The sequence below is a fragment of the Hakea prostrata genome, chromosome 4 (genome assembly GCF_041222555.1).
Source record: "Hakea prostrata isolate BN-2017 chromosome 4, UWA_Hpros_2, whole genome shotgun sequence".
Classification (NCBI taxonomy): Eukaryota; Viridiplantae; Streptophyta; class Magnoliopsida; order Proteales; family Proteaceae; genus Hakea; species Hakea prostrata.
In genome coordinates, this window is record NC_142603.1 from 44182470 (window position 1) to 44315346 (window position 132877).

Below are 132877 nucleotides of genomic sequence, written 5' to 3' on the forward strand. Positions count from 1 at the left end.
GAAACAAAACCAAAAGAGGGGGAAAGGGAGGGAAGTTTTAAAAAAAAACAAGGGATATGGCATCTGACATAGAAAAGTGGAAGAAAGCTATGAAGGAGATTGGCGGAATGAAAGGGTGGCATGTCGATGAGAAATCATAAGTCCAAGAGTTCTTCCTTTTTTACTTAAAGTGTAACTAATGTTCTACAAAATCATGCTTAGTCGCCAATTAAACGAACCTAGACAATATGATTTCCATTCATGTGACCAATTTGCATTAACTATCATATATAAATAAAATATATTTTAATGGAATATTGAGAAAATAAATCAAAATGATTTTTCTGATAACTTCTGAAATTTCTGATAAAAGTTATCAGATTTAATTAGCATGAGCCATGCTCGATCCTGGTTCTTGATTTAGACTGCTACATGGTTTGTGAAAATCATTTTTTGATCTAGTCTGAGTCTGATACAACCACTGTTAGGAAGCAACTAATCAGTCTATATGGTAACATTCATTATGTTTTTAAAATTCTGGAATGATAAGTAATGTACAATAATTGCTACAAATCATGCAGTTAATCAGTCCATAAAGATGCATCTATATTTATTTACAAAATCTATAATAAAGATGTAGTTTACTGATATACATTATTATTAGCTATATGAGATTGAAATTGAGATTGATGAGTTACCTACCAAAATTTGTCTAATTTACATGGTTAAATTAATTAATCTCATATGCGATAGAACTGAAAAATGCCAAATGATTTCAAATTGGAGAGCGGTAATGGTTGTTAGTGACCATGAAGGCATGAAATTAGAAATTTATTGCAAAAAGTTTTTTAACTAGGATAAATACAAAAAACTTAAATGAAGAAATAACGTACAAATGCATAGGAAGACTTACATAATATCATTTTCTTACCTATACTGTATTCTTTCTTACTTTTTGTATATATAATTGACTTATGCAGATCTGAAGCAGAGAAGGTACAAGAAGTTGTTCACACAGTTTATGCTAAATTGAAAAAGAGACCCTTTAGTGAAGATGATAATCTTGTTGGAGCCCAATCTCGCTTAAAAGAGATGTTGATGTTGTTAGACATTGAATCTGACAACAAAAAAGTTATCGGGATCCAAGGCCTTGGAGGCATTGGAAAAACAACAACCGCTAGGATTGTCTATAACGAAGTCTCTAATCACTTTACAAGGTGTAGCTTTATTGCAAACATTCGAGAAGCTGCTCAACAATATAATGGACTTGTTCTTTTGCAAAAACAACTTTTATGGGATACCTTGAAGGATGAAGGCCGAGATATTACTAATGTGCATGCCGGGACCAAAGTGATCCAAGAAAGGTTATGTTCCAAAAAGGTCCTTATTGTACTAGATGATGTCGATCATGAAGATCAAGTAAAATATCTTGCTGGGGACAAGGAATGGTTTGGCATGGGAAGCAAAATCATTATCACAACCAGAAATGAGCGTGTTTTAAACTTTTGGAAATCAGATGAAATTTATAAGCCACTACCAATGAATTTAAAAGATTCTCTTCAACTTTTTAGCCATCATGCATTCAAAAGACACCTACCTCCATATGAATTTTTGGATATGTCAAGAGATATGGTAGAAACTACTCGAGGAATTCCCTTGGCACTTCAAGTTATAGGTTCATCTTTATATTTAGAGGAAAACCACTCCGTGTGGCAAGAAATGCTAGAGAAGTTGCGGAAAGTTCCACATGATGATGTCCTTGAAAGATTGAAAATAAGTTTCGACGGATTAAGTCAAGAAGAGAAACAAATGTTTCTTGACATTGCCTGTTTTTTCATTGGCATGTATAAGAATGTTGTTTGTTACATATGGAAAGGTTGTGGTTTTTCTGCTCAACAAGGGCTTAGTTTTCTTCGTCAAAAGTCTTTGATTACGATTAGTGAAGAAGGCGTGTTAGGAATGCATGATTTGCTTCGAGATATGGGAAGGTATGTTGTTTACCAAGAAAATGCTGATGAGCCAGGGAAGCGTACACGGATATGGTTTCAGGAGGATGTTTGGAATGTATTGGACAGACAAGAGGTGGTTATTGAATTTAATAAAACTTTTCCATGACGACCTTGTGAATTATGTCTTTGATGGATTTTTCTTGATTTAATAAAAATCTCATATGGTCATTTAATTAAGTAAGTTGATGCTTTTTTTTTTCTTTTTGTGCAGGGAACAAATAATGTTACAAGACTCAGCGTTGATTTTAGAAGTATTTCGGAGAATGAAGGTTTGAATAGTGAAGGATTTGCCGGAATGACGCGTTTAAGGTTACTTCGAATTGATTATGCAAAGTTCTCTTGGAACTTCAGACATTCTTTTTCAGAATTGAGGTGGCTTAGTTGGAAAGGATGTCCCAACCAATGCATCCAAACTAATTTCTGTCCACGTAATTTGGTGGTTCTCGATCTATCTGATAGTGGTATCACGACCGATTGGATGGGTTGGAGCTACATCAAGGTCTATCAGAAACTCCTATTTTTTATTTAGTTTGTTTATATTGAAAAAATAGGTCTTAGCTTTTTAAGTTATTTATAGAAGTTAATGTATATTTTTTATTTTGCAGATGGCCAAAAATTTGAAAGTTCTAGATTTGTCATATTGTCATCAACTATCTAGAACTCCTGTTCTTTCTGCAAATCAAAATCTGGAGGTATTGTGGTTTAGTCGGTGTGGCAAATTGAATGAGATTGATGCATCCATTTGTCTTCTCACAAACTTGGTCATATTAGACATGGAGGGGTGCTACGAGCTAAGGAGTCTACCGGCTCAAATTAGTAAGTTGACTAATCTCCAACAACTCAATTTATGGTATAAGGAGGAGAGTGCAGTAGTGGACGTCTCAGTTGAAATTTCTCAATTGACTGCTCTCCAAAGCCTTTCTTTAAGAGCGTCAGGCCCAAGTTTGAAAAGCATCTCATGTTTTCCCTCAAGTCTCACCAGCCTGAAGTTGTCTGACTGCGATTCAGTTCAAAATATCTCTGGTCTTCCCTCAAGTTTGACTAGTCTAATAGTGAGTGCGTGCTACGTAGTGGTAAAAGTATCAAGTACATTAACAGGCTTGACAAATTTAAAGACATTAAAACTGTCTTTTTGTTCCCGTCTAGAAGAAATTGAAGGCTGTGACGAGAAATTGGACTCCCTGGAGGAGTTCACCATTAAAAACTGTTGTTCATTGCGAAAATTACCAAATCTGAGGGGCTCGAAGTATCTAAGGACTTTGACAGTAAGCAATAATGATTTCATCTCCAATTTTGAAGACCTGGAGGGAATGGACTCTCTGGAGGTGTTGGATTTGCGGATTGCAAATCGTTTAACAAAACTACCAGACTTGCAAGACTCGAAAAGGCTGAGGATTCTTGAAATCAGGGAATGTCCGCAAATATTAGAGATTGGGGGGTGCCTTGGGACCTGCGAATCATTACAATGGTTAACGATTGCCAATTGTTGCTACTCGATGGAAAGATTACCTGATCATCTTTCCAATGCATACAAGTTGAGGGAATTAGAAATTGAAAATATGGGTAAATTAACCGAAATTCCAGGCCTTGATAGATTGGGGTCCTTGCGAAGCTTGACAATAGAAGGGTGTGATGCCATTCGAAGATTACCGGATGGTCTCCCAAACAAGTTAACTCATCTATGCATTACAAAGTGCAAGAGTCTAATGGAGATTCCTGGCATCAATGGGTTGGACAACTTGGAGAAACTAGATATCAGTTGCTGTGAATCCTTGGAAAGACTACCTGCAAACTTGTCCAACTTCAAGAATTTGAAGCATTTACGGATTAAAGGTAACAACAAGAACTTAGATGAGATTAAGGAATTGAATATCAGTGGCTGTAAATTCTTAGAGGAATTCAAGATTAGTGGATTCAGGTACTTGCAAAGATTATCCGATCTCTCTATCTTTAAAGAGTTGAGAGATCTTTCTATTGAAGGCTGCGACAATCTAAATGAGATTCTCGGTGTTGGCGAATTGGAGTCCTTATTGTGGTTGCGTATAAGTGGTTGTGAGTCCTTAGGAAGCTTACCGGATCTTTCAAATTTGAAAAGATTGGGAGAATTAAGTATTGATGGCTGTAATCTTACCCAGATTCATGGTGTTGATGGATTGGAATGGTTGTGGTGTTTGAAGATAACTAGGTGTGACTCTTTGGAAATATTACCCGATCTGTCAAACTTTAAAAGGGTGCCCTATTTGGAGATTGAAGGCTGTAAGAATCTTACCGAGATTCAGAGTGGTGACACATTGGGATCCTTGTTGAATTTGACGATAATTGGGTGTGACTCCTTGGAAATATTACCCAATCTGTCAAATTTGACAAATTTGACCAATTTAACTATTGAAGGCTGTAAGAATCTTACCAAAATTCAGGGAGTTGACACATTGGGATCCTTGTCGAAGTTGACGATAATTGGGTGTGACTCCTTGGAAATATTACCGAATCTGTCAAATTTGACCTATTTAATAATTGAAGGCTGTAAGAATCTTAGATTCAAATTCAGGGTGTTAATCACACATCGAAATCGTTGAGTTATTTGAACATAACTGGGTGTGACTCCTTGGAAATATTTCCCGATCTGTCAAATTTGACAAGTTTGGAATTTTTAACAATTGAAGGCTGTAAGAATCTTACCGAGATTCAGATTCAGGGTGTTGATCAGACATTGAAATCCCTGTGGAATTTGAACATAACTGGCTGTGAGTCCTTGGAAGTATCACCTGATCTTTCTAAGTTGAAAATTTTAGGGTGGCTGATAGCCAAGGACTGCAAGAAGTTGATTGAGATTCAAGCAGGCAATAATCCACTTGAATCTTTGATGCATTTGGATGTTAGAGGGTGTATTTCCTTGGAAAAATTACCAGATTGTTGTGTAAAGTCAGACAAATTGGAGGAACTAAATGGTGTGCGCTGCGTCCACCTGGATTATATTGATCGTATAAAACTCTTGATTGACGGTGGATGCTCAAAGTTACAACTGCCTTCATCATGAGACAAATTTATTCCAGGTATTTCTGCTTTTTTTCAACTGAATCTGAATTTTTTGCATTTAAATTGAATAACCAAATCAAGTTGCAAATACCATAGATTTCTTTTTCTTTTTCATTTCCATTTTTGAGAATTAGTTCTAAGACGATAATTCTCTTCAGTTTTGCCGCTTTTCTTTTTTTTTTTTTTCGGTTCGTCTTTTTTATTTTTATGTAATTTTTTTTTTTTCATCACCGTTTTTTGGCTCAAGGAATTCAGAATTTTCTTTTCCGACTCATCCACCGGAAGCTGTTGCCGTTTTGTGGAAGTGATTTGGAGGGGGCAGCTTGTGCTCGGAAAAGATCCAGCGTCTTACTATGTAAAAAGGTTCTCTTCAATACAATCCCTTTTAAATATGTTAATGCAACTTAATTGTGCTAGGAAAAGATCTAGCAGGTTAATTTATAGAGCATTTCTCATTTCATTTATATGTTAATGCAACTTTGCATATTCTGCTCATGGCTCCTGAAATTTCTCTATTGTTGTTTATATGCAAGTTGTACGTGACTTGATTATGAATAGTCAGAAACTGCATCTTGATGTCTATCATGCATGTAATTTTTGTACATTTAGCATAAGAGTCTTAAGCATCTTTAAATGAATATTTTGATTTTTATCATTTTTATCTCAACCTTCCAATGACAGAAGGTGGTGTTGTTTCATTGTCCATATAATTGTTTACATGATCTTTTATTCTTTATAGTCAACTATACATGGCTAAAAGGAAATCAGATTATGGACTCAAATGACATATGGAAACTCCTTACCATTCATGTAGGTGTTGAATCAACTGCGTGGAGAAATAAGAAATGACAGAAAGTGCACCATAACCTGAAGTTGGAGTCTCAAGTGGCCGAATTGAAGGCAAAAATGACAAAAAGAAAGAAAAAGATGACGCAACAGTTGGAAGAAAACTGCAGGGGCTTTTAACAGTGAGGTATCCAATCATAATTTTAAAAATGTACACTACTCATGACTAGATTAATAGTTCACTAGATTCAATTAATTTTGTAATGATGAATAATATTAATTTATGCGTCTCTATGATTATTTATTGCAATTTTTTGTATAACTAATTGTGATCGACGCTTCATTTTGAAATGATGCACAAGTTGTATTGTACTCATCTGCCTTATTTTACAGGAATCTGTATTTTCAAAATTTCCCATTGGTGCAGTTCCACAATTACCCTAGATTTGCTTTGTGTCTTCATTCCTCCCTCTTCAAATAGAGCAATTATTGTTTTGTATGTCATTTGTTTTAAGCTATGTTTCTTCGATACAATTTGGTTCCAGATTTCAGACTTTAAGAGGTAGGACTTGAGGTAACACTAGTGTTCAAAGCTATATTTCTTTTCTTATATTGACTTACATCTTTATTGCTTTGATTGATATGTAGGCCTTTGGTCCAGTTTCTACATTTTAGTATGCTGATAAGTGTCGGGTTGGTAGTAGCAAATAAGAATAGAAAGGCATTCTCATTTGAGCATGGGTTCAAACGGATGATAGATCAAAGTACGGTTGAACAACATTTTGTTTTCAATTTGATTCTCTATAAATTGTATCTTGATAGTTATCCAAAAAGTTTCCAGATGAAATTATACATCTTGGATATGATTTTGATGAATTATAGAGACTAATACTCTATTCAAGCTTTCGGTTTCCTATATCTAAGCTGTCAAAATTTGTAACACTAATTGTCCTAAGGTACCAAAGATAACCTATGATTTATGATTTATGGTTTGCAAAAACTTGACTAGGTTCCATTTAATGATCAATTTTGCAGTTTTTAGGTGGGCCAAACTTGAGAAGTTGCCTTTTGTGAGAATAACAAGGTTGGATTGAGTTGCAAGACCATGGAGAGCCTTAGCTGAAATTTTGGGCAATCCCTCTACAAAGGCATTGATTCTGAAGAAGTTCATGAATATCAACAAAGTTGACACATGAAAGATTTAGTAAGTGAAAAGGTAGGAATCAGACTGAGAGTAACTTTGGCCTTTGTAAGGGGAAACTATTCTTTATAGCAGGATAATCATGGTTTCAACTGTTTATCACCAACTCATGGCCATTTTTATCACACCATGAAAAATCAGAGTTGTTGTGAATAGCCAACCTTGATATATGGCTCCTCTCCATGCTTTCCTCTTCTTTCTTTGCAAGCGCTTTATATTGTTTCCTCCACTTTGTTTTCCTTATCAAAAAGCCCTATCCCTCTCTAAAGCCAACCCTTTTTGCATCCCTTTTTCTGAGACTTATTGTAAGTTAAGAGAGTCAATGTTCCATGGCACTTGGTTTTTTTTTTTTTTTAATAAAATCTTATTTCCTCTACTTATAATGATTATCAGGGCTAACAGAACTGAAGTTTCTTGTAACAGTTTTCTGCTATGGCATGGTCACAAGAATCACAAGTTCCATCAATACCATCAGGATGTCAATTGGCATTGGCTATTATCCTACCATGCATTTTATTGGGAAGCCATCAACCGAGCAAGATCGAGAACAAGTAGGTGTTCATGTCGCACCCATATTGTTTGGTGCTTTAATTTAATATAATAAATAAGGTTTCTTATGTTCCTTGCTTCATGTCTTTACAATTCTGCTACTTTCTTGGCTCTGATCTAAGCTTTTGAACTGGTTCATGTCTGCTTTGACTATTACAATATCTGGGACTCAAGAAATAAAAGACTTGTTTAATCAGTCAAAGTTTACTCTTGCTACTATACTTTCTGCAGTTTTCTATTGGCTAAAAGCTCTGCATATTCTACCTCCTAGTCTTGGTTGAACCATGGAGGAATGTGCCTCCTATCGGCGGCCAGGCGAATCGTATGCAACTCGCCTGAAAATCGCCATGCCGAAACAACAACCTATGGGCCCCGCTCGGGCTGGGTGCGGTGCGACTATCGTTTCTTGGTTGAAACCATCTTGGAATGACTGGTCACCAAGCATCCATGTACGGCTTAACCTTTTCAAAATGATTACCCGATCTATTTATCCTTAAAAATTTGAGTAATCTAAGTATTAAAAAAGAAATGCTAGAATTTGAATGAGATTGTCGGTGTTGACAAATTGTTATTGTCTTTTTATGTAAAAGATAAATTGTATTAAAAGAGAAAAAAATATGTTACACGGAATGAACAAACACTGCCATCAGCAGCCACAAAACAAACACAAAATACCTAGGTAGAAAACCGGAACCTAGGCAAGCCCAAGACATCTTTTTTCAATTCTAACAGTCGAGCTCCTTCATCATGTGAAAACTGCTCATCACAGCTTCAACTTCTTCTTGACAGCCAGTTCGCAAACCAATGAAAAAGATTTTCATCTAACTACACCACCTGAACTTGCATTTTTCGGATTACCTTTTAACCCTGGCAAGGTTTGGACCATTAGGAAGCTCTTCAGGCCTCCTTATATTATCTTGATGCACCACCAGCCCATGCGATAGGGGCACAGACACGACAGGGGGGGGGCCCCCTTTAAAAAAAAACCCCCCCTCCTTATTTTATACCCCACTCTCCCCTCCCCCCCCCCCGGCGGCTTTTTTTTCTCAAAAAAAAAAAAAAAAAAAAAAAAAAAAAAAACGAGGCCAAACACTATGCGGAGGGGACTTTGTATTCATTGATTTCCACAAAGCTCATCAAAATTTCTAAGACACCCAGATAGAAATAAAAACATCCCTCCAAAATTTTTGAATGTTAAGGTACAACACAAAAACATGAGAAGAATCCTCTCCCTCCTTATGGCATAATTCACATCGAGAAGCAACAAGTGAGACACATACGTCTCTTTTGAACCTAACTACCCAATGGTTGGATTACTTATTGTGATTGCATATAAGTGGACGTGAGTCTTTAAAAAGATTACTGGATCTGTCGACTTGAAAAAAGTCGTATGGGTTACATTTTGAAGGTTGTGAGATTCTCACCGAGATTCATGGAGTTCACAGATTGGAATTCTTGATGTGTTTCAACATTTTGGATGTGGGACCTTAAGAATAGCACTAGATTTGTATGACCTTAAAAGATTACAATATCTAGAGATTAGAAAGTGCAGAATCTTAGCGATTCAGGGTGTTGGCACATTGGAATCCTTGGAGGAGTTGGACATAACTGGTTGTGAGTCCTTGGAATGTTACCCAGTCTGTCAAATATGGAATACTTATGGAGCCTAAAAGCTACGCACTGCAAGAAGCTAACTGAGATTCAAGACGGTAATAATCAAGTGGAATCTTTGGAAGTATTGGATGTTGGGGTGGGGTATCCTTGGAAAAGTTACAAATCTCACAAAGTAAAAGAAATTGTGGGAACTAAATTGTGTTTCCTACCTGGCCTAACTGATATTGATATAACGAAACTCTTGAGTGACTGGGTCTCAAAGTTATAATTGGCTTTGTCTTGAAAAGTTTATTTGAGGTACTTCTACCTGTGCCTCAAGTGAAACCGACTGTATTGCATTTCAATTAACTAGCCCTGGTTGATCTGCGGATCCCATAGATTTTATTTTTCTTTTTCATTTCTAAGAATTGGTGCTAAAACCCAAATGATTTCTTCTGCATGTGAAGAATCATTGTGGAAAAGTAGTACATAGTAACTTTAGATTTGAATGTCATTGCTATTTTTTTTGCTCCTTCTAATTACAAAACCTTTTTGTTTCTTTCTTTCTTTCTTTCCTTTAGCCTTTGGTCTTCTGTGAAGGTTTTGGTCCTTGAGTGACTAATTCTATTGCAGTAACACATGCTTTCCGTTTATGGTGTTATGATTTCAAGTGATTTCTGATCCCCTTCCACTGCTGCTCTATAGAGCAATTAGTTTACATTCCATTGCAGAATGACTTTAATAGGAGAAAAAGTCATTTAGTGAGAATGCAGCCAGAGCTTTTCTACTATGACAAATGCACCACTCCTTAAAGCTTTTCCTATCAAATTAACCATGGCAATAGGCATGGTATCCTTATGTTCCTACGTGATCATGGTTCTGAAATTTAATGACCAATATTCTTTAGTTCTTTAAATCTCAAGTTCCAACGCATTAATTCCCAATCTTCATGCATCATTATTGTTATTATTCTGTTGGAGTTCATCAAGTTTCCAAGTTTAGCAATTAACATGTATGATAAATCTTTAGACAGTTTTTGCCTATGTATGTGCTTATCTACCCCACTTTTTGTGTATGTGCTTCTCTCATGCTGGAACCTATTTGCTGATGAAGGACTGAAGCATAAGTGCGTCTTTTTTCATTTGTGCTTCCTGCCCCTATCAACACCAAAAATTCATTTCAGATTTAGCATATCATCCTTGGTACACCCTTTTGGGCCTTGGTGTGGTCATGAAGGGTTAATTAGCTTTGACATTTAGGATTCTCCCTCCGTTGTAGTTAATGATCCAAAAGAGATCGACATTGGTAATGAACGAATCTGTTTTTATATCTGATGCGTCCAAAATCTGCTCAGCCCTTAGATCTCCTCGTGATGTCCTGCAAAACGAAAGCGTCAGATGTGGCCCGACCGCTGGGGTCGGGTGGGGTCGGGAGTCCACCTCCGAAGGCTAAGTCAGTTGATGAACTTAATCACAAACGGCTCTGCTAGAAGCGCAGAGCTTAAGGAATGAAGAACTGGGAAGGGTGATCTAGATAGTAGATCGCTGATAGTTTAGGTCTATCAGTATGTATCTGAACCTGAGTCTCAGATAGTATTCTTTTTTCGATCCCCTCACCTTGTATGGTAGTGAGGTTTATATAGAGTGTACCTTCGAATCTCCTTCATTGGATGCACTTGAGCCTTCTTCGGGTAGTCGTTGGATCTTATCAGTTAGATCCGTTGAGCAATAGACTTCTACTAGTTTGGGCTAGTAGAGGACTCCTGAGATAACCTTTAGGTTATGCGATGATTATCCCTTCGATAATGATTATCCGCAGCCGTCAATTCGAATCTGCCATCATTAGGGTGATTACCCTAATCCATAAGTAGAATTAGGGCACGCTTGCAGCCGAATAAGCTTTCTTCTTCAGCAAGCCATCTTCCGGATCCAGTTCGCTCGGGAGCGAGTCGGATCTCTCCGTCTCGACCGGGGTCGAGGGTCGGACCAGGTATGAACCCGGTCTGATCATAATCTCTCCATATCAATATCTTTACATGTTAAATTAGTAAAGGAATATGGAATGATGTCCAGAATCCTATAGTAACCAATCTAAGCTGATATCTCTTAAGATTGTTTCTATCTTTCATTTTACAGGTTAAGGAATTGAAAACTTAGTTCTATAATATGTAATCTTTTCCAGACTCACTTTCTGTTTGTAATATTGACTGATAGACACATATTTTAAAATTTAAACCACTTCAATAAGAGCTATTCAAGACAAGGGTGTTTGGCAGGAATTAAATGGGGCCTCAAGTAGAAAATTTGTTGCCTTTCTGTAGAATATTTGGAGCTGCAGAGTGAGGTAAGAGATTTGACAAAGAGTCTTGAAGAAAAAGAATGAAGAAAATAAGAAGATATCCTTAATACAGTCCCTTTTAATATGTTAAAGCATCTTCTGGTAGGAAAAACTCAAGCAGGTTAATTTGTAGAGCATTTCTCAACTAATTAATTCATGCATATTATGTGGTCATGACCCTCTATTTTTCTATACTATTGTTTATTTCATGTCGTACATTACTTATTTATGAATGTTCCCGAAACCGTCTAGTTAGAGACTTGCAGTGAATTTATATCTATTTCTCAAATCGAATGTGTGCCAATATTTGAAACCTGTATGTGTGCTACACAAACATCATAGGATTTATCTTCATAGTACGGTTTGATAAAATTTAGATTTGTTGCTCAAAGGCATATACTCTCTTTGTTTTCTCTGTTTCTTCTGGTTTTCGATGATTAATAAAGTGTGTTTGCTAATTGTTCGCCAAAAAGGGAGAGAAAAAATCAGTTTGAGATTATGGACTAAAATGACATAAGGAGACTTCCTTAATGTTCATGTAGGTATTGACTCAATTGCTTGGAGAAATAAGAAATGACAAAGCACTTGGAGTTGGAGTAAGCTCAGAGAACTTTATCTAACAAAAATGCATCATAACATGAAGTTGGAGTATCAAGTTGCTGAATTGAAGAAATGATAAAAGAAAGAAAAAGATGAAGAGTTGCAGAATAAAGAAACCAAATGAAGTAAGACTTGTTCGAAGAAACTGGATGAGGTAAGAGGCGCAAGAAAATTGCAGAGGCTTTGAATAGTATGGCATATACAATCACGGGATTCAGTTAATGCTGTAGAGATGAAAAATATTAATTTCTACATTTCCAATTGTAATCGGCTCTTCACTTTACCAACAGATTAATGAAGTGACTGCACAAGTAAGTAATTATGGATTTGTATTTCATTCATTGCAAATTATGTTCTTTGATACACTGTTTCCAGATTTGAGATCCTAAGTAAGTAGATCTTGGGGTAACGTTAGCGTTAGATGCTACATGGATTGATTGTGTGTAGTTCTCTGTTCCAGCTTCTGCCTTTCGGTATGCTGATAAAGTCAAGGTTGGTAGTAGCAAATAAGAACAAAATTACCTTCTCTTTGGTGGGTGGCTTCAACAATGATGGAGCAGGGTACGGTTGAAAACATTTTGTTCTCACTTGTGACTCCATTTAAATTATGTCTTGATAAATATTCAAAATGTTGTTGGTCGAAATTTTCATTTTTTCAGCTTGAATTTTCATGAAAAATACATTGTGATTTGTTTGCAAATTACTCAGTTACAGAGCAAGGACACTACTAGGGAAGCAAGAACACCACGAAAGAAATATATTCCACTGCCAAAATTGCTCGCTGAAGGCCTGATTCTTCGCTTTTCTTTTAGCAAAAGGTTAAATTGTACATCTTGAATATGCGTTTGACAAATTATAGAGGCTATTTGAACTCTTTTCAAGCTTTAAATTTCATATTTCTGAACCATCAAAATCTGTAATCTAAATTTTTCTGAGCTGAGGTACCTAAGATAAATCCAAAGGGCACTTGATTCCAATGCATGTGATTCATGATTTTCGGTTTGAATAAACTTGACTGTGTTTCATTTGATGAATGACTATTTTGTTTTTGGTTCTTTTTTCAAGCTATATGATCATGGTTTTGATTACAAGCATGAAAACTGAGAGTTGTTGTATATAGTCTGCCTTGATACATGTCTCTTCTTCCATGCTCTCATCTTCTTTCTTTGGAGGTACTTTTTCTTTTCGGTTTTACTTTATTTTCCTTATCAGCTCTGTCCCTGTCCAAGGCCAACCCTCTTCCCATCATTTTCTGTGAGACTTATCACAAGTTCAGATAGATGATGCTCTATTGCTCTTGGTCTTTTAAAAATCAAAACCTTATTTCCTCTGCTTATAATTCTCTTCAGGGCTAACGGATTTGAAGTTTCTTGTAACAGTTTTTTTATATGGCATGGTCATCAAGGATTGCAGATTCTATCAATACCATCAGGATGTTTATTGGCATTGGCTATAATTCTGTCGTGCATTTTATTGGTAAGGCATCAACCAACTGAGAATGTTTGGTGGTTTTGATTAACAGAAGAAATAAGATTTCATTTGGTGCTTGCTTCATTAGGATTTGCTGCTGTCTTGGCTCTAATCTAAGGCTTTTTCACTGGTTCATGTTTGTTTTGGTTATCACTTGTTACTGTGTTCTAACTTAAAAAAATAAAATGAACTGTTCAAAAATTCAAAGGTAACTCCTGTTATATCATACTTTCTACAATTTTCTATTGGCTAAAAGCTCTGGATATTCTGCCTCCTAGCCGTGGTGAAAACCTATCTTGGAATGAGTGGTCACCAAGCATCCCTGTACAGCTTAAATATTTTTGAACCTTAATGGCTTGTATTGGCTGCTGATCCAGTGCTTTGGTTTGCAGGTTTATCTGCCAAGTCATTTGAGACTAGTGTGTGGTGCTTTTGCTTTGTGAAAGATGGCAGGTGCTTGGGTCAAGAGACTGATTTTGTTAAGCAGAGAGATCTACTTGTAGCCGTGGTAGCTGAACTTTTGGAAATCTTTCTTTAGGCCCTGGATGTGGAAAATCAGTCTCTTAATGCTTCAAACCCATTGCCCTAATTTAGAGGATTTGTTACCATAACCTAGATTATCATGACCTTATTATTGAATTTCACAATTGTTGCACATTACTATTGGGTTTCCAAACTAAATCCAACGTATTTGGTGATTGTAAATCCCCATTGATGCTATACGTTTGCAGAGATGTGCTGCCTTGGCCTTACAACAGGGCACAAAACTTTGCTCGCAAAATCATGGGTATGGTTTGTGGCCTTGGCACATTTTTTGGGGTTCACAAAACGCTCATCTGATCAAACAGTGATTCAGCTTGGATGCAATTAGATGTGATTATCATAGTCTCCTAGATCCAGCATATCAAGTGGAGTTAGAAACGGTTCTGGTCCTCTATGTGGGGCTTTGGACCTGAAAGTGAGTTCATGGCAGGCTTTGCAGTTTGGTCTCAAAATTCTTGTGGTGGAAACAGATTGCCTGGTGTTAAGCTCCAGCTTTGCTATCAACAAGCAAACTCCAATCAGGGTAACTGTATTGGAAGCGGTCACATATGAATCCTATTATTGGTTTGAGGTTTAAATCGATAGCTGGGGAGAAGTTGTAAATTGAATTCCCTTATCCAGAATAATATGGTATTAAAACGTCTTATGGGTGGGAAGTGTTTTGAGCTAAATTGTTTGACCAATAGGGGCCTAGTTATGGAGTTTGGAGGGGCAGATTCCTAGCGCACCTTGGAGACCGTGTGTGAAAAATATAGATTTTTGGATTTGGATGAATTTTTTGGGATTTTCTATTGATGTGGACCAAAATCTAAACATAATGTCATCCATTTTATTGCAAACATTGGCTGGCGAACCCAGCGAGATTTCGTTCCTTGCTCACATCTAACCACACATCAAAATCAAACACTTTGTCATTTGTAGGTAGACAAATTCTTATTAAATCAGTCTTAGCCTCACTTTCCACCTTTTAACCGAGATTTCGCAGACACCGTAGCAGCAAGCCAGTTGCAGCCTTGTCGGTTTTTCAGTAGTCTTCGATTTCTTTCTCTCTCTCTTTCTTTCTTCTTCTTCTTCTCCTTCAACGATCCAGTGATGTCGCCGCTGCTACTACCTTTGTTTCTTTCTCTGTCTCTCTTTCTTTCGCCACTGCTACTACCTCCTTCCAGCTCACCGGTGAGATTTTCACCGTGAAATCTGCAGAGCTCGCCAAGTCTGAGTTCCTGCAAAGAGAACAGAGTGTTCTGTCTTTGATCAACTCTCCTCGCATTGTTGGTTACCTTGGTTGCGATGTAACTCATGAGAATGGTCGGAAGGTTTACAATCTCTTCATGGAATATATCTCCGGTGGAACTCTCGCCAATGCTATTCAAAACCAAGGTGGTTGTCTCCAGGAATCTGAAATCCGGTCTCACACGTGAGAAATTTTGCGGGGTTTATTTTCTGTTTCTTCCTCTTCCAGCAGTGGCGGTTAGCTGCTTCTCTTTTCTTTCTCTTTCTTTCTTTCTTCTTCTTCTCCTTCACCATTTTCGTTGCGATTTTAACTAATTCGCCGGAAAATTGGAAAATCGACGATTTTCCGGCGATATTTAAAGAATTCGTTTCGATCAGGTTTTTGTTTCGCTTGTCAGCGAAACTACCAAAAATCGGCGAAATTCCGCGAAATAATGTTCTTGGGTGTGAGGCCACCTTATCAACTAAGAGTTGCAAATCCTTGACACAAGAGTGAGGGTAAATAAGTAAGTACCCAATTACTTACTTGATACTTCCATTTACAGGAACCCAATTATCAAAGACAAAGGGGCAGCAAAGAAGATGGAAGATTAGCTCACTTTAAAAAAAGGATTCCACTTTTTAGAGTAATTGATATTAAATAAATTTAGAGCTGCCTTGATTGTCTGTAAATCATATTTAGAAGCTCGGCAAAAAAAAAAAAATTCATCTGCAATGAAAAAGTGTGTGGTTTCGCGAGCAAATTTTCAATTCCTTTGAAAGTATTGAGGTCCCTATTGACATAAAAGATTCAAGATAAAACTTCTAGAACACCTAGAAATAAGTGCTGAGTGCGGGCTGAAGGGCACCTTTGGCTTAGACCCATTAAGGGGTAGAAAAAGTCAAAGGATGAACCATTTAGTTTAATAAAAAATGAAGTAGTTGTGAAGATAGAGTTAGTGAAGGACTCATGTGAGATCCAAATCCTAAAAAGCGAAAAACACTAAGGATTAGGCCCCATTCTACTCGATCATAAGCTTTGGAATCCCCCTAACCCTTTTGTTTTTTTTTTCCTAGGAAAATGAAATATTTCATCAAATATATATATGTTGGCTAATAATTAATCAATTCCCTAATGGTAGAATGCAGTTGCTGATGAATGATTGAAAGAGGAGTGGATCTTAGTTATTTGTCCATATCATCATCTAATAAGAAGACCTTTTGGGCTTTGGAGTAGTTGTGAGAGGAATGATTAGCTTTAACAATTAGGATCTTCAATATATTTGATGGTCCATGAAAGATTTATATTGGTAATGAACATATTTGTATTTATATTTTTACATGTTAAATTGGTAGAACGGAATGAAATTCAGAATAATGTGGTTACTGTTCGAAGTCAATATCTAAAATTGTCTTTCTGCTCCTTTTCTTTTTCCCCAGCTTAATGAATTCGGCATTGAGTTAATAGTATGTAATCTTTTTCAGACTCACCATTTGTTTTTTTTTTGGTTTGCCAACCCCAGTTTCCAAGGCTTTGCCCTGACTAATCCGGTGTTCGACCCGGGTTGCACACCTGGCTGTGGTGGGTGAGTCTCCGAGCGAGGATTTTTACATCCACAAAATTTCGATACCGGAACCTTGCTTAAGCGGACCAAGCTGCTTACCACTTGGACCAACCCCTATTGATCACCATTTGTCTTTTAATATATTTGATTGATTGCCACATATTTTAAACCACTTCAATAAGATGATAGTTATGACAAATGTGTTCCGCAAAAATTGGACTATGTCTAGTGGATTTAAATGGACGTTCAAGTAGAGAATCCCTCTGTTCAATAGATAATATAGCATTTATCATATACAGTTGTATAGAATCCATGTAAAAGGATTCACTTACTTGATGCATCAGCTTTCCCCTTTACCTAGACTTGAGATGGATTTTTATTTGCTGCAGCCCTGCAGCTTGCAGCCGATGGCCCAGATTTTGCCACGTTTTCGGAAAGGAATTAGAAAGTGTGAAATCAAATACTAGGGCTAATTTTGTAAATATAATTTTTTACTCTCACATTCAAGAGTTTAATAGTTTTCAAATTAAAACACAACATCCCTAACTCTACCGATTCTAATCCCTATTCCTCATGAATCAATTCTCCATGTTAAGGCCAAGGGTAGAATGGAATGCTAGAGAATGAATGAGCTCATTTCTTGTCTCTCTTCCTCTTTCCTCTCGCATTTGCAGAGATCAAGGACCTTAAGATCACCGTGGACTCTAGAGGCATTATACTCTTACAAAAATTCTACTTCATTCACACCAGTCATGTCATGGTTAGTGTTTCCACCGTCTCCTACTCTTCATCTCTCTTGTAGCTTGATCCTCGTGCTTCGGCTTCTTTCTTCTCCCCGAAGAAGCCCTAATTCAAGTTTGATTAGAAATCGACAAAAACCTTAATTTCTATATTCTTGAGAGTCATTACATTACCATTCTCATCACTTTCAGGGATCTCTTGTTACCCTAGCATTGCTTCAATGGTTAATTTCCTGTCACTATTAAGGATCTTTAACTTGATTTAGGAGTATGAAAGGAAAGGAAGAAGAAAGCGGGAGAAATCGAAAAGCCCTAAAATCTAGTTCATTTGACTCGAGTGAACATTAGGGAGTTTTATGTAAATTTCAAAAGATTAGGTGAGATTTTGTGAAATAAAAAATGATATTTACACTTAAATCACCCCACCCTTTCATTCACAGCCGTTTGATTCGTATCTGCGCATGTGGCATGATCATAGTGGCTAGTTGCTGGCAGCAACCATTGCCGCAACTAAAATCTTACTTGAGATTGACAACAGACACTAGCGGAATTATTAAATAGACATTTGCAGTATCAAAAATAGAAAGATATCAACATCATATCTTCGAGGGAAAAGTGGAGGAGATTTTATTTTCTTTGTCCCAAGGGGAAAGGGGAGGATCACATGATTTGACTTTATTGCTATCTTGTATTCATGTGTATGATTTTGAAAACCCCAATTTGTTTGGTTCAAATCCTTTGTAGCACCCAATTGAGGGGGCATCTAGCAGCCAGCTCTCAATGAGTGCCATGCGTTCCTTCTGAATTTTCAACCAAATTTAGGTCAAGATTTTGATGCACAATGGTCTTCGGCGTAAATGTGAGAGCGGATTTAACTTTAGAGGCTTGAAAATTCGTTGGTTTTGGGATTTTAGGACTTTTGAGGATATAATTGCCAACCAAACAAGTGGGGCCGCTTTTCGCTGTGTCTATGTCATTTTTAGTCCAAAAAAACTGAAACTTTGCATCTACCTCCCCTGTACTATAGAAAAAGTCAATTTAAGGACAAATTATCACTTTCATGACAAATTTACCCTTTTTTTTTTAATTTAAACAAAAAACATAGGAAATAAAAATAAAAAAAAAAAGAAAGAAGTTAATATTCATTTGTGATTCTCAAAATCCCATTCTTTAGAACTGTAGCTAAACACCACAACAACTCTAAGAACATCAAACACTTGAATGTTTCTTCATTCAACTCATTTAACTTTGAATCCCTAGCTTAAACTCTCTTGCTTCACGGGGCTACTTTGGAAAACTCAGGTAAGTGGAAACAAGATTCAAGAATTTGAAAAAAGTAAATTTTCATTAAGTGACGAGAAATCCGAAGAGAAATAAAAAGGGAAAAAACCCTAGTTTTGAAAAAAAAATTATCTACGAATTGCGAAAGGTTGATGGAGCCGATATGAGAAACCATGGCTAAAGTCGAAGATGTTGTGAAGCAATCATTGGGGATTTGGGAGAAGCTGTTGTTGGCATGTGCCATTAATCGTCATGGAACCAATAGTCGGGACTCGTGGCTATGGAAATACAGAACCGAAACACTCTCTTCGTCTTCGAAGCCACGGAACTATAAAGAAGTATCATGACCTTAAACACCGTCATGGCGAAAGACGATAAGAAGACAAACCAAACGTCCGACGATAAGAAAGATGTGATTCCATGGCTCAAGATAAGACGTGTCGGAGAAGACAAATCAAACTCCGATGATAAGAAAGATGTGATTCCATGGCTCAAGGGTTAAGAAAACTTCAAGTGGCGAGCTTTGACGCGAGGTTCAAGGGCATGATGTTTCGATCTTAAACAACTCTTTTGATTTCGAATGGCATGTGTTTCGATCTTAAACAACTCTTTTGATTTTGAATGGCATGATGTTCGATCTTAAACAACTCTTTGATTTCGAATGCTAACAATCGCATTTCTCTGGTTCAAAGATTTGAATTTGAATTTGAATTTTTTTTCATTTTTTTAATGTTTTGTTTAAATTAAAAAAAAAAGGGGCAAATTTGTCATAAAAGTGATCATTTGTCCTTAAATTGACTTTTTCTACACTACAGGGGAGGCAGATGCAAATTTCAAACCCCCCCAAAAAACAAAAAACAATTTTTTACACCCCACCAAACCTGTGACCTATAAATGGACATCAACCTATGTAATTTTGGGATATATATTGCATATCTACAACGAATGGATGGTCTATTTCTTTGTAGAGACCCACGTGGCCAGGAAGCGTAAGGTACCACTTTCGGGTCGCAGAGCTCGATCCTATTATGGTATGCCAGCTAAGGTCGTAAACGTTGTCAATCATTCGGATTTTAACTCCTTACGTAGAGGCTCTCTGTCACCGTCTCTTTAATAGCAATCTAAGAGCTGATGCTGTTACAGAATACGAATCTCTGTTAAGGCCTTCAAAGACACAACAGACGATTTAAACTCTCAGCTTTTTTATTTTCGTGGAATCCAAACTCTCAGCTATGGGTGAGATAGAGGTGATTCATTCATGGTCTGCTCCCAGGTCTCTCAGTACCTGCCTTATGTACTCTTTTGCTCAGGTACCCCGTCTTGTGAGCAAATCTCATTTCGTATTTGGACATCGTTGAATTATTGTCTGGAGTTCATATTCCATTATTTAAAGTGGATAATCGAGAGACATTCGTGCATATTTTTTTTCTTCTTGTGATTTTGAAATCTACCAAGTTTCAGCTTGTGGGTTTTGTATGTTTTTCTATGGGGTTCAAAATTCTGATATTGGATTAAGAGCTTGTTGTGCTGTTCCCTGGACTTTGGTCTTCTTGTCGTCCCAAACTTTATGTTTCTCTTTGTCATTTAAGTAGTTTGGGCTTTTCATTTCAATTTCTGAGAATCAATGATTCAAGCTACCTCTTTTGCACTTTGATTTGGTTTTTGGTACTGTCAATGAGTTTTAGAAGGTTTTCATAAAATTTTGCGACTGGGCTTTAAACAAAAAGTGAAAATTACTCACTGTATTATGGAATTGGGGCAAGGCTGTTCCTTTTTTATTTTATTTATTTATTTTATATGTTTCTCTATCTCATGTTAATATATTGGCTGTGTTTTAGTCTTTTAGATGATTCCCATCATTTAAGTAGTTCGGACTTGTCAATGCAATATCTGAGGATCAATGGTTCAAGCTACCTATCTTGCCCACAATGTCGCTCCCCCCCCTAATTTTATTTGTTCTTTGGGTGCTGTCAGAGTTTTAAAGGTTTTGATCAATTTTTTTTTTGTGATTCGGCTATAAGCAAAAGGTAAAAATGATCCACTGTTTGATGGAATTGGGGCAAAGCCTGTTCCTTGTTTCATCGAGTCTATTGCTTTTCTTTCATATATTTGATGAAAACGTTTGATGCTTTCTAGTTACTATTCACTCATATATTTATTTTTCTTTCTTTTTATTAGAAATTGTAGATTATGTCCACTGTCAAAATTTTACTTTCTTTATTGAAATCGCTGACATAATGTCAGGAAGGAAATGAAATCATCTTCTATTTGCCAGATATTCATTTACTTGTCTTAATATCTGATTGTCCTTCAACCTATATTTATTGGTTTTTTTGCCTCCTTTTTTGTAGAGAGATGATATAGAGGTTCTCGATGAACCGCTTTATGCAAATTTCCTTCGGGTAACAGGTGTGGAGAGGCCTTACCGTGATGAGCTTCTATCCAAAATGGTATATCAAGTTAATTCAAAATATCAAGAATATGTTTTTATCTCTTTACTTTAGATGTATTTCTCTTAAAACCATACGAATTTTGCATTCATTTGATGTATCGCTTGGTTGTAATTGAAAATTGTGGCAGTAGTACAATTCTTGATTTCATTGGGATAAGAATGTTACCACCTTCGTCTTCTGTGTGAACAAAGTTTTGCCAAAACAAAATGCTTGGTGCCAAATCTGACATTGGCAGCAAGACTATGTATACTTTGGTCATATTTGCTTTTCTTCAGATAGATTTGATGTTGCAGAAACAGCAGAATCCTTAAGTGAATTTACTCCCTGATAACATGATTTTCACAGACAATACAATAGAAAGGGCCATTAACATTGATTTATAAAGAGTTTATAGGATCCGAAGTTCCGAACTATCATAATTACAGAATATCCTTCTTTTATTTGATTGGCGGACTTATCACTGTTGATTCCCATTCCCCAAATTATCCAAACAAAAGCAGGAATACTTTATTAAAGGAAGTGGAAGAATTCCAGCTTTCCCCTCAACTAAGGAGCAAAGAGTATCTGACCTTTAAGCATATGCCAGTTTAATACTTTTCATCTGGACAAACATTTATTTGCTTCTTTGACCTAGTAAGCTGAAAAAGGAAAAGCTATTCCTTTTGCCTTTATTTCTTTTGCAATTGAAATTAAATGTTTATTCTTTATTGCACTTTATTCTCTAAGTTGTTACTGTGACATATGCTAGCATATTATATCCTCAATATGTTAAAACTGAAACTCTATCCATATGGACATGATTAGGATTCTGATGGAAACAGGGTCATAAAAGAAGTTATCTTTGGTCCAGGTGAGAAGAAGTATCGCTTCTGCAAGGCAAGTTGTTGATCAACTTTACACTATTTTGTTAAGATACAAGTTTTCAATTGATGATAAAATTAGCCTAGTCTGTATGTATGTAGTTATGTCTATGTATGCAGGGACATGTAATATTTACCAAGGTTATAGAACTTGATAATCTTGGGTAGGTGTGCAGATCCCTGTTGATGCGATTGTTCACCAGTCATGCTATATTACACAGGGACAGATTCTTCTGAATTGTTAGTGCTAGGGGTAGTTTGTCTATTTCTGCCTTAAAGGCTATTCAAAAATGTGATTGCTAGGTTTATTTTTGTTAAAGTATTGCATAAGGCTACATGGCCTTGTGTACCGTGGGGGTCTACGGGGTCATGTACACTTAAGTTTAAGTTCCACACCTTTTTACTATTTATTCTTGTACTTAGAGTCCATGTAACTTTAGATTGTCCTATATGCTGAGTTGATTTGTTTCCAGGTTACATTAGCTTTTGAGATTCTATCCCCAGCTCTATAAATACAGAATCATGCTGGAGAACTGTAACATCTTGCAGAACTTTCCACCACTCCATTCTCTACTTTGCCTCCTCTCTTCTCTTCTTTTTCTCTTCTTTACAGTTCTGATTTCACAGGTGTGATATTGTGACAGTTTTAGAATTGTGGTACAAAGGTATTAATGGCCTGTGGCATAGTATCAATTATTAAACCTCTTGCCACAGACTGTCTCTCAAAATGGTAGCTTAAAGGCTGAAATAGACAAAGTACTGCACTTAACACAAGCTATAAAACATAAACGAGAACATGACAAGGGTTGGTATAGGTTTGTGGTTATTTGCATGATTACCCTCAACTTTAGATGCAATATTGAACCTGAATGCATGCTCATTTTGGACTGAAACATTAGCACTTGGAATAGTGGGAATGATGCTAGCTTTTCTCCCAACAACATGGACCCACCCAATGTTTGCCAACATCCCTATAGCAGAAGACAAATTGTAGGAAAACAAATCTTTAAGACCTATTAGTCGGTGAAGAGGCCATAGTTTCCATTTCTCATCTACGTCTTATCCTAACTCTTTTTTTTTTTTTTTTTTTTTGCCTACAGCATATTGCAAAACAACGTCTTCTTGGATTGACTAGTGACCTGATGAAAAAAGGGAAGCATTTCATTCTGATCAGGAATCCCCTAGATATTTTGGTGAGAAGATGTATTTATAAGGCTTCCTTCTGTCTCTCTCTCTTTTACCATAACAGATGACACAACTAAACAATTACGGGTATATTGCCCATTTCCATAGAAAGAGGTTACTCTTGACTCTTGATGCTGCTCTTCTCGAATGGTTGTCTTTGATCTCTTAATTATCCTTAATTTGGAAGAATACTTGGGAAAAGTCACTGTGCTAAAGATTGTAATCGAAAATTGGAATAAAAAAATTGATATTCTTTTACCTCACTAATTTTATGCTTGCTGCTTTCCTTTATTTTTTTCTCTAGCCATCATTTGATAAAGTTGTGCCACCATCCTTTCTGGAGCTGGGTTTAGCAGAATTGGTCAGCATATACAGTGAGCTAAGCGAACTTGGGAACCCCCCTCCAGTCATAGATGCTGCAGACCTTCAACAAAATCCAGAGGTTTGAAAGTTCTAAGAATTGAAACATAACTTGGTGTGTACTATTTTGGATTTTATTTGTTATACATGATCAATTAACTAAGTTTAAACATGATTGCTTTTAATTCCTTGAGGCTTTTATACATCAAGCATGAACGGAGTTGGAAACAACCAGGTTTTCTGTTAAAAAAAATCCTAGTGGGGACTCTCCCCCCCCCCCCCCTTCTAATGACAGCTTGCAATATCCTACCCTCAATATCCTACCCTGTTGCTTTAAGTATCTACTTATTCAATCAACAAGATCCAAGTCATTAAGTAATGTATCAAAATCTGATTTCTGAAGTGCATACATTCCTAGTGTAAGCAATTCTCTTTGGAACTTAATTGCGGAGCCTGTCCATCCAACAGTATATATAACCCATAAAAGTTAATCTAGAATTTGTTTGCCAGGAGTTTTTTTTTCTCTATTGTCTATTTATCCTTCCACAACTATTGTCAAGGGTGGCTTTTATAAATATATTTGTGTTAGGTTGAGAGGTTCTATTAAGTTGCTGATTGATCTGAACCCTGAGCTGAATCCTAAAGCAGGTTTCAGTCTTAAATCAGTTTCATTGATATCGACAGTATCGTTGTGGATATTCAGATGATTTATGGTATCATAAGGTTTCCTTAAAAATTTAAATTTATATCAAATAGATCCTCACAGTCAACTTGTCATTGCTACTGATTCAGATTCTAAATTGGTTTGCAATTCTATATTGGAACACATGAAACAGCTGAAAAAACCATGATATATACTCCAGTGATCATTATTTCTCCCAAAAAAAACACACACCGCACTCTAGAAATGGGGCACATAGTACACAAGAATCAGATATTAATATCTGCTTTAAAAGTACACTCCAACAAACAATAATTACTTTAAGCTCCTCCCCCCACCTCCTTCCTCAAATTGAAACAATTTTGCTCCTTGAAATATACATGCTCCTGCTCTAATTAAGCATGTTAAAGCATATTGAGCTCCCCCTCAATTAAGGCAACATTTCATAGGATTGCTCCCCCTCAATATGTAAGTGCAAGTGTTATAGAGATAAAATGGATGGTATACGTAAAATGCATTACATTTTGAAATCCATACATGCATCAAGATGGTAAAAGATACCATCCTAATAGCCATAGTGCTCAAATTCTAGAATACATGACTATTCTAAATAGAGATGGAAGAAATTTTGTTTTTTATGAAATCAGAAATATATTATGAAGTGAAAACAGCAGATAACAGAAAAGTAGAGTAGATGTACATATGGGAAAGCTGATCGGCTGGAAACCTAATAACATATCCAAACTATGTACAGGGTTTTGTTTAAACTGTGTATTAGTTATTTAGTGAACATAGAGAGCAGAAGCAAAAAAGTTCTTCAGGATTGATGACTCTTTTTAGGGACTTCAAACCTGTTATGCGCCAGACTTCACGAACAGGAACTGAAAGGGATGAACCCATACAAAATCCCTCCAGAATTCCAGCAATTTTTCCTGTTAAAGTATTGGAATTAACTGAAATGCCTAACCTCTCAAAAGAAAAACCATACCTATAACAGAGAAAAAAGGGCGGCTGCACAGAAAAGGATGCAATAGTTAGGTAAAGTCAAATTGGAAGTTAAATCAATAGTTTTGGATATTGAAGAGGATAAGAGGGGAGACTATGCAAAGCATCCAAACCCTGATTTCTTTTTTGTTGCTGAATACTTAGCATATGTTTTAAACTAAAATTTTATTGTTGACTCGTTGTAAACATTTTAAACTAATTCCATAAGCTATGTGCGTTTAAGACTGCTTCTGTACATTTTTGTGATGTTGGATATCTCTTATCTTCTCTTTCTGGTTCAAATATGATTGATTTCCCTTTAATGGGGATTCATTACTCATTCACCTAACTGGTGATCAATGTGAGGGCTGTACAATGATTAGTTTTTATTTGGAGATCTGATGAGATCATAAAAGGAATGTGTAACCAGTCAAAAAGGAAACCACAACTTTGTCCAGATAGTTCTCAAATTATTAAATTCTTTGATAGTTATGTAATGCGATTGTTTACTTTCCATGTAATGCAGGCTACTCTACGTGGTCTTTGTGAAGACTTGGATATTCCTTTCCAAAAAGCAATGCTCAAGTATGAAAGTCTTGTCATCTTTTATAACTGCAACAGTGTTAATTCTAACGCTTTAACCTACACAGGATTGGAGTAATCAAATAGATTTTCTATGAGAAAATGATAACTTGATAAGCAAGTTTCTGTTTTCTATGTACTGTTCCGTATTATGTTTTGCTTCTGGGTGTGCTTCAAACGCTTCTTGCCTTCTTGAAATTTTTAGAATATGATCTCTTAATGCATTAAGTTGTTTCTCAATTTTAGCTATTTTTCTATGGACCTACCAGATTTTTTGTGAGACAAAGTGACTGTACATCTGGAAATTCAGGTGGTTTATTTGCAAGATTCATATCTTGGAGAATGTGTGCATAATTGATTGTTGTGGCAAAACATTTTCAGATGGGAAGCCGGTTCAAAGCCAATGGATGGGATTTGGGCTCCTTGGTGGTATGACAGTGTACATAAATCAACTGGTTTTGGATCAGCAAAACGGTATCCATCGGTATGTGATACAGAAATTTTGCTTCATTAAAAGCATAAGTACATGCCAATTATCTCATAATATGATGAAGAAGTTTGAGGGCATTATTTGTGGCCAACCTGTTTTGTGAATCTTAAAATGCTAGGATAAATGAAAGGCAGCAACCATTCTTGACCCGAACCATCGTAGCAGATATGCAAAGCTTTGAAATTTTCATGGACACCTGTACACTACATACATTAGTGTGAAGAAAAAATATAAATTTATGTATTTAGCTTACACATACTTGGGAGCACAACATCTAATTAAGTGGTACTTGAACTTAAAACTAAGGCTCAACAGTTAAATCTCATGTTTATTAAAACTACTAATGCAACTACAAGTTTACAACAACCTGCAAGTAACATAGGTCATCTGAAAGGCGAGATGCTGAAGTCTGGAGGATTTATATTTTAGAAGGTGGGGGGGGGGGGGGGAGAAGGTGGAGATCGGTTTTAGATTGGAGGCTATGGGAAAGGATCCAAGGGCTTAGGTGAAGAGAGAGCGGGAAATGCCGACACCGGAGGCAAAGAAGCCCCCTGTGGAGCCATGTACAAGCACGAAAAAGGAGAGTCAGTTCGATAGAGAGGTGTTTCTCCTCAATCACTAGAAGGGGGTTTGAGAGGCTAGAGGAAATTTAGTTTTGGATGGGGGAGATTTGAGAGCCGGTGGCGGAGACAAGGTTGGGGATGTTATTGAAGATGTTGGAATTTCACTTTTCGAGAACTGCTTTGACAATGTGAAGTTTATAGGCAAAGCTAGTAGAGTAGGAGAGAAGTGGAGGGGGGTTTAAACAAAGTCGAACAGACTTTTGGAAAGGAAAGTAGGGAGAGAGGCCAACATGTTGAAAATTTTGAAAGGTTTGGGGCTAAAGGAGAGGTGGGATTGGATGGAGAGCTTGTAGGGGGTATCATCAAAAAGGCCAGGAGGGGGGGTGGATTTCACAAGGGAGAGCTAGTGATTGTTAATGAGGAACCAATCAACCTTACTAGTGATACGGTGGTGGCTGGTTTGGCAATATTTCTAGGTGAGAGGGGCTTCAGACCAACGAAGGTCATCAATACCCAAGTCTTGAATGCAGTAAAATGAATGCAGCCATTGAAGGCATTTACTGCATTCAAATAAAGGGAGTTGCCACCATTTTTTTGTGGGCAGAATGGACAATGTTGAAATCAACTCTGGCACCCCAGGGGTGGGCATTAGTAGGAAACCTAGGGGGAAAAAGAAAATTCCGAAGGGGAAGGGGCTCAGTTGTTAGCCTAGACTATGGAGTGAAAGAAGGTGGTTTGAGAGTTTAAGGAGGAGATCTGGATGTGGAGGAGCTGGGAGGAGGAATAGGATAGAGAAGCATAGATAGTGGTGGGGTTCCAAAGAAACCAGATGTTGCCATTCTTTGAATGTTCATAGTTGATAATGTATGACGATGATGGATCAATGCAGGCAGCAATTCTAGAGGCACTCCCAGAGGCAACTCTGGTCTTAAGGAGGGAACTAAAGGAAGCTTTTGAATTTTTAATAAAATTCTTGACATTGGAGTGTTTGGCAAGAGTACTAAGACCCCGAACTTCCAGAGGAAACCACAGTTCATGAAGGAGAAGGGAGGATGGAGGACAGCCGGGGGGAAGTATTGAGGCCCCAAACACTCCATTTTTATTCCAAGGTTAATCTCCATAACTACAATGTGCATTTTCTCCTACTTTTATCTCATCCACCAAAACGATACAATTTTTTTTTTTTTTGGGGGGGGGGGGGGGGGGGAATGCACAAGACAAATAAGATTGAAATTTGATCTTTAATGTAACAGATTGTTATCAGGAATTTACTGCCTTGGTCTCCTAGAGTTCATTTGTCAATGCACCATCATGCAGTTCTTGAATTATGTCTACATATTTACTTAAAACACTTCATTTCTCTAGTGCTAGCTAGAGTAACTCTTAGGGTTACTTGAAGGTCTCCATTTAGTTGTTTGAAAAATATCCTTTTATAAGTTCTTAGTGTCCTCATTTTTCATTAGTACTCTATCATCTTCATTGACATCTATAGTTGAGATTCAAGGTTTAAAGTATTGGTATCCAATATCATGTTCGTCTTTACGAAAAAAAGTATCATATCGGTGAATGATTTTATGAGATTTAGCGTAGCATATTTTACTATTTTGGAGATACATATTGGACAGTGCCAAAACACATAGAAATGGTATAAATGCACATGGAAATACAATTTTAGAACCCAAAGAATTTTTTTTAATAAAGAATCAAGAACCGTGCGTATTGACTGAAATAAAGAATAATGTATAACATCAAGTGCATTAAATTAATATTGTTATACAAGACAACAACTTCTTACGTGCTTGTGTTAGTCTATAGACATGAATATTGGATGATGTTCTAGAACTCTTTTTTCTTTGTGGACTGTTTAAGAGCTCCTTAATTAGGCTCTTAGTCTAGGGCTGCAACAGGGTTGAGATGGGTCGGGTTTTTCCAATCCCAATCCCAACCCTATATATTTTTAGCTAAGCCCATTCTCGCCTTGACCCTAATTTAGGGTCTAGAATTCTTGTCCCTAACCCTAAGCCCTGCAAGGCCAAGCCAAGCCCATTCCTGCCCTAATTGTTCCTAATTAAAATGGGTTGGCCCTAGCTTTGTCTCTATCCCTATCCCTAATTGTCCCTGTTCCTAATTGGCCCTGTCACTCTCACCTAGAGTAGTTTCATTGAATTTTTTTATCGTAGAATACCTTAAGTTTTGTTTTTGGCAAAAAAGAATGCCTTAGGTTAAAAATAACAATATGTGACCTTAAACTTATGGCCTTTAAAGTGTACCCCCATTTTAATTAGAATTTTGATTCTAAAACACTCTAATGAAAACAGATTAGAATTATGATTCTAGGTAAGTCAACAATTATTTACATAAAATATTTAATAAGAATGTAGATGTAACAAACAACTTAAGTCTGTTTTATATGGTAGCACATTAAAAATAAAAAAATAAAATGACAACAAGAAAAGAAATAAAAAAAAAATAGTATAAATTGGACTCATTGGATCTCAATGACTTAAGTCTAATAGTTTGAAAGACAAAGGTCAAATGAAGATTTTGGATCCTGCTTGAGAGTTCTTTATTTTCCCATTTCAATAAGAGTTGATACTAGATTGATGAGTGAAAATGATTCCTTATGAAAGGTATCAATAGTGTCGAATTTATCATCCTAAATCTGCTGATATCTATTAGTGTAACCATTGAACTGTATACTCGATATTGATGGTATTAACATGCATCAATTGTGTCATGTCATATCAGCTTGTATCAGTTGATACATTTCGATACAATTAGATACATGCCATTTTTTGAAAAATAAAGAGTTGTATGGTAGTAAATATATCAGCCCAGCCTATATTGTATCGTATCCAAAGATACATTAAATGCTAGTCGTGATTCCACCCTTCCTTTACCTCAATACCTACCGTTAGATAGACTTCCTTGTTTTGTCAGATTGTTATACAATTCTTAATATTTCTTAACCCTTGGTGCACTAAGGTTGCTTCATTTTTACCAAGTGGTTGGGGGTTGAAGTCCAGAGACAGCCTTTTTACGAAAAACAGGGGTAAGGCTCTGTAGATCCTCCCTAAACCCCAAAACTGGTGGTAGCCTTGCACACTCAATACGCCTTTTTTGTAGATCCTCTGCATCCTTAATCCTTTTCCATGTCTGAAAACTAACTTTCTTAGTCTTAAAGACTATTTGAACCTCATCATCACCACCAAGTCTGTAGAGAAATGGTGTTTTCTTTTGTTTCGCCCTAGATATCTTTAGCAGGCTTCTTACTCAAGTAGTCATCTTATTCCACATTTCGTTAGTATCCCACTCAAAATTCTAATTTCCTTGTTTGACCATTCATCCATAAATGATTTCAAAATATGTGCTAAGCTCCATCTCCTCATCCTAGGAGAACAAGCTCACCTTCCTTACTAGTATGTTTCAAGAGGCACATATCCATGACTGCTAATCTCTTGTGGTTGGGATCTGCCTTGGTATAAGTGTCTAAACTTATAGTCCTTAGGTAACAGTCTATCAGACCTTCTAGATAGGAAAAAAGAAATTTGACTATTAGTGTACTGATGTAGATGTGATTTCATTCCTCCAAAAGTCAGCAACATTCTTTTGGGACGCCCATGGTTGTATAAAATAAAGCCAAGTTTCGTGGTTATTGCTTACAAGAATACATATCCCTTTCAGGACAGTTAAATTGAAATGAAATTCCTCTCAGAAAATGATCTTCCATCTATCAAACTCAAGAAGACACCTGGTACCTTTCTCCTACAATAAGTTGACATAAGTTGACTCAGAGAGCATTCATGGAATTCATCTGAACTCAACGGAGTCAGCTTCTTATCATGGGAGAAGAGCTGATGTAGTTGCCTTAGCCTGGCTTGTAGTTTGCTTAGACTACAATATTTATTTTAATTTATTTGATGAATTGGTAGGTCACCTAGGAGCTTCTTAGGTAGGTTCCTTTGCTTAGAAATGGTTTATTTTGGTTTTTATTTTTATTTGTGTTTTCCCAACTTCCCATATTATTAGCCTCTGTTCTATATAAGGGTGTTTCTTTTAGATAGATGTAATATGGTAGAACAGTTTAGATTTGAGGGATGAAGATTAAAGTTGAACATGCTAGTTTGTGCAAAAAAGTGATTTTGCGTGTGTCTATGTGTTTCGTCTTCTCTCTCTTCCCCCTGTGGCTTCCCGGTTCACCTCTTCTCCTAATTGGCCCTCCATCAGTTGCCCACTTTAAAGGAAACCAAATGCTTTGTTCTCTTCTCAGAGTAAGTGTTTAAAGTGGGTATATATAGGGCACATCAAAATCCAAGCCTGAGGTGCCTCCCGATTCCTCTCTTCAAAGCCATATCCTCTAGGTAGTAGGTACACATTCATGGCATCCATGATCTTCCCAATATGCCCATCCGATCACCGGCCACAATAACCTTTTCTCCTAGACTAAAAACTTGCACAATCAATTCACGTGCTCTCAAAATTGTAAGTTTCTACTTCATTCCGAATTGAGGACAGTAGGAGCCAAATATGTAGACAAACTCTTTCTTAACACAAGTTTGATCAAGATAATCCTATCTCTAAATCTTTTGACATTCATTATGTCATCCTTTAAATCTTTATCACTACTATGCCCTCTTCACTTCTGTAACTTTTACATAGTTATTTACCTAAAGAAAAGTGAACATGAGGCTTACTAAAAATAATAAATGTGGATTGCAATGTCAATGAAGTCCAACGAAAATTAGTAAACATGGATTTTGGTGCCCAAAAAAACAAAAAAATGTATTTGGTGGAATTTAACAGATTAGTTTCTAAAATTAAAATTTTCCTCCATCATGATAAGGAAAATATTGAAACTATGCAGGACCCATATAAACACCATAAACAACCCATTTGCATCAGTTTTTCAAATGAGAACTACCTGAGAAATTTTCTTTTACAACTTGATGCCCCAGCTTTCTAATGGAGCATCATACCATCAATTGGCTCTTGATTGTCACCTTGAAAATATCCTTGTGGTGTCTTTTATTGTGGAGGGTTTTACTAAAATCCATGTCAAGAAGGATACCTTTTTACTGTCGGCCAAATTGTTGTCTTACTGTTTGATGTCTGTCCCATTTCAGCCTTTTCCGTCTTCATTACATGACTTACTGGAGCAAAGTTTGCCTTTCTACAACATGCTTTGGCGCCAGACACGGCGGACATCAGCTCACTCTAAAGCCATCCCAAGTCTTCCTGTTCCTGCCAATGAGAAGATACTTGTTTGGGTTGGTGATGAGATTGTTCCCCGTGATAGTGCAAAGGTACTTGTGCTCAAACTTCACAAATCAATCTTAAGCAGAATTTTTTCAATGAAAATGATTTTTCTGAGTTCCTATGGTAGCCATAGCCTTGCTTCTCTTATATCTCATTTCTTTCCAAATTTTAAAGGTTTCAGTATTCGACTCCATTGTCCAAGGCGGGGATGCAGTGTGGGAAGGACTTCGGATTTATAGTGGAAAGGTTTTTAAACTTAATGAGCATTTAGATAGGTAAGTAACACATTGACATCATTAATTCATGCCTCCAGATAGACTTATAAATAATTTAGTTTTGAGTCTTTTGACTAGTTCTTCTTTCATCAGGTTATTTGATTCAGCAAAAGCTTTGGCTTTCAAAAATGTCCCAACTCGTGAAGAGGTGAAAATCTAAAATGGTTTACAAATCATTGTTAGTAGCATTGTTATCTATTATATTATTATATGATCGTTATCGTTATTTTTATGGTTAATGTTATTCACTATCATAATCCTTGTGGTATTGGTATTGTTATCATTATTCAAATGTAAAAATTGTTGGAACTCTATGCTTGAAAAGAAAGGTTCTACTTGTTGCTTGCTTGCCAACAGTTTTTTTTCCCCTTTATTTTGCCCATATAGAATGACCATCTTACACCAAGTACTGCTACGTTTTTGCTGCATGCTGCAGGTTAAGGAAGCCATTTTCAAAACTCTAATTTCAAATGGCATGTTTGATAATGCACACATCCGCCTCACTCTAACACGTGGGAAAAAGGTAATTTCCTCTCGAATACTTAAAGTTGTTCATTAACTACTTTAATAATTCCCTTTCCTGTGTCATTCGTTAATATCTGTAGTCATGGTTGACACAAAAATAACCAAAAAGAGGAGAAGCTAGGTATAAGTTGTGGCGTCATAACTAAGACAAGAAGAGAAGACTATGAAATATTGTGGGGGCAGCATTTTGTTTAAATTACCAGCCATGGTATCAGCTACCAACAGAACCTTCTTGTTTGGTTACCTCTTGGAGCTACGGTCTCCATTTTTTTAATGAAGGATTCTAATGGTCAGCTAGATAGCTGCTTAGTAAAATTTCAGGTCTCTGTGCATTAGGTTGTCCCATCAGATCAATATCTTGGATCAAGGAAAATTGTCACTTGGTAGCTCTGTGGGCTCTGCCATCTGTCATAGTTCATGTTCCTCTTGAAACATCTATGAGGAAAAGAATAATAGAATTATGATTTTTTTTATTGATACTTGCTTATTCTCTTTCCATCTGTTCAGGTTACCTCTGGAATGAGCCCAGCATTTAATCTTTATGGATGTACTTTAATTGGTAATCTTTTATGTGCCTTAATTTTTTGTCTCATTTCCTTTGAAGTCATACAAATAGTTTTTGCATTTTTATGCATGGTAAAGTGGTGAGATATGGTAAATTTTTCACCTCATCTCGCTCGGCTGAAAAAGTGTGATATCTTGCGAGATGTTGGCAAGTTTTCACAAATTCTAGAACCATTATTTGGTTATGTTTGATCTGCGAAAAGGAGTTCTAGAATATAGAGTGCACATCATGTTAGAAAGTTTTATAGCAGAAGCTGTGATTTTTCTTTGGGGTACTAATGTTCTATTCTCTTGCTAACCCTGAAGTGTGTTTCCTTCCTACCCCTTAATTATATTGCATTGTTCCTCCTTTTCTCTGGCATGCATGTATGTGGAGTGGAACACAGTATATCTACAGTTGATAAGAAGTTAGGTCCTCATCCAGTGATTTGCCTGCTTTTTGCTTCATTGGCATTAACTTACATGACAGTGTAGCTTTGTAGAGGTACAAGTATATCCATGACTTTATCTTTAGTCTTTTGACTAAGTACTCATATTTTTTGACGGGTGGGTAAAATTTACATTAGTTGGATCAACCTGATTCAGCCATTCCCATGTTGTCATACCTTCTTGGTCAAGTTTGATTGGACTTTGGCCTCAGTCATGATGATCAAAGCTTAATTTGCTGAACATAGTCTCATTTTAGGGTGTTCTTTTCACTGCTCAGTTGGCAGGCTAGCTCATATGACGAGCTTTGATATGTACAGTAAATGATTTATTCTAAATATGTTTCTTCTCCATGTCCTTTGAAAACAGTATTCAGCACTGATACAGGAATCTTTCTCTCCTCATGACAACATTGTATTTTGTTTTACATATTGATCTCTTATGGTGCAATATTTTCCTTTCCATGTATTGCAAAAATGCAGTGCTCGCCGAGTGGAAACCACCTGTTTATGACAATTTGAGTGGAATAACTCTGGTAACTGCAACCACACGTCGGAATTCACCAAATGTAAGATTCTCAATGAACAGTTTCCTTTTTTTTGGGAATCCTTTACTTCTTCTGTTGAATCCAAAATTGTATTGAAGATAGTTTTCTGGTTCAGAACAGACACAGCAATAGAGAACTTTGCGTTTCAACTAAAAGTCAACTGGAAGGCTAGAAGCACCTTTCTAGTCTATGTCTGTGATAAAGTGACCAGCTTGAAAGGGCTTTGGCTCCACTATTTGAATGAGCCTCTGGAAGTTTTTGCACTACAACCAGCCCTATCATATTATGACAGCTCTCTGACTTAAGTAGTTCTTGCACGGTTTAGATATTACATGTATCTAAATTTCATTTACGTCTGGAGATCAAACATTTCCAGGTTGACCAAGAAGTAAATTTCCCGCATGATAATTGAAAGCTTTGAAAATTGGTTGGAAATTCAACTTTGCTTTTTGGTCTGAGTCAAAGCTCAATGTTTGGTGGAACCTATGGTCAAAATGGTATCTCAAATTTCACATCTGGCTAGTCTAAGGGGTCAATACCCTTCCAATGGTGGTTGCACAAAAGATGCTTGTCTTTCTTCTTCTTGTTTCTATCTATACTCTTAACTGATTTATTCTCTCCCTTTTTTTTTACCAGAATCTGGATTCTAAAATTCACCACAACAATCTCCTCAACAACATACTTGCAAAGGTTTGTTCTATCCACACCATGGACAATCAATTATCGTGAAGCAGTAAAATTTTGCAGTTGACATTCCAATCATAGTATTGCAATTCACTCAACTTTTAAATGTAGACATGCCACCAATGATTAGCAATTCACTCAGCTTTTAAATGCAGACATGCCACCAATGATTAGCAATCTGCATAATTAGCAGATCTCCTAACCCAGACATCCCAGTCAAATTATACGAAATTTGCACTTGAACTAAAAATTTCTCAACAAAGACACTCTATTCTTATGCATCCAAAATTTTGAAATTGCCTATACATTTATGATGATTCATGACCGTCATCTCAATTATTTGAGTGGGAATGCTTCAATTAGATTTATCTTGTGGGAGCAGTAAGATTCAGGAGTATAACTTTTGTATGGCAAAAAGCCCAAACTTTTATTGAAACAATGCTATAGTGGCATTAGTTATTTCTGTATTATCAAGTGCTAACTTTAGATTGATTTCTCGATGCTCCAGATAGAAGGGAATTTGGCGAAGGCAGATGATGCGATCATGCTAGACAAAGATGGCTATGTATCAGAAACAAATGCCACGAACATTGTGAGATTCTGCTTTTCCTCACTTCTCCTAGACATATTCTTACATAAGCAACTATGGACTCAAGTTGACTTGTCCATTTAGATGGCCTGCCAACATCATAATGGTAGGATGGTTCTTCTATTGGAAATACTGCAGCTACTCAACTGAACAGGGTAACAAAAATAAATAAATAAATAAAAAAGTGACCAGGTTAGCATAAGCAGTGTTTTGTAGAGCATATGGTTGTGATTTTCCAAGCATATTTTCTTGGAAATTTTCTTAAAAGCTTGAAGTTGATCTAGCCTTTATGCACGTGCTAAAACAGTTTTCCCTTTTTTGGTGAATAAAAAGTTTATTATCAGAAGAACCAAAGCAGGGAGAGGGAGTACACTGTGTACAAAGCGAGGAAGGGGAGGGGAGTATACAAAAAACCACAAGATCAGGTGGTGACCTTATTAGACAACAAAAGGGAATGGTCAAGTCCCCAGTTAACAAGAATGGGCCTGTTTCCTGGAATCACAACGCTTATAGAGGAACCTGGAGCTGACATTAAACTAGATTTCTTTCCAAGTTAAACCTCAAGATTGAAAGTTTGAAGTCCATCGCTGGTCCTAGCAGCTCCCGAAAAGCTTGTCAATGGTGTCATTAAGCAGAGAATCTGAAAATGACGAAAACCAGCCAAGCCATTTTCTGTCAAAAGGGAACAGTAATCTTCTACTGGGCCAAATAGAGCAACATAAAGGGCTGGAGAAAAAAGGTATTTAACATCCTCTATTGTCCGAATAAGGTTGAAGAAGGAGAAATGTGGATATGGAGCTGGAGGAGAGAAGAATAGGTAGTGAGTCTTAGGTTCAAATTCTCCAGGTGGTGAAGAAAACAGCGAGGGATATGGCCTTTAAACCAGACTAGGGTAATAATCATTGAAGAAGTGACATTAACAGCTCTGGGGTGAAGGAGCAGGATTTCCTCCATACCCAGGCGGGGTTGCAAGGAGTCAGATTGAATTGCATTTGAGTGAATAAACTCAAATAAGCCGATCAACTAACGTGTTTATCAATGTTATTGGTAGACAAGACAGGAATTGTTTTTTGGGTGGACAAGGAAATAGGAATGTATGAAAGAAATATTCAGAAATTTGGCCTGGACAAAAGCTGCCCTTCATCACCTTACATTAATTGCCAACTTCCTCAAATAGGAGTGGCCACTTGGGTTGGTTTATCCACATAGCAATCAAGCCCACCAAGAATCAAAGCTGACATTTGGGTGCCTGTTCATGTTTCCAGCTGACTTTTGTTCAGGCTATCCACCCGTCTAGGCCAACCAATCTCTACCTTTGTCTTAAAGCTGCAGCTATTGCATCATTTCAGATGATAAAATAAATGGCAAAAAATATGGGACTCTTATCTTCTTCTATCATAATACTGTAGATTTTTTCTCCTTTTTTAACTATTGACTTGGCATTCCTATTCAAGTTGGGTATACATCTTTCACATTTTCTGCCTATGCTGAAAGTGTTTATGTTTCATAATGCAGTTCTTGGTGAAGAAAGGTTCTGTGCTGACACCTCATGCTGATTACTGCCTTCCAGGAATTACTCGGGCAACTGTAAGTTCCATGGAATTCTACCTTTGATTGGTCCTCATTTGTGATTTAGTCATCTTCTTTATCTCAAGTTATATTAGTTAGATGAGTGGATCCTTACATGTTCAGGAAACCTTTTTTTTTTCTTTTCATGTCACTTGAGAATGTAATGTAAGAGAGGTTCAAGTAAGAAAGACTCTTTGTAGGATGATTAATGGTTGCAGCAGATCATCAATAATGGAAGAGATTCAGAATTTAGAAGATAACCATCAAATTAGAAGGTAACAAACATTAGGCAAACTAGCATCCAGAATGGCTCTAAGGCTGGTTGAATGGAATTGAAAATGAGAATCGTTGCTAAAAATTTCAGCCAATTTTAATCTCTAGCTTGTCAGACATGATCAAGAACCCAAAATAGAAGGTTAGGAAATCTCCCTAGCCAGTTGAATTTAGAGCTGTGGAATAGAGTTTAGCCTTTTAATTGTGTGATTCTGCTCTCTAGACCTCTGCTTTATCTCTACTCTAAGTTTGCTGAAAAATCTGGGCAGAATTAAATCTGGAATTGCAGGAGAGCTATGGTTTCCTTTAAGATTGAAACAGCTGGAGCAACTCATCATCTCAATTGATTGGTCGAAGCTGGTCTTCAAGGGGACCTCCACCAGATGTTGCAATAATAGGCACAGCATCACATTGAGGATCTATTGAAATAAGAGCACAGCATCACAAGTGGGGATTGATTAATGTAAGGAGATAGGAGTGGAAGGTAAAGGGGGATAAAGAGGTTCTTCTCTCATCTCTTTGGGTTTTGGCTCTCACCAGTCAAGTTGCACACAGTATTGCAATCAGCAATAATCACTCATGTTCATAAATGAGGGGAGCCTCTATGGGCTGTGACAAATAAATAGAGAATATAGCTTGCCACTCAAACTAGAAACTAACCTTGCTTTGTCTTGAGAATAGAAACTAAACATTAGAAAATCCCGTACGAAGGCTGAGACTTTGATTACAAGTAATATAACTTAAATTCATACTAGGTCAATCAGAAAAGAAATTTAAGCCTAATTTCTAAATTTTAAATCAGAAACTAGACAATACAAGGTCTTCATATGATTTCTTCTTGGGCCTCATATTTTTCTAGTAGCATTCTCATCAAGATAAATATGGGGCTATATCAGTGTCCACATGAACAGTATCTTGGCCTCATCTTCTTCATATTGTGTCCCAGATAGACCGGGAATATGAATGCATCTAATTTATGGTTAGCTCAATTTATGTTCCTTTGCAAACTAAATTAATTGATCTATAAGTCTTTGAGGAACAGAACACAAAAGGATCTGGACAAATATTGTCCTGTTGGTTTTCTATACCAATGTTAGCATATTTTGGTGGTCCCTTTTTTAGGTGGTTTCATTCTTCTCCCTCCCTTTTGTTCAGCCCTGCATTCCCATCTCCCCTTCACGTTTGCCTTATCCCAACAAGCATCCCACTGGAACATTCCTTGGCAGGTATTGAGGTTCCCAGTGGTTTTTGCTATCTTTGGTCTGTTGGTTTGTTGGGGTTCTTTCATTTTGTTTCTTCAGGCCCTTGGTTTACCCTTTGTTGTGGCGGGGCCTAGGCATTTATGAATTGTTTGTTTGTTTTTTCACTTCCCCTCCCTTTTTTGCTTTACTTGGTAATGAAATTTTATTCATACCCTGTCCCCACTCCCCTGGAAAAATTAATAAATAAATCATTTAACTTTTCTGTTATCACATAAACCTATTCTCTGATGCCTCAGGTGATGGATGTTGTGGTAAAAGAAAATCTAGTCTTACAGGAGCGAAGAATCAGTTTATCTGAGTTCCATACTGCAGACGAGGTTTACCTTCTACTCTGCCTAATCAGAAGAAACTTAATTCTCATTTGTTTGGAAAATAACACTTATATTTTGCAAAAATAGTTGTAAAATCCTTGAAACTCCAAGCATCAACTTGATGGGCATACTGCAGGTGGTATTTTTCATTACTGCTGGTAGAAGTATCAACCATAGTAACCATTGTTTATCCTGATTACTTGATGACTCAGCTGGCATAGCTTTTATTTTTCTGAGACTATTTAGGAATATTTAGGTTTGCACTTGAGGTTATACAATAATTGGTGGTCTGGTCAAATGAAATGGAGCTACAGGGGAGGTGAGGGGCAATAATACTATGAATTACATCATACCATATCAACTGATGGGTTCTGCTCTTCTCTAGATGTTTCCTTTTGTGACATTGTATATTTGGCAGCATCATGATGTGGAGGCAATATTATACAGGAATAATAACTTGCTATACCTCCTAAAAAATGTTATTGTTCAACTTTTGCTTTAATCTAGGCTGCACCTGCAACTGCTTTTTTATGCTGCGAATTGTCAACTATTTGAGTTACAGAAATAGTTTCTGATAACTGTTTTTGGCAGTTGCACTGCACTTCCTTTGTTTGAGAATTCGCAATAAGGGAAAGTTTTTCACTTGCAGGTATGGACCACAGGAACAATGGGAGAGTTGACTCCAGTAAGTTCCTTTTGTGTGATATGTTGAAACATTCTCTATGATCCTTCTGTCGTATTTCTGCAAACAATTTCTTCAGCTACCTCACATAAATGCTGATGGGCTCTACAATGTCTACCCAAGATGGACCGAGCCACTGTAAGGTCCAGATGGATGCCAAACTTTGAAATTGACATGTGCTTACTCAGAATGTTGGGTTCTACCTCACTACTTGAACATGGCTTGGTTTGACTCCACCACCTTTGGTGGGGGGAGAGAGAGAGAGGATTAGATAGACTCATACTTTAACTGGGTGGTTTTAAATGGCCATTACTGAAATGGCTTATATGAGACAAGAGAGTCACTGAAATCCTACTGAATGGTTCTGTCTTGACAACACAAAGTTTGACTCAGATGGCTTCTTTCCTTCAATCCTGAGCAGCATTTTGAACAATTGAGCATCAATTTTTCTTAAGATGGTCACGGTTAAAATGGCTCATCTGAGTCAACATTCATGGAACTCCTACAGCAAGGCTTATTTTTCTGTATTATTTGTTCAGAAATTATGCATTTTCTTCAAAATACCTAAAGAACATCTACTTGGGACTGGCCGTTCCTAAATAGTTCAAGTTTCTTTTTGCAGGTGGTTATGATTGATGGTCGTGTTATCGGCAATGGTGAAGTCGGGCCTGTGACTCGCAGAATACAGAATGCTTACAAAAATATGACAGCAGAGTTGGGGGAGCCTATACCCACATATCCTAGCACATGAGTAGTTAAAAAGTTATTACCCCACTCTGTCTGCTTTTCTCCTACAGCTTCTGGTCTTTTTCCCACTGTGCGAGAACTAAGCAGCAGAATAAGAAGAAAAAGAAAAATAAGAATCCAAATTGAAATAATCATAAGCATATAAACTAGGGATTGTAAAGTATTTATTTATTGTTTACCAAAAAAAAAAAAAGTATTTATTTATTGATATGAATTCAATCTGTTAGGTCTTAATTTTCAATACTTTAACAAGATGAAACTTTTGACCTTAGTAAAGTATCTTGGGTTACACTCCTAAAAAAAAAAAGAAATTCTTGGGATACACTTTCCCAGAAAACGTCACTTTCCCACCCGGAAGCTCTGAGCTCATTTCCTTTTTCTGTGCTTCAAGTTAAAAAAATTTAAAGCACAGTTCGTTTGGCATATGATGACCAGAAAAGAGACATGGTTCATTAAATTTACAGCTCACGATGACCAGAAAAGAGACATGGTTCAATCGTTGAAGTGGGTTCACAATAGGGTAACACTGCTAAAATTTCTTTCCCTTACGTGTGGGTGGAAGAAATAATCCCTTCAAAATTGATCGCCTGAGACTGAACTACCTAATGGAACATCAAATCTTATCTTTGTTTATCCCTCTCCTTATGCATGGGATAAGCACTTACCATATTCATGTCGAAGGAAGTAAAAGTATACAGCAGTTACAAATTATGGTTTAAAAATTATATCAAAGATTCCGTTGGAATAACCTCTGCATAATTCTCCCGAGTAACTTTTGTTTAGGTCAAAAGAATAAAGACCTTAAAAAAAATTTACTCAATAAGATATTTTTAATTACTAAAATGAAAATATTTATGATAAAAGTGGATTCTATTTTTGAAAATAATTATCAAATTTTAAATTTTGACTAACAAATAATATGAGAACTGAGAGCTATAAAAGAGAAAATATTGTCGGCCATTGAATTGCCAAGAGACTGAAGGAATTAGTAAATGCTTCTCGCAAGTTTTTATATAAAAAACTTGAAGATAATTTAGATAGTTCCTTCACCAAAAAAATTTAGATAGTTCATGGTAAATTATTAATTAAGCGATACAAATTATTATAAAATTTGGAATTTGATAATCATTGAGTAAAAAAAATTTAAAAATATCTTAGTGACTAAATCTATTTTTAAATCTGACCACATACTCATGTATCCCTGCTGCAACATTTACAACTAGAATTGTAAGCAATCACAAGGAACTGGCAGACAAAGTATGAGAAAAAGTTCTGGAGTTTCAGCTTTTGAAATGGCCAAACAGCTGAAGAGGAAGGTTTGCCCTCCGCTCTCTCATCAAGTATTAATTGATCAATTCTGCGGAAAACTCCATTAGTCTTCAAAGTTTCAAAAACGGACTTGAATAATAACATTCGCTGTAGTTTCAGTAAAAGAATTCCTTGTTGAATAAGTTGGGCTTTCTGAAGTTTTACACTCAAATGGATCAAAGATGATGTTTCACAGGATTTACACATTCAGCATTCAGCATAACTGTCAGGATTGGAGCAGTGGAGCAAAGTAATGAATCTATCTCTACTGTTTCTTGTGGCGAGATAAAAGACTAAGGAAGAAAGGAAATATGAATTCAGGAATACCATACCTGTAATAGAGGACAATAGAGTGCTATCATCATAAAATCCCAGAAGTGGACTATTCTGCACTTTGGAATTCCACTTGGATGAATCAAAGGGGGCAAAACAGAACAGAAAAAATATTGGAACTAACCACGGTCAAGGGGTATTAGACAAGGGAAGATTCAGACAGAACAGTGGCACCTACTAAACCAACAAGGCACAATAATGAAATAAAATCTGGCATTCCAATGGGTGTGTTTGGTAAGTAAATTTTGTGAGAATTGCTGTCACCACGAAAACCTCTGACGATCATGGCCTGCAAAAGTATGTTAAGAAAATTAGAGTACAAACCTCAATGATCTATTCCGCAACAGCAGCTAGTTTAAAAGGAGCTCTAATTATTTATTTATTTATTTACTGAGATTGTTCTGGGAGGGGGGGGGGGTGAATGGTAACAGTTGAGTTTCAATTTGACCTGCCAAACCTCATGCAATGCATGATACTAATGCACACTAATCTACAGCCCTATTCATTTTAATCATAGCCAACCAACTACTGGCAAAAAGAATTGCACTGACGATAATAATTTTGAAACGCCATGGCAAACATGCCAAGTCCTTTTAACTGAGGTCAGGGCATATCAAGTCATGATCCCATGAATTTGATGCTCATTTATATTTCATGTATGCAAGAACAGAATCTGAAAGATATACAATCTTAAAAAGTAAATAGTAAAAGCACAACCTGGGAGATCTGCTCAGCATTGCTAAATATATTTTTGAAGATTCGACGAACATACATGAAAAAGACTGCAAAAAAACAAGTACAACTAGTGAGAAACATAAGCACCGAGGGGGATTCTATAGGATAGGAATAATAAAAGTTCCCCATGCTTTTTTTGAATTTTCCATTTCCAAGTAGTGGGAAAAAGGGGGAAAAAAATTGAAACTCATCCTTCAATGGAAGACATCCAAATTGAGGAATAAATTCGTCTAGGCAACCTACCCATATGATAGGGTTAATTATAACAAATAAAAATAAACTCCACTTCCCTTCCCTGTGATTTGCTTGAAAAACAATCCCCTCTTTACATATTGAATTCCCAAACTCTAAAATGGAAAGACTCTATCAACCATACCCATCCATGAGAAAACACTGTTAAGTGACAATATCAGCCTTGATACATTCATTTTAAACCCAAAAATACCCTTACATGGTCTAATATTCTTAAAGTACGAGCTTCCACTATTTAGATCCACCTGGTACTATTCAGATTCATCCATTATTACCTGAAATACTCATATAGAAAGTCTCTCACTGCCTACTATTGTGCAACTTTCTAGACTTTCTTCATTCAATAGCTACCATGTTTGTAATTGCCTTCTTAATTTCTTGTTTCATTAAAACAGAGATTAATGGTAGAGAATGCAATTAGAAGAGAGAAGAAGGAAACATATTCATAACTGTGATAGGATCTTGTAAAGATGAGAAATCGAGAAGGGTTTGGAGAAGGTTTTTATGACAGGTTTTGTCAGGTTTGTCCAATCAACTTTGTGAAAATCTGGGAGCTAATCAGCAGGAAAGTCATAAGGTTGAAGATGAACGATAAACTGCCCAAGTGCCACCAAGGGCAAGGAGTATGAAACCAAACAACCCCCTAAATATTCAGGATATCTCTTCTCCTTTACTTTCATCAGGAATAGATTTCCAACTAATGCATTCTGTCACTTTTACTAGGAAAGAAGTTCAGAAAGGAAACCATTTTCACAATCAATTCATACTCTAATTTAATATACTTTGATGTTTAGTATGACCACCCATTAACCAGAACCAGGTGTCAAGTTCCAAACAAATCCAATCAAAATTCAACCAAATGATCTGCAAAAACTGGAAATTACTCAAAGGGACTCCACCTAAACATCCAATATTTTGCAGTTACTAACATCTAACAAGAAGAAAAAGAAAAAGAAAAAGAAAACCAGAAATCACACTCAATGGCTCAAGCCACTCAACAAGACATGACCAAAAATCATTCTATTTGGTAGAAAAATCAGACTTTCATTAAGCAACAAAAAAGAAAACTAGATCAAGTCTCTCTTCCTTGCTAGTGCCTCTATGGCTCCCCATTGAACATGACCATACCACCTCGAGTGGCAGCTTCACAGGCTAAATAAGGAAGGGAGGTCTACATGACCACTAGCAAAGTGCATAGAAAGGACATGCATATGGTTGGGCTCAAACCTCACATGACTACAGAGAGTTGTTGGATGACAAGGACTAGTAGAATCGAATCTCTATCGGGAATATTCCTAAGATGCTGGTAAGACTGCTACTTTGTCTTTTTGTTTTTTGTTCCCCCCCCCCCCCCCCTACTTTTTCTTTTACTCATCTTCCTTCCAGGATTGTCATCCCATCTTTCTTTTTCTATTATTTGGATCCTCCCATTCACTTTGGACAAGGTTATGATTGTTGTTGTTGTAATAATTGAAAAGAGTAAGCAAAGGAAGAGCTAGGATTTAACATTGGGAGGGGCAAAACACCGATATTTCACACAGAACACAATGAATTTTCCACCAATTAACTTTATTGTTAAATTTTCTCTAGTAAGGGTTCCAAGTACTAGAATTTCATGCATGAAAAGAGGGTCAGAGGGCAATTTTCAAAATTTCAGGAAGGGAATGGAGGAAATTTCAAAAAAATGTTTTGGGGTCCCCAATGCACCTCCACCCAAAAGTGTAAGATATAATATGGAAGAAGGGGCAAAATCAGTTCAATAAAACCCCTCTCAAACTATGTTTGCTCTTTTTATCTTTGTCCATCTCTATGTTATTGGGGCATAAAATAGATTACAAATCAAGTCCCCCATGTTAATGGCTTTGACATCCACAATGTTCACATGATAACCACCCAGCTGAGCAAAGACATTGGAGGCTGCATTGCTGCAAGAAGCAATGTGGTGCCCCCACTCTAAGGAAGTAAGCTGCGAGGGAAGCAATGTTTGGTCATGCAGAGCTGCAGACATGTGAGTGGAAGTGGGTTGTAGGTGGGAAGAAGGGGATGAGGGTATTATAATCCTTTTTGTGGCACTTCTAACATTGTGTCAATAAGGCATCGTTCTTCTGCTGAATTTGAAGCAGGGTGGGAAAAAATCAACTTTTCCATGAAATCCCAAAGTATGGCTTGTTTGGTTCAATGGGGTGGAAAAGTTGGCAGACAAGCTTCCTTAAATTAAGACAAGCATGTATTTTGTTGTGACATGCTACCCACCCCATCCTTTTTCAAAGTCCCACATATTTAGTGGGACTTCGAGAAAAAGTAAGAGAAAATAACACAAATGGGACCCACAATTGAAACTTTTTCACAAAATCCTTTCATTTCTTTTCCTATACCCCACCCCCACTCCAAATGAGTCCCACATGTTTATTTTTCCCAACCCACTTCTACAAGCAAATGGGTATCTAAAGGTACAGTTGATAGAATCTTCCTGTTTTGGGGTTAGTCAATACATAAGGCAAGCAAGTGTCTTTAAATCAGAGGACAGGGAAGTGGAGTGCAACATACTCCAACTACTAGTACTATAAAATGATGAAAAGAACTGTATATTTACCATCAACTGTTTCCATTATAGTCAACTGCTTCCAATTTAATCTGCGTGCTACAATCCCTGAGGCAGTATTACGAACCTGGCAACAATGCATTATATCTCAGAGATAATCATCAGTTAAGAACCATAGAATTAGATCAACAGAAAACCCACAGAAATTCATCAAAGCCAACTTTCAAATTGAAACAAGTCCTTACCTCATCAAACACTAGATTGATAAACCTCAAAGAGAGCAATAGGGTAAGGATAACTTCAGAAACTGGAACACCAATGAGAATCAAAGGTTGGATAAACCATTGCAAAGCAGATGCCAGCTGCTCTGGAGTTGTGGTTGTCAAACAAAGGGTTGCACTTTGAAAGATCTTCCATGAAAAGAAAGACAGAGTTTTAGAATGACATTGCAACTAAACTAAGCAGAGAACAAGCCATAAAGGCGAAAATTTTGGAAACTCTAGTATTTATCCTAACCCCCCCCCCCCCCCCCAACCCCTTCCCCCTTTTCTCTGGCATAAAAATGCTAAGTTAAAATCCACAAAGAGTTAAAAAAATAATAATAAAAAAAAATAATAATAATAATAGTAATAATAATAATTAATTAATTAAATTCAACCATAAAAATGATGATAACAAAAGATTAAAATACTGGACAGATAATACAAGAGACATACAGTGAAGGTTAAACATGCAGACGTGCTTGCCACTGATAAGCCTTTCCTTGTAAGCTTTAGTGGCCCTAACTTCATAACAACATAAGAATAACCTCCCAAAGATGTAGGAATATCAGGCAAACCCATCATTGCTGGTGGTGGAGTTCTTGACTGGACAAGCGGAGGTACACCATCTGAGCCCAGTCCCAACATTAGAAATAAAAACCCAGAGAGCAAGGCAACTCTTCCCAATTGATCCTACAAAATACATTGGAAACAAACTCAGAAACGTTTCTCATTCACAATGGAACAGAATGGTCTCGCTCGATGTGTCATTTGATTTGGTGTCACCTTCACAGAAAGCACTTATTAACAATTAACATCAACCATATTCAGGAATGGGAGAAAAAGGAGTCAACTTTATCTTTATCACCAGAGAAAATTATTTTGGGAAAAAAAAAAGGTGATAAGAAGACAAATAAAAGCAGCAGAGATAACTGTAGAGAGAAGTAGAGTGCAGATACATTAAAGGCAACACATCCCCCAAAATGGTAAAGTAATACAGCCAAACGTGGCCTAATGGTTCTTAACTTTAGCATACTATAAACGATACCTCCCTCTCTTGATGTTACCATCTCATTCCAACTTATTGAACCCATGCTAGTCTATGCATTACCGATGCATTCAGACAAGGTAATCTAACAAGATATTTAGGCTTGATGTCAGAATGAATTAACCTCAATTCATTGTTTACACATTATGAACCACTTGTCAGTTGCCCCACCAGGTAGTTGCATGCATGAGGTTTAAGTATACAACTATCCAAGCTGTAGCTTACAAAGTTAGGCTTCAGACTTACCATCCACATATTTTTGGGAAGAATCCAAATTGACAGAAAGGCCAGGTAAATAACTAAGCCAAAGCGCATAAGAATAGGTGACCTCGCCGGCAACAGAACAAGAGTAAGAAGCCATACCTGCAAAACCAAGAAAATCAGTAAATATTTTCATACCGTTAATTTCCTGATTTCCTTTCTCTAACTTCAAGCAAACCACCCCCCCCCACCCCCACCCCCAATTGGTAGCAACAATTACAGAAGAAATGGCAGTAAAACAAGACTTCATGAGAGAGAACGAATGGTATCTTCATTAAAGGAAAAACAATTTCTCTCAGGTAAACCTAGAAGTTCGATAAACAACAAGGTTTGCTCCATTTTCAGAAGTGAAGGAGTGAGGAGAAGAATCTTCAAATCAACATTAACATGCCATGAATAAGATATACCTAACGAACCCAAAAAAACACATGAAATACAAGCAATACCAGTTTGATTCTGGGATCCACCGAATGCAAAAATGTGGTGGGCGAAGACACATACTGGCTGATGGGACTCGAAGTTGCACCAGAGATTAATCTCAAAATCCTTTCCGCCACAGCTCCTCTAGGAATCACCCACTGCATCCATTTTCGCTTATCACTGTCACCGTCGGCTGAACTCCTGATTTCGAGCTTCCTTCTCTTCCTGTTCCTCAAAGCCAGTGGAAACAAAGCTTTCTTCCATGGAACTGATGATTGAAGACTTGAATGCCGGGAAATAAATTGGGAGCCGTAATTCAAATAAATTAGGGTTCCGCTAGCAGGATTTATGGAGTGGAATTGAAGAGATACCGTTGGCAAGGTAACAAATTTACAGTTCATGAGTGAAGCTAAAGTGAAGTGGTGGGTTTGGGATTCTGGAGATATTCACTTCGCCTCAAATGGCGGGAGTGGTCGACAACTTAACCGTCAATGGAAAATGGAAATTGCAGAGATACGCTAGACTAATCAGCGGAGAGTCAAACCGGCGGTTTGTCTTGTTTTAGATCGGGTCGATCCAAAGCAGGTTTAGAAATTGGTTTTGGTTCAATTTGGGTAGGCTTTGTTAGTGGGCATATGAGAACTGGTGCGGTTCGGTTTCAATTTTGGTTCTTTCTATAGACATATGGGGCAGAAAAGGGGATGACTTTTTCTTAAAATTACATGCTAACGCCCCTCCCAGGACTTAAATAACCGTAGTGCCCACCCTCTAAATGTCGAATTGGAATTCTTAAACTAGAAAGTGGAATTTTTACATAAAAGGGCCAGAGTTCAAATCCTCTTTGAGCCAAGGGCAAAATTCTGTTTTATATTTAAATTATATGTAAGATTTATCCATTGCATAAGCTAGTCGAGCGAACATTAGTTTGAAAAAATAAACTAGTATTTATTTTAAATTTATGATTAAAGAAGTCCAAAGATAGTATTATTTACTACCTCTCAAGCATATGTATATAGTGACAATTGTCTCAAAATAACTATTGTTTGACCAAATAAATAGTTAATCTTCCATTTTTTTAGGAGTTGAAAAAATTAAAAGGAAAATTTTCAATACTACTCTCAAATTTTTTTTTTTTCCACTACCACCCTCAAAAATTTCCCCCTATAATGCCATCTCTTGATTTAGTTGAGTTATTGACCAAATTTTCTATTATCAATATAGTAGTTTTTTTTTTCTTTTTTTGGTTTGAGTTTTTATTTGTTATATTTTCAATATTATTTTTACATTTTAAGATTAAAAACACTAATCATAAATCTATGTGCTAAACTCTGTGAGAATTTATAATTGAAAAAAAAAATAAAGAATCATAAAAATTTTCATTTAAGGTTATTCTTTTCTTTTTTTTTTTTTTTTTTTTTTTTTTTGTGAAATAAGATTCTATTTGAAAAGTTTAACTTGCACACAGTATTACTTACTGTGATCTTTTAGAGGCAATAAGAGGTGTTTATGATATATTTTCTTCTTATAAGGGACTGACTACTAAATTGAATAATTTTAGGGGTAAATAACGGATTGCGCTGAAAATTTCCCAACAAAACGAAAAACAAAAGAAAGGCGCGCTACTGTACTGTCGAACTCTCGTTGCACAAAACCCCTAACTCCTCATCTGTCTCCTGATTCCAAACCTAGTCTCCATCTTCTCCGTCTCCGTTCTCAGTTTTTTTTCAGGCTGGTCGGCGGCGAGTGACGACTGAAATTCTTCAGAACTTAAGAACCAGGCTATTACAGACTGTGTTGTCAGCTGAACTTCGTTTTCCATCGATTGCAGCGGCGGCAGCGTGACCATCTCCGTTCAGTCAGCGAAAAGGGAACTATTCTGTGAGTGTTTCGGTCCTCCTGAAGCATTTGAACCTCTTTGTTGGAGATTTTCACTGTAACATAAGAAGCATTTTACTTGGTTAATTGCTGTTGCATTATACATGTTCGATAAAACTTTCCTACTAGTTAGAGGAATATGATCTTGAAAAAGCAACCATATACAAAGGCTGCTTAGAAGAGTTGAAACCTGAACCAACCATATTAACTGAGTCCCAGATTAATTAATGTCTGCAATTTTTTCCATTCTCATGGAAAATATCAAGGCATCAACTTGTTTTACTCCATTGCAATTTACTACTGGCTTAGCAATTGGTACATATCATTGTTTATTTTTGTCTTTTATTTTTTGATTGTGTCTTCCCTAATCTCATTGATTGTGATGTTCGTTTATTCTCCTTCTATTCTGCTCTGTGAGGAAATTTATACATTATCTCGTAAACTGTAATGAGGTTTTACCTTACTCTTTTTAGGTGGATGTCGTTGATTACGTGTACAGTGGCTTGCATAGTGAACATGTACTCTGTCATTGCTGTACACGTTTTATGTGTTGGATTTTGAAAAAGTAATAATGCTGTCTAGTCCATTTAACTGATTACGTATCAGTCCATGTTTTATAGCTGTTTCCATACTAACTATGGAAGAGCCACTATCCTAGGGAAGAGGAAGTTAAGATAATCCCAGGCAAAAGAAAGAAAGAGACTTGCAGTGTGCGTGGAGTATCATCAGCCATGGAGAAGGGGTCTTCTTTCTTGTTCTCAGGAACTCATTTTGACCGGAAAAAGTTTGCCGGAGAGTTTTCCCTATTTAAAGTAAATTCTTTCATCTCCTCATCTTTTCTAGTTTAAATTTTCTTAAGACCTATCATATTCCTAAAATTGTTGCCATATCTGATTTTAGTGATATCTTATTGAAAACGTTGGCTCAATAAGCCTGTACTTGATTTTATTACGAGGGACATCCCTACTTTTCTACCCTGTGTAGTGTTTCTTATTTAACCTTTCCATGGTTGATGCTTGTAGGAGAAAAAGGAGAGTGAGGAATCATCAAAAAACCTGAGCTTGGTGGAAACTGGAAAGGTTGAAGCTGAAGAGGCAATTCTATCTGGGAAAAAGAGGAAGCGGAGGGCTAAAGTTCTTGGTAACCTTTGTTCCTATGTTGTATTATTGACATAGTGAGCTTATTGTCACTATGATTGCTAATCTCTTCATATATATATTTTTTATGCATTTTTCTTGCTTTTTGCACAGTATGCTTTCTACTCTGACCTTACTTTTATTCTTGATGCATCCTGATTGCTGTTGGTTTCAGAAACTGTACAAGGATTCAATGTCTTCAAGACCTCAGATGCCAATGAACCAGACAACCATGCAGATAATGATCACTCTCATGAAAAGAAGGCAATGAACAGACAGATTGAGGTTAATGACTACCTTTTCTGGGTTCTAGTTGTCTCTTTGAAATTGAAAGGGAGATTTTTTTCATTGGCCTGGGGTTTGTTGACTAACTTCATTTTGCTTTTTAATTTCAGCGAGATGCACTACTTCGTAAGAAGCACGGAATTCATATTTCTGGGCATAATGTCCCATCTCCTCTTAATGATTTTTCAGAGTTGAGCTCAAGGTATTCTTTCTTCTAATTTGCAATTCATGTGCCTATGTGAATAACGGTTTCCTTTGAGGTGGATTTTGATTTTCTTTATCTGGAAATTGTTTGAAGTATTAAGGATTTGGTGATGCTTTTGTTATGTTGCTTCTTAAGAGATTGAAGCTGCTAGACAGCTCAGTGTGACTTAGATCACTTTCCCAGCTGTTTCATTATGACAGTCTGAAAGTATTGTCTAGATTGAGCAGAGATTCCCTTGGAACTTTGGTATTTGTTAGAAAGAGGAAGGATTATGAGATAGCTAGCGGGTATGTGTGGGTCTGTCATGCTTCCAATGAAACCTGTCTGTGAGGTTTCATCCAATTTTGGGTTGTTCCGTTCTGTCTAAATCATGAGGAACCTTTGGCATGCATATTGGAGAATACGTGATGTTTTCAGTTTTCTTCGGTTTTCTTGCAACTGTTATGTAACAACTGATATGTATTAATATTTACTATAGTCAGTGTACTTCTTGTGGCTTTATTTTTGTCAACCACAAAAATTGAAGATAATTGCACACGTCATGTCCCAAAGAAATTCACTTTATATTATTCTCTTCAATAACAAAACGTTTTTCTTTATTGTCTGCATTTTCTGCTATCACCATTTCCTTCTGTTACTTATTGACGTATTCTTTAGCTTTTCTTTTCGCTGGTACAAATGAATCTTGACTTGATCTTAGAGCAGGTATGGTTGCAAGTCATATTTATTACGCAATTTAGCAGAACTTGGATTTAAAGAACCAACGCCCATCCAAAGGCAGGCTATTCCAGTCCTCCTCTCTGTATGCTCTTCTATTTTAAGCTTTGTTTTCCTCTCACCTCTCTCCCCACCCCAACTGGAAAAAAGAAGAAAAAAAGAAAACCGTTGAGGAGTTGCTTTGTAAATACTTATTGTGATTTAAGGTATTATGTTTTTCGTATAAGTTAGTCTATGCCATTTCTTAACCCCAAGACAATCTTCTATTGCTATTTATCAGGGACGAGAGTGCTTTGCTTGTGCTCCAACAGGTTCAGGCAAGACTTTGGCTTTTCTATGTCCCATACTTATGAAACTTAAGGTATCAGTATATCATCAATTGCACATTTAAACTATTTCATTGAAATTTTATTCTTGATCATTAATGACCTTTTCCATACAATCAGCATGGATCAAAAGATGGTATCCGAGCTGTAATTCTCTGTCCAACCCGGGAATTAGCTGCTCAGACAACCAGGGAGTGCAAGAAGTTGGCGAAAGGAAAGAAATTCTACATTAAGTTAATGACTAAGGAGCTCACAAGAAGTGGCAATTTTGAGAAAATGCCTTGTGATGTTCTTGTATCTACACCACTTCGCATACAGTTTGCTATGCGGAAAAAGAAACTAGATTTAAGCAGGTATACTTTTGTCTTTATTCTTCTTAACATCCAGATGTTTCATCCACAATATGATTACTAGAAACCATCATACAAAATTCGGTCAAAACTATTGAGATTTCGACCGAAATTTTGTACTTGTGGATCCTCGAGACGAAACTATGGGGGGACCAAGAAAAGTCCCAAGTTTCGATCGAAACTATCAAATTTTTGCCGAAACCTGTCGAAACCTCAATTTTTTGTGGTTAGGTCGAAACTTGAGCCAAATTGGCTGGACCAACCGGTTTATGAGAAAAAAATTCAGGGGAAACTGGGAAATTTTGTGGAAACTTGGGACATTTCGTATAAGCTTGAGACTTTTTCCTGCAAGTTCTGTGGTTTCTCCAAATTTTCAATTTTTTTGTTTTTTTCATGTTTCCCCAAATTCCACAACCAATACCCCCTCCATCAGGTTTTCACTATCCAAATTGTGTACCCCTCAGACTGATTATCTTAGACATGTTGATGACCAGACTTATAGAGCTGCAATTGTTGATTACCTCGACAACCATAGGTATAACATGTAATGGAATGTCTATGTTCGTTGGTCGGAGGAGAGGATGTTACATGCACAGTACACTCAACTCACGAGATGGGTCCATGGAAGCACTCTTCTTGGCATTGAGTTGTACTTCCTTTTTATTGTCAATTACTTTGTATTTAATGTTTTGAACTTAGAAGTTATATATTGAATGTCATGTACTAAAGTAGTTGAGCTTATAGTGTACTTCTTGGATAACTCTATAGTTATGTTATGTATATTGAATGACGTTTCTATATTGATTTTTTTAGCAAAATGCATGTGCTAATGTGTTCTTTATACTTTAATTACTTAAATGCAGAGTTAAACCCCAACTCCCTAAAACTTGCACAAAAAAATCCCAAGCTTCCTCAAAAATTTTCAGGTTTTACATAAGTTTCCCATTTTTACCTGGTCAAAACTTGAGTTTCCCTCAAAATTTCTTCTATGCTAGGAACTGATAAATATTACCTTTCTGGACCACAATATGCATAGGAAAGAAAATATAGCTTTTTTCCTGTATGATCTTGAAGCAGGATTATGGATATTAATACTGTACTTGTACAGATTAGCTTAATGGAGAACTTTAAAGATTTAATAGCACTTAGTAGTTAGGCTTGGAAAATATTTGATTCAGAGTTTCAATTGGGTTGTGATCTTAGTCAAAGAATTAAGGTCAGATAAGGGACAATTTGGTTGTTGGACACAAAGCAGATAAATCAGTTAGAAACCTGTTGAAAATATGGATGAGGAAAGTTAATATTATTTATGGCTGGTTGAAAGATGTAGTGATGCTGGTTTTAATCAGATTATTGTCTGGCCGCTTAGCCCCTGCACAAGCATGGGGGGTAATGGTAGTGCACGTAGAAGCCTCAAGGTTGAAGGATTGATGATCTCACTAGGAGTGGAGTTGCAATTTTGTAGTTCCTATACCTGGGCTCTGGAACCATTTGATCAATCAGTGTTCTTTTTCCTGTAGAGAATATAGAGAGAAGTAGACTTGGAAATCTCCTATTGATGTCTATGTTTCACATCTTGAAAGGATTTGTATAGAAAATCAAATTAACTGATGTTTCTTCATTAACATATGTGAAAGTTCATATACATTAACCACAACTCATATTCTATAATGTAAATCATATCAGATTGTATTTACGTCCTTTCAATATGAACTGCAAAAACTGACTAAACAACTCAGGCTAAGTAAACTAACTATGCAATGTTGGTCTGGGATAGATAAAATGTATGCTCAGGTCTGACACGACAAATTTATGAAGCCTTGTGCATAAATTGGATCATTGCAATCCTGCAAGGATGATTTTGAATACAGACAGCTCATGTTAAGAACGAGTGGTTTTACTAAAAAAGTGGCATGAAAAAACAGAAGAGCTAACCACACACAAATCGTCTCCAAACAAAAAGTTTGAGCATAAAATTCCTGGAGCATTGTTACAACGTCAGTACCAAGAGTTGGCGTTTTTTCTGAAAATCATCATAGATATACCTGCTTCAGCTGCCGCACATTTTTCCCTTTCTGCCCAGACTGGGGAACTTACCAGACCAAATGTTGCATAGTGGGAGCTCATCTGATAATCAAGCTTTCCCACAACACGTGACCTGTTTTATGTCTGACATCAGGTTATTTTATGAGGGTTGCATCGTCTTCTGATTCTAGCTGCTTGAATGATCATTGGTTGAGGGTATCAAAGGAGTCCATAATCTCTCTAGGAAGCATTTCTCCAATTTTTGTCTTGGAGAAATTGAATGAAATGAGAAAATTCAGAAGCTGTAACCTTTGATGTTCATACCTTTCTGTTGTTACCTGACTAATTATTCTTTGGTTTCATTGTCATAGTTTATCGTTCATAATGTAGCTTTTCCAGTGCAGCTAGGATTCATTTACTTTAGAATCACTGCTGCTGATCGTGTCGCTAATCAATAAAAAATAAAGTCCTATACTAATCTAGCTAGCAGAAAGTACAGGGTCGAACTACAAGGAACTAAAAGGCTAAGTTACTAAGATTGAATTCAACAAAGCCTAATTTAAAGTAAAATCTAAATTGTTTTTATTCTACTTTAAGAAACATAGAAAATAAAGTAATAATTAATGCAAAAACTGTGACTATGAATAAGTGAGGATCTTTGGGTTTTCAAATCCCCAGTGCTTTTCACTAACCAATATAACTCTACACTTCAAAATAAAAGATGATCTCTCCTAGATATGCCCTATCTTCGCAAGATTATTGTCCTTTGCCAAAGCTTGGCACGCTTAGTTTGCTTAGCTATAGAGCATCTTCGGCCATATTCAAAACACAATTAAAAGACTGCTCTTGAGGGCAAACGAAGACTGCTCCCGCCTCTGTCTCTCCGCCTCTTCCCTTCCTCTTTCTCTTTCTCCTATCTCCTCTTCTTTTCGTTGAAAGTTCTCTCTATTGCAAGACACCCCCATAGCTCTATCTTCCTTTTCCCTCTTTCTTGTTGATGCAAGATTTGGAAGTTCCTCCTTTGGATCTAGAAGTTCTGATGTGTAGGAAAGTTTGACCATTGAAAGTTCCGATTTGCAAAGGTTGTGAACCCTGAAAGCTTCCTCTCCTTCTCCCAGTGATTCCTTTGGGATTTTCACTCAGTAGTAGTAGAGGTTTTTCTCTCAAATTCTCTGTTAAAGCCTCCTCTGCTGCAAGGATGCCCCCTGCCTCAGCCATCGTCCCTGCAAAAGCAAAACCTCTCGTAAAGCTAGTATATTCTTACCAAAGCTCCGGCAAAGGAAAAGCCGCCACCAAGGTTGTCAAGGCAGAAAGGTGACTAAAGCGATGGGGGCTCCATCTAGCCGATTAGGCAACAAAGTGGCACCTAAGTAGCAATAAGGCGACCAAAGTGGGGAAAATTTTTCAATACAACTACTTTTAAACTACTTTCTGTAATGAGTTAAACAAACATTCAATAGTCACATTCATCCAAAAAAGAAATCATTCAAGAATCATAATTATGAAAAATTATCCAAAAGAAGAATACAAACATAAGTTCATCTCATCAAACATCATAAAAATGACTATGTACTAACAGGGCCAACACGATAAATTAATAGATCTCATTATTTCGATTTTCAAGTCATTGTCCATTTAATGATTCATTGATTTTCGATGTTGAGTATGGCTCATGCTTCACATTCTGTTGCCGACAGGCACGGGGGTCCCATTACAATTAGCTCTCTTTTTATTAATTAAGTATGAAAATTAAATCAAATAAATAATGATAAAGGCATGATTATCAGCTGCAATGTCAATGATGGCTATTGCCAATCTCAATTAAGGACCAGGACTTGAAATATTGTAACTTGTGAGTAAATAAGGAATTTCGATGTGCCTAGATCTGTCTCAAATTATGGTTTATCTAATATGCATGCAGTGACATGGGATGGTTCCATATTATTAAAAGTAAAGAAAGTTAGGTCCAGTTCTTTGGAATTTATCAATCTATACCATGACTGAATCCTGAATAATTTTCCAGAGTCATGCCTGCTTGTCTACTGAAATTTAACAGTGTGTAAAGACCGAAGCCTAGAGAATTCTACTGCTATCATTGGGTTTTTTTTTTTTTTTAATTATTATGAGAGGGAATATACAAAGGAAGAAAACTTTATTAAAACAGAAAGATAAATTTGCAGATAAATCGTGCACTCATTTAGGTAGTATTCTTTTGCTAATTGTTATAGGATATAGATCTGATGGTAGCTCTTGTAGACAATGGATATAGACAGTCATACTGCTTTTTTGCTGATCCAGTTGAGTTGCTATTGTTTTTGAAGGGTGGAGTACCTCGTGTTGGATGAATCCGATAAGCTATTTGAGCTTGGCTTTATGAAGCAAATTGATTCTGTGGTCAAAGCATGCTCAAATCCTTCTATAGTACGTTCTCTGTTCAGCGCAACCTTACCTGATACTGTTGAAGAACTTGCACGCACGATAATGCATGATGCAGTTCGAATTATTGTGGGTAGGAAGTAAGTATTAGAGCCAATCAAACTTGAAGCAAATTTTTTTTCTCTCTTTTTTTTTCTTTTTTAGCATTTTCAGCATTCCTTTGCATCTAACTTAGCATGAAAAAAATTCAGATCTTAATATTTTGACAAATATGCCCTTGTAGACCCTGGCCATTAACACACCTAAGATGTGTAAACAACTTTCTGGTTTTACTGTTTTTGCAAATATTCCACCAATAATATATCCTTGTGCTATAATTTGGCATGATTAGATGATTGTGACCATTGTTGTTTTTAATGATCCAAAAGGTGGTCAATGGTGACCTCTAGAAAAGTGGTTTCCTAAAGGGGTGGTTGCAGAAACCTTGTACCAATCAGGTCGCTGCTTGGCCTAATAGAATGTCTCATCTGCTGTTATTTGGTCACTTTGGCAAGGGAATGAACATTGTGTCTGTGGTTAATCGCCCTGAGGAATGTTAGATGTATGAAACATCACTTTGGAACCAATGAATATGTTATTGGTGAAGAAAATGAGAAAATAGTGAAGTAATGAAGAAATATCAATAACACTAGGAAAAAAAGCGGCAAAAACCAGAATTTGCCTGTGTTTCTTGCTCCATAGAATACCTTTGATAATTATATAATTCTGCACCATTAATTTATAGGCTACCTTTCCAAATGTGAGAGCAGGAATGGGGCTTTCATCAAGTTTCAGCCAAGGTTATGATTTTGTAAAATTGAAATATTAAAGTTAAAAAGTAAATTTTAAGTATACCCCTGCCTTTCTAAGTGTGCATATATGGCAGAATCATGATGGCAGCTGCATGACTGCAAAAAATAAAAAATAAAATTTAAAATTTAAAATTATCCATCCTTAAGACCTGATCCTTGGAAATGGATTTGTTTTAATAATAAAGACTCCTATTATGAATCTAATTACAATATGAGAGCTCCCCTGAGTACTCAACCCCTTTCTTTGGTGAAATATAATTACTAGTTAAAAATAGAATGGAAATGAAACTCAAGACATGACATGAATTCATAGATCTTCAGTAAATTGGACAAAACTCTTCCACTACAGATCAGAATCGCACAGTCTTCATCTTTTGGATAGCTAACTTAAAGACTTCTCAAATGACACCGATATCATGTTTAATAGATATCTTTTGTCCAGTGAAAAACAGTTCTTAGGAAAAATGACGATAACCAATTTCCTGTTATCTGATATCCCAATTCTCGACAATTGATCCAATGGTTAAACAAACAATAGGCACTTCTTCTTTAGGTTGATCTGCAATTCTCGACAATTGTTCCAATGGTTAAACAAACAATAGGCAGTTCTTCTTTAGGTTGGTGTCTGCATCATTAGGTCTCTAACTAACTATTGCTTTAAAATTATGTTATTTCAGGCTTCAAAATTTACTTATTGGGTGTGTTTACAGGAACTCTGCTTCAGAATTGATAAAGCAAAAGCTGGTTTTTACTGGTAGTGAAGAAGGAAAGCTACTTGCACTCCGGCAAAGTTTTGCTGAGGTAAGCAGTTGATATTTGTGCTGCGGAAATGATTGACTTGCTTCTCTTTTGAAATTAGGAGCCTAAAGAAAATAGAAGGATAGATTAAAATTGTGTGCCGAAACTCAGTAGTTATAGCCTCTGTAAATGCCTATACTTTAAGTTGTCTTTGGACAACATATTGGTCACAAGTTTGCTTCCAGCTATTGGATAGTTAAAAAATTATTCGTATTTCACTTTAGTATATTGTTGTTCTCCATTGGGAGGTTTTGCACTTGATTATAATTCTGCTGGTCTACTCACTTTGCTGATATTTTATTACAAACATTTTCTTCTCTTGGGTCCTATATTTTAGACAGGATGAGCCAGTAGAAATCCCTCATTCTTTTATAAATTTTGCATCATTCCTGATGATTGTATATGATACTCTTCTCATCATAAAGGAAAAGGAAATCCAAAAAATGATTCTCATGTTTAATTTATTCCTTTAGGTTCTGATTCTTTTGTATAACCATGGAAATCATTTTTGATTGAGCCAGATAGAGATGGCAAATCCATTTGCCTGATGAATGGAACTGAACTGCCAGAAGACCCTAAGATGCTATACAATTTCTGATGAACTTTACTATTATGATTATGTAGTTTGAAAGAAGATAAGGTGAATATTATGAAGTCACATGACTTTCTAAATGGTCAGAAGTGTCTTTAAAAACCACTAAAATTACCACTGACTGTATCGCATTCACCGCTGGTCTGTTTCTAGCATCGTTGTTTACTTAATTATTGTGTCAATTTTATTCTGTGTATTCTTCTCACTGACTAGCTTCCAATTTTGTGTTGGCGTTTGATGATCTCTTTGGGGTCTTAAGAGTCTCAATCCACCTGTGCTAGTGTTTGTCCAAAGCAAAGAGAGGGCAAAGGAGCTCTACAGGGAATTAGCTTTTGACAACATAAGGGTTGATGTCATCCATGCAGATTTGTCCCAGATACAGGTTACTTTTACAATGGTTACTTTTCGAAATAGTAGGTTACCAGTATAATCATGGATTTTTTCAGTTAAAGAGCTAATAAGGATACTCGTCAAGTTGATGGCTATCTTATTTATTTTTTGGCATTGCATTTTGTGCTTTACAAAATTGCCCATATCTTAAATTGTTTTAGATCTTTTGGTAGAGCCTGAATTATTTTTTAATGAAATGCAGAGAGAAAATGCAGTTGATAATTTCAGAGCAGGGAAGACATGGGTCTTAATTGCAACAGATGTTATTGCCAGGGGCATGGATTTCAAGGGTGTCAATTGTGTGATTAATTATGATTTTCCTGAATCTGCTGCGGCATACATTCACCGGATCGGTTAGTAATTGAACCAACCACTCTATGTATGTGTCACTGTGTTTTAAACTGGTTGGATGGAGGGGTGCTTACAATCTTGGTGCTTTATATAGCATCATTAATTTGGTACTAAAATGGGGTGGAAGTTCCCATAAGTCTTAGGCTGATCTGGATGTTGGATGTGAGAAACACAAAGGGCATTGATTGTGGTACTGTTATTTATTTCATACTAATTCAATTTCCTACTCCGTTAGCACCCATCTAAAGTGTCAAACAGTATGGTCATAGTATATGGTATACTTTCAGTATGATTTGAAGGCAGACTCCTCATATACCATTATTGTACCATATTCAATATGGTACCATTTTCTCATATTGATAGCATATTGCATGGTATTGGTATGGTACGGTTTTATGCAGTATGTTATTTGGTTAATACAGGATTATTGTTATACAAATTCTTATGTTAAATATATAAATATATATTAGGCAAATTACATATAGACCCAATGTGTTTGCAATCAATTACATCTACTATCCCTGGAAAAAAATCAATTACAAATGCCCCCCTTACTGCTTCACTAGAGTTGTCTATTTATAGCTTTCAATTTTTAACAGTAGGGGGCATCTGTAATTGATTTTTTTCCGGGGGTAGTAGATGTAATTGATGCAAACATCGGGAATCTATATGTAATTTGCCCTATTATATTTGATGTGTTATACATATGTGTGTGTGTGTATTATAGTACAATTATACTTATGAATGGGAACTATGATTTATAAATTACGTTTAGTACCAATATTCAGTAATACAGTATGGTATTCGTTTGTACCAATAGTGTCTACTTTATTATCATTAGCACACCGCAGTATCATTCCCCCCAATTCCCAATTCTATTGGGTATGATATGATATAGGAAATTCAGCATGGTATCGATTCGTTAAAGTGTTCTAGTATAAATTGACACCCTTGCCCCAGGTGAACTCCAACAAATATCTGCTATGGAACTGTTCAAAGTACATATCAGTTGAGAATTTGGATTGGATATGGAAAAAGTTTTATTCTCCTGTGTTATTTAACTAGTCATCAGCCATGTTGGGAGAATATTTGTGTCAGTCACAGATTCGTAATACCAGCTCTGTACAAGTATGGTGATAAGACATGCTAAGCATATTTAAAGTAATTAACTTTTTGGACTACTTGTCCGCGGATTATCTGTGTTTGTGTTCTGAGTATGTGTAGTACTAAGGCAGTTACTTCTCCTTTTAGGTCGGTCTGGCAGAGCAGGGAGGAGTGGAGAAGCTATTACTTTGTACACAGAAGATGATGTGCCATTTTTGCGGAACATAGCCAATGTGATGAAGTCTTCTGGCTGTGAGGTTCCATCTTGGATCATGGAATTGCCCAAGCTCAAGAGGAAAAAGCACCGTCCACAGAGAGATTCAATCTCAACCAAACCAAAAGACCAAGAAGATGAATGAGTCAATGACAAGCAACCTTAATACAATTTTGTTTTTTCTTTCTTGTAGTAACTATTCAATTTAAAGTATTATCTAATCCCCAAGATTCTCATATAAGCCAATAGTCTTCCCTGATGTATCGGTTGTACGTTGCATTGTAATATTTGTCTAAACAGTTTTTGAGATGATGAAATTTTGGTACTGTTCATCAAATATTGTTGCTTCTTTGAATTGTTACCGTTTACCATTGTGCTCTTTCGTGTAAGCTTTGTTAAGTAGCCTTTGTTTTTGTCCTGATTTCTCCCAATGAAGAAAAATACTGTTCCATGGCATGATGGTGAATCATGCTTGTGTGCTGCCCTGGTTCTACTGATCAAAGAATTGACACAGATTAGTATGATACCGTGGGATACTGAATCGATGCAAAAAAAATCAGGTAAGGATGAATTGTCCAACGAGCAATATTTTCTTTTCTCAGATCTTCTTTGATGGCTTCTTATTACTTATCGGTAGATTTGAAACTGCAGATGCCAAATACATAGTGTGAATCACTTCTATCGCCAAGAGGTTTGAGATATCACACCACTAAAAAGTCACCAGTTCTGAGTGTATCGTAAGCATATCAATGCACATCAAGGTAATCTCTTCAATACCTAACCATTGTCACCTGAGTTTTTACAGACATGATGCAAGAAAAGAAGCATATACAGAAGCAGAGGAACTTTAAGAAGGGGAAATGTTGAAACTGATGCAGGTAATGCAAATTCCATCGCTAGCTCAACTTCTGTACCGATTGAAAACTTCTTGTACTCCAACATGGATTGCACCCATGCAGAACAACTGGGTGGCACTTAAAATGATGGTCAACACTTCCAGAGTCCTCTGCAAATCAGCAAAGAACAGTAAAAATCCGTGGGAGAAGGTTTTCCATTACCCATAGGGACCATAAATCTAAGGTAATCGTATCCCTCTCTATATATTGAAGGTCCAAAATTGTTATTCACTGTTCACTAGACGCCCCTCAACCATTTACTCACTTGTCTATTTAAAAAAAGTCAACTCTGTGTATTCATCTGTGCTAAAGACAAGAAATGTACTCACCAAGTTTGAATCCCTGAAGCCTATATTAATCTCTTTGCATGCTAACCTGCAACATAAAAGATTATTAACTAGTATTCTTACTAAATAGATGATGAACAGGGGTGTCAATTTCAAGTCGAAAATATACACGTTTTTTATTACCGTATGCAACAATAAATCGTCGAATAAGACACCACAAATTGAATCAACAATTAAACCAAATGACTTGATTAAGGATCTATTTGATAACCCACGAAGTGTTTTTGCTTCATAAAACTTGAAAAACAGTGTTGAGCGCATTGCTTTTAAAGAAGTTTGATAAGCTTGCTTCAAAAAGTGAAAATAATATTAGCAAGATTCAAGTAGGAATTTTATGTTTAGAATGTCCTTAAAACTGTTTCACTTAAACCTTGCTCACCCCAACTTTTGCTTGGACGCAGACTCTAACTATTTCTTGAAGTAGATCATCTCATAAAATTTTAGTTTCATGTTTCAAAATTCATCTGAAACACAAATAGTTATTATTAACCAGTTTTCAGTGTAGTTCTTTTTTCTTTTTTTGGTACCAAGGCACTTTTTATATATAAGGGTGGAGATATTATATACACAAATTTTTTTTTTTTCAAAGCAAGAAACACCAGAAAATGTTGTTCAATAGGTTAAACAGACTCTAAATTAGTTATCCACAGCACAAGAGATAAACTGGACCAATAATAAATTATGTAACTAATCGAAACCAGTCAGTGATCAATTCATATATTAGGAACTTGAAACAGGTTAGTATTTGATTCAGTTTAGTTCCTATCAATTGGAACATCAGCAAAACAGAACCCTTACTTTATAAACTGTAACCTAACCGGTTAAACAACTTTTTTCTGGTAAATGCCAATTAAACAACAATGATGAACACAGTGATTGTTAAAGTTGGCAAGCTTCAAATGTGAATAAATAAGAAAATGAACCTTAGAATTATATATTTACCCCATTGCAAGAATGGTGAGGAGCCAAGTAGTTGTAGAATATGTAGCAGCTGATAGCAAGTTAGGAACATTCCAGTGGAAGATATTATTGATCCCACAAATTGAGGAAGCAACACCAACTAGTCCAGCAATTAGTGCAAAAATGACGAAGAAACCAGTTGCCATGTTACCAATTGGATAGTATATTGGAAATATATGTGCAGGGGTCATCAAGGTAGATGCGGCTATGGACATGTTCATCAGGGAAATATTTTAGAAGATCAAATCAAACTAGAAAAATCTAAATCTGTTTCTTCAAATACTTCCAAGTTTTTTTCTTCGATTTGATAAATTACCTGTTTCAGCTGAACGTTCAATACCATAATTGACAGCCCAACCAGCGATGAAGGTGACAATACCATACAGCACAAGATTGAGAACTAAGAGGACGAAAGCAAATATTTTGGTTGCTCCAGAAGCCATGGTTTTCAGGACTAGAAGATCTCTGCAATTCCTAAACCTTCCTTCCTAGCTCTGCAACTCCATTAGTGTAGAGTTTAAATATGAAGAAGGGAATCCTTACCACCAACATTCTTAGTTATCGGTTCCCTTTCATCATGGTAAGAAAGAATGAGTGTCGTTGGTTAAAAGAAATCGCTTCAATTCTTTTCCCTTTCGTTTGGTTTTGCTCCATTCTAGAGGGAAAGAATCTCTTTCTTCGCATTGAAATTAACCCTTGAACCCCAGGAAACCTAAAGTTAAATTTTACTACCCATATGGATGTAAGACCTGTAAAAGGATTGGATTCGGCTCGGATACCCCAATATCCGCATCCGATTAGCAAAACCGTTGTTTGAACCCGAATCCGAATCTGACAGAAATTTGGAGAAGGCATACGAATTCGAATCTGGAATTTTATCGGATATCCGATAAGTTATCCGATTATTGATTGGTAATTGTCATTTTTTTTTTCGATTTACTCGATTTATCAATTACCGGAATCTGAATCCGATTATCAACCATTTTTTGTGAAAAATGTTTAATACTTTACTCTAACCGGATATTTTTTTTATTTCCCATTATTTGATTACCGGTTTTCGAATCTGATTATCATCCATTTTTAGAAAAAAATGTTGAATAATTTACTCTATCCGGATATTATCCAATCCGATAAGCAATTATCGGAATCCAAATTTGGTTGCTTAACGAACGGATACGGATATTTTCCGATAAGAAAAATTTCAGATATGGACACTTTTAAATGAATACGAATATGAATTCAGAGGCGGATTAAGTTTTCCATTTACAGGTCTAGATATAACACATCGGCATAAATTGATCTTGTTGGGTTTGATTAATAATAAGGAATGACGGAAGGGTGTTTTCTTTTAACTTATTTATCCCACTTAAAAAATGTAAGGAAAAAAAGATAAGGAATAAACTTATATATAACAAGCTCTAAGCCTTTGATTTTATCAATCGAAACCAATACATATTAAGCATTGAATATTATTGTTAAATTCTCTTTCTTTACTCTATTGTTTAGGAACATGTAAGGTGTGAGTCATTGTGTATTAAATTGGGTGTATTGTGAATGTGATTCATGGTATACTAAACTAGTAAACTTGGTGTATTGTGAATGTGGGTTGACAGTATGATTATAACAGTTTTTCTCATAGTGATTTTTCTTAGTGTCTTTCTAACAACATTCATGGTTTTTCTTTGACTTGGGGTTTTCCACGTAATTCTTGTGTTGGTTATTGTTCTTTTTTGTGGTTATGCATCTGTCCTCAATAGATCTTGACCGAAAATAGATGAAACATGATTTATCCCCACTTGTACTCATGTGGCTGCATGAATCTTTCCATTGATACACCAACACCAAGGTCATTCTTTTTATTTCTTTTTTGTTGATAGAAACAAGCAAAATTACATACATAGAGATCTTTAATGAACACAACCTCCCAGGATTATACATCGATTGAGTAGCTAAAGTAAGAAGCCAATTTTTGGTATCCTCCTTGAATGGTTCAAAGGTAACTGCAAAGGTAACTGCAGTAGTGACTTTGGCTAAGTATAACAGTTCTTCCGCTACCTCAATTGGCCAAGGAGATTTTGGATACGGGAGATATTGTGGTAACTATCAATAGTAGTCCAAGCTCTGGTTACATGATACCATGTTGTCGTACATAAATAAATCCTTCTAAAAGGCCCTGAATGATCAGTTTCAATTGATTATCTTCGGAGCCGGGGAAGCCCAGCACGGCCAAGCCAAACGCAGAGCCAACACACAAAAAAAGGAGACAAGGCACGCGCGGGCGCGGGGGGCCCCGCCCTGGGCGGGAGCACGGGGGGGACCCCGGCCCAAGACACCGCAACACCGGAAAAGAGGTAGGACACGTGGATCAATGGCCCCATTGATTATCTTTAGAGAGAAGCCAGCACACAAAAAGAAAGTATCATTTGGAATATCAGGTAGATTAAGAGCCTTACAAAAACATTCGCTGGTGTATGGGATAGAGGGAGGCGTTATGCTCATGGACCTCCTACCAGGTGGTCTTAAAGAGAGATGCACCATCCATTTCTGTAGAAAATCTAGCACTCGCTGAGGTTGGCGTTCAGATTTACCAAGAGTGGCATCATTTCGTATGATCTAGATCCCATAGGAAGTTAATAAAAACATCGAAAAGAACCAATTTAACATAAAGTCACACGAAAACCTAAACCCTTCGTATCCATTGACGATCAGTAAAAAGGTGCCAATTTGATTTGCCAGTTGCTCCTTAACTAAGATGCTTGGAACCGAAGGAAGAAAAGCTCCAACTTGAGTGCACTCTCGTTCGCCACTTCAGCCAGACTCTACTCTCCGTCGACATTCCAGAAATCTCACTGCCACCAGGTGCCTCTTCTTCTTCTTCTGTGGTAACCCACTCAGTTTCTTCTCATCTTCTTAATCTGAGTTTATTTTTTACAAAATGTAGTTCGTAAGTATTTTTCCCTGACAATTTTTGAGCAATTGGAACCTGGGGTTTTAACGATTCTGGCTTTGTGGTATTTTTCCTTAACAATTTTTGAGCAATTGGAACCTCTTCTGCTGCTTCTTTGTTCTTCTGGCTCGGTTTTGGATTGCTTGTTTCTCCCATATTTTTAAAAAGTTCTTTCTTCTTCTTCTCAACCAGCACACGGTGTCTATGGAATTGTACAAAAATTTGCAGAAATGGTTTCGCGGTTTTCTTCTGTCTCTGGTTTTACAACCTAAACGATTATAAAATCCCTAAATTTTGGATGAGAAATGTGATGACATGAAATTGAAGGAAAAACAACATGAAACAAAATTGATTATAGCAACCATTAGTTTTCACACTTGTAGTCTTGTATCCTGAATCGTCTAACCGTAGGTAGCAAACCATTTGTATTTTCTTGCTTCCATCTTTAAATATCTAGTGTTTCTAAGGGAACAAATGGAAATGTGTAAAGGAATTGTTCTATACTTTCCCAATTTGTGTCTGTTCTTTTATGAGTTTTGGAAATCAAGACACAAAATCGTGTCTGCTGTCGATGGAAAATGGAATTTGTCTGTTCTTTTTATGAGTTTTCACACTTTTTAGTCTTTTAGTTTCTTACTTCCATCTTTATTGGATTCCTCTACTGCTGGCTTGTTGGATTCTAGGACATAATTCCTCACTTTAATTGTGTTTATGGTTAAATGTTAGTGGTTGGTTCCTGGTTTCTTGTGATGGTTGGTTGTTAATGGCTTTTATTGATGGATGATGGTGAACTAATAAATAAATAAAAAACAACAGAATGATGGTCTTGTGAAAGGTTATCATTTATTGAAAAGTAATGAAATGCATAGTATTGACATGCTCTGCATAATAATTGACACTCTGCCATCCCATGAAGTCCAACATTCCATACTTCTTTGCTTCTGAAAAACCTTAAGCCTCAACCTTTTCTCATTCTAAAAGTTTTGGTTCGAATTCTATTTCTTTTGAACTCTGGTCAGGTTCTAGTACTGATTTCCTGCTCGAATTATGAAGTCTTGAATTTTAAACACAATTGTAAGAACTACATAAGCATGCTTGGATGTGCATGCGTTGCCCACTAATTCTAGTGCTCAGAACTTTAAACAATCTGATCTCGACAGTTCAAAAACTAGCACAATGGCCTATACGAGAAGTTCTGTTATTGCTGCAATGCTGCTTTATTATCTGCTCAAGAGTGGTTAAATTGAATGAATTAACCTCTTTCGTAAGTGTATATTGTTTTGCCTAAAGAACAAAATGCTATGAACCACTGGAAACATCTCCAAATAGAGTTTCACTGGACTGTTCTGATGGGATGTGTAAATAACACTTAACTGCCGGTCTTTGTGAGTGTGGGTGATTTGAATTTGCAAAATAAGGCATTGCTGGAAGCCATTGAAGACCTAGTATGAAAAATATATGAATCACTGGCATTGAAATTTCCTCTATTATGTTTGTTCATGAAGTGTGTTGTGTATGCTTGTTCATGTTTTCTATGCAGTTTTTGTCGCTTGAATGGCTGTCATGAACGGGTGGTTGGGAATCAAGTAGCAATGGGATTAAGCCACCTGATTTTATGTGAGCAATTGTGTATCAACTAATGTGTATTTACCTTTTTTAATTATTTTATTTTCAAAAAAGCGTGCCCATTTTGTACCCTGACTTTGTACATATCATACAAGATTCTGTGCCAATTTTGCCTGAGAAACGTGTCCATCTGTGTCCAACTATACAATATTTCAGTATAGATTCTATGCCAAATTTGCCCAATTCGGCACAAAAGCATAAAAAGTGGATTCTGTGCCGAATTGAGAAATTTGATACAGAATCATTGCCATACAACCCCTTCATTTTAACCATCCTTGAAACTTTCTAATTAACAGTGATTGTCCCCAGCGTGCCCTTTGGAAAAAATTCATTTTAACCCCTCCCCCCAAAAAAAAAAAGTTACAAGGGTTTCAAGTTTATTAGATGGGTATCATTTTGTATTTCCACTTCCGTTGATATTGAAGTGGAAATTGTTTCCTATAGTTGGTTGCCGAGTTGGATTTTAACCTTGTGGACTGTGGTGATTGATTATTACCCATATGGAATTCTTTTTCTTCCCCCCTCTTCTACATTTATTTTCGTCCTTAGTGGGTTGTCTAGCTGGATTTTAACCTTGTGGACTGTGTTGATTGATTATTACCCATATGCAATTCTGTTTCTTCCCCCCTCTTCCACATTTATTTTCTTACATTAGCTTCAGTGGAAATGGTTCTCAGGATTTGTATCATTGCTTTGTTGGTTTTATACTCACTTACAAGCTTCAACTTTATAGGTTTTTTTTTTTTCAATATACAGGTGGAATTCTAGGGCCTTGAGTTGGTGCTATCTTAGGCCTTAATGGTTCATTCTTAAATTTGTGTTCTCTTCTTTGATCTACTTTTGTGGTGAGTTCAGGAGCTTCATGTGTGCTTCATTTTCAGTCATCCATAGATTTATTGGTGTGAGATCGCCTATTGGGAGGAGTAAATACTTTCAATTTCTTACATTGAGGGGTTTGACATCTACTTGTTTATCATTCTTCGAGAATGAAGTGGAGACTTTTGAAAACTTTATTTCCTTTGACGACAATTCCCTACAGAATTTTGAATGTATTTCAGCTGAATCTACAGATAACATTAGATTTGATCTTAATGGAAAGGGAATGAGAGAATTTATCAAACGGGATTCATCTAATTTTGAGAGGTGGGGAATGGAGGACGAAATGAAGAAGGTGAAATTGATCCTCTCAAAGCGAGGGTGGTCTTTCAGCTCTGGAACTACGAAAAAATTGAATGTTAGTCAGATTTTGAATGATTTGTTTGAGGAGACTTCGGATGCTGCACTTGCTTTATACTTCTTCATGTGGTATGAGGATTGCACTAGGGAAAAGCATGCAATTCTATCAACTTGTACCATGGTAAATATTCTGGTTTCTGGAAATATGAATCATAGAGCGATGGATCTTCTCCTGTATCAAGTTAGGAGCAATGATGGAAGAGAAGATTGGCACAACTTATTGTTTGATGTCCTCAGAGAAACCTCAAAAAGTAGACGGGTGTTGGAAACTGTTTACAGTATGCTAGTTGGGTGTTATGTCAAGGAAGATATGGTAAACTCTGGTGTTGAAGTAGTCATGAAAATGAAAAACCTCAGCATGTTTCCTTCTCTTGGAGTCTGGAATTCTCTTCTAAAGGCACTTCTTAAGTCAAGTAAGATAGATTCAGTTTGGGAAATATTTGGTGAAATGCAGAATCGAGGTATGGGTTTCAATGCTTCCATTATTAGTTTATTCATATGTGAATATTGTGCACAAGGCAAGCTTCAAAATGCTTGTAAGTTGCTTGTGGATATGAGAAACTATGGCTTGCAGCCTGATGTTGTTGCATTTACAATCGTGATTGATGCCGTATGCAAAATGGGTTACATAAAGGAGTCCACTTCTATATTGTTCAAAATGATTGAGATGAATATATTTCCTGATTCAGTTTTGCTTTCTTCAGTCATTGATGGCTATTGTAAAGCAGGCAAATTGGAGGAAGCAAGGGATGTTTTGGAAGTTTTTGGTTTCACTCCCAATCTTTTCATTTACAATAGCTTAATCACAAAATTGTGCAGAGATGGGAAAGTAGTTGAAGTTGATGCAGTTTTCTCTGAGATGCTCACGTTGGGAATGTTTCCTGATTGTTATACTTACACTACCATTATCAGCGGCTACTGTAAGGTTGGGCATGTAAGAACAGCTCTCAGTTACCTTGGGAAAATGTTGAAGGCAGGAATTGAACTGTCTATTGTGACGTACACAGTTGTAGTAGAGGTTTATTGCAAATTTAGTGATTTGAAAACTGCAGAGGATATGTTCCTTGTGATGGCAAAGAAGGGTCTGAAACCTGATATTTTTGCATACAATACATTAATCGATGGATATGCAAAAATGGGTCACTTGCACAGTGCTTTTAGGTTGATGGCTGTTATGAGATCAGCTGATGTTTCACCTGACATAACAACTTTTAACTTAATTATTCATGGTCTTGTCAGAAGAGGTTTTATCAAAGAGTCAAAATATATATTAGATGAGCTCATTAAAAGGGGATTTTCTCCTAATGTTTTCACAGTCACAGATGTCATAAGTGGGCTTTCTAAGAAGGGAAGCTTTGAGGAGGTATTTCTTGTTTGGTCATACATGAGTGAACATAAGATCAAACCTGACATTGTAACATGTAGTGCACTCCTCAATGGTTATTGCAAGATGCACCGCATGGATGAGGCTAATGCCTTATTTAAGAAGATGTTGGATGCTGGGTTGGTTCCAGACTTAATATTGTACAACACTCTTATACATGGATTTTGCGGTGTGGGAAACATAGAGGATGCTTTCCACTTGCTGAATATGATGGTAGAAAGCGGTCTCTTTCCAAACAGTGTTACTTTCCATTTACTTGTGTCTGGTTTTGAGAAAAAGTTGGTTGATGATCCTATAAAAGCTACTGGCATTAGGATGCAGCAAATACTGCTGAAGCATGGTTTTGATATTGATATATCTCAGTATATGGTTTCAACACACTGATATTGTCAAGTGTCATCTGCTTCTGATGCAGACATCAGTCGACAATATCAGCCGACAATTTCAAGTCTATCAGCAACGCAGGCAGCTTTAACAACCAACAAGTTCAGTGTTAGCAAGAAGGAGCTATTGGAAGCTTGTACAGCAAAAGAATTGTTGCTTATGAAGAGAAACTTGTCTGTCTACATTGTCAAGGCAGTACAGTGAGTCATGTTTTTATGTGATGTTGCTTCCTAGTTAGTTTTCAACTTATATGTCAATAACTTTTGTACTTATCACTCTGATTTTTGCTCACCAACATCAGGAGTACTATAATGGCAATTCTGCAGCATACCAAGATGCACCGGGATTCAGTACTTGATGGTGGTTTATATGTGGGTCCATTGTTGTACGCTCTCATGGCAGTTGTGTTTAATGGATTCTCAGAGGTTGCCATGAACATCTTGGAACTTCCTGTCTTCTTCTACCCTCCATGGGCATATTTGATACCAACATGAATACTATAGTTTCCAATGAGTTTCATGGGAGTTGCTATTTGGGTGTTCATGGCATACTATGTCATTGTCTTTGACCCAAATGTTGAAATGCATTGAAGTTTCTATGTTCTAATGTTTTCCTCAAGTATTGCTTTTGGAAATTAGCTGTTGAGCAGGGCATTCACCCTGATATTTTTTTTACTGCAGGTCAAACAGTACCCTCCTTCTATGCCTCAACCAGATGGCATCTGGGTTGTTCCGCTTTATGCAGCTGTCGGAAGTAGTGAGATCATTGCAGAGATATTTGGGTCTTTTAGTTTGCTGATAATTCTGGTCATGGGTGGATTTCTCTATCTGTGAGGTATGCTCAAAAATTGGATTAAACATTGACCATCATTTTCAATTGACAAAGTTTCAATTTTCATGATGTTAAGTTATTTGCTTTGTAGATAAGGAATAAGTTTAGTTCGTTTAATTTCAAGAGAATAGGCAATAAGCATCTGCTAATTTGATAGTGGTGTCAATTCCTATGATTATGGGAGTTGGATGTTAGGAGCAGCTGTTCGAAAGTCTCATGGTGCCTTTTCATGTCAATCTAATCGACCAAACCTTGATAAAAGTCACTGCTCTTTTGATTCTGATAATAACACGGAATTCCTAATGTGAACTTTTTATTTTACAATCAATATCATGAGTATTTTTCAATGAATCAGATAACACAAGGCGACGGTGGATATGGAGATACTGGGTCTCTCCTATTTTGTATGCCCAAAATGCAATTGTTGTTAATGAGTTCCTCAACAAAAGTTGGCGACCAGTAAGAATCTTTTTCACCTTCTAACTCAATTGTAAAAATAAATAGAAATGTAGTAGAATGAGAGGTCTTGAGTGAAGAAAACCAAAAGAAGTTTTATTGGTGTGGAATAGGTTCTTACCCTATCTACAAAGACACTGGGAATGGTAGTCATGAAGTCAAAGCCTTTTTTTACTGAAGCATACTGGTATTGGATTGGAGTTGGGGTGATCTGCTATACTTTGCTGTTCGATGTTATAGTGTATGCGATGATTGAGTTTCATTGGGAGATTACAAAGTTCTTCTGGTATATCTTCATATACTTCACACTGATGTACTTATTAGGTATCACAACAGTAGCTGTGACAACCAACCGTTATATCACTGCTGTAATTTCTAGGGCATTCTATGCATTGTGGGACTCTTTTCTGGATGAACTGTGCATGGGCAATGCCCTTTGAAATGCTAAACCTCCCAATATGATGAATCGCACGATAGTCTCTGTTGTTACTTCATCTTTAACCTGTAATTGTTTATTTGGTGATTGTGCATGAAACACTCTTTGATTATTCGTCTTTCTACCATTTGGTTCTTAATGAAATCATCGGTGTGGTGGACATGGGCATAATGGATGGCCCCTATTTCTGGGACAATGTATGGTTTGGTCACTACTCAATATGGAGATATACAGGATTGTAACAGGGGAGACACTAACAGATTTTATGAAGAGTTATTTTGGCTATGATCACAGTTTCTCACCAGCGGTTGGTATTGTCATGGTTGGCACCAACATATCATTTCTTGTTATCTTTGCTGTCTCAATAAGGGTGTTCTACTTCCAGAAAAGGTATTCAAGAAGATCTCATACTGGGATTCTGGAGAAGCCAAGTCAAGCAACATCCTCTAAGTTGATCATATAAATGTAACGAGATGTAATTTACGTTCTGAACAATTTACAGAAGAAATTCAAATCTCAGAAGTATTTTCTTAGGGGGGAAAATTTTTGAGAATTCTCTATTTGTTTTTGGCAATATTTGTATAATCTTGGAATGGTGAGATTTTTTTCCCCCTCTGGTTTCTGGAGACTAATTCTACCTTACTTGGGTTTGTAGAGAAGCAGTGTTACCTTATTTGTTGCAATGGGTTGATGGCTGAAAATCACCCAATGGATATTGTTTATTTGTTCTTGTAACGATTTTTTTTTCCTTTTCTGGTGATGGTCTCAGGACCGCTAGTTCCCACACAAAAGCTTCTTTATTCTTATCTTTTTGAATTCAGCCAACAAGGCTGCTGCCTCTTTTACATTTATCTTTTCATTTTCTTCCTATCCTTTTTTCACCAACAGTCCTCTCTCCATCACTCTCCTCTGATCCATCCTCACTTTGTCCATCCTCTTCTGACTCGCCCCAGTGACACCAGCAGCAGCCACCATTACACTCTTTTCCCGGCTCTGTTCTGCCCTTTCCTTAACCCCACGACACAGGAGGCAGCAGGAACCCTCATGAATGAATTTCTTTTGGGTAAATATCAGTTATCCCTTCAATGATGAACATGTATCCAACTCTAATCCTAGGGTTACCCACTTCCCAACTTTGTAACTCTGGTTTCTTCACTCTCTCCACCTTATCCGAGTCTGCATAAACATTCCAGGATTGAACTCAAAATTCCAGTGCCCACCATGTTTCACAGGTTCTCTGCCAAAGTGTCTCCTTCAAATACCAAATGATGTCCTCAATCCCAGATTTGAACCCAACAGTATTTTGAGCTTCAGCCTTTCTAACGTTCAACCTGAATCTTATCATGGTATATGGGAAAGGATTGGATTTTAGCGAGCAACACCATTTTTGCCGTTTGGTGATGAAGGAGACGAGCCGAAAGAGGAGAGACTATGTTAAGAGGAATGAGAGTACACCATGGCTGAGAAATGGAAAAACGCAAATTCTAGGAGGATTAGAATATGAAAAATGTCCACCATCCGGTGGTGCACCTTATGAAACATGAGTGTGTCAAAACTTTTGAGTAGATAAAAATCATGAACAATTAGAAGATGAACATCAAAATTTCTGCATTTGCATCCAAAATTTGATTCTGTTGTATGACCCTTCTTTGGCTTCTTCTAGTGTCCAATATTCTTCTGTTCTGGAGTTCATTGATGAGGTTAGTAAGATCGATTGGCATATGTACAAATGTGAAAGGTCAACTTGTTTCATTGGGTTTCAAGAAAAATAATTGATGATCAAAATGGAGCTCTGAGTTCTTGCAAAGATTCAAACTATTTTTGCATTGGGTAGGTGTTACGCGTAGTAAACATCATCCACGAAGGGTTATCAATTTGGATTTGCAGAACGCCATGCGAGTAAAGATATCTCCTTCAACAGGGAACTTTAGTTTAACTTACAACAAAGTGAACAAATTTAATAATTCTTATAGTAGAAAGCAACTTTATAAAGGCTTAAGCAAAACAGTTGGTGCATACATGATTAGCTATCAAAGAAAATGTTTTATGAAGGAAGGGTCGCGGACTTAAACATAATAAGATGGGTCTTAATACAATTTTTAAGATCAATCAACAGAGGTATAATGTTTAAGGGCCACTTTAAATTCTTCATTTCAGGGTATAGGTTTGCCAGTTCCTCTTCATTGCACCAGATTTCCTATGGTTGAATTTGCTATTGATCTGCAAATCTGATGCCTTCAATGATTCCATGAATTAGCTTGTGTCCTTGTTCCCTTGTTGATAACACATTTATTTAGGTATTGTATTTTCCCATTTCATAGGACCCCAATGCTCCAAGCTGCTATGTCTAGCCCTGGTTTATGAAGTCCTGCACACAATAATGTAGGTAAGTAGATCTCCTTTAAGCTTTCACATATGTATATATTGATGTTTTCACAAGACACCTCCGGGCTTAGGTCGTTGTCATTAGACTCTAGTGGTCTTGAAAATGTAAGTTGAAGTTCCCCAGCCCATATAGTAATGGCATTGAATATCATTTCTAGAGTTGGTTTCTTTTCGAAAAGAAGGCCTTATTTCTTTCCGTCCATACAAAGTAGCAAGTCATGCTGAAGATTGACATTGTCCATTTTTTTGTTGCATGATCCATCCCCCACTCAAAAACCATACTTTCACATAAATTAAAAATAGAGTCCTCAAAATTTAATAATTATTATAGGAGGATTGAAGGAAACGTGAGAATTTGGATTTTTTTTGAGGAATAAGATCTAAAAGTTTGAGTAGGAAAATTTTAGTTAATAGAGTTTAAGTATAAAAGAGTGATAAAAATTTGCGACATACAATATTCTTTTCTTACTCTTTACTTAGGAAAATTTTATGTCTCCATTGTACTTATTATGTGCTTACTCTTACACCCTTCTCAAAATTTTGTATATTTTGTTAAGATTGATTGTTTACCCAAAAAAAAAAAGTGGTAAGAATGATTTTTATTTTAAATTCAATTATAAGAATATAATTTGTTTTGATATAAACATCAAATGATGGTTTTTCACTTCTTAGAAGTAAATTTAAAGATTTTTGAATCTTTAAATATTTCATGGACATCTTAATTATTTATTGATTGGATTACTAGTGTTTTTAGACACCAAATTTAAAGGTTTACACTCCACGCAAGTTTTCATCTCACAATTGACCCTTTCAGCAACTAGAATACTTTACGTTATGTCTTGTGTATTAAAATATCATAGTTAATAAATAAAAAATAATACATCAAAGAGATTAAGTGGATGAACATAATCAATTCAATCAATAACCAATGATTAAAATATTTTAAATTAATAAAAATTATTTAACAAAATAACTGGTGCATCCATACAGGGATGCATGGACACAGTTCTAGGGTTTGCAGGAGTAGATCTCAAGATTTTCTAATCTGAAAATTGGTTCTAGGGTTATGAGGTTTGATTACTTTAATTTCTAATCAGATTTCAGTCGATTACATTTCATAAAATATTAAAGAATAATAATAATATATTAATTCATATCATGTCAACTTTTGTACAATAAAGCCACAAAACCTTAATTAAATAAATTTCTCCAGCTCAGTGGACTTAGTGGGGCTATGGTTAAGTGGGCAACTTTTGAAAGAGATTTATAATATGGTTTTAATGTATATATTAGCTGTCTCAGATATCATATTACATATATATATTCTCATAGTGTTTAAAATTTTACATTTATGTTCCATAGAATTTATTTTATTACATTTTAACGTTTTTTATAGATGAATTTACACCCTTAAAATTTATTTTATAGATTTATACACTTTATGTAAGTAAGTCTAACCCAATGTTTAAATCACTTTCTTTATCGGTCAAAACTTGATTGAAGTCTCATGAAGAAATCAACAAATTTTTCTTTTAAGAATTTTTTACATAAGTCCTTTCGGTTTCTATTGGAAACTCAGTGCACCCCTCTCAAAATTGAAATCTTAAAAAGCCCTCCTCCATATTTGACATCGTTAAGTTTTTGTTAGTTTTAATTTTAATTTGACAATTTTACCATTATTTGAATAAATTTATTTAAAATTCTAAAAAAATTTATACGATTCCCCTCCATTTCAATTGGAAACACTCAACACCTCCCCAAAATCAAAATCTCACAAAACCCCCCGGTCCACAATCACACTATCTATTTTCTTAATAAATTCATATAAAATCATACATAATATTTTTAATATTCATTTTAGAATCCTATACAATATTTTGACTCACCATATTACCCCAAATTATACGACCGAAATTTTCCTCAAATTCTTTACCAAAAAAAATATTTCCTCAAAAAAAAAAAAAAAAAAAAAGCCTCACTCTTACATGATCATTTTATCACTCTATGGCCAATGTGGTCATATAAACAAATTAATTTGACTTACACAGTTTACCGCATACCCATGGTAAAAAATTCGAGGGAAACTCAAGTTTCACCCGGGTGAAAATGGGAAACTTATGTGGAAACTTGAAAAATTTTGAGGAAATCGAGAACTTTTCCGTACAAGTTTTGACATCAAGTTTCGACAAGTTTTAAAGAGTATTTTGGGGTGAGATCCTGTATTTAAGTTAATTAGAGTATAAAAAAATGCATTTATTGTATTTTGCTAAAAAAATCAATGTATATATATCATTCAATGTACATAACATCAATGTAGAGTTGTCCAAAAAGTACATTATAAACTTAACTACTTAAGCGGGACAGAGCAAAGAAACGAGACAAATCATAGATTCAAAATGGAGTATAATTTATAAAAAGAGTTGGTGTGGAAGAAACCGGACACCAAAAACATGAGACAAGATTTGGAAGGCAAAGATAGCTTTGAAATCGGAACACCCCCATTCCGATCACGTTTAGGAAAAGGACTCGATCTGATTGAGATTACAACCACGGGGATTCTCGTTCATGTCCGGTTTCAAATCTCGGATTCATGACCAACGACCTAGCACATAACATTCAATATATAATTTCTAACTTCAAAATAGTTGACAATAAAAGGAAAATACAACTTAGTGTTAAGAGGAGTGCCAAGAGTGGATTCATCCTGTGAGCTGAGTAGTACTATGCATGTAACATCCTCTCCTCCATCCAACGAACATAGACATCCCATGACATTTTATGCGTATGGTTGTCAAGTTAATCGACAACTGTAACTTTATGAGTCTGGTCATTAATATGCTTAAGATAACCAACCTGAGGGAATACGCACTTTGGATAGGGAAAGTCCTGATGGAGGGGGTATTTATCGTGGGTATTTGGGGAAACATGAATTAAACAAAAAAATTAAAAATTTAGGAAAGCTACAAAATTTACAGGAAAAAGTCCAAAGTTTCCACAAAATTTATCAGGTTTCCACGAAATTTCTCAAGTTTCCACAAAATTTCCCAAGCTTTCATGAAATTTCTCAAGTTTCCCATGAAATTTGGGAATTTTTTTTCCTCATGAACCAGCTGGTCCAATTGGGTTGAACCAAGTTTCGACAGGTTTTGAGGTTTCAACAAGTTTCAACGAGGATTTTTTTTTCAATCCTCATGAGTTTCGTTTCGCATTTTCCAAAATTGAAAATTTCGCAAGTTTCGATGGAATTTTGTTCTATGCGCATACCTTCACTAAATGGTGTGAAGTATGAAGGTGCCTTGTAGGATTTTGATTTTGGAGAGGGGCACCATATTTTCAATGGAAATGAAGGAGGCTTATGTAAAAAAAAAATTACAAATATTATTTAGGATTTCAAATAAATTTATAAAGTGAGGGTAAATTTGAAACAAAATGAAACTTGACGATGTTAAATGTGAAAGGGAGCTTTGTAAGATTTCAAATTTGAAGGTGATGTACTGAATTTTCAATTGAAATGGAAAGGACTCATGTAAAAAGCTCTTCTTTTAATTTTTGTTTCAAATCTTCTTTTCATTTATGTGAATAAGGTATATTCATGTAGAAGTACTTGTCAACTTTAGGAAATGTCAACTCAGAAAGGTGTAGAAGCATCTGAAAATTTCTAAGCTTATTGGGTGAAAATCTTGAAGCAGATCTACTTTCCTAATTCGGATTTTCTTTCTTCTAAGGTTGCTCTAACCCTTCTTGGGCATGGAAGAGTATTTTTGAGGGGAGGAAGATTCTTATCTCTGGTCTAGTATGGATTGTGGGGAATGGTACATCTATTCGAGTATGGGAAGATTTATGGCTCATATCTACTCCAGGTTTTAAAATTAGAAGATGTAATCGAGACCAGAAAGGTATTGTGTGGGTGTCTGAATTAATTGATGGAAACACTAGATCCTAGAGGAGGGATCTGATCTATGATGTTTTCGACAAAGAGGATGTAGAGGAGATCCTGGAGATTGGACTAAGTCTTATTCCCAGGGAAGACAAGAAAGTTTGGGGTCCTGCTAGAAGTGGTTTATTCTTAGTAAAGTCCACATATCATCATGTTATAAATTTGAAAGAGTGGGAGAAGAGAAATCAACCATCATCATCAGTAGTTCCATACAAAATTAATGTGGATGCAATGGTATGGAAGAACATATGGAACTGTCAATCAGCCCCAAAAATCAAGCATATGTTATGGAGGGCGTGTTCAGAGGCCTTACCTTCAGTGGTGGAGTTGGTGAAGAGAATAGAACATTTCGATTCCAGGTGTAGCAGATGCGGCGAATTGGAATCCACTGATCACATTTTGATTGATTGTCCGTTTGCTCGCAGGGTCTGGTTCGCTTCTCCGCTCTCCTTCCTGCCGCCGGATAATCCCATGTTGCATAAAGCGATCAAGGATTGGAGATCCAGCCTGCCGAAAGACAAAAAGGGTTTCGTGGAAGCTTCATCTCTAATCGCTCATATATGCTGGAGAATCTGGAAAGCAAGAAATGAATTGATCTTCGAAGGTGTTCAATGGCCGGCGGAAAAGGTTGTGGAAAAGGCAATTGCTGAGATGAAGGAATTCTCAAGCTGTTTCAGTCGGAGGAGTGATGACGAGGTCCCTGAGCGAAGAGAGGATGCGTCGACCGGTCTCAGTAGATGGTTGTGTCCTCCGTGCGGGGTTGTGAAGATTAACGTGGACGCTGCCCTAAACGGTAATGGTAGTGGGCTGGGCCTTGTTAGCAGAGACTCGGATGGGAAGCCCATTAAAGGCTATGCGATCCCAGCTCATTTTGATGGGGTTTTATTTGGTGAAATTATAGCTCTTTGTGAAGGTATTTTATTTGCCCTGGAGGAAGGATATAGCAATGTCCTGATGGAATCAGATTCAGCGGAAGCAATCAACTATGTGACCAAATTGGAATTGATTCCAGTGGACATTCAAAACTTCGTTTGGGATGTGGGGATTCTCGCATCTCGGCTCCAAAGTATTTCTTTTTTTCATGTTAAAAGGGAGTGTAATGCTGTGGCAGACTTCCTTGCTGGTGAAGCTATGTCCGTTGCGTGCCGGACTCTTTGGCCTTGTTAGGATCCTAGGTTTCTAGATTTATGTAATCTCGATGCCTTGTGTGGGTTACGCTTTAATATATAGACCTATTTCTACCAAAAAAAATCTGAAAATTTTTAATATCTTCCACAAGTACAAATTGAAATGTATCAATCATACCCTACAATGCAAAAAAAAAAAAAAAAAAAAAAAAAAAGAAAAAAAGAAGGAAGGAAAATTTCATGTCATTTTTTGCTTTTTTTAAGAAAATTAGTAGTTATTGTGAGGTGTTATATCCGTATTCGAGTTTCAATGTCTAATCCTTGGGAAAAGGACAAAACAATTCCACTCTATTAATGAACATAAGATAAAAAGTCTACAAAAGTTTGTCCATTTGCTTAATCTCTATTTGTCCCATTTGACTTAATCTCTACTTTACTCTTAGGGGGGGCGCCCCTCCCCTGTAGCACCTCTCCGCCTCAAACAAAGAATATCACCACCAGGCAGAGTTTTTCCTCCTTACTTCGGCTTGTTGAACGTTTCACAAGACCTTCAAAGTTCCAACCTTTTCCTCCCAATTCCTTGGACGAAGAGGGGCCGCCCCGGCGGCAGCAGAGGGGGCTTGAACGGCCATTCCTGCCCCCAGCCTCCCCTCCTCATCTAGAAAAAAATCACCTCTAGAAAGATGAATTTTTATCCCTTCTTTTCCCTTGAAAATTTAGAATTGTCAAACTTTTATATTTTCTTCTTTCTTCTTTTCCTCTTTGTAGGAACCTGTACTTAGATATTTATTTTTTTTTTCTTTCCTCGTCTTTTGTAGGAATTCATTAAATATGATTAGGTGGGTTCTTTTCCTTCCTCCATCTTTTTTTATCATCATCCATTAAATATGGTTTGATGTATTTCTTTTCTTTTTTTCAATTTCTATCTTTTTTATAAGAATTCATGAAAGGAAAAATAGAAAAATTCTTTTAAAAAAAAAAGAAGAAAAGAAAAATAAAATAAATAAGAGTTTTTTACAGTTGTCCACTTTAGTGCAGGTGAAACTCCATACACCTCACTTAAGTGTCAAATATTATTGTGACCCACTTCAAAATTATTTGTTATCCATAATTAACAATTTGAGCTTAATTCGGGCTGGGCGATCGAGATTTGAAACCGGACAGATCCGAAATATACCCGTGGTGTAAAATCACACAGCGATTCACCTACACAACGGATCGAGAAGGGGGGGTGAAACCGAGATTTCAAAAATGCTATATATTTGCATATTCACAAAAATCACGTTGATCAAATAGTTTTTTTATAATGAATCCACAGATTTCATTCCACAACCAAACACTTAATTTTATAAATTAAGATTCCATAGATTTGAAGTCTATAGATTTGAAATCTCCAGACTCATGTAACCAAACAGGCCCTTAAGTCATTCAAATTTTGAATATCAAATATTCAAATGACCATAATATTCCATAATATTCTTATTTAAGATGTTATGACCATACTATCATTTCATACCCAACTCTTAAGTGGGTGAAGAGATTCTTCATTCACCCATATTCTTCGCATACCTCACCTTGCCATAAACTACTTACTACTGCCTCAAACGATCACCCGGGCCTCTCGCAACCACCGCCCGCTCCCCTTGCCAGCCACCACTACCCTAACCTTCCCCTGCCATAAATCATCTACCTTCCCTCAATTTTTGTTAGAAATCCCCTAGGTTTTCCTCCACCACTTATAAGGGTAGTTTGGTCATAAAATCTTAAACAAGGGCATTATGATTATTTGATATTCAAAATTTGAATGACTTAACATAATCGAACCCAAACTATTAATTGTGGATAACCTGTAATTTTGAAGTTAGCCTTACTAGTAGTACTAGTGAGGTACTGAGGTGCCTAGAGTTTTACCCCAAGAAAGTGGGCCACCTATAAACAACTTAATAAATAAATAAGAACACATCTAATCACGTATATCCAATTCCTATGAAAAATAGGAAGAGAGAGAGAGGAAGATGGGAGAGAAAAGTTGATGAGAAAAAAGAAACAAACTGCTTTAATCAATAAACAAAAAAAAATATAAATATTGTAATTAGCCATTTTGAAAAAATCAAAGGAAAAGGAAAAGAAAAAATTCACTTTTTCTAAAAATCAGAAGTGAAACTTTTGAAATGATAGTAAGACTAAATAGAAAATAAGTACAAAAAGAAAAAAAAATTCCTAAAAGAAATTTATTTTACCATTGTATATATAGGTATCCACTATCATTTTTGGAAGATAACACATGGTAACAAATAGATATAATGGATGTACTTACAAAGTTGGAAAAAAATCACAACCATTAGATATATTCATACCATGTATCCACTTCCGATCTCCATTGGCAATTTGGCACAACAACAAACAAAAATTTAAGATAAAAGTGGAGTTCAACAAGTTTATATCTGGATAAACTATTCAACGAGTTTGTAACTAGATAATCTTTCAATGCTTAAGATGAATATCTTCCTAAATGTAAATGCATGATAGAGAGGTGGGAAAAAATCGTTTGTTGCGCAGATCTCTTTTCTGTATATAACTGATGCGTCTAAAAATCGTTCAACCCTCGGATACCTGCAAAACAATATCAGACATGGGCTGACTCGACGGTCTGGAAGCCATCTCCGAAGGTTGAGTCAGTGGTTGGAACACCACATAACCCTAGCTAGTTGCAGAGCTTAATTGAAAGATAGAATGGAAAAAAAAACGATTCAGTTACTTCTGTTGGACATAAAGCTTTAGTTTATATAGGATTTACCTCCCTTCCTTGACTGTCGGATCCGTTCATGATCCTCCTTGGTGGCCGTCCGATTGTAGAATTTTTCTCCTTTTCTCGAGGGTAGAAGCGGTTTCCATGATTAACACGATTGCCCACTCCTCATGGTAGTTGTTGCTGTATACAACTCCATCACTTATCTCGAATTTTTCAGGATCGTGCTTATCCTTGGACCGCAAGGTTCCTTCTTCATCATGTTATAATGAGCTGACCAGATGGCCGAACCAGACCATGATGGCCAAACCCAATTTTGATGGCGACTGTGAGGTCAGGCCATCTTTGACCGAGGTCAAAGACTGAACCGAAGATGATCCCGGTTCAGTAATATTTTATCCATATAACAATATATTTATATATCAAATAGAAAACTGGAATTAAAAGTTTGATTTTAAATAAAATGAAAATAAAATTTTCAATTGTATTCACTTAGAAGTATTTGTCCGCTTTAGAAAAAGTCAACCCATTAAATAAAAGTTTTGAAGAATATGAAAATATCTAATCTCTTCCACGACAAGTACAAATTCGAAGGTATCAACAAAATGAAAGACAGGGAAATTTCAAGCCATGTTTTGCTTTTCCTAAGAAAATTAGAAGTCATTAATTTTAAGGTCTCCTCCAATTTTGGCAAATTGTTTTAGTGTAACATTGTGCACTAATAGTCTATGTTGAAGCCTGTTGTCAACAAGAAATTTTAACCATTTATTTTGTTAAAGTATAACTTTTTAGGTAAAATTTAGTTATGAAACGAGTGGTCGAGATTTCATCTCGACTACAACTTTTAATCTAACCCATAGGCTGCAAGCAGCACCTAAGCAAAACCCCAAATTTGAGGTGTTATATTAGTAATTGAGTCCATATGCTTAATCTTTAGGTAAAGGAAGAGACAACTCCATTTCCTCAAAGAGCACAAGATAAAAAAGATGAGAAATTTTTTGTCTTTGTGAACTTTCTTTCTATTTATCTCTTACTCCCTTTTTCAAAATTTCATTTTTTTTATCAAAATCCATTAAATACAATATTATTTTTTTCAATTTCTACCTTTTTTTTATGAGAATCCATCAAGGGAAAAAAAATATATAAAAATAAGAATTAAGAATATAAAATCTCTATAAAAGAGGAAGAAAAGAAAAATGAAAACACATAAATCACATATAGTGATTTTCAATTAAAAAGAAAAAAGAGAAGGAAGATAAAAGTTGATGAGAAAAAAAAAAGTACTTTAATGAGTTAATCAACCAAACGGAAAAAAATATAAAATTAATTTAGTATTTTAAAATTATCAAAAGAGAAGGAGAAGTAAAAATTCATTTTTTGAAGAAATTAGGGGTGATTTTTTAGAGGGGTGTAAGCGTAAGTACAAAATAAGTACAATAGAGAAATAGAAAATTTTCTTAAGTAAAGAGTAAGAAAAGAATTTTGTTTGTTGTCGTACATGCATCCACTATGGGATTCTTGAAAAGCGGTTAAAAGCCCAAACTCCCTGGTGAGGTCTTCGGTTCGCATTCATCTGGCAGCACCTATAGTAATAATATTCCCTCTCCCCTGACTTAAAAAAAAATGGATATATATTTCTTACAATGTATCGCCTTGAATCTCTAGCATAATAAACAAGATAAAACTAACATTCCGATCTATTTGCAACTAGGTAAATATAAAATAAAAACATAAAACCCTCTACTGTGCATGTCTCTCTATTAAACACAATAATACAGTTATATATGAAATAGAAGAATCTGTCTTTCTGATAGGGAGAATGTTACCCTCAACATATTAAATGGTTGAAGAAGCATAGCATGCCACCAACTCACAAGCTGGATTAACTTAACCCAGCTATGTTACAGATAGGAAAGAGAAAAGTGTTCTTTCCATATGTATTATTTTTATTGAAATTTTATTTATTTATTTATTGTTTTTGTTGGTTGTTTACTTGTTTATTCAATCTTGGCACAACTCCAAATCTTTACAAGAGAAACACTTCTGGCGAGTGGCGAACTTTTCTTCTTTTGGACACTTTTACCCTCGCCGTTGGGTTTAGAGCGAAAATCCCAAAAAAGGTGACAGTGACAGGAAACATTCCTTTAAAAATTCTAAGGGTCCATCTTCCCACCACCAATAATATTGGCTTGACCTAACTAACTTGTCTTCTACACAAAAGAAGAAGAATACCTAACTAATTGATACCTTACAGTGTAATTTAGTGTTGTTTAGGTTGCCTCTGAAAAGGTAAAAGAGAAAAAAAGGACAAAATACATAAAACAAAAAGTTATAAATTTCAAAATACCACATTTCTCCTAAATATTTATTTTGAGTTGAAGATTTTGATTATAATAAATCATATAAAATAAATTTATTAAATAATTTATAATAAAGTTTTTTTTTCTTGTCATCATTACACTAATCATAAGGACTAGGCTTATCTAGAACCAGCCTCATACTGCATGAATCAACCTTGATCACATGATTCAAATACTTGCGGATCTATTTTGTGACCGATGGCTCGTGCACCATACCAATTGAAAAGCAAGCAAATCGAAAATCTTTCTCTTATTCCTACAAGGCATAAATAGTGATATTGATGGCTTTCAAGGAAGTAGCCTTGTAAAAGGTTGGCACATACTTTATGTTTGATCGGATTCAAATCAAAACTTACTGTATGTGTTCTGGTTCGATTAAGTTTCAAGCCTTTTTACATTATTGTTCCGATATTGTGTTAGACATTATCTAGTACAAATGTATTGCTTGGATTTAAATTCTTGATAAGATACACTAATCTATTTCTAAAATTCTTACTATAGACAAAAAGAATAATTACACACTCAAATATTTGAAGATCATTACTGATGTTGCGTAATCCTGCTCGTCCAATCAATCGGATGTACCTGCAAGAATGTGCTTTGACCAAGGAGGTCAAGTATCACCTCCGACGATCTAGTTAGAATTCTTTCCGATCAAGATTGACAAGAATACAACAAACAATAAGAATCTCAATAGTGATTGCTCTATTCAGCATACCTCATTCCTTCGTTTACTTGCCTTTTTATAGAATTCTTTAGGTTTCCTAGTGTTCAAGTTTGTCTTGAACTAAAACCCTATTTTGATTCCCTTTTGGACTCTTGTGGTTGAGTTCATCTAAGGTTATACTCAAGTCTCTTCTTCGATCAGGAGTCTTCATGAGATAAACATTGCTAACGTATTCCTTATCCTTGTTCATAGACCGACCATAACATGGTTGGTAATTTGGTCTGACCAAAACTGGTTCGGTCCGGCTCAATCCGGTTCGGTCTGGTTAATATTTTCTTCATCAATTACTATCATATTTTGGGATATGACATTCTACAACATGAATGATTCCTTCCAGAAGACCAACTCACTTCTACAACTTTGATCTCCCTGAAGACATTCTCATCACGTATATGCATTTATTATGATATTCTTAAGATTTTTCTGAATTGAATTCTATACTATTTCCATCATGGTTTTAGTAATGGTATAAGAACGAGTATCATCAACATAAAAACTAATACAATATCACATATGGGGTCAGTAGATATCAATGGTATCAACAGCTTTGCCCTTAATATCCCTTAAAAATGGGTTTTTGGACATTATTATTATATGGGGGGGGGGGTTTTTTTTTTCCCCCCCCCCCCCCCCCCCCCCCCCCCCCCCCCCCCCCCCCCCTCCCCCCTCCTCTGTTTATGTTGTATAACCTATATGATTGGTTCATGATACCAATACATAGAATTATTCCCCGTTTAATTTCCATATTTAAAAAAAGATAAATAACTCGTCAACATTAATTTTTTTTTTCTATAACTTAACCCACAACTTGTGAAACCACCTACAAATGAAGCAAATCCATCAAACCAAGCATCTTCATTTTTTTTTGTTTTTTTTTCTTCTTGAAAGGGACATCCATGATTTGTGCATTTCAAGGCGATAGAAATGTATGGATAGATCCGTTATTTAGTAGCAACTGATATGAGACGATAAGACATTGAAACTTAAAAGTTATGAGATTATCGAACTATGACTTAATATAATTTACTAATGTAGTGTACTATGTAAATTTAAGAGACATTTTAGACTGTTTTTGCCACTTTGATATGTTTTTGGGATCCCTATGATTTTTTATATGCATCTTAAAATATTCTTGAAAATTTTCTTTTGTTTTTTTTTAGTACAGTGATCTTTTTATGTACGACCTATTCACTAAGAGGTATTAGTTCCTGCCAACCGACAAGCGACAGCCGGTGTTTGTCTTTTTATTTATTCTTTATGGCATTAAACCAGCATTCTAAGGCGGCCGAAGTGTAAGGGTAAATCCGTCATTTAATAGCAGCCGTAATGAGTGTTGAGACGACAAGTCAACAAGACATCAACGTACGTTTTCCTCAATGCTTCCGGTAAGAAGGAAACAACAACATACGTTAGCTTTTGTAAACCATAATAAGAAGGAAATAATATTTATTATTATTATTTTTTTTGGTAGAAGAAAGAAAATAATTTAAATACATAAAAATTATTAAAAAATTCTTATTAAATAATGATTGGTGGGGTCCACAAGAAAGGGGGTCATTGCTGGACAGCGTGACAATTCGTGTCGTGCCACACCACCGCAATCCGAGTCCACTGTCCACCCCCCACCAAGCCATCTCACGTCGCACGTGCCGACTCTCTCTCTCGTTCTCTCTCACCTGGGGCTACTCTGCTCAAACTTTTATCCGATTTCGTTTTCAGGTTTTGGGAGTTGCAAACAAGTAGAGAGTACATCTGTCGATCTCCGACTTGGGTTTGTTCTTGTTCTTTGTTCTGTAAAAAATCAAGAGAAAGAGAGAATCATTTCTTTAAAATCGAAACCCAACCAGAAGAACACAACCTTGGATTACAGGGGCAGCTTCGTTGTTCGTCTTCTGTGATGTGATACATCTCCCATTAACGCTTTCTGCCCCTTCTTTCTTCTTTTTTTTTCTCTCTCTCTCTCCCCTTACATCTTTGCAGATTTGAACTCTAAAGTTTAAACCATAACTTCTTGATCTATGGAGCAGCTTGTCAACTTCATCATTCGCCCTCCTAGGTGAGACTGGAAATTTTAAATTCTCTTTATTTTCTTGGGTGGCAATGTTTCCTTTTTCCCTTCCTTGCTATGCCGTTGGTTGCTTTGAGGGTTTTACTTGTGTGATACGATTGGTATCCATGGATTGATGTTTCCGTATGTTGTAGTTTGGGTTGGTAATGAATTTTGAATCCGTTTTTTAGTTAGGAAATTTTTAGTGAAATTTACGACCAAGGTTTCTCCAGCTTCGATCAATATCTTATTGGCTAAGAATTTCTCGTTTGCTTTGAATTTCTGTGAGTTCTTTGTGTATTTTCTTTTCTTGGTGTGACTGTTGAAGTTGGATCTCAAGTTTCTATTTTCTACTACTGAGTAATGATCCAGTGACTTTCTTCACCGTTTGGTGTGTGGGATCATTTGAGATTAAATCATCTCTTTTATTGTTGCTGAAGTATATGTTGATTATTTCTTCTGCCCTGTATATGTTGTTTTCCAATTTTGGCCTAAAACCGCTAAACTGAATTACCTCACATATGTAAATACATTTTAAATTTGCATGCTGGGATCATGCAACCTTGATAGTTTTGGATGGTTAGCTATTTCAGAAATTATCAGTCGAACCTTGTGGTTATAACCCTTATTCTTTGTAGATCCAGCACTTTGGGCTTTCCAGTTGAAATCTTGGTCTTTGAATCTCTAGTGGCGTTATAACCCTGGATCATGTCATTACCGTCTCTTTAGCCACCTGGAGAAGAACTTCTCAGTAATGACTAGACTATCTCCAACCAAAATTTAAATGCAATACCTTAAAGGTGTTAATCAATTTTTAGGCTCTAAGGCTTGTTGATTAATGTGTGAGGAAATCAAGAAATGTGCTCAAAGGATAGGGAAACCTTAGTTATTAGAACCTCCACTGAAATCTGAATTATGAGCTGTATCAAAATCCTAGGGAAGGTAAAAGCAGCTAGTAACCATGTTGGAGACCATTCTATGAGCCAGGTTCTATGAGCTAGGTAGTTTTTTTCTCTTGATTTATTGATGAAAACCAGTTCTAGGGTTAAGGGAATTTTGGTAAGTTCCCTAGACTTAGGGTTTGCCCTGGAAACTCCAGCAAAAGGAAGAGGCTTGTTAGGGTTTCTGAGGTACTTTATGGCCTGTTGAGGCTGAGATTCAGATCTGAATTCTATTGAGGTTTGAATTCCAGATTTGAATTTTGAATTCAAAAGCCAAACTAGGGTTTCTTCTAGGGTGGAAGAAGCCTCACTCTGCTGGTTCTGTACTTGCAGACTTGTTCCCCATAGTCTTCTAGCTATTAGAGTAGGAACTGAATGAATAAAACTCAACAAATCAGAATTCTGCAACTTCCCAATTTTGAAGATGAAGGGCAGATGTTCTAAAGTTAGGGGAATAGAACTGAAGTGCAGAAAATAATGGTAGGACTTGAGTCTAGGGTTTGTGTGATCCTAATGGAAGTGAAAGGGGCTGGGAATTAGGGTGTCCTAGTGGGAGTGAGTTGCTGTCTCGCAGGGAGGAAGGAGGGGAAGGGGGAGGCTGTGGTAACTAGGGAAGCGGCTAGGGAATCGTGAGGCTTAGGATGGTTGTGGGGGTTGAGGAATGCTGCTGTTAAGGTACAGCAGCAAAGGGAGGGGATTCTAAGCAAGGAAAAGGGTGGGGAGGGGCTGTGGATGGGGGGGGGGGGGGCAGAGAAGGGGGGGGGATGATGCTGTACTTAGTTGGCTGCTGAGTTTGGCTGCTTGAAGGCTTTGATGATTACTTGTGCTCTGCTGGATTGAAGAAGATCAAGAAGTAACTTGATCAAAACACTCAACCAATGCCTACCCAACAAGGAAACCTTGGTCCTCAACTAAATTTTACATTTCTAGAATAGGCTATTTATAGCCTAAAACTAAAGAGACTCTGTCTGGGGTTAGGAATCCTTAATGGATAAGGTTCCCAATTCTAGACTACCACACTAAAAAAGGAATCAAATTACTCTAAGGCCACAACCTTAGGATTGGAATCTTGTAAAGACACTTGACTCAGGACTCAAGCTAACACTTCCTAATGGAAACAAACTCCAAAGATGAGAACCCCTTTGGATAAGGAATCTTATTTTCTCCACACTAACTTCTAAAGGACTAGGATTCTTCATAATTCAAATTTGACTATCCCAAATAGAAAAACAAAAGTAGATCCATGACCCTTGGATTGAGGGAAATCTATCTAGACCCATATTGAGCCCTAAAAGAAAATGACCAAAATACCCTGGGGGTATTCGGCCAGCTTGGATTGGTCATTTGAATCTAGATTGTGAGATCCAATTAATTTTTTTTGGGGGGGGGGGGTGTTCAACCGTGTACACATCATTTAAATTGTGTTTGAAACCTAGAATCCAACTCCATTTTCCAGGTCGTTTGATGGGCTCCTGTGGAAGTTGTTCTGCTCCCCCCCGCACATTAGATCTTCCTCCTTGTCTAATTTAGCAACCAGAATTCTATTCATTGGCCACTAATAAAAAGAATCTACACATGGAGGGGCAGAGGCCTTCTAGAAAGCAACAGTTAAAAGCTGAGGACACTAAGGCAACTGGATGGTTGAGTGGGGAAGCGGTTGGGCAGGGGAATGCAATTCTGATTAAGGGAAGAGGAGGGGAATTGAAGGGGCTATCGGAGAATTTAGTGAAGTGTTTGGCTGTTAGGCTTCTGTCAGAGTGGGAGGACTTGCGCCCATTGTTGTGAGTTCTATATATTTTTCTTTCAAGTTTCAGCATCATCCATTAATTGCCAATCAAATACTAGTCAATTTAATCAATCCTAAAGTTCAGCAACAGTATTTCCATTAAATTTCTGGGTTCCTAATAAGTGGCATTAGAGCACATTTGGTTCTTGGGGTGTGGTCAAATCTGAATGGAGAGTAGAATGGAAGATTTGGAGAGAACTGTTGAGGGCGACACTGAATAGTTGTCCAATTGGGACTCAAAGATTGACTCCTTGATTCAAAGTGTAGGGAAAAATGAACAAAGACTTGAAGCCTTGGACAATGCATGGGTGAAATGAGAGCATCATGAGCATGCAATTTTGCGGGAAGGCAGTTGGAACTGAAGAACCCTGGTTGTTGATGGCATTTATTGAGGGTCCACGAGTGTTGCAAAACAATGGAGGGGAAGCTACGTCTTGAACACAACTAGGGGTTGTAGTGTTTTACAAATATAAGAAACCGGTGAGACAAATATGTGACAGGAATAACCGTATGGCCGTATTGATTTACCAATTTTTATGTGGATGATCCTGTCAGCTGGGTAGCTAGAATTAAGCGCTACTTTGCAACCAGTGCGATTCTGGAGGAGGAAAAAATTTAGTTGGCCTTGGTGTGCTTTGAAGGCACTGCTCTAAGCTGGATGCAATGCCGAGAGATGAGGAACCATTTGAGACGTGGGGGCAATTACGGAGTGAACTGATTTAACGCTTTGGCCATGCCCAATTGAAAACTCCTTAAGAGGAATTTGTTATTATAAGGAGAAATTTGAGGCTTTAACAATAGCCGTGGGTCAGATTGATGAAGTGTGGTTGAAGGCGGTCTTCCTTGCAGGATTATTTGCCGAACCAAGTTGAAACCTGTTTATTTTCACGCCCCGATTTGGACCAAATGATGTATTTAGCCTAGAGTATTGAGTCAAAGAACTAGGCTTTAAGAGGCCCAACCAAAACTGATAACCCACAACTCAAATATTTGTATAATGGGCCTAGCACTGGAAATAAGAAACTAGGCCCATACAGCCCAATCAAGTTGTTTGAACCAGGGTCCACAAGGAAACCCTTGTGGCAAACCCTCCGCCATTCCTAACTCTCCTAAAGAGTCAAAGACAACAGAGGCCTGACACCACCCCTCGCCGCCAAGCTTTGCAGCGAGCGACAAATAACATCACGGGAGCTCACTCATGAGAGACCTAACCTATGCAGAATGGTGAGCTAAACTTGACAATGGCCTCTGCTTCCGTTGTGATGTAAAATACCACCTCAACCGCCAATTTGAATACAAACAGTTTTAGGTGGTGTTTTTGCGAGAAGACGACGGCGAGAGTTTGGGACTCGATTCACAGGAGGCATTTGGAGGAGACAATGTAATTTGGGTTTTTACACCAATTGGTTGTAGGGACTGATTCACCTAAAACCTTCAAAATCAAAGGCGAGTTGCAAGGTATCAATCGTTGACAGTGGTGCAACCCATAACTTTGTTGCTCAGGAGCTGGTACGAAGGTTGAAGGAAGTGTTCTGAGGATTATGTTTGTTGCTGTAAGGAATCACCGTGCTTGAAGATTTCTTCTTGTTTCAATTGGGTAATCATGATGTCATCCTCGGCGTGGCTTGGCTTTCTACCTTGGGAGAAATTTAGAGCAACTGGAAGCTACAGATCTATGAGCATTAGTAGCAAGGAGATTCTATGAAATTAGAAGGGGATCCAACGCTGCTACGTCTTGAAACCACAACCAAAAGTGTCTTGAAGGCTATCAAAGCTGGGGGAGATGGGTTTTGGTTATGAGCATCTCAGTCCAATATGACGGAAGGACCAATGGCAGCAACCAACCAATTAGAACCACTTTTGGAGTACAAGCAGCTGTTTAGAGAACCAACAGAGCTACCTTCGCGTTGGGACTATGATCATGCCATCTGCTTAGTTGTTGGCAGACGGATTGCCAAACATACGGTTGTATTGCTACCTACACGTAAACAAAAAAAGAAGTTGAACAATGGGTAGGGGAAATGATAGCCACTGGGATTATTCGATCGAGTACGAGCCCTTGCTCAAGCCTAGTTTTACTCATGAGGAAGAAAGACGGCAGTTGGCGCTTATGTGTCAATTATATAGCCCTCAACAACATTACCATCCCTGACAAGTTTCCAAACGCGCCATTGATGAACTTTTGGATGAATTTGGAAATGCCACAATGTTCAACAAGTTGGATTTGAAATCGGGTTTTCACCATGTAGGTAATAACTCCAGTTATCTCAATTCGATTAATTGATGGGAAAGATCCTTACTTGGATTCGCTTTCCTAAATAATGAAGTATACGCAACGGAAGTAAATCTGGATCCACGTTCTTGTTCCACCACCAAAGCTCTACCGGGGTGATTCCACAATCACTAGGATATGGAATAATTTCCACAACCCAAATGCCGTGTGGAAAGAAGGATGAATGAGTGATCTAAAGCAAAGGAAGGAAACCTCCAATGATTTTCTCCTTCTTGTGTTTCTTGGAGAAAGGGAGAGAGAGATGAGAGCCGCCGTTTTATGGAAAGACTCTCGTACAAAATCAATCACTTACTCAATTATGCGGTGGTTACCAAAATATATAACCCTATTTTGTAACCGCCTAATAGTGAGTTTCCAATATTGCCCTTGGGCATCTAATTTATTAATTATATTAATAAATTCCAACATCTCCCCACTTGCACAATGGCAAGTGTTAATCTCTCAATGTGTCCCAGACACATGTATATCCCAGATATACATATATATTGATCTCTTCACTATGTATCCCAGATACATAGACCACTTGTGTCCCAAACACTAACATCCACAAGTCATACTGACAAAATGGGTTTTGCGACCAGTGATATACCTGCACGTGTGAGCCCCAAACTAGAAACCTTCCCAAGAAGGCCGAATGACACATCACTCAAAGAAACATATCAAATAAGTATTAGTATATCACAGTGTCCTAGGTTTTATTCAAACTCACCAAATTAAAGGTATCTCGATCCCTCTGAGAGATCACCTTCTTGTCCTTAAAATGTTCACTACTATAACACACAGTTGGCGCCAGCAAACACTTTTAGGGTGCAATTGAATCAAACCTTTCCTTTCGCCCCAGACCATCACTACACTTAGGATTGACTCCTTTCCCGGTAGTGCCCCTTTAGGTCGAATCTATCATGACCATAGGTAACACCTCAAAGTAGCCACATCAACCCTTCGTTTCATGATGTCGTCGAAAGTCACTAAGAACACTAATGGACCATAAGGTCCAGGACTCACACAATAAGAGGAGTAGGGATCCATCCTCTTATTTCCAATGATCGCTAAGTACACATAGTATGATATACGTGCTATGGTGGAACATTCTATATACAATAGAACGTATGTCCATCTTAATACCATACAGGTCTTAGTCTAATCGCAACCTCTTGCGCCTAACCCGAGTTTCTTTATTGTCGCCACCCTAGTGCTACATAAAGTACTCGCACTAGCTCCTATAGGCAACATGAATAGTGGGAACATTCATGTCGATTCTCTTCACAATAGAGAAACTCATCTTGATTCCAAATCAAGGCGACATCATGATTATGAATTGACTTACACAAAGTCATTCACAATCCGTCTCATCTCTACTTGCCTCCAAGGCGCTAGAGGCGAATGCTCGTGTGAGTGAGCCATTCTCTTGCCTATTGATATATCTTGTTTTATGCTAGAAGAAACACAATCACACAGAAAGTGAATAAAATAAATGCTGGAATGAACTCATATTACTCAATAGTAAGAAAGTTTCAGTACAAAAGAAAGTCACAATCTACGCAAGCCTAATGATTTTACATGAGAAATAAAAACATCCTTGGCTATAGGTTTGGTAAGAGGGTCAGCTACCATCTGACTAGTAGATATGTGCTTAAGTACAACTTTCTTCCTTGATATAATGTCTCTAACAAAGTGATATCTCAATTGTATATGTTTGGTCTTCCCATGATATTTGGGGTCCTTGACATAGCTAAGAGCTGCCGTACTATCACAGTAGACAATGGTAGCCTCTTTGGATGTCATCACAATTCTAGTATGTCGAAGGAATCTCCTCAACCAAACAACCTCTTGATCCGCAGCTGAGCATGCCACATACTTTGCTTCCATGGTCGAGAGGGATATACAAATTAGAATCAATACTCAAGGTGCTTGGCAGCTTGATCAAAAGTCTTGACATCATCAGCACGAGTCAAGAAGATCTTCATATGCTCCCAAGTCTTTGGCAATGACCTGATGACTACGGAGACTTGCTCCTCATCAGTCTTTTGGCACCCACATGTGCTTAACTCACTAATCATGTTAGACATGATGGTTATATGCTGCCTCATGGTGTGACCCTGGCACATCTTATAACCCGTCAAAGGTGAGTCCGAGCTGGCGGCCTCTTGTGGTGGAAGTCCTTCCGTACTAGAACTTCATAGCCTCCCACAAAGACTTTGCAGTCCTATGCTTCTTAAACGAAGCATCAGGTCATCCCTCATGGAGCTCAGGATTTTAATCCTAGCTACCCGGTCTTTCCTTTTCCAAGCATTGTATGTCTCAAGGTCCCTGAGATGTTGTGCAGTGGTACCTTCCTCAGGTGGGTTCATGGTCTGGTTTATGGTCTGGTTTATGGTTTCCAGCATATCCTGCTCTTCCAGGAGATATTGCACCTTTCGGTGCCAGAGGTCATAGTTCCTCTCATTCAGCTTATCTCCTTTAGTAAGGTCAGCAACTATGCTCTTTGTAGCAGCCATTTATTCTAAAGACATTACATACAAGGATGAGTTCAATTATTCTAGCATAAAACACAACTCATTCAACAACAAATCATACTAGCATAGTCAACCTACGGGATAAGCATTTAAACCAAAAGAGATGCTAACAAACATTCAATCAAATTCTCATGCAAACCCACATAGACTTATATATTAATTTCATTCTGTGCAAGAAACATGATTGATAGACCCATAATTAAAAATAGTTTTAATAAAATAAAACATGCAATCATGTTAATGCTATGAGGTGGTTCACACAGAACACTTCTACCTCATTAGCTCCCACTAGGCCCCATTAGGCCCTCAATGCTCAAACATCACATAGATTGTGAGCCATTGATGTCCAGTAAATAGAAACACATTCAAAACTGGACAAAAAATCAGATAGATTCTGAGACGGCTCTCCGTCCGGGAATCCGTCTGGATTTCTGCGACCAGACGGTCGACCGTCTGGGTCACTGTGTTTTGTCAGACCAATAGACGGACGACCGTCTGACCAGACGGTTGTCCGCCTGGTCCACAGTGACAAAAAAACAGTGTTTTTCTGATTTTTTTTCTTCCAAAAACGGTAAAACTCGTTTTTTCTCTCTCAAAAAATCATCCAAAAACACATGAAAAAAATCCAGCAATAAATCTTAAACAAAATAATTATCATGGAATTCATGCAAAAATTCACAAGGGAAATTTACAAGGATCCTTCCACTCGGATCCGAATAAAAAAATAAGGGTTTCTAAAAAAAACCCTATCAATTTCCCATGGGTTTCCTATTAAACCTCAAATTCTCCATGGGTTACTATAAGTCTTTTATCCTCCCATTAGATCCATACAATGAAAATAAACAATGGGGAGGAACTGAGAATTGTGGGAACCACGGGTCTGATACCAATGTAGGTAATAACTCCAGTTATCTCAATTCAATTAATTGATGGGAAAGATCCTTACTTGGATTCGCTTTCCTAAATAATAAAGTATACGCAGCGGAAGTAAATCTGGATCCACGTTCTTGTTCCACCACCAAAGCTCTACTAAGGTGATTCCACAATCACTAGGATAGGGAATAATTTCCACAGTCCAAATGCCATATGGAAAGAAGATGAATGAGTGATCTAAAGCAAAGGAAGGAAACCTCCAATGAGTTTCTCCTTCTTGTGTTTCTTGGAGAAAGGGAGAGAGAAATGGGAGCCGCCGTTTTCGGGAAAGACTTTCGTACAAAATCAATCACTTACTCAATTATGCGGTGGTTACCAAAATATATAACCCTATTTTGTAACCGCCTAATAGTGAGTTTCCAATATTGCCCTTGGGCACCTAATTTATTAATTATATTAATAAATTCCAACACACCAAATTAGAGTTGTTTAGGAGGTCATGGCATTTGGTCTGTCCAATGCTCTAGCTACCTTTCAAGTTTCAAGTAGTGATGAATGATGTGTTTAGATAGCAGTTGTGGTCCTGTGGCGTTATGTTTTGGTGTACTTTGATGATATCTTAGTCTACAGTCCAAGCATGGAAGAACATAACCAGCATCTACACACCATGTTCAAACTCTTCACTTCGCATGAGCTGGTGGTCAACCAGAAGAAGTGTCTATTTGGTGTGGGCATATTATTTCACATAATGGGGTGGCAGCAAACAAGAAGAAAAAACAATGCATGGTTGACTGGTCGGTCCCTAAGACACTTATAGAGCTAAGGGGAATTTTTTAGGCCTAACTGGCTACTTTTGAAGGTTTGTTGAAGGATATGATAAGTTAGCAGCACCACTCACGCAACTGCTGATGGAGGACTCTTTTCCAATGGACTCAAGACACTCAAATAGCCTTTGATGCACTCAGGCTGCAATGACCATAGTCCCAGTCTTGGTGATGCCTGATTTTACCAAAGAATTCCTGGTGGAGACAGATGCATCTGGCACAGTTTTGGGGGCAGTATTGATGTGAGAAGGACACCCATTGCCTATTGGAGCCAAGTGCTCAGTATGAGAGCAAGATCTAAATCAGTGTATCTGTGTATGAGAGAGAACTCACGGCAATTGTCTTAACCTTGCAAAAGTGGTGACATTACTTGATTTGCGGCACTTCAGGGTTCAAACAGACCAAAAAAGTCTAAAATTTCTGCTCAAACAGAAAATCTTAGGATGAGACCAGCAGAGATGGATAGCGAAACTCATGGGGTTTGACTTTGAAATAGTCTATAAATCCGGGAGAGAAAACAAGGTGGCTGAAGCCCTCACCAGACGAGGGACAATGAGCTCCACCAATGTCCATTCACTGCAGTTTTTTGGAGGGAAGAGAAGATCAATGAGAAAGTGTGAAACCATGCGAAAGTACAAAAAGATAATCCATGATTTGTTGCAAGTTTCTACATCACACCCACACTTCCAGCTGTGAGAAGGAACCCTTCTCTGTAAGGGGCGGATGGTATGCTGACGATTCCACTCTCATCCTTGTGATTTTTGCAAAATTTCATTCTTTGGGGGTCATTCAGGGTTCTTCCGCACCTATTGAAGGATTGCTTTTATACCCTGTTTGATTGGAATGAAGACAGCGGTTCTGCGCTTTGTAGCAGCTTGTAATGTTTATCAACGCAGTATCATCAAACCATGTTGCCAGGGGGATAATTGGAGCCCTTGCCCACTCCGGAACGTATTTGGGAAGACATTAGTATCGACTTCATTGGGGAATTCCCCATGGCAAAAGGGTGGGGGGACTCCATATTGGTCCTACTTGACAAGTTGACCAAATATGCCCATTTCATGGACTTCACTTATCCCTACTCAGCCAAAGATGTTGCATTGGCGTTTAGCAAAGAATAGTGCAATTACATGGCATACCATGGACCAATTTTTGAGATAGGGACCTTGTTTTCCTCAGTCATTTACGTACAGAATTGTTCCGCATCTCTGAACTGAACTAAAGTTAAGCTGTGCTTTCCACCCCCAAATGGATGGCCAAATCAAGGTAGTCGATGACTCAATTGCATGCTTGAAACTTACTTACGCTGCTTCTGCACCAAAAGACTGGTGCAAGGCTACTTTGGGCTGAGTATTGGTATAATACCACGAACCATGGCGCAGCAAAAATGACACCTTTTAAGGCTGTATACGAGAGGCAACCACCTGTGCTGTACAGATGGGAGACTGAAAGATCGAAGGTGGATGAGAATTCAGTTGGTATTCAGGAACAGGAGATCTTGAAGTCCTTATACAGTGAGATCTTTACCTTCACCTGAGAATACCTGGGAGAATTTCTTTGAGGTGGAAAAGTTTTACCCAGAATTTCACCTTGACGGCAAGGTGAGACTCTTGGGGTGAGAGTATTGATAGACCACTAATAAAAGGAATCTACACATGAAGGGGCAGAATTGGCATTTTGGAGAGCAAGAGTTAGAGGTGAGGATGCGTGGGGCAGCTGGTTGGTTGAGTGGGGAAATGGTTGGGCAGGGGAGTGCAATTCTGACGACAGGAAGAGGAGAGCAGTTTTTTTTTTGGTTGGGGGGGGGGGGCTATGGAGAATTCAGTGAAGTGTTTGGTCGTCAGGCTTCTGTCAGAGTGGGAGGACTTGCATGTGTTGTTGTGAGTTCTATATCTCTTTCTTTCAATTTTCAGCGTCATCCTTTAATTGTCAATCAAATACTAGTCAATTTGATCAATCCTAAAGTTCAGCAACGGCATTTCCGTAGCTTGAATTTCTGGGTTCCTAACATCTATCAGAAACGAGGAAATGGTGGAGGGACAATAACAAGGGAGGGAGGGGAAATAAGGACGAGAGAGTGAAGAAAACTTTTTGCTCTAATACTTGGGCACCCTTTCGTATGGGGCCTGGTTGGTGAAAATCTAACTAATAGCTTAGAAACCCTATGACTGATGGAAAACACATTCATTTAGGCCTTTAGTCAGCTGGTGTTGTGAACTCCAACACACATCCTCTGTTGCTGGACTTATTTTAGATAGTTTTCCAGTGATAGTTCGCACTCTCTGCCTTTTGAATTGTAGGTGCACAAACAATGGTTCGCTCCCAGAAGCATTGCGGCAATATAGCTTGTGGGGGCTACCATTTTGGTCTAGGTTTCCGTTTCTACCTTGTACCCTTCAAACTTATGATTTCATAATGCATGCAATTATTTGGAACCTAACCAATCCTTAGAATCATAGGATTGATGGAAGCACATCATGTTAGGCCCTTAATTACTTGGTGTTGTAGCACTGGTTTGTTATCTTGTTGCCTGACCTAGGCAAATGCAGCTTGGTTGCTGGAGATTTATCCTCGAGCAGTGTCAATGGTCTACTTGGTAAGTACCTAGTGCTTTATAATTTGTATTAACAAATGACAATCAGAGTATTGTCTCTCATAGTTGCTTAGTTAACCGGGTTTAAGAAAGAGAGCTAGAAGTTTGGCTTTAACAGTTAAACAACTCCTGTAAGACCTGAATGAACAAAATCAAGAATCTTGATTTTCTTTCCTCTTCTTTCTTTTTTTCTTTTTTGTTCTCTTCTTCTATTTCAGTTCTGCCGCAAGATTTGGAAAATTAAAAGAAAACAGAAAAGGGGTAGATAGAAATTGTTGCAAGAAACTGGAAGGGGGGGGGGGCTTTCTATTACTGCCTCAAGAGAAAAGGGAGCTTGGGAGGTGCTGTGAAGGAGAGTAAGGGGCTGGGTCCAGGGGTGTCAATTTGCAATCCAAACCGTTAAAACCAAACCTAACCAGCCTGTTATAGCTGGAACCAGCCTAAACCGAATCTTAATGGGCTGTGTTTGGGCTGAGAGGGGCAAAGCCTGAATGGTTTGGGCTGATTCAGGCTAGCCCATGTGCAGCCCGTTAGCCCGTTAGTTCTGCTAAAATATAGTTTTGGAGAGGTTTTAGTGGACTAGTTCTACAAGCCCGTTATTATCATTAATTTTTTTTTGGGGAGAGGTATTAATTTTCTATTAAGATATAGTTTTCTATTCAATAGCATCCGCATTTATGAAACATCCATAGGTTCAATTTTGAGCTTCAGTTCTCTAATATATTTCAAGTTTAACTTACACCAAGTGCCATCAAAATACATTTTGCTTCAAATGCTTTATATTTTATGCTCAAGATTTATTGTGGAGAGTGAATAACAATATTTGTAATGGTTTCAAAACTGTCCTAACTTGAATCCAAACCGTTAGCACAAACTGTAGCCAACCCGAACCCAAACCACACCACACCGAAATCATTATTGTGCAAATGGGCTGTGTTTGGGCTTGGTGTTTTTGAGCCTGAAACTATTAAGGCCAAACCAAAAACCACCCCAAACTGCACCTTTGACACCTAGGGCTGTGGTGCAGTGGTAGAGGGGAGGGGCTGGGATAGGGTTGCAAAGGACGGGAGGGGCTGTACTTACTTTGGAAAAAGGTGGCTGCTGCTGTTGCTTTGAGTTGAAGAAGGATGCTGGAATGCTCAGAAAATTACTTAGTCCAGGTCGTGTGGTTGACAGCTTGACTCCAGGCTTTCATTCATTGATCTTCAACTTATTTTACAATGAAGTGTGGTGGCGATTCTAGCCTTACATAAAGAAGCTTGGTCTTAGACTTGGACTTAACAACCTAGTATGACTTGATCACCAAAAAAAAAAAAAAAATATTTAGTTTACTACTAAAACTCTATTTACTTGCCAACTGAGTGACTGACTAGGATCACAAAATTTAACTAAATAAAATAAACATTATCAAGAAGGAATCTTGTAATAGATTCCAACTAGGGTTTCCACAAAACTAGGACTCTCAAATAACTAGACTTTGACTTGAGTAATGAAGGAAAAATAAATAGATTTAGAATCCTCAAAAGATAAGGAATCTAATTAGACCAAGGACACCCCAAGGAAAGGCATGGAAAATGACCAAAATACCCCTAGGGGCATTTGGCCAGCCCTTTCTGCTGCATGCTCAAGGAGGCTGTCTGGGCTCAATTCATGGGCTTCCATAGGCCTTCTTTTGGTGGTTCATTTGGGGGGAGGGGGTGGCTGGGCCTCTTTACATCAATTGAGTGACTTTGTCATGTGACTACGCAACTAAGTGAGCAGCCATTAACAAAAATGAATCTAGCGAGCCTATAAAAAAAAGTAGGTGAGAAAATGAACCACCCAGTTGAAGTTATTGTATTTAGGCTTCAACAAACTGCATAAATGGATTAGCGTGTACTGAGTGTCTGAGTCTACTGACAGTCAGTGCCAGTTCATTGCTGTTTGCAAGTGGTGATTCCTCAGTTAGAAATAGATATTTCCTAGAGATATTCTTTTCTTAATAATAATCATCGTTGCTAGAATCTTTTGATTGCAGGAGCTTCTCACTCCCTCTGAGGTTCCAGCTTTTGATAAATTTTTGGAAGAAGATTAAATGGTTATCACTTACAGTGAGTCTTGAATTAATTTCTTCGGAGTTGGGGAAAGAACCTTCAATGGCTGTTAGCATTCTTTCAGTCAAACAAGGTCTAACAGCTTACATCTTACTCACTATTTAGAATTTAGATGACAAAGTTTATGGTTCCTTTTTACCCCTCTTAAGGAAATTTTGGGTTCCGCCCTGTAAATCTGGCTTGATGCATAATGCCTTCTCTGTTGTTGGTGTTGACTGAAGTTGTTGTTATTGGATGTATGGAGAATTTTCTTACCTCAGTGTTCTAAATGCAACCTTTTACCGATTAACGTTGTCCAAGTCACACATTTGTAGAAAATATGGGGGAATATTATATTGAAAATTATTTAGAGTCTGTTTATTATATGATGCCTTGGAAGTCTTCCCTTCAGGGTTTTTTTCACTTTTACTGGATCCAGTGAGACTGAGTATTTTGCATTTCTTATTTCAGAGCTGAGTATATCCCAGAAGCTGATTTACTGGATCAAGAATTTATGCTAAAGGGACAATTGTTTCAAAGGAAAGACCTTGAGGTAAATATTCATCCTCTTCTTAGAAAGCAAATGCTAATGCCGACTTGCTTTTCATAAACCTATTATTTATTCCGTCTCTCTTGCCTTGTTACCTCTGGTTATAATGTTTCCTTAAACTATTGTGGATGCATTTTCCTGGATACCCTACATTGGGAGATTTATTTTAGGTGGAAAAAATTGGTTAAAATTTCTTGAGGTTCATCTTAAATTTGTATTAGATTGGTAAAAGTAAGTTCAACCTTAAGGAAGAGAAATTCTATATTTTGAGAATAGAATCCATGGGAAAAGAATTTGTGTAATGCTCAAGTCTTATGTACTTACATACAAGAACTTGATGAAATCAATTGGGCTTTGGCAATTTTAGGCTTTAGCAAAAGAGAGAATTCTAAGGGCCGGACCTTGGTGCAACCATTTTGTAGACCATAGTTTTAACCCCGAGGTCAAGGCATTGAAGCAGCCTCCCAACTAGGGCTGCAATAGGGATTGGATAGTCTGGGCTTTTTCAAATCCAATCCCAGCCCTGAATGCTTATAGGTGAGACTAGGGGTGCAAGTTTGGCCCTAGTGGCTCTGACTCGCCCTATCTTGCCTTGAGCCCGAATAGGATTTGGGCTTAAGATTTTAGCATTGAGGGCAGGTTAGGGCCAAAATATTTCGACCTTGAATTAGGGCCAAGGGCAGGCCTGGGATTAGTCTTTATCTTGCCTGGTCTGTGTGGACCCATCCTTGATTTTGGCCCAAATCATAACCTTGATTGTGGTCTTGATTCTGTGGTCCAGGCAACAATATGGATTTATAAACTTTTTTGTTGTTTTATCACTTTATGGAGAAGAAAACAATATGGAGTTTGAGTTGTTTTATATTTTCATGCATTTTATTCTCAGTTAGTATAAAATGTTTTAATTTTTTTATTTTTGATATCAAATTTAATAGCATGTTAGAAAATCTGTTTTGTTAATCTATATCAGATAACTCAAATTTAAAAATAGGTTAGATTATAAGATTTATTTATTTATTAATATTGTTCATATAATTGAGATATTTTTGATATCAAACTCGACAAGGATATAAAAAAGCTTGGAAGTTATGTTGTTTCTTTACTTTTTCTTTATCAAACAATTTAGATTAACATAATGTTAGATTATGGAAGTTTTATTTTTCTATTGTACATCTAATTAAGATATTATCATATTAGATTTAATAATAATAGCTTGGAATTTATGTTCTTTGGTCTTCTATTTTAAAATTAATAAAAGAGTTGATTTTGGAAGTGTCATTGTTCGATTTGACATCTAATTTTTCAACTTAGTTAAGATAATTTTTATATTAGAGTTGCTACTTGCTAGTCTAGGTCCAAGGTTAGGGCCAATTCACCCTGTCTCTGCCTGATTAGGGACAATCAGAGTGGGGCAGCGATGGGCTTGGGCTGTTAGGGCTCAAGGTTTGGGACAAGGATTTTAGGCCCTAAATCAGGGTCAGGGCGGGAATGAGCTTACTGTAAGCATTTAAGGCCGGGATTGGGTTTGAAAAAGCCGGCTCTGTTGCAGCCCTGTAAGCCCATTCCTGCACTGACCCTGATTTAGAGTAAAAAATCCTTGTTCCTGACCCTAAGCCTGTCTCTATCCCACTCTGATTGTCCCTTATTGGGCCGGGATGGGACGGGCTGACCTTGTCCTTGGTCTTAGACTAGCAACTCTGATATAAAAATCATCCTAGCTAAGTCGAAAATGAGATGCCAAATCGAACAACGTCAATTTGACTATCCATACTCTTATTACATTTAAAGGAAAAAAATAAAGCTTCCAAGCTATTATTATTAAATTTTATATGAAAATTTCTTAATTAGATGTATTATAAAAAAATAAAACTTCCATAATCTTAACATTTTGTTAAATCTAAACCATTTGATATAAAAAAGATAGACAACATAACTTCTAGGCTTTTTTGTATCCTTGATAAATTTGATATTAGTAATATCTTAGTTATATGAAGAATAATTTTTTTTTTCTTATAATCTAACTTTTTAAATTTTCTTATATGGTATATAAGAAAATAAAGAAAAAAAAATCTTAGACAAACTAAGAATTAAATGCATAAAAATATAAGATAACTCAAACTTCATATTGTTTTCTCTTTGCATAGAACAATTTATAAACTCATATTGTTGCCTTGACCACAAAAATCAAGGTTATGATTAGGGCCAAAATTGGAGATGGGCTGTGCGGGACAAACATTAATCCCTCGCCCATCGTTGGCCCTATTTCAGGGTTAGAATATTTTGGCCCTCAACTACCCTCGAGGCTCAGGGCTGGATTGGGCTGGTTGAGGCAACCAGGGCCAAACTTGCACCCTTACTCCCAACAAAAATTGTTGGGGTAAGACTGTGTATCAAAACTGCCCCCCGGGACTTTGCTTGTGCGGAAGCCTTTGGCACTAGGTTCGAAAAAGAGAGAATTCTGTTATAGAAGTTTTGAATTGATGGGTTGATGTAACAGAGGGTCTGGGCCAGTCTTTAGGACCCTCTCTAATTGAACCAGTGGCAAATTATGGCTTAAATCTTGGCTGTTTTGGGTTGAAAGTGAGAGAACAGCAGCTAAATCTCACTCAAAACTCTCAAAGAACCCTGCAGCTAGGTCTGGTTGGTTCCCAATGCTTGTATCTAGGTGTTTTTAGGTCTGGGGTTATGTTTATGCTAGGATTAGGTCTGGAAACTTGAGAGGATCGTTCTGTTATAAACAATCTGCAATTGTCCAAGTAGAGTCAGGTCTCCTATAGGGTTTAGGACTCCTAGTTCGGGCTGGGGTTTAGATTGAAGTTAGGGTAGGGGTGGGGATTCTAGTCCTAAAAGGGTTTAGGCTTCAGGTTAAGGAGGTTGGGAGATATTGGGTTTTTAATTTAATAGGTTTGTGGTTTTAGGGTTTTATGGACAGAAGATGAAGTGCAAATAAGGGAATGGTTTTTTAGAGATAGGAAAAGTGAGAAGAGAGAGGTGTGATCCTAGGAGTAAGGTGCTAGGGGGAAGGGGTGAGATTTTCTAGGGTTTAATGGCTGCCGAAAGGAGAGGGATAGGGGGAAGCTCGCAATGGGTGTAGGGAGAGGAATTGGGTTGGGGATTGTGCTCACTTGTGGGAGAGTGGACTGGTTAACTCTAATTTGATGAAGGTGCTGTAATAAGGCTGCCGTAGGGAGTAGAGGAAGAAGGATGAGCAATTGCAGAATCCTCACACGCAGCCCTGGGGATCCCTCTTGGAACCCACGACTCCAACCCTTCAATGCTTTGCATTATTAATCCAGTGTAATCTGATTACAAGGTGTTTTTTTTTTTTTTTTTTTTGGGGGGGGGGGGGGGTTCTTCTTATAGCCTCATTACATTGAAGGAGTGACACTAGGACTCTGTCTAATTAAGAAACAAACCTGGACTCTAACTAGCAAATCCTCTTTGGATTGGGATTCCCTTTACAACTCAACAACTCAAGAACAAATTGAAAAGGAGTCTTCCAAGGATCTCCTAAATAAAAAATAACTTGCAAAGATAAATAACTAATATCCAGAAGCAATCCTACTTGAAAATTGGATTCCAACTGGGACTCCAACTCTGACCTGGACTCTAATCGCTAATCCAATTGAAAAACAAAGGTAGATATGGAATCCTAAAACTGTCAGGCAATTTACTGGACACTTTTTGTATTCAAAGGGGGTTGGGAAAAACCAGAATACCCTTCTGAGGGTTCTGCCAGCCCTTTGCTGCGCCAATTGGGCTTGGATCTTGTTCAATCTTTGATGGGTTTTGTGGGGGCTGGGCCTGGTTACATCAGAGGTTTTTCTGTCTAATGATACGAATATCAGTTTAGCAGAAATTATAAGGTTGTAATCTGCCATAGGATTTGAAGATTGTCAAATTAGGTTAAATATGTCCAATTGGTTATGTTGTTTGTTTTAGGTGATTTTAATGAGAATTTTTTATCTTCAAAGAATGAGGATAAATTGTCCACATGTGTCATTGAACTGCTACAAAACCAATGTCATTCTTTGAAGATCACAATCTTTCACCTGAAAATCATCCAAAACAAACAACAGAACCAGTTGGATACATTTAATCTCATTTGACAACCTTCAAATCCTATGGTAGATTACACCTTTATATTCCTGTATAGTTGTGGTGATGGTTTGATAAAAATGTTCGTGGTTGTCAAAGCCTGGTGTCACCTTGGTTTTCGTTGCCCTCGCCTTTTCACCTTGACAACCATGAAAATGTTGATGACATTGATTTTCTAGGAGTTCAATGATACACATGGATGCTGTTGTCCTCTCTTCAGGTGGGTATTACTATCTATTTTACTTCTCCTGGAGGATACCTACTAATGCAAAAAATAGGTTCTACTTTTTTTTTCTGATTAGGTTGCTTTTTTCTGAGCAATATTTTCTGTAATATTTTTTGTATTTTTGTATTTTCCCCCTTTACATTTTAATTTTATTCTTTGGTTTTAATGATTTCTATGTCTAATATTTAGTTTCTTATAATAGTGAATGTATTGAGTTTACAGTATGATTCTTTTCATTCTGGGTTCAAATGTTGATTTCTTATGATTGTCTAGTAGCTTGAAACATTATTATAAATGACAGACTTACAGAAATGTTTTTAAACATGATACAGGTTACTAACAGCCGAGGAAACGTGCTTCAATGTAGTCATTATGTGCCTGTTATTGCCCCTGAAGGAAAGCCACTCCCCTGTGTTATTTACTGTCATGGAAATAGGTAAGACAAGCAACTTAGTAGACTTGGCCCAGGTTTGATGTGTTTCTTGGGTTTGGATTTAATATTTGTATTTATTTTCTGAAGTTATGCACTTTTGATGTTCTTGTCGTGGTTAGGGCCTTCTAATATAGGTAACATGTATGAAAGGGAAACCTAAGAATCCTAGATGAATACGGGGTCTGTCCAGTTTTCCATCTGCACAGGGAAACTTGATTGAACGCGTGGCCTCGACTTCCTTTCTGAAGTGTGGGCCTTGATCAGAGATCAGTTTATGTGGCATTCCATGGTTAAAGATGATGTGAATGTGGCTGTCTTAGCTGTTTTGAGCTTGGCGAACTTAAAGGTTTGGATTGACTTGATCAATGTAGTCAATTATCCAACCTGTTTTTGCCTTTTTATAAAATAAAATGATAATAGACAAAGATCTACGATGTAGCACAGCTTCAAACCAACCAACTGGACCAGGTCAAATAGGCCCAGCTGGTCTTTCAGAAGGACCAAAAAAAAGGTTGTCAAAGCGTCTGCCTTGCTGCCAAGGCAACACCTTATCGCCTTGATTTTTCTTGCCCTAATGGGCCAAGGAGACAAGGCAGCCACCTAGGCGCGCCTTATTGCCTTGCTTGGAATCACCTTGATTTTTGTTGCCCTCTATTGCCTAGCATCACCTTGTTGCCTTGACAACCATGCCAAAAAAGAGAACAAAAAAACTGTTCACGTGAACAGTGTCACAACCATTTGTTGGCCTTGAAGGAAATATTGTTTTAAGATTTTGGGGGCCCAAGAATACAATATGTGAGGATCTTTCACGAAGATTGAAGACTGAAGACTTTTTAGATTTTATTTAGTTTCTATTTTAGTGTTTCCTAAGTTTCTAAATGTTAGTTTCTATTTAGTATTCATGCATGTGGCTTATTTATAAAGCCTAGAGTCCAACTTTTTATTTTAGTTAAGTTTCTATTTTTATTATTGCTAAAAATATTAGCTAGCTCAGTAAAATAGTTTCCATACTCTTATGTAGCTTGGAGGGCAAGTAATAGTACTTTCTAAATATGTAATAGGTTGTTCTCACTTCTTAGCACACAGATTTATGAAATTGATTAATTTTAGTAGTTTCCATATTCTTCGCTTTGTGTTATTTTCTTCTCTCTTCCTTGAGTGATAAGAAAGGTGAGGACCTTGCTGTTGAGAGCTAAGTACCAAGTTAGGAACCTAGCTGAGAGAGCTGAACCACCTTTATTCCTTTACTTTCCATTTCTTCTATTCTTCTCTTGTTCGAGCCCAATCTGATTTCAATACCAGCATCAGCTGCTTTTACTTTGAGAGTTATTGTTGTAATTTGAAGAAATAATTGCTCAGAAGGTTATTTTCATTCATAGGCCCCAATGGGGTATTTATAGTTACAATTTGAGTAAATCCTACTCTGAGTAGGATAAGGAAATACAAAGCAAATAGAATAGAAGCATAACTAAAAGAGGAGTCTACTCTAATTAGGAAAACCTTAATCATACTTCCAACAGTTATCTACCTGGTGAAGCCTTCGAACTAGTCCACCTTTTCAGTGGAATATCAGTCTTTCCCTTTTCAGTCCTTTATATGACTGTTTGCTTTGACTTTTGATGTAGGATTGCATGAGAAGTTTCTGTCTTAGATGGTCCTCATTGTTTGGAATGGAATTTTCTTCCTTTTTTTTTTTTGTCTAAATTAATGGGGGATGGGTTTCTTAGCCATCTTGGATCTGAAGCTGCTTTTTAACAGAGTTTGTTACTGACAAGAAATATATCTTGATGGTCTCAGTGGATGCAGAGCGGATGCCAGTGAAGCTGCTTTAATTTTGCTGCCTTCAAACATTACAGTTTTTGCCCTTGACTTTTCTGGATCTGGGCTTTCAGAAGGAGAGTACGTCACTTTGGGTTGGAATGAAGTAAGTGCCTAGCAACTTGGAAAATCAAGCAACAAAGCTATTTCCCAGCGATTTTGATCAGCTAATGAAAAGTATTCCTGCCATTAAAGAATTTTGAAAGTGGAGATACGGTTAACAGTGCTTTATTTCAACATTTTACTTGTTATTTATAGATTTAGACCAGATTTGTGAATTTGATGAATACAAGATTGAGAGTTTAGACTGTAACTAGGACTGGAATGTTTAAACATTCACTTGATGAATTATTTTTCTCATGCTGCACAAGGACTTCCCCCCTCACAAAAATTGAAATCAACAGCTTCTAAATTGTTGTAATCACAGCTGCTTGGTAATGTTATATGGCAATGGTAGTAGTAGATGATAGTCCCTGCCAACCCCCCTGGAAAAATCTGAGTGAGTAGTCAAGAGTCGCCTTGCTTTATCTTATTGCAAACTGACCTGGATTGGTTGTCTTACAGAAGGATGATCTGAAGGCTGTGGTTGATTATTTGCGGTCAGATGGTAATGTGTCTTGCATTGGTTTGTGGGGCCGCTCTATGGGAGCTGTGACCAGGTATCATTGCTGTCAGTTCTTACTGGGTTTCCACACTGTGAGCTTACTGAACCATTTATTTGTATCAAAAGAAAATGTGTGATATTGACCTTGCAAAGGATGAGTATTCCATATTCAGAAATCTATGCCACCATTAGCTATTCCATGTGGCAAATTTACATTGTTCTTGTCTGTAAATATCCTTTGGATGTGCCTGAACAGAGAAACTTATTATTTTGCACACTAAAGTCATCATGTATTTCAGTTGCAATGATTTTTTACTTGATAGTATTGTCAATTTTCAGTGACATGTTAAAGTTTGTACTATTTATTGGTTGATTTGTCACTATGTTTTTGTTTTTTTAATGGACGTTATTGAGATCTTCTGATTTCTGCCTCCAAACGCTTTGATGTTGTACCTGACAGCTTGATATATGGAGCTGAAGATCCATCAATTGCAGGAATGGTGCTTGATAGTCCATTTTCTGATTTGGTTGAATTGATGATGGAACTTGCAGATAGATACAAATTCCGCGTACCAAAGTTCACAGTAAGTAGATAAGTTTCTCAGTTAAGCATTTAGATGCTTCCATTGAGCTTTTGCCAGAAACCTATGATATTTTCTCTCATTAAAGGGCATATCTGTTCCTTTCTAGCTTTTAAGAGAATTTGGAAGTCTCCTTATTGACATACACATACTTCCTTTTAGACAGTTCTACCATTGTTGTCTCATTCCTTGTTGCTCAATTCAAGAAAAATTTATAGGTTGACTTTATAATTTGGTAATTCCCCTTGAGTTGTGGAGTGGAGGTCGATGAACATTTGGTCAGACTTGCCTGTTCTTATCCACACACATATCTGGGGAATGCCCAATGATTCATCTAGATCACTGTCTTGGTTTGCTACTCGTATACTATTGACAAGGTTTCTCTTCATTTCTGTAAGTTTAGAAACAGAACCTGGGTGTACTTTAGACTAGCCTCCTTTTGTAGAGAAAGGTAAAAGAACATTTTGAGCAACTCTTCCCAGATTTCTCTCTAGTTTTTTAGTTGTTGAAGTAAATATTAGTATTTTTGCAAATTTTATAGATAATCATTGGTGCTAACAGGGCTCTATTTCAGTCTAGTGTTTCTAGGATGACTTTACATGCCCCGAGTTTGTTCTCCATGGGCCAGGCCTGCCCTAAGGTTGTAGGTTAAATGGCCACAGACATGGTAGAGAAGGGAGTTCATCTAATCAACCCTTAGAAAGTGTTGATGTATACTTTAGGAAAACCCTTCCCTAACATTTCGAGCTTTTAGGTGGTGGCAAACATAAGGAAAGTTTTAAGGCCCAATAAAAGGCAGTAGCATATCTACCTTGTGTGAAATGATATTGGTATATTGCTGCCAAATGTTGAGTATCTTATCTATCTATTTAAAGCAATGGTAGTCTAGCTATTTCTTTTTTTGAAAGAATATTAAGGGAAAAATTTTACTTTTTCCTTCTTATCATTTATCCACTGAGTACACTTATTCTTTTGCTGATATGAGCTTATAACCCTTTGCTTTCTCCAATGTCTGTGCTTAGTCATGTGTTGCCTTATCTGCTTTTACTGGTCCTAACTTTATTAACATCTTTTCTCTGAACCTAATGTACCTTTTTTCTTGCTTACCCTAGGTGAAGTTTGCAATCCAATACATGCGTAAGGTTATCCAGAAAAGGGCAAAGTTTGACATAATGGACCTGAATGCCATTAAGGTTCTATCCTGCTTGTTACTTGTACTGTTTTAGGCATATTTCTGTATTATTATTTGAAACAGTTTAGAATCTTGATTGTTTATGTTAATATGGAACATAATAGTAATTGAATGCACTGATCTGTAACTTGAATCTGCGTAACAGCTAGTCACAGTCATATCCAGGGGATTTCACACGGGTAAATAGAGACCCTGTCCCGTTTATAGAAGTTGGCTGAAATCATTTATGAAGTAATTAAGTGATGCAGCTTGGCTGATTAAAATAGCCACTGATGTAGGGATTCTTCCTTTCAGCTGCCAAATTGTGTATTAGGACAAGTTTTAAAAGATTTTGTGAATGAAATAAAACCAGAAGCTGTAAAAGGGATTTTGTCATATTCATTCTTAATTTTTACTTCTTTGGTTGCTTATGAAAGACTGTTGTATAACATATTTTTATTATAGGTTGCAAAGTCTTGCTTTGTACCAGTTTTACTTGGTCATGCTACCGATGATGATTTTATTCTACCTCGCCACTCTGACCAGATACATGAAGCTTATGTGGTAAGCACATTGAAAATTTCCGGTAAAGTATTAGAAATATTTTCCCACTTGGCATCCAATTTTGCATCACACATTTGCCACTGCCATTCTAGTGTTAACATTCTTATTTATTTAAGGGACATAATTTACACCCAAATATAACCTTCATTTTATAGTATTAGATAGTATTAGATTATATAAGCTCTTTCTTTGATTTCTTTAGCGTTTGTGTGCAAAAACCACGTTACAGACACACTCTGATTCTTTTTAACCTGAAGTTTTTCCTTTGATATATTTGTTCCTGGAAACAGACATGGACAATAAGAGTGTATGCAGTAATACGTTTAGAATGACTGCTGCATCCTTGTGGATTTATGCTTATAAAATTTCTCGCTTGCAGCAAACTTCCTGGTTTGTCAATCACCCGACGTGAAGGTTCTGATCGGTGAATCTTACGTGTACTAATTTGAGAAAGTTGACCCCTTAGTTCATGTATGAAGTATCACGAGATATATCCAATCAAGTTGTTTATGCTATATATCAAACCTGACACTAATTGTTCAAAATAAATAAATGAAATTCATAACAGCATCATAATTTTTGTGCTGTTGTGCAGTTAGGATAGGATCACTATTTTATCCTAACAGATCTGTGCTGGCAACTGATGAATACTTTTACTTGTGATTTCTCTTATTATTACATTTTCTTCTAGTTTTAGAAGTAGAATTCTACCCTGTTACTTACCAAAATGAAACAAGGTAGAATTCTATTTATGTGAAACTCTTCTCAATTACTTTATAGGATATTTACTGTCATTATCTTGTTTCCCTTTTTTTATTTCAAATTATAAGAGAGTACATTAATGAATGGGAATAGAAGATATCTCCATTTAAATTTATATTTACTCCCCCCCCCCCTTTTCGGGGGTGGGGGTGTTGTAATATTACCCGCATACTATGGCAATATATGCGTTGCATTTCTATCTAATTTTAACCCATTTACTCAACAGGGAGACAAAAATATCATCAAATTTGAGGGAGATCACAATTCCCAACGCCCTCAATTCTATTTTGATTCTATTACTATCTTCTTTCATAATGTTTTGCAACCTCCAAAAGAAGCAGTTGAGAGGAATTATTTTGGGACCATGCACGATTACTTTGGCAAGGTAGATAGATACGAAAAAACCTGGTTGTGGATTTTGATTATGCTGGAAAATGTTGGGTACCAAGTTTCAGTTCTGATTTGACAAATTCATCTGCAGGGTAGTTGGAATACAATGCATGAAATGGGACGTATAGATCATAGTTTTTCAGAAACTTCAGGCATGATATTCCTATCACTTCTGTTTTGTTCATGCTAGTTTCTATTATACCTTTTATTTTTAGAAGACTTTTAGTTCTCCAATTGATTGGCTGCTAATTGCAGAATCAGCAGCAAAAAGCACAGAAGATGTAATAAAAAAACTTCATGCAATAAGACCCATGAGTCGGACAGAGGTCAGTAAAACTTGGTTTGAAACGTGTCAATTTATGAACATGCAGTATAATTCAGTTTAAGTTCAATGGTCTATGAGGCTCCAGCTTATCATATTTCATGTGCCTTATTACTTATTAGCTTCCAGTGAAACTATCATCCGCTCACTAAAAACACATATATTATTATGTTCTGTATTGTAAAACATTACATGGATGAGGCTATCCTTGTAACTCTCTTGCTTTGGCTGGCTTATGTCCAAAATAAACTTATCGAGATTTCAGAGTAAAATCAAGAGTAGAAATGGGTCAGAATTGGTAGTTGTTTCCCCCTCTCCAAATCCTCTTTTTGATTACTTTTACAGGATGGAGTGGGGTGAGGAGTGGAAGAAGGGCTGTTGGATCCAATCACTCGGAAAGATGGCCAACTTGATACATTCCTAGTTTTTCAGGTAGCAGGAAAAAAAAACCTTAGGATTTGCTCCCAATCATGGAGGAAGCAGGCTGTTCAGGGCCATCTGAGCTTTTTGGACTTTGGTCACATGTTTAAAGCTGCTGTCCCTTAGGATTTGCCTGGTTGCTCTACGTCAAATAAGTTGCATCGAGTTATATGCAAGTACGGTGTCATGTTGTGCGTATGACTGAAATTCTGACTACAGACATCATTATAGAATACTCTTGAATGTTGAATACTATTTAGTTTTGTTTGCATCTAATATTCGTTTAACTTACCATATGCGTGTTTCTTGAATACTGTTCAGGTCCCTTCTGATATTCCCTCCAAAGAACAGCAATCTGGAGAGGTAATTTTGCTAGTGTTTTTTTCTCTTCAGTTGTAATTTATAAGATTTCAACCACACAACCCCCCCCCCCCCTTTTTCATGTTCTTAGTCAGTATGTATGATTTTGTGAGATAGTGATAACAATAGATTAAGAGAAGGAAAGAGAAAATAAGATAGAAGAGATCAAGAGATATAGTAAGGACAGGACTTTGTTTACGGACAAAGCAGTGAAATTTAGCACCATTGGGAGGCTACCAGCCTCTTCTTGGGATAAAATTGGGGTCTGATTCTCAACCACCTCTATTATTATTGTTATACCATTCATGGAGATATTACATGATTGCGTAACTATGCAACATCCACACATTACTACCCACTTTCCGACATCCACTTCCAACTCCTATTCAAACCATTTGCAAATAGAATTATTAAACTTTGACGGTAAATAACATTCCTTCCTTGGAAGTTTGCATGTTCTTGAGGAAGATAATGTAGAAATAATATCAAAATAATTTCCCCCAGATCCCAAAATTTGAGATCTTCTTGGCTTTTAAACCTCATTTTGAACATCGGGGGAAGCTTTCATCAACTGGCTTAGTACTGAAGATCCACCTTAAGTGTTCAAGGCCATCAAATTCTTAAAATTCATTGTGCAAGAGGATGTTAAGATGGCGACAGCAGTGTTTTATCCTGGATTTCTTAACAAAGAACACCATCTTTCTTTATCGCTCTGTTTGGTTAGAGGAATATTCTTAACAGCTTGTTGATCTCTTCTATGATTCGGGAATGCTTCCTTGTGATTCTTTGTTTTCCAACTTGAAGTAAACGTACTGTGCTTCCCAATTTGTCAACCCGTTTTTTCATCCCAGGATCTAATGCAAATTGTTACGTGCAAGATAATCTTTAAAAAGTTAATAAAAAAGAGAAGAAAGATAAATAATACAGAGAAAATATATGATGGAATAGATATAGTAGGATAGGGTCTGCTTTACAAAGCAATGATGTCTGGTGCAATTAGGAGGCTGGGGTTAAATTCTCCACCCCTCTATTACTGTAATATTGTTTATAGAGACACTACATAATAACAAACTACATCCATCTGTACACAACATCCACATATTACTTGCCCACCTTCCGACAACTCTTAATACTCTCTGACTCTTATCCTGTTATTCCATTGGCAAATAAAATAATTAAATCTGGTAGTATGCAGCATTGCATGCTGTCCAATCATGTAGCTTTTGGTAATTTTCATTTTGCTCCAGGTAGCCCTTTCCGTGACTCGAACCTGTGATGTGTTGTCCAGCTCTGATACCAAATATCAGCTACATGATCGATATGTGAAAAAGCTCTGAAATTGATGTTGATGGAATGCAGCCTTGTAACCTATTCCGTACTACATTAAGACTTATTGCCCATACACTAGAGCAAGCCTTGTTAAGCACAAACAATATGCCTGCAGCAACTCAGCCAATTATTTGAGAGCTACCAAAGAATCTAATCAAAATGTGGTGGTGTTGGTCATCTGTTTCATCGACTACACAAATCTATTCCTTTTAGTCAATGAACCACCTCTTTGATGTTCTGCAGTAGTGGCCCAAAGACATTGATGATTGTAGTGTTCCTTGATTCTTCTGTTCTTTCCCTTGCTGCTGCATACACTTTATTTTGAAAAGATGTATGAATAGTTTTATGTTTTCATATTAAAAGATGTTAGATGGTTTAGATTTGACATCAATTATTAGGCAGGCTGTGGTGTTTTTATCTGTAACGTTGCTATTGCATTTGCTGATGATCTCATGTCTTGTCGCAGAAGGAAGGAAGTGAAAAGGAGCCTGCCTCATCCTCTGGGCTAATCAGCTTTGAATTCTCCAATGGTGATCTCTGTGGACCACATGTCCCAACCGCAATAGATGATGGTGATGATGACGAGGAATATGTGGAGTACCCCTTAGATGGTATAGCAGATTTCCCATGCAACGCTGAAGAGGAAGAAAGGGTAAGTCCCATACTAATTTTAGTTCCCATCATCCCATATTTTAGTTATTTTGCTTGCAATATTTCACATGTTCTGTCAGGGGGTTTATGGGCCATTCTAGTGCACCTCGATCGCTATTCAACATGCTTCTTGAATGGAATACTTCTTATCATTCGATTTACAGCCACCTTAACCTTACTAGTTCCAGGTTGGAAAGGGACTCGCTGCAAGACAACTGCTCATCCTATGAATCAAACCAGGGGGGAACCCCGCATAGAGGGCCTTAATCCACTGAAACAAGTGTGTGTGTGTGTGTGTATTATATATATATATATATATATATATATATATATATATATATATAGAGAGAGAGAGAGAGAGAGAGAGAGAGAGAATATTAGTGGGCTTCCTTTGTTCTGTACCATGTTTTTCTATATTAATGTTTAAATATTATCCAGATGTTGATGGCGGCAGTTTTAGAATCTCTAAAAGACATGGAAATCAGACAGCCTCCTGAGGAGCAGCAGCTATCCAATATCGGCGCCATTTCACCTGAATGTTCGCAGAAAGAAACACCAGGAACAACTTCTATCACAGAACAACCAACACTTTCAAAGACACATGATGGTGCCATTCCAGCCATTTCACCTGAATGTTCGCAGAAAGAAACACCAGGAACAACTGCTATCACAGAACGACCAACACTTTCAAAGACAGATGATGGTGCCATTCCAGAAACAGCCACCGAGGACTTGGTCTGTGAAAGCCCTTCACCAGATGCAAGTGAGCCCACAGGAGGAAGTACAGAGATTTCTGCTAGAAGTGACACGTCATCAAGTGATCATGGATCAGCTACAGGTGACGCCTCAGCAGAAAATGTTGACATTTCAGGTGGTACACGAGCTACCTTGACAGTGGAGAAGAACCCAACCAACAGCATTGTAGATGGATTGACACAGAGGTGGGGTTTCAACTTCTTTAGGAATAATTGAAGCAATTAATATGTTGCAACAAATGTGAAGATGTGATTAATTGGTGTTGGTGTTGTTAGGGTATAGGAAAGAAAGAGTCACATACAGTAAGGGGATGGGGGAAATGAGGAAAAAGTTACAATGTGATGTGTGCAGTCTGTGTGTAAGTGGGAATGATAATTTTTTTTCATATTAATGATTCAGTTCTCTTCTCCCCTGCTCACTTTCCTGGCTCCAAATTGTTGAGTTAGCTGAAGGGCTTATTACATTGATTAGATAATTGATAGCCATCAGAGATATAATCCTCTTCTAATGTTCAAACATGAAAACTGACCTCTAATCAATTATCATAGATATAATCCTTCCTCTAATGTTCGAACATGAAAACTGATCTCTTACTTGAAAATTATGCACAAGGGCATTTTAGTTATGAATAACTAAAGTAATGAAAGTTGCAAGCACCCTCCCATAAGGGACTCTTTTCACAAAGCCACCTAGAAAATGCCCCCACCGAATCTTTGAAGACTCCCCCAACTAATCCACCCCTGTGGAGGTGGGCTCCACTGCACTAATCTCTTGATCAAACCAGCGCTACTTGATCAAGTGCACACTTTCCAGGCATCTTCTACCGATGCATAATAATCAAGAGCAAGACATCTTCCATCTAGTGGTCTCTTAAACTCCTCCTCATGGACATCTTGATTATGCCAAGACCAAAGTAAATAACATGTGCGCGAAAAACACCCCGCCCCCCCCTCTGCGTTGTGGTGGTGTGGTGGGGGGGGTGAAGGAGGGCCCACAAATCAAACCCTCGATCGGAAACACCCCCTGCGGGGGGTGGGGGGCGCGCCCCCCCCCCCCCCCCATAAAAATTACTAACAACATGGAGGAGGAGGGCGCCCCCCCCCCCCAAAAAACAAGGGAACAAGGTGATGAGTGGAAAAAAATAAATTTCAATTTAATTTTATTGTAGTAATATATGGGTTTTTGTTTTTTTTTTTTGTTTTTTTTTTTTTGTTTTTTTTTTTTGTTGTTTTGAATGGCTTATTGATCCATGATCTCAAGCCCTTTATTTATAATAAAGTGGAAAGTAGACTATTACAAGGAATAGAAGTTTACATGAATGCAAACTCTAATTTAATTCCTATACAAACTCTTATTAGACTCCTAATAGAATCCAACACTCCCCCTCAAGTTGAGGCATGGATATCACACATGTCCAACTTGACCAAAAAAGTATAAAACATCTGTCCAGGTAAATATCAGCAATTTGATCTTCAAACTTATAGATTACATCTGCCTTACAGACTTCCATTTGATTTGTCCTCATCTTTACTGCAACTTTATGTCTCCAAGGAAGAACGCCCAAGTAAAGAAGTAGAATCTTCAAATGTTGAGAAGACTAAATTTCTGCACAAATTTGAGGGAAAATATATTTTTGGGGTAACAATAGCTAGGAAAAATAGCCAAAGTGAAAGTTTTGATTTGTAGCAATGTTAGATCCTTTAAAGGGAAATTTTGCCAAGGGGCAATCTCCAAAGGTAGGGGAAAATTTGTCAAGATAAGTGACAATCTCCAAAGGTAATAGAGATCAAGTTCTGCAAAGGTCAAACGACAAGTCTTTTGCAAGGTTAGATCTCTGAAGGGAAGATGTCAAGTTAAGGGGCAAATCTCCGGGTTAACGAGAGATTAAGTTACGCACAGTCAAAAAGATAGATCTATAGCAATGTTAGATCTCCAAAGTGGAAGATTGCGAAGGTAAGGGACAAACTTTCAAAGGAGTAGAAGATTGCGAAGGTAAGGGACAAACTTTCAAAGGTAACAAAGATCAAATTCTGCATAATGAAGTCTACATGAAAGGCTTTGAATTGTAGACATCTTCAATCTCCCCCTCACGTGTAGCGTTACACGTGGGAAGATAATAACAAAGGAAATTCCAATGGGGAAACTTGGAAAGGAAGAAATTGTAATGGTAAGATAAAAGTATCAGGAAAACAAATCTAGAGAAAATGACAAAATTTGAAAGGGGGTTGACCGAGCCTACGGTGCCTCTAATGAAGGTCTGATATTACCGAATGGACTGGTTTAGAAGATGTAGTCAAAGCAGAAGTAGATCCTCCAATTGGCTCGAGCAAATAAAGTCCATTTACCACGACCAATCTCCTTCCCCAGATCCTGAAGTAGCTAGGTAGGAGTTGGTAGGGGTAGTAGAGGAAGCAGTGGTTGAGGCTGCACCGGCGATAGAAGACCGCATAATACGTCGCTGAGTAGCAAACTCCTCCCGCCAAAAACCAACGTCTGCGAGAGGGTGTGGTGGAAAGCTGTCTCGTAAAGATTAGCCCTCTTGTTTTCCCCTGTCTTTGTGCTCGTTTTTGCTCAAAATCAGCAGGCTTCCCATGCAGTTTCCAACAATTTTCCTTGGTATGATATGGTTTGTGACAGTGCTCACACTTGACAATCTCCTTAGCCGGATCAGATTTAGTGCGAACAGACTGTAAAGCTGATTTCTCCATAATAGGAGTATGAAGCATGACTAATCGACGACTTTCCTCACACTGAACAAGAGCATAAGACTGTTCTAGTGTAGGAAAGGGAGAACGACTTAAGACTTGCACTCTGATCGATCGTACTCTCACGTTCAAACCCTCGCCAAGAAGTCATATACTCGAATCTTATCAATGTACTTCTTATATGTCGCCACATCATCTGGATTAGTGGGGTGATAATCCCCATAATGATCCAACTCTTGCCAAAGAGATCGCAACTCAGCATAATAGTGGGCCACAATTAGTTCCTTTTGGGTAGTCTCATGAAGCTTCTTTCGTAGCTCATAAACCTGTGCATCATTCCCCAACTGTTTATATATTTCAGTAGTAGCCTTCCAGATTTGGGCTGCAGTATCAAGTAATAGGTAACCTCGGGCAATATTTGGATGCATGGAATTCAAAAGGAATGACATAATAAGAGAGTCGTTTGATATCCATTTATCCTGTAAAACACCTGCGGTAGTGGGTTTGATAGTAGTGCCCGTAATGTATCCAACTAGTCCTCTTCCAGCAATAGTCAGGTAAGCAGATCGAGACCAGATCAAGTAATTTGTGCCGTCAAATCTTACCGAAAGAGAATGAAAAGTGGAAAAATATTCGGATCAGTGGGAGCAATAGTATCATCAATAGTTGTCATGTTGACAAAATTATCTGCAATTCTTCAGTTTTCACCCTTTCGAAGTAACAGAAATGTCGCAGAATGCAATAGCCAAACAACCCAAACAGATCTACCTCTTTTTTTTTCTTTCTTTCTTCCCCCTTTTTTTTTTTTTTTTTTTGCAATGACAAATATGTCCTTGAAAAACGGAATTTGCAAATAAATCTCAAAACTTATACAAATTTACATATAAGTCCCGTAAAGCAAATTTACCAAAATAACTCAAACCGGAATTCAAAACTTGAATCCAAAACTTAAATTCAAAAATTGAATTCAAAAACTTGAATTCCCCCCAAAAGCAAATTTACCAAAATAACCCTCAAAACTTGAATTCAAAACTTAAATTCAAAAATTGAATTAAAAAACTTGAATTCAAAAATCAAATTCAAACCATAACAGATCCGTCATGGTCTTTCACGAGCTTAAGGAGAACAGCCCAATCGAAGAACCTTAATAGCGGAACCCCAATCGAAGGTTTTCGATGACTAACCAAGCTTCGAATCGCGGGCTTCGGATGAAGAATATCGAGAAAAATTCGGAGGGAAGCCGAGTCGTGAGGAGTTGTTGCAAAAAGCAGCGGAAGTTGCTGATTTCTTCTTCTCTTCTTCTTTCCTCTGTTTTCTGTTCTTATTCATTGAATCGAGACGGAACAGAATCGTCTTCTTCTTTCTTTTTTTCTTTTTTTTTTCGGTTGGCGACCAAGATGGTCTTGAAAACCGCCTAGAACCGAAGATTGGCAATGGGTTTGAAAAAAATCGGAAGAAGAAGAAGGTAGGTCGCTTCCCAAATCGAATTTAGGCTCTGATGCCATGTTGAAATACAATGTTTGGCAGAATGGCTTATTGATCCATGATCTCAAGCCCTTTATTTATAATAAAGTGGAAAGTAGACTATTACAAGGAATAGAAGTTTACATGAATGCAAACTCTAATTTAATTCCTATACAAACTCTTATTAGACTACTAATAGAATCCAACACCCTTTTAAATTTTTATTTAAAATTTTTCTTTTTCTTTTTTTTTTTTTTTTTTTTTTTTTTTTTTTTTTTCTTTTTCTTCAAAAACTCAAAATGTGGGATAATAATGTGAATAAATGTTAATGACTACTATGTTAGTAAACACTGGATAAACAATTCTCATCAAGTCTGTGACAATTTTGTTACTATCTTCTTAGCCACTAGGTTCTCAACTAGATCATGCTCACCGTTCAATAATCTTTTGGTTTTTAACATTTTATTCTCGCATATTATTTGGGAATTATGGCCTTCATTTTGAGTACTTTTTCATGTTAAAAGCATACATGTTTCATTTTGTCCTTTTAATTATTAACAATATATTATATATATATATATATATATATATATATAAATATATATATATATATATATATATATATATATTTATATATATATATATATATATATATATATATATATATATATATATATATATATATATATATATATATATATATGTGTATATATATCACGTGCAAATGCACGCTTGTTTTGTTTTATCTGCAAATTCATGAATGCGAGATTTAAAAATAAGAGCAAATTGCATAGGCACCCCAAAATGGAGGCTTTAAAGCATTGACACCCCACTTTATGTTTGAAAAACACAGGCACCCAATTCATTAAACATGGTAGTCCATTCTGTTATTGAAACCATTAGTCCAATGTTTATTTTTCTTAAATTCCAAAAATACCCTTACCAAAAAACTGAAAGAAAAAAAGACCAAATTTATTCTCTCTCCTCACACGACTCTGCGGGTTCACCTCTCCACCTTCGGCTCCGGCTCCGGCTCCGGAACGCCAACGACGCCACCACCACCACCATTATTGCCTCGTTAATCAAACGGCAAAAATATCAATGGGATATTTCGACTCACTTGGATTTGGTGACTGTCCTGCAAGGATCGTTAATTGACGAAGAAGCGAAGGTGAAGCTCCTGACCTAGTTCGAAACCCGGGTTTCACAGGGTTTCAACCGAGATTTGCAGGACCTGGTTCGGAAATCGAAGGTGTTCTCGGCGCTTGAATCTGTTCTTTGTTGTCCAAGATTTTCAAAACGAATTCGAGAACACTCGGCCCTCGCAGTGGGTGCTTTGGTTAGATTCAACAAGGACGTGTTCTTTGATCAGGTCACAGTTAGAGCCCTCGTTTCTATGGCATCGAGTTGTTCAACCCAAGTCCTCTGTTCCCTAATCAAATCAATCAAAAGCCCCCTTGTCGACGAAATCAAATTCAACGGAGAAATCTCCAAAATCATCAGCTTCTTGAGCTTCAAGGAGTCTTCTCTCGGAGCCGCAGCAATGGATTGTGTCTTTGACATGGCCTATTTTGGGAGGAAAGAAGAAATAGAAGCGATGCTTGAGGAGGGTCTAATCAAGAAACTGGTGGAGTTGCAGAGATCAGAAATGGGTGGCGATTTGATAGAGGTGGGTCGATTCAAGGAGAACGAGAACAATGGGATCTGTAATGGAGGTAATGAACTAGAATCCAAAGGGAAGCGAGAGAGTAAAGAAATGAGATTTATGGAAACCCATCCATTTGCAAGCTGTGTTGCCAGATTTGCAGTGCATTTAGACGTTGGAGAAGGATTGAGAAAGAGTGAAAGGAGGGCTTTCAAGCTGGAGATATTGAAGAGAGTAAGAGAAGCCGTTTGATTAATGAGGCAATAATGGTGGTGGTGCCATCGTTGGCGTTGCTGGAGCCGGATTCGGAGGTGGAGATGTGAACCCGCAGAGTCGTGTGAGGAGAGAGAATAAATTTGGTCATTTTTTTTTTCTTCAGTTTATGGTAAGGGTATTTTTGGAATTTAAGCAAAATAAACAGTGGACTAATGGTTTCAATAACGGAATGGACTACCATGTTTAATGAATTGGGTGTTTGTGTTTTTCAAACGTAAAGTGGGGTGTCAATGCTTTAAAGCCTCCATTTTGGGGTGCCTATGCAATTTGCTCAAAAAATAAAAAAGTAGTTTCAATATTTAGTTAAAATTGCTTTTAAAAAATAAGGGAACATGGGATGGAGAAAGAACAACCGTAGTTTAAATATTTCATTAATATTGCTTTTAAAAAAATAGAAAAGTACAGTCACATAACATTTCCATATATATATATATATATATATATATATATATATATATATATTGATTTGATATTATTTTAACTAATGTGAGCTCTAACTATATATAGTTACTTTTATTGCATAACATATTTAGAGCTGTCCATTGCACTATTTATTGAAGTGTCATGAATATGATTTAGTCGTTGGGAGTATGACGTTATATAGAGGATTCTGTATGATTTATTCTTGTTATCTATTTCCTTGTCAGCAGAGGATCAAGGGCATGCCCCCACACTATATAACATCTTCATGTTTCATAGTTTTTTTGCTTTTGGGAATGCGGGTGGGGTAGTGGTTGAAAAATCTAGCACCTGTCTCTCGAGTTTGGAAATCTTAATCCCCCTCCCAAAAAAAAAAATGCAACATGGGATCAAGTTCAGATATATAGATGACAAAATCCGAGGACACTATCAGTGATCCTTCTCTATTGATTTGTTATCAAAATATAAGGTCTTTTCCATTTGTTAACATATAGACCAAACTATTGTGTTTAGTTTTCTTTTACCATGGTTATCACTACAAAGGTACTAACTATCCATTTTGAAATACTTTGTTTTGGAGCTTATTTCTGCAAGGTTTCAAGACTTGAACTGGTTTATGAATCTTTTTGATTTATAAGTATATATGACCTACATTGCCACTTCAGCAGATTTGATGCTATCTAACCCACTAGTTGGTGACATAACTCCCTCAACTTCTTGATGATGGAATTTAGGAAGGTTTAACAACGTTGCTATATAGGTTTCATGGCATCAAAATGAATGGAATAGTGGTTCCATCGAACCTTTCCCATATAAGAGAAGTAGTTGAAGACTGTACATTGCTATCACCAGAGGAGAACAAGAGGAAACATTGGACAGCAAAAACAAGATTCCAATCCTTGAGGAGAGGTTAGTTCCATCATCTCCTGTATAGTTCGATAACTTTAATTCGTCAACCATGGGATGATCAAGCCGTTAGTGTCACATGTTGGATCTGAAGATAATGTGAGATTGTTTAACACAGCACACAACAAATAATTTCCTACTGTTTCTCAATTAATCCAGCATCTTACACTCTTTAACATTGTTGGAACATCATGATTAATCTCTTGCTTATCTAATTGTCAAATTACCTTGTAATGGCTTTGATAAGCAATCATTTCCTGATTAGAACAACAATCTAGTGTCTTATACTGTTCAAATTTTACATAGAAAAATGAAGCTTTTGACTACCTAATTGTCATGTTGGCTTATAATGGGCCTGAATAGCAGTCATTTTCTTATTAGATACAACTAAAAGTACTGCAGATATGGAATGCATCCCAAAATTTGGATCAGATTTCACTTGCCAAATCTCGTATCCTATGTAATCTAGTAGTTTAGGTTTCAAAGTTATGAATTTTTACCATCAAAATTCACAAGCAGTTGGTGCACCCAGGGGCGGAACCAGGATTCAATAGTGGCGGGGGCCAAATAATAAAAGTTCAGATTGGGGAAGCACCAATGCTTTTTCGCCACACATATTATATGGGTCCTTATAAGACTCATTAGGGTTTCACCTATGAATTATTTTATTATATTAAGAAATAAGCCTACATATATTTTGTGGGGCTCACATATATTTGACAAAATAAGTAAATTATTAATAATGGTATATTTTTTTTCAACAAGATATAGGTAAATTAAAGCATCAATTAAAAAAAAAAATACACGTGACTTTAACCCTAAAAAATTTGCAAAAAAAAAAAATTAAAAATTAGGTAAGAGATGCAAACCAATGGTATTTAGTTACTTTACAATTATAGACATTTTATTTACAATATAAAATCAAATAATAAAAATTGCAAAAGAAATACAAAAACAAAGAATATAAAATCAAATAAAGAATAACATAAAAAATAAGTAAAAGAGAAAAATAAATAAATTGAAAAAGAGAGAAAGAGAACCTAATTGTGCAGAAGATTTTTTCCCAAATTTTCCTTAAACCGCACTTATAGAATATATAAAAAGAAAGAAACCGAAGAGAATAAATAGGAAGAAAAGAGGAGATATGAGAGAATAAATAGGAATTGAGGGGTTAATTTCCATTAGAAATGACATTTTGAATATTTAATAATATTTTTTTTTTCAAAAATTTCCCTTAACCCACGGTTATAGAAGGAGAATATATAGGAAGAAAAGATGTGAGGGAGGAGAGAGAGGATAATTAATAGGAATTGAGGAGTTAGTTTCCATTAGAAATGGCATTTTGAATATTTAATAATAAATTTTTTTCAAAAATTTCCCTTAACCCACGTTTATAGAGTGAGAATAAATAGGAAAAAAAAGATGTGAGAGAGAAAAGAGGGGAGAATAAATAGGGATTGAGGATTTATTTTTTAAATAGGGATGATATTTATACCCATTATTTTATCTTTAAAATTTGTTTTCAAATTGGGGGGGCCAAATAATGATATTTCACATGTGAGAAGAGAAAAAAGCTACAAAATGAGGGAAATCAATATAAAAAATGAAAAAGCTAAGGAAATAGTAAAAAAATTAAAAAATCCGGGGGGGGCATGGCCCCCGGCCCCTTAGTGGGTCCGCCCCTATGCATGGAGTTCATACTCTCATTCTTTCCATATCAGCCATGCTTGTCAAAAGTGCATGGGGTAATGGTTGGGTTCTTAACTGACCCAAACACTTAAGTAAACATTTAAACATATGGCTATCAATCAAGTTTGACAATAATTCATCTTATCGTGACTAATACTTCAATGATTTACCAATAATATTTCATTCTCACAAATAGAAGTCATGCTAACTTGTCCAAGTCAAAATAAAAACATTAAAATTCAAAAAATTCTCTATGGAACCGAATTAAAAATACAAAACATCTAATCGTTTTTCACGGATATGTACTCTATCAATCAGATTTTAGAAGGATCTTCAAGAGTTAGATAGATACAAGAACTTTACTAAAAAATTATAGTTTATCATTAGAAAATCAAAATACAGAAATGTAAAATATTATGACCTGTAATATCATTTTGGAAAAAAGAAGAATAATAAATGTAAGGTGCACATAGGAAACCATATGAGTAACAATTTAGAATATAGTAAATGTGCTTTTGAATCATAAAACAAAATACATTCAATAGATGGACTTTTAAATCATTGAAAATATTATTAAATTGCACAACTTATTGTGACTGAGACATCAACGATTCACCGATAATATTCCATTATTAAGGTATGCTAACATGTCCAAGCCAAACTAAAAACATTAAAATTCAAAAAATTCTCTATGGAGCAATACCAATTAAAAAAAAAGAACATTGAAACTGAGGAAGTTGAGAGATGAGATCAAGAGAAACCCTTGCTATGTCTTCCCTTCGAGAGAAAAACCTTATTTTGAAACAGAAGAAGTTAAGAGATCGAGAAAAACCCTTGTTCCGTCTTCCATTCATGAGAAGAAGTTGAGAATTTGCAGAGAAACATTTGCTCCGTCTTCCGTTATCTAAGGAAATTGAGAGCGATTGAGAAAAGAGAAGCCGATTGGCTTTGAGTAGTTTAGGTTTCAATCTTGAAGAGTAAATAATTATTAAAATTAAAAAAAATTAAAAAAAAAAACTCTATAAATTGCAACTAATAAAGAAATCCATTTGAGATTGAAAAAATAGTAATAAGTAAAAATATAAGAGAAAGATTGAGATCGTGATTTGTAAGGAACGTTGTTTGAGATTTTTTTTGGAACAAGTGGTTTACATGGAAGGTGGTTTGAGATTGAAAAGGAAAAAAAATAAAGAAAAGAAAAGAAATATTATCTTTTACTCTTATTTCTATAAAATAATAATAATAATAACTTCTTTTTTATAATTGAGATAGGCTTTGATTTATACATTTAAAATAAAAATATAAAAAGAAAAGAGAAAATAAGGCTTTTAATGGTTGTTTATAAGGAAAAAAATAATAAATTAATTAAAAAAAAAAAAAAAAAGACTGAGATCATGGTTTTTAGGGAAACTTGAATGTGTTATAAATAATATTGATTATGAATATCCATCACCCCCAATAGACAATATTTCCAATTAAAGATCTCAACCATCTCAGCATGCAATTTTAGTGATTCACATTCCATCTTAATTGAAGATTACAGTGATCTCAACACACAATGTTGGCAGTCAATATTTCCATTCTATGTACCTTTTATCTTGGGTGGCAATCTATCTTTCTATATCAATAATATCTTATTGTATGTAAGAATCATATATTGTATTTCTTTGTAGACTGATATTTCCATAACAAAGTGGATGTTCCTTCTACTATAAATATATAATGCACTCAACTGAATGGACCCGTTCGATTGAACTCATCTTGTCTTTCTTCTTTGTATTCTATATTTTCTCTTTATTTTATAACAGATTGAGATTTTTTGAAAAAAAATGGTTTATAGAAAAAGTGGCTTAAGATTGGAAGAAATAAAAAAGGAAATAAAGAAATATTAACTTTTACTCTTCTTCTATAAAAAAAGACTTCTTTGTTACTTTAAGATAGGCCATCCGCAGAGGACTGGCTCTTGCACGAGATTTCAATCTGTCACACGTGTGTGTGGAAAGCAACAACCAAGCACTCGTGCTATCTATACAAAACTCGATGTCTCGTAATAGCTGGAAAATCTCTCTCATAATAGCTGACATCATACAACTAGCCTCTTCTTTTACGCAATGCACTTTCTTGCATATCCCTAGAGAGGCGAACTTTGTGGCAAATACACTGGCAAAAAATGTTGCGATCTCCCAGGACAGTTGTGTATATCTACATTCCCCACCCCCCCCCTTTTTATCTTGGGTCCTTCTTTTTTACTCCCTTATGTGTAAACTTCCTAGAGGATTTCTGTTGAATCAGTAAAGTATCTTTCTTACAAAAAAAAAAAAAAAAAAAAAGATAGGATTTTATTTATACATTTAAAATAAATAAAAATAAATAAAAAAAAAAAAAAAAAAAAAAAGCTTCTAGTTGTTCTATACAAGGAAAAAAATAAAAAAATAAAAAGACGTGGTTTGTAGGAAAACTTGTTTGAGATTTTTTGAAAGAAAAAAATAATAATTTATAGAGAAGGTAGTTTAGGATTGGAATATATATATAAACAACTTCCTTCTTAGTTTGAGATAGGCTTTGAGTTATACATTTAAAATAAAAAAATAAAAAGAAAAAAGAAAAGAAGGCTTCAAGTTGTTGTTTACAAGGAAAAAAAATAGTAAAGAAGAAAAAAAATGACCGAGATCGTGGTTTGTAGGAAAACTTGTTTGAGATTTTTTGAAACAAAAAACGTTCATAAAGAATGTGGTTGAAGATTGAAAAAAAAAGGAAAGAAAGAAATATTATCTTTACTCTTATTTTTATAAAAAGGAATTATTTCTTAGTTTGATATAGGCTTTGATTTATATATTTAAACTAAAAGAGAAAAGAAGGGTTTTAATTAAGAGTGTCAATCGGTACGGTTTCAGTAATTCAGTATGGTTTCAGTACAGTACCAACTTTGAATACCAAAAACATATATATATATATATATATATATATATATATATATATATATATATATATATATATATATATATATATATATATATATATATTTTTTTTAATATGCATACGCTCCCCATTTGCGATATACTATTACATCATCGGGAAACGTTTATATAATTAATATAGAAAGGGGCCTCACCTGTGCCCATACTCACCAAAACCATATTGAGCATGAGTCTAGTTCATATGTGGCGCCCCTAATTTTTTTTTTCAAATATATATATATATATAATCGGCGATTTTTTGAGCACCTTCGTTTGTTTGCCGATTTTTCTTTCGCTTTTGTCAAAGTGATGTAGGGCCTCAAAATTTGCGCAACAATATGGAAGCATGAGCCATACTCAACATAGTTGTATAATGAATTGTAAACTTTATACATCTACTACTGTGTATTTGTGTTCTCTTTGCATATTTACATTAGTTTATATGAATTTTCCAAACTTATAGATAGTTGGACATGTGCCAATTATAAACTTTAGGTTAGGTGATGTTTTAGGTCAAAATAACACCCCCAATGTGTTTATTGGCCTCAAATTAGGTTACACGTCAAATTTCATGTCAAAATGACCCCAAATACCCTTGAAACAGGGTTCGATTTTTATCGAACTCTAACCAAAGACGCGGTCCTATATGGCCAAGTCGTCAGTCGAACCTTGGTTTGATATAGGCTTTGATTTATACATTTAAACTAAAAGAGAAAAGAAGGGTTTTAATTAAGAGTGTCACACGGTTTTGAATTCAAGAGTATGGGGTTTTGATTAAATGCTTTTATTACAAAAAAAAAAAAAAAAAAAAAAAAAAAAAAAATAAAATATAATAAAACACACACCCAAAAAACAAACAAGTTTATATAATTAATATGAAAGGGGGTTACCTGGCTTGTTTGGGATTGAACTCTAAAGCGTAGTCTTATATGACACCCCTCGGGGTTTTGATTAAATGCTTTTATTAGTAGTTTAAAGTTATGGTTGTTTGGGATTGAAAAAAAATGTATATGATACTCTCTTTTTTTAAAAAATAAATTATTTCTTGATTTGATTTTATGCATTTAATATATATATATATATATATGATACCAATAATTTGTGAAAAAGAAAATAAAATGACTGAAAAAATTATATAAAATATATGACATTTAAACAAAAACAAATGATACAATAGTCAAGTGAAAGATTTGGTAATTAATTAGTTTCTATTTTGTGTACAGAATTTCTAATAGATCTCATAATACTTTGCCTATAGAGTTCAAACATTCGATAAAATTTGTCAAAATTAAATTGAATTAGCTCTCAACCAAATAAACCAATTAAATTAAATACTAATATATGACATTAGTTATAAGGTTGTTTAATGTATTATGAAGGCAAATAATATTTTGAACTGTATAATGTGAAGTAGTGAATTAAATGAACACAATAAAAATTTTAAAATTTTGATGTTTATTATAAATGCTAATCACGTGAGACGTTTTAAGAGTATATCATTTCTTTTTAATTGTTTTTTAGTAATTTTGAACTACTTTGTTCATACACTATGCATGATATTTATTGGAAAAAGATTTTGAGAACACTCCAAGATAATTGACGAATAGCACAATACTCCAAAACTATGTTAAATTAGCAATGACTTCCCTTTTTTTTTTTCCATTAGAAACATTGATTAGTTAAAATAAATGACAAATATACCTTAATTGTATTGTTCTATATCTTTTCTATATCTTATAATATAAAATGAAGAATTAAAGATAAATCAACGGGGGGTTGGTCCAAGTGGTAAGCAGCTAGGTCCACTTAAGTAAGGTTCCGATATCGAATCCTTGTGGATGCAAAAAATCCCCGCTGGGAGACTCACCCACCACAGCTAGGTGTGCGACGCGCGTCGAACCCCCTAACGGGGTTGGCAACCCAAAAAAAAAAAAAAAAAAAAAGAGAAATCAATAAGATGAAATTAATGATTCAATATTTTGGGGGCAACATCTTAAAGTAATAAGAAATTAATAGTAATATATGAATTATGATATTATTAAGGATGACTTAATGAAACGGGAGTGTACTATTGTGAAAATTTAAGTGATTTATTTGGTTGTCTTTGTCAAGTTGATATCTTTTTTGGGTGTCCATAATTTTTGCAAAATGTTTTGAGGTATCTCTTAAATTTTTATTTATTTTTAAGAAATAGATTATGCATGATTGAGGATAATAAATAATCATACAAAAATCACATTAATAATAAAATGTTTGCAGCTATTGTATTTAGTTATTCAATGTGTTTAGTTATAATTCAACACAATGAATTTCAATTTTTTTTCTTCAATAATATGATTGACATACTGGAGGAAATTGAAATACTACTAACCTATAAAAAAAAATATCAGGTAAAATTTTATTTTTAATGTCATAACAATATGAATTAAATTATACTATTTATTTTTAATTAGTTGAATGATTTTCCAAATTCTTCAATTACAATATGTATATATATATATATATATATATATATATATATATATATATATATATATATATATATATATATATATATATATATATATATATATATATATATAATATATATATATATATATATATATATATTTTATTATATATATGTGGTGTGTGTGTGTATGTATATAGTAAAAATATATATGTGCATATGAGAAAAAAATGAAAGAAAAATATTGAAGTATAAATTTGAAAAAAATATATAAGAATATCATCATACTAAACAGTAATTTCTCAATGAATTTCAACATAACATCATATATTTTATTCTTAATGATATTGTTTAACCTAAATAACAATAAAGTTGTTATTTAATTTTACCCAATTATACGGTATTTTATTATTTTATTAAAAAAAATATATATCTTACAAAATATCAAGATTTGTATCTCGATTCATATTATATTATTATTAAAAATAAATACAAAGAATAAATAAAATGAAATGAAGTTGTTTGGTCAACAGTAAGAAAGTTTTAGGGAGATGAATAGATTATGATAAAAAAAAATGGATATAGAAATAGAGAGAATTTAGGAAAAGATTTTAAATTATTATTATTTATTTTTGAGATATAATGAATTTAATAAAATTAGGATAATTTTTTAAGGCAACTAATCTATCAAGAATATTCTGGTAATTTCTAATTAAAAAAAAAAAAAAAAGCAACACTCAAACCGTTGAATGAGATAAATCCATAAGGCCTTATTTCTTAAAAATAAAAAATAATCGAATCTTAAATACAAAATTTTTAGAGATTTTTACAACCAAACGGGTATAATGTTTGGATTCATGTAACCAAATAGGCCCTTAGAGATTGGATAGATTGATAAAAAACGATGGTGGAATTTAATCAAAAGTTTTTTATTAGGGATTAAATCATGTTGGATTTAAAATAACAATATTTATGAGTTATTTTGTATAATATTTAATTTGAATAAAAATTTCTTTAATAAGGATTGATATAAGAGAACGAAATCAATGGAGGAAATTCTCTTTCCTATTTTAATTTAATTTAATTTAATATATAAAT

The 132877-nt window shown here is 36.4% G+C and overlaps 7 protein-coding genes and 1 long non-coding RNA gene across 16 annotated transcripts; 6 read left to right on the top strand and 2 right to left on the bottom strand.

The window, feature by feature from the left end:
• The first annotated feature begins 956 nt into the window (after positions 1-956).
• Positions 957-5025, top strand: LOC149019032 (protein SUPPRESSOR OF npr1-1, CONSTITUTIVE 1-like). Its single transcript, XM_089154042.1, has 4 exons — positions 957-2061; positions 2200-2487; positions 2594-4511; positions 4652-5025. The coding sequence occupies exons 1-4, from the start codon at positions 1072-1074 to the stop codon at positions 5023-5025; spliced, it is 3570 nt and encodes a 1189-aa protein (XP_089010168.1). The 5' UTR covers positions 957-1071.
• A 2354-nt stretch (positions 5026-7379) lies between these two features.
• On the top strand, positions 7380-14592 carry LOC149019033 (uncharacterized). 2 transcript variants are annotated; one of them, XR_016173201.1, is made up of 6 exons: positions 7380-7562; positions 12033-12401; positions 12551-12651; positions 12799-12908; positions 13470-13566; positions 13953-14592. It is a non-coding gene; the product is annotated as an uncharacterized LOC149019033 (long non-coding RNA). The 2 variants fall into 2 exon arrangements; XR_016173200.1 differs by having other exon boundaries at positions 12551-12908.
• Positions 14593-19970: 5378 nt separating this feature from the next.
• On the top strand, positions 19971-41199 carry LOC149019034 (branched-chain-amino-acid aminotransferase-like protein 2). Its single transcript, XM_089153113.1, has 19 exons — positions 19971-20208; positions 21250-21348; positions 22156-22227; positions 23312-23404; positions 23701-23838; positions 25928-25986; positions 26365-26467; positions 32160-32339; positions 32467-32567; positions 32661-32715; positions 33004-33090; positions 33600-33651; positions 34565-34650; positions 35266-35319; positions 35822-35905; positions 37418-37489; positions 39243-39323; positions 39967-40002; positions 40622-41199. The coding sequence occupies exons 1-19, from the start codon at positions 20131-20133 to the stop codon at positions 40748-40750; spliced, it is 1659 nt and encodes a 552-aa protein (XP_089009239.1). The 5' UTR covers positions 19971-20130; the 3' UTR covers positions 40751-41199.
• A 324-nt stretch (positions 41200-41523) lies between these two features.
• ABCI12 (cobalt ion transmembrane transporter) lies at positions 41524-48415 on the bottom strand. The gene is made up of 7 exons (XM_089153114.1): positions 47932-48415; positions 47471-47587; positions 46633-46869; positions 46162-46326; positions 45968-46043; positions 43105-43169; positions 41524-42676 (listed from the first exon to the last, which is right to left on the bottom strand). Exons 1-7 carry the CDS (start codon positions 48304-48306, stop codon positions 42527-42529), a joined length of 1185 nt encoding a protein of 394 aa, XP_089009240.1. The 5' UTR covers positions 48307-48415; the 3' UTR covers positions 41524-42526.
• A 1088-nt stretch (positions 48416-49503) lies between these two features.
• LOC149019036 (P-loop containing nucleoside triphosphate hydrolases superfamily protein) lies at positions 49504-62094 on the top strand. Of its 3 annotated transcripts, XM_089153115.1 has the most exons (14): positions 49504-49783; positions 50254-50345; positions 50439-50592; positions 50803-50920; positions 51092-51201; positions 51312-51403; positions 52112-52208; positions 52404-52484; positions 52570-52802; positions 57146-57340; positions 58762-58852; positions 59701-59823; positions 60034-60184; positions 61434-62094. In XM_089153115.1, exons 2-14 carry the CDS (start codon positions 50326-50328, stop codon positions 61643-61645), a joined length of 1677 nt encoding a protein of 558 aa, XP_089009241.1. In that variant the 5' UTR covers positions 49504-49783; positions 50254-50325; the 3' UTR covers positions 61646-62094. The 3 variants fall into 3 exon arrangements, with proteins under 3 accessions (XP_089009241.1, XP_089009243.1, XP_089009242.1); XM_089153117.1 differs by lacking the exon at positions 50254-50345 and having other exon boundaries at positions 50401-50592; XM_089153116.1 differs by lacking the exon at positions 50254-50345.
• A 268-nt stretch (positions 62095-62362) lies between these two features.
• Positions 62363-64386, bottom strand: LOC149019037 (AWPM-19-like family protein). The gene is made up of 4 exons (XM_089153119.1): positions 64020-64386; positions 63686-63908; positions 62726-62771; positions 62363-62506 (listed from the first exon to the last, which is right to left on the bottom strand). The coding sequence occupies exons 1-4, from the start codon at positions 64144-64146 to the stop codon at positions 62402-62404; spliced, it is 501 nt and encodes a 166-aa protein (XP_089009245.1). The 5' UTR covers positions 64147-64386; the 3' UTR covers positions 62363-62401.
• A 1780-nt stretch (positions 64387-66166) lies between these two features.
• On the top strand, positions 66167-74215 carry LOC149019038 (Pentatricopeptide repeat (PPR) superfamily protein). Of its 6 annotated transcripts, none has more exons than XM_089153124.1 (4): positions 66167-66562; positions 69033-72114; positions 72467-72570; positions 72681-74215. In XM_089153124.1, exon 2 carries the CDS (start codon positions 69139-69141, stop codon positions 71278-71280), a length of 2142 nt encoding a protein of 713 aa, XP_089009250.1. In that variant the 5' UTR covers positions 66167-66562; positions 69033-69138; the 3' UTR covers positions 71281-72114; positions 72467-72570; positions 72681-74215. The 6 variants fall into 6 exon arrangements, with proteins under 6 accessions (XP_089009250.1, XP_089009251.1, XP_089009247.1 ...); XM_089153125.1 differs by having other exon boundaries at positions 73238-74215; XM_089153121.1 differs by having other exon boundaries at positions 69033-71705; positions 71961-72114; positions 72467-74215.
• Positions 74216-87945: 13730 nt separating this feature from the next.
• On the top strand, positions 87946-117927 carry LOC149019039 (uncharacterized). The gene is made up of 14 exons (XM_089153127.1): positions 87946-88344; positions 102705-102786; positions 107440-107543; positions 109338-109464; positions 109923-110017; positions 110423-110546; positions 111656-111736; positions 112180-112278; positions 113267-113425; positions 113522-113582; positions 113686-113756; positions 114494-114535; positions 116328-116513; positions 116951-117927. Exons 1-14 carry the CDS (start codon positions 88307-88309, stop codon positions 117482-117484), a joined length of 1803 nt encoding a protein of 600 aa, XP_089009253.1. The 5' UTR covers positions 87946-88306; the 3' UTR covers positions 117485-117927.
• The last annotated feature ends 14950 nt before the right edge of the window (positions 117928-132877 follow it).

Excerpts from the sequence above, each read along its gene's own strand:
- LOC149019034 (XM_089153113.1), top strand. The coding sequence starts at position 20,131 with ATGGGTGAGATAGAGGTGATTCATTCATGGTCTGCTCCCAGGTCTCTC. Across the intron at positions 26,468-32,159 it reads CAGCAAAACGGTATCCATCG|CCTTTTCCGTCTTCATTACA; the intron begins GTATGTGATACA and ends GTCCCATTTCAG. Across the intron at positions 33,652-34,564 it reads TTATGGATGTACTTTAATTG|TGCTCGCCGAGTGGAAACCA; the intron begins GTAATCTTTTAT and ends GCAAAAATGCAG.
- LOC149019036 (XM_089153115.1), top strand. The coding sequence starts at position 50,326 with ATGTGTTGGATTTTGAAAAA. Across the intron at positions 52,803-57,145 it reads AAGAAACTAGATTTAAGCAG|GGTGGAGTACCTCGTGTTGG; the intron begins GTATACTTTTGT and ends TTGTTTTTGAAG. Across the intron at positions 58,853-59,700 it reads TCCGGCAAAGTTTTGCTGAG|AGTCTCAATCCACCTGTGCT; the intron begins GTAAGCAGTTGA and ends TGGGGTCTTAAG.
- LOC149019032 (XM_089154042.1), top strand. The coding sequence starts at position 1,072 with ATGTTGATGTTGTTAGACATTGAATCTGACAACAAAAAAGTTATCGGG. Across the intron at positions 2,062-2,199 it reads ATGTATTGGACAGACAAGAG|GGAACAAATAATGTTACAAG; the intron begins GTGGTTATTGAA and ends CTTTTTGTGCAG. Across the intron at positions 4,512-4,651 it reads CTATTTAATAATTGAAGGCT|GCTGTAAGAATCTTACCGAG; the intron begins GTAAGAATCTTA and ends TAACAATTGAAG.
- LOC149019038 (XM_089153120.1), top strand. The coding sequence starts at position 69,139 with ATGTGTGCTTCATTTTCAGTCATCCATAGATTTATTGGTGTGAGATCG.
- LOC149019037 (XM_089153119.1), bottom strand. The coding sequence starts at position 64,146 with ATGGCTTCTGGAGCAACCAAAATATTTGCTTTCGTCCTCTTAGTTCTC. Across the intron at positions 63,909-64,019 it reads TGAACGTTCAGCTGAAACAG|CCGCATCTACCTTGATGACC; the intron begins GTAATTTATCAA and ends ACATGTCCATAG. Across the intron at positions 62,507-62,725 it reads GCTTCAGGGATTCAAACTTG|AGGACTCTGGAAGTGTTGAC; the intron begins GTGAGTACATTT and ends GCTGATTTGCAG.
- ABCI12 (XM_089153114.1), bottom strand. The coding sequence starts at position 48,306 with ATGAACTGTAAATTTGTTACCTTGCCAACGGTATCTCTTCAATTCCAC. Across the intron at positions 47,588-47,931 it reads TGGATCCCAGAATCAAACTG|GTATGGCTTCTTACTCTTGT; the intron begins GTATTGCTTGTA and ends TTGGTTTTGCAG. Across the intron at positions 43,170-45,967 it reads TATAATGGAAACAGTTGATG|TCTTTTTCATGTATGTTCGT; the intron begins GTAAATATACAG and ends GTTTTTTTGCAG.
- LOC149019039 (XM_089153127.1), top strand. The coding sequence starts at position 88,307 with ATGGAGCAGCTTGTCAACTTCATCATTCGCCCTCCTAG. Across the intron at positions 110,018-110,422 it reads TCTATGGGAGCTGTGACCAG|CTTGATATATGGAGCTGAAG; the intron begins GTATCATTGCTG and ends TGTACCTGACAG. Across the intron at positions 114,536-116,327 it reads AAGAACAGCAATCTGGAGAG|AAGGAAGGAAGTGAAAAGGA; the intron begins GTAATTTTGCTA and ends GTCTTGTCGCAG.